This window comes from Pithys albifrons, chromosome 4 (assembly GCF_047495875.1).
Source record: "Pithys albifrons albifrons isolate INPA30051 chromosome 4, PitAlb_v1, whole genome shotgun sequence".
Taxonomy (NCBI): Eukaryota; Metazoa; Chordata; class Aves; order Passeriformes; family Thamnophilidae; genus Pithys; species Pithys albifrons.
The window spans coordinates 7238837-7383015 of record NC_092461.1 but is presented as its reverse complement, the minus strand read 5'-3'; the positions used below and the strand labels follow the sequence as shown (position 1 = coordinate 7383015).

At 41.1% G+C, this 144179-nt stretch overlaps 1 protein-coding gene across 1 annotated transcript; it reads left to right on the top strand.

Annotated features, from left to right (window-relative positions):
- The first annotated feature begins 25097 nt into the window (after positions 1–25097).
- CDYL (chromodomain Y like) lies at positions 25098–143448 on the top strand. The gene is made up of 7 exons (XM_071553319.1): positions 25098–25628; positions 80429–81095; positions 132375–132631; positions 133210–133382; positions 136387–136597; positions 140474–140617; positions 141604–143448. The coding sequence occupies exons 1-7, from the start codon at positions 25605–25607 to the stop codon at positions 141760–141762; spliced, it is 1635 nt and encodes a 544-aa protein (XP_071409420.1). The 5' UTR covers positions 25098–25604; the 3' UTR covers positions 141763–143448.
- The last annotated feature ends 731 nt before the right edge of the window (positions 143449–144179 follow it).

Sequence of the window (144179 nt, the reverse complement as noted above, 5' to 3'; positions counted from 1 at the left end):
TTTCATTTTTGTCCACTTCTTTACCTTCCCTTTCCATTTCTGATTTTTTTCAGAAGGGGAAGAAGGAGAAATACATTATTTTTTGCTCAGCTGAACCAGGTGCCAAAGGAGCTACATAATTGGGTCACTTACATCGGCAAGTCAGAGGAATTCTACTCCCATTTTAAATTTCATATGTAATTGTTACATGAAATCAGGAAATTGCTGTTGGAATCAAATGGTGGTTATTGCCAATTTCTCATTTACTTACAGAAAAAGTGGTTTTTTTACCAGAAACTCCACCAAAAGTAACTAAACTCCACTTTAAAGTGACTAAAAGGAAGGGACAAGCACATATATATATACAAATAAATCATTAGGGTAATTTGCCAGGGAAAAGTGTCTGTTACTCCCCCAAGACTAGAGTATTAGAAAAGTGTGGATAGCAAATAAGGGTGGCAGAGGATGTAGGATGTTAGGATAGGTTGGGGAGGAGCATATTTCCTTAGTAAAGGAAGTGGAGAGACTTTGAAGGAAGAAGACAGGCAAGATTCATTTCGTTATTCAAAAGGTGAGAAAGATGGAAGAGAATACAAAATAGGAGGAGCCAGGAAGAAAGGGTAGTCAGAAAATATAACCCAGAGGTTATACCTGTAGTTCTGTAGTAGATTTTTTAGTGTGTCAGAGGAAATTTGAACACATGGCTCAAGGATATCAGTCCTGACTTGACTTCAACTCTTTTTTTTTAATTGGCTTGATGACATCATGCCCATGATTTAAAGGATCTTTGCTTCCTCACTGCTTCTGGGGTTATGACTCCACTCAGAACACTCCAACTTGTTATCTGTTATTTATTTATTCCAATCGTAAATACTTCTAGCATAAGAATAAGGAAATTTCCCATTGAATGGCACACTACCCATAGCCCTGGAATCTGTGGATGACTTCCCAAGGAGATGCAGGACACATCAAAGGGTATAGGAGCTGACTCAGTGAATATGGAAACTACCTATGACACAAACCTGATTCTCATGAATATGTTGGAAACTATCCTGGGCTTGGGCCTTTAACTTCTGCTCTGTCCTCCCAGATGTGTCACCATTGTGAAATTTGCAGAGGTATGCTTACCAAAATGGATTATCCATTATTTCAAAATAATCCTGTTTTACTACAAACACAGATCATTCAGGTTTTTCTCAAGTACCTCTGACTTTTGTAAGAAGGAGACGTAGAATAAATATGGGTTAGAAGTTGTGGAACTGAAGAAATACCAAGAAAGGAACAAGACATGGTTCAGAAGCAAACAGAGAACTGCTTTGCCAAAACTCTGTGTGGGATAGAGAATGCAGCTATCTTTGTGCTTGGCTTTAGTCATGTATTATTCAGGAAATAAATCATGGGACTGATCTGAAGACTGCATGTGTTATGATGCTACTCTGGGAAATTGTTAGCCAAGGGCAAAAGGCTGATCATTAGCACCAGTGTTTGTGTTCATCTGATCAGAGACATGCACAGGAAAAACAGCCACTCAACCCACCCAGTCTGATAGAACTCACACTTGAAGAGTCATCTGCAGGGTCAAGCCAGTTTGTGCACTCTTAGGCACATTCCCTTTCCAGATGCACATTTCTTACTCTGCTGGGCAACTCAAGCCTCTAAAGTATTTGCTTCTCTCAGTGGCTCCTGATCCATATTATCCACAATTGTTCTGGATACAAAGGATGAAGACTTGCAGAGTCTCCTGCGTTTATATTTAGAAACAGAAGCATTACACCACTTCTGCAGAATCACAGAATCAGCTGAGTTGGAAGGGACCCAGAAGGATCACCAAGTCCAACCCTCAGCCCTGCACAGGACCAGCCCCAAGAGTCACACCATGTGCCTGAGAGTATTATCCAAATGCTTCTTGACTTCTGTCAGGCTTGGAGCTGGAACCTCTCTGGACTTCCAAGACTGCTCAAAAATCATTGAGAAAGCTTTTGTGATGACATCAGCCAGTGCTTGGAGCATTCTGGGATGAACCACATCAGGCCTCATAGGTTTGAGGGATCAGCTGGAATAGCAGATCCCACACAATTTCAGAGTTGACTGGGAGTTGATCATTCATATGGTCATGAATAGATGACCATATGAATCCAACTGGATGAGGTTTAACAAGGCCAAGTGCTGGCTCCTGCACTTTGGCCACAACAACCCCTGCAGCACTCCAGGCTGGGCACAGAGTGGCTGGAGAGCAGCCAGGCAGAAAGGGACCTGCGGGTTTGGACCGAATGGAGGCTAAACATGAGCCAGCAATGTGTCCAGGTGGCCAAGAAGGCCAATGGGATTCTGGCCTGTATCAGGAACAGTGTGGGCAGCAGGATCAGGGCAGTGATCCTTCCCTGTACTTGGCATTGGTGAGGCCACACCTTGAGTGTTGTGTTCAGTTCTGGGCCCCTTGATTTAGGAAGGGTATTGAGGTCCAGGGAAGGGCACTAAGGCTGGTGAAGGGACTGGAGCACAAGTCCTGTGGAGAGGCTGAGGGACCTGGGGTTGTTTAGCCTGGAGAAGAGGAGGCTCGGGGTGACCTCATCATGCTCTAGAACTCCCTGACAGGAGGGTGTAGCCAGGTGGGGTTTGGTCAGGATAAGAGGTAGGATAAGAGGGCACAGCCTTAAACTGTGCCAGGGGAAGTTTAGGTAGAACATTAGGAAGAAATTCTTTACAGAGGGAGGGATCAGACATTGTAATGGGCTGCCCAGGGAGGTGGTGGATTCACCATCCCTGGAGGTGTTTAAGAAGAGACTGGATGTGGCACTCAAGTGCCATGGTCTGGTAGGCCGGGTGGTATTGGGTCAAAGATGGGACTCAATGATCTCAAAGGTCTTTTCCAACGTAGTTGATTCTGATTCTCTGATCCTCTGATGTAACAAAGCTGATGTTGGTGACTGTATGTGCCTGTTGCACACTGTGTTGCAGTGCCACAGTTCTAACCTACTAAGGAATCCAGGCAAAGATCATGGTAAAAATCTCAGACCGAACAAGACTCTCTAAACACACAGTTTCTCTAAAAAACTCATTACATCAAACTCCATAGATACTTTAGTATTTTTGTAGATTCTGGCCCAAATTTAAAGGCACATCATTCTTAGAATAATGTTTCAAACCTTGCTAAATTCCCCAGGGAAAGCAGCATGTTAAAAGATCCTGAGAACAGGTAAGAGGGGAGTCAAGTCCAGGTAATGACCCAAATAAAATCATTTGTACAATGAGTAGGAGTCCACTTACCAGCCTGTTTGCAAGATAGGTTAGTACCAGAATAAAGAGGTGACATGCTGAAGTCATCAAACCCAAACAGCACTTGGATAGTGTGAATTCAAGTCTTGTCATTGTTAAGAATTTTTACATATATTGTTTGAATTCTGCAGGAGCTCTTTCAGGAGCATTTGTCCTGAATACAATGATTCAGGTTTAAGAGCCAATATTTCAAAATGCTTTCTAATCAATGTGCATACCTAGATTGTTCTGAGAATTTATGTGCCTGGGGAAGAATTAAAAGTGCAAGTTTAAGGTAATTTGCCTCAGTTGCCTTTCTCCTCAAAGGAACCAATTTTCATAATCAAGATACTTGATTTACATGCATAAGTGTATTGTCTTGAAAATTGCAATAGCAGTGGCTGAAGCAGAATTACTGGGAGAAATTTAAGATTATTAAACTAAGGCATTTCCAGTATGCAATGTCCACAGTACAACACCTTTTGACTGTAAATGTGTTCTGAAGTCTGTATGAATAACTCAATACTGTTGTGTCCAGAAAATTAATCATTTTCTTCTGCAGGACAATTTTGAGACCTTTAGTCCAGGCATCCCTCAGATGTAGCTCTTCTCAGGAAACAGCTGATTTTATTATTGAGAGTGCTTTAAATTCCATGTTGACAGTGCAGTTGTTTGGGAAACTGTCAGGCCTTGAATAAGGGTAGGTGAACACACATCAAAGTGGATGGGTTGTCTTAACCCCCAAGAACTGCTGTGAAAACCTCTGCTCATTTCTGTTGACTCCTCTAGTGCATCTCCTATCAGGATGTATGAGCTATTCCAAAGGGGATAAGGTCCTTTTCTTAAACATTATGGATTCAAAGTCAAGTAAAGGATCTAGGTCTCCCCCATACTGTTCTCTCACTGCAATGATCATGAGATTTTTGCCTCATGGCCTGTAAGTTACTATGTATAGTCTTTGTTGTAAACCCATTTTAGACTCTAATACTCAAACCTTTCTCATGGTGGCAAAACCAGCTTGAAGTGTTTTTATCCTCCCCTGCCCCAGGCTGTCCATTTCTGCATTTTTCATAGGAGTTCACTGTCCACTTCTGTTGTGCTAATGAGATTCTGTGAGGCCATGTCATAACCTGGACCAGCAACATAATCTGAGGTTAAAAATTAATGTGGTTTTTTTCCCTAATCCAAGTTTCTGGCAACAAGCAGAACAGAATTATGACTGGAGATCTGAGTAGCAAAACCTGAATTTATGTTCTGAAGTGATGCTGTGCTGGCACACACATCTTCTGAACCTTGAGAGTTGTCCATTTCAGCTTTGCTCCATCCCAGGGGGATCTGCACACTCCTTCACACCTGAGCTCCATAGTTACTGCAGTTTTGTTTTAAAATTGTGATGAAATATGTATATATTTTAAACTGCATGAAAGCTGACTGACATCATGCAAATAACAGCATAAATAACAGTATAAATAAAGCAGTTTTGACATCCAGTTTTCATCAGATCAACTGTCTTTTCATTGGGCCAATTTTCCAGGAATTGCCCAGATGGAAAAGTTATCACATAAAATGTTTACTCAGTCAGTTTACTCCACTCTCTGATTCAAATGCTGCTGTGCCAGGTGAGGCCATCAGTTACCAGCCCAAACCACCCACTGTCTGTCAGGAATCTTTCATGTGACATCCCACATGTGAGTTCCAGGTGTGCATCCTCATTCACAACACTTTAATGAAAAGAAGAAAAACTGATTGCCACAAATTCAGCCACTAAAGCTCAGCCTAAATGGTGGGTTTTTATATTATTCCTGAATGTGAGCTGTACTTATAGTTCAAATCCCTGCAAATCAATAATACTAATAAAACCCTTAAATTTGAAGGGACTGAAAAGTTGAAATTAATGCCAGGGAAACACTGACAGCAAAGGAATTATTGTTTTCCTGCTATTGTTATTTCTGTGTAGACATCTATAATTCATACCACAACAAGGAGCAGTAGCTTCATTTAGTATGTAGATTTTCCTAAAAGTTTGGGAAGGATTGTGCCAAGATGCTTTGGAGGGGAAGTCATACAAAACAGAAGTATGTGAAACAGAAGAGTGTTATCATATTTAGCCTGAAATTCTCTCTAGGATTTTCCAAAAAAATACCATTTGGCCTAATAATTACTGAGTGAATTTTTCAAGAAAGAGTCATAACCTCACCAAATTCAGTCCTTTGTCCAAAATTACTGGAATGTAGCAGATAGCTAATTAGTTTTATTCTAACACAGGGGAAGAAAAACCCACAAAGGCTCTATATTTTGCTTCAGAAGAAACTTCCTCAAGAAGCTCAAACTGACACAAACCTTCTGAAAAAGGGTAAGTCCAAACTTGAGCCCCAATGGCTTTTAAGTTTTTTGTTTGTTGTGGTTTTTTTTTAATAACAAGTAAAAATAAACTAATAATGTAACATGTCAAGAACTCTTTAGTTTGCATAGCTTGAGATGGGGGTTAAGCTGTGTAGAAATAGATCCTCTTGTGAGCAGAGGGAGCACTCAGGAAGCCTCTTTTTCTCTTGGTTTCAGTCCTTAATCCCTAAACATCCACACCACAGTGGCACATCTTTCCCTCAGCAGTAACATGATGGGATTAGCTACCTTGCTGCTGAGTTCAACTACATTTTAGGGAACTCTGAGATCTTTATCCTTCTGGTAATTTTGTTTGAAATTGTATCATAAATTTATAGGCCATTAGAGAGACTCTACTAAAATATATCATATAGGCTATAATTTATCAGGCTGCTAAATAAACTCTCTTTCATTTCCAAAATGAGCAATTTCCTTATAAGAGAGGGCCTTATGACATAGAGCAATGCAACTGATATAATTCATATAAAGGGCAATTTTCTTCCATATGGACAAACAATTAGGATTCGATCAGGTAATGAGCCTCCAGTGGACAAGACCTGGGCAAAGCCAGGATGCTTCCTAAGAAACAGCTCTCAGATAAAACACATTATCTGACAGTCTGTGTATCCTCAGCTGTGCAAATGTAAATAAAATAAGTTAGCCTGTAACTCTGTTAAAATAGAAATAAAACTGTTGTGACAAACAGTTATACAACACTTCTGATGTAAAATAACTATTCATTAGTGACTAATGGAATGCCTCCCTCTCACCATTATAGTGAAAAATGTTAGATGATTACAAGCAGCTCTTTTCTCAATCTCACTGGAAAATAATATATTATGTATTCTTTCCTTAACTTCCCTCTGAGGAATAAATAGATTACCAGTTAAGTGATGCCTTCTTTTCAATGCATTTATTTTAAATCACTGTGACCTGCTTAAAATACTAAAATTATTTATATGAGATGCTCATATGTAATTCTTATATGGGTGAGGGACTCAAAATTTGGCAGCAAAATAATTTTTGTGTCAGGGATGAGCCTTTTCTAATCTCCCTGATGAACTGCCACAATGATAAGCCTTTAATGAGAACCACTCTTTGCACAGGCCCAGCAATGACTTTCCACACTGAGTTACAGTCTCTTAAGAGTCTTCCTGCACTGAGATGCTGAGCTGGACAACCCCTGTCACTGTTGCTCCAGGTGGCTGTGGAGCAATGCAGGGACAGGCAAGAGAGCTGGAAATAGGAGGACTCTTCTCTGTGGTCTTGGTGTTCTTATATTGCCACGTCAGTACCAGAGAAGGGACCTGAATGAAATACAGAAAGAAAGAAATTTTTTAAAAAGGGGGGGAAATCAATCTGTCTGGAATGGCAAAATGTAGCAAAAGCTTGTACAGGGGGAGTTTGGAAGGACTTTGAGGGCAAGGCAACTGGTTATTGTTATTGACAAATTAAGGAAAGGGTATCTGCTTAAGGAAAGGGAGATTTGGAACTAAGATAGCTGGTGGATGAGAAGGCTGAAACAGAATAGGAAGTTAAAGAGAATCCTGAGATCATGAAGACACTGGAGCAAAAATTCTGAGTTGAAAGAATGAGAGTGAAATGGGAACTGGCAAGGGCAACAGTGAAATGGGTGAAAAGCTTGAGGTAACTGATAGCAGGACTGAGAGAAGAGACTGTGATTGTGTGTGTGTGTGTGTGTGTGTGTGTGTGTGTGTGTGTGTGTCCACGTGTTTTTGAAGGAAATTACACAGAATAGGGAGCAGGGGCATCCTGTGAATCACTAAGCACTCTGACCAGAGAAGGAAACCAGTGGGGAGCCACAGCCAAAAACATTACATGGGGAGTGCAGGGCCGGAGCTGCCAGAAGAATCCTGAGCTGAAGTCATGCTAGTTTGGTAGTAACTCAGTGACAGAGAGACTAAACTAAAATTTTTAAGGGAAAAAAAAAAAGAGGACTAGCAAGGCAGATTTGAGTGGACAGGGACAGGAAACACCTCCCTGTGGTGAAACAAAGTCCTCTGCCTCCAGGATCACACCCTGGCAGCACCTAGACTTGAAAGCAGGTTTCTCACTATTAACAATCTGCTGTCAGCAAACAGTTGTGAAAGTTCCTAAGGGCTTCACTGGACTCAAGATCCTGCCACAGAAAAGCATAACCTGCATTGGCTCCTGCCTCGGGCTGCCTCTTTCTTACTTGGGGGTTAAGACCCACAGGAAAAGCTGATATCAGCAACTCACAGGTCCCATCAGACACTGGATACTGTTTTTCAGAGAGACAGAGTTTAATAAGATCTGGAAGCTGAACTGATTCACTGTTGCCACTCAAGTACTCACATTGATAACAGTTAAAATGGTGGAAGCTGCAGCAGAGACAGATGGGAATGCAGGGGATATCTCCCCTCTCAATTTCTTTGGACAGTCTGGTCCTACATCCGCTTATACCAACCCTGAAATGACATCCTCTTTCCCTGCTATTGATGGACCATGTGGAGGTGGATAACACCAATATTACCTCTTACTGTAGGAACCTCCTTTCTCTAACTAAAAATTTTAACCCTACTAATGAACTGTAATACTGCAATCTCCATGGTGCCACACAAGGAGGTCTCGGAGTGTTGTTTGCTTCTTTAATTCTCTAGGAAAAAAAAATTAAAAAAATCTGTGCTAGCAGATTAGGAAACTTGTAAAAAAAGCATTCTGAGATAAGGGACCGAAGTTGCCTTCTGGGAAAACAAAATGGAATTGTGTAACTAAAGTCAGTATCATAACACTTATAAAATAGAGCTCCATTAAAGCAACTCCAGAGTTTTTGACTTTGCAACTTTTATAGTGGGCCTTCAATTTTTCCTGTGTTCATGCAGTAGTCACAAGCTGTTTTGAATCTCTGATTAAGTAGTTTAGAAACACTTACAAAAAAAGGAGAAAGAAGGATGTGTGGTTTATATGTATAAGCAAACAGCTAAAGGTGCCATAGCTGAAAGAGAGTGAAATGAAAGGCACTTACATAATGCAGTTTTCCTGCAATAAAACTCTAAGCACGCCAAGGATGCTTGAATATTCCCTTGAGGTTGCTTATTGGCACCTGCAAAGCAAAAAGAACTCTTTGTATTAATTCTAATGTCTCTGCACCAGTACAAGTCATGCAATAGTACTTTCTTTTTCACTCTGGGGGAGCAGGGGAATAGTCAGTACTAGTCAACTTGTTTAAATAACTATTATAGTAATTGCCTGAAATTCCATACACAGAATTCATATTGGTGCACTCAGAATTTGTTTGAATTGTACAAAATGTAATAAAATTTTAATAGTTGATAAGGAAAAATGTGTAAGCTTTGCAAAATATGACCTCCAAGTCACAGAATCACTCTGGCTTTACAGGAAGTGGACTTTGGTTTGGTAATTAAATTCAAAATCAGCAAACTCAGAGAGGCAACCTTTCCTTTGCAAGGGTGTATCCACTTGAGATTGTGTCCCTGCACAAAGGGAGTTGCACTGGGGCAGATTGGCAGCTGTGTTTGCAGAGGGGACCTCTGAGAATCACCAGACTTGTCACCAAGGGCACTGAGAGATGGTGGCCACACTGTCATGTAGGTCACAGCCTGGCTCAGAGCAGAGCACTTAACTGGCTGGTTGCACAAGTAGGGTGGTCTCTACAGAAGGGATTTGCTTTAGATTGGACCAGAAAACAAGAAGCTCTCCCTTGGTATCACCAAAGTCAAGAAGATTGATGAGTAGAATGATTTCTATTCACACTTGTGATGTTGATCATATGTCTGGTGGAATGGTTTTGTGATGTTTCTGTGATTTACTATTCCCATTTTTCTCCAAATAAAAGACAATTGTATTCATGCTCTCAAAGGGTATTGTAGGTGAAAACCCCCCTATTTTGTAGTGATAACTAACAAGGTTTAGTTTCAATCTTCAGAGCCAAAAATTAACTGTATGAACCAGAAGCTCTAGGTCTTAGTGGTATTTTGCTTTGAAGGCAGAGCAATGGGATTAATTCACTTCAGGCTCTGTTGTTGGTACCGGCATCCATCAGAAGAAACGCACCTCAGGACTCAGTCAAGACTGTGGGTTGGCAGCTCTTCCCCTCAGAGACTTGTGCCAGTGACTTAATTGTGAACACGCTCATTTTGTTGTGTTTTGAAACTGTTCTATGCAATGTATATGCTTTGTGTGATACATGATATGTTTGTCTTGCAGCATTGGAGGATCACTGCAACTGAATGTGTACTGATCAAAAGAACAGCCTCTAAATTATTATTGCAGAAACTTACAACAAAAACACAACCAAAATGATTCTGCAGATGCTGCAAAGGGGTTGAGCAAAAGTTAGAACTTACCTGTGGACAAGGAGAAAAATACTTGCACCAACTTTCATTGCTGAGGTCTCTCTGAAATGTCAGTGGAAATGCTTGAAATGTTGGCAAGTCTTGGAAAATGGTTCCACCACTAGAGTAGTTACTCCAAGTGAGTAAATGCCCACTTAATTAGCAGAAAAAACCTTGACACTGACACATTTGAGAGGCTTGTTGAGCTGTAACTCAAAAGCACATTCTGTGGGTAGTGCTGTATCACAGAGTGAGTTAGAAAAAGGCTTCAGGGAAAGTGTCAGAACAAACTGTACAGGCTTTTTTGCCAAGTGTCACTATTTTCTATGAATGCATTGCATTATCTCGTAAAATAGTTTGAATGTGTCACCAGGTGTGTCATGCCCACCTGCAGTTGGAGATCATGTCTGAAAAGATCAACAGAAAATCTCTAAAGAGCAAATTTCACATTATTCACACTTGGAAAACCACAAATGCCAAAGCTATTTGGCACAAGGGTATAGCAGCTATAGCAGCTTGGTAGTACAGACAGTGATGGGAATCTCTATTACATATTTCTCAATTCAGTCTATACATAGCACAAGAATAAGAAAGTGTGAACAGAGTCTCAGTAACAAATGATCTACATCAGACTGCATTTGAAAGGGATTTTTTTACAATTAATTCTTTCCTACATACTCTAACTCATGTGCATTTATAAATTAAACTAAATTAAAATATGCTTTCTGAGCAAAATATATGAAGCGGTGGCAGCGTGGACCACAGCATTGTTGGGGAATACTGATGTGTAACAGAATTGCTCTAGAACTTACTGCACTAAGTTCCTGAGTCCAGAAAAACTATCACCTACTGTTTAAGGTGTCACAGTCTAAACAGTATAGGAAGACAGTATATGGAACTTTTAGTCCTCAAATCACAGTTGGAAAAAAAATTAACTTTTTCCTGGGTATTATTATTGTTGTTGTTGTTTTGTTATTGTTATTATTGTTGTTGTTATTATTGTTGTTATTATCATTATTATTGTTGTTGTTATTATCATTATTATTGTTGTTGTTATTGTTGTTGTTGTTATTGTTGTTGTTGTTATTGTTGTTGTTGTTATTATTATTATTGGTGGTGGTGGTTGTTATTGTTATTATTATTATTAATAATAATAATAATAATGGTTTTTTATCTTCAGATTAAAAAGTTAAATTGACTTCCATGCAGTTCAAAGGAAAATTACAGCCTGTTGCAAAAGCCAGAAAGGAAAAAATGGAGTCTTAAGGAGTCAATGAGGTCCTCAAAACTTGGAAGTGCCTGAAAACTATTCACAGTGAAATCTGACTGATAATGTGCAGGGGTAAGGTCCTTGTGGGTCCCTTCTAACTTAGGCTATTCCATGATTTTATGATTCCATATCTCTAATTACTATCAATAATGGAAAATAGGGATCCACTCGCTTGGTCCTGTTGTATGCAGGAGAAAAATGAGCAGAACAAATTCAAGCAAGGCCAGTATGAGTCTCCACTACAGGATTTGTTTTAGAATTAGTAACAAGATGATTAAAAAAAAAAAAAAAAAAAGGAAACATCACAAGAAATTAAAATCTGATCTTTCAGAATTTGCATGTTAGTTGAATACTCAGAAATAAAAATATGTGGTCTCTTGATTACCATTTGACAATAATCCAAAAATTTTAATTTCTTACCAGTTTTTACCTCAGTGTACACTGAACAGCCAGAACTTGAAATTCCACAGGCATATGTTTGTTTTCTGAAGTAATATCCACGTGGGGACTTTTATTTTTGTCTTTACTTCCCCAAAAAGTATTTATAATTCCCTAACAAGATTTAAATAGCCATTGCATTTCTTCAGCAAGCCTGAATCAGCAGGACATTAGTTTACATGCTGAAGACTATTTATAGTGAAGGGGAAAATCTGTATATAGGTGTCTTGCTTCAAGGTTTATGTTCTGCTGAAAACAAACATTCTTTTCTTTATCTCCTAAGATGCAAAACAAATTTTTACCTTGAGCAGCTCTTCAAAACCCAAGGATTGTAACAACTATGCAAACCCTGTTTTATGTATTTTTCAATGTGTCAAGCACTGCATAGAGGATGGTAATTAAACTGCAGCTTCATAAATTCCCCCATCCCCTGAGATTCCAAATTAGCTGACAGGGTTGAAAATTCTCCTCAGCCAGCTGGACAGAAACTAAACCTACTTACCTTGTTCACTGCTACAGTTTCATCATCAGGACTGTAATTGTGTTTCATGTGACTGAGAAAATGCCCATTCTGAAAGCCAGCAAGGACTTCTGTGAAGCAGAATAAAGAAGAAGGTAAAGAGTGGACTTAGAATATATATATATATTTATCTTCTATAACTATTGCATTGTTTCATGTTGGTTGAGAACCTATCCTCAGCTGTTGCCCTCTTCAACTTTCTGTAAGAGAACTAGTATTATGTTTCCTTATTTGACATTTCCATAACACCAAACACATATTTTAACTGGCCCTAGACTATCAGATAAATGTGAAAGTACTGTAGTCAGTTCTCTTTCATTCATGTGTCTGTGTCTGCGTTTATTTTATTTTTGTCAGATACTGTTTTCTTCTTACACAATGTAAGAGGAATGTGACAGTGACAAATGCGGGTGTGTCTTTGAATAATTTTTCATGCTGCATTTGGATCTGCCCTTAATATGAAGTTTCTGCACCACACATAAGGCACTGGACATGTGACTTTCAGGTCTGGGTGTGAGTCTTCACTTCCAGCCAGGTGACAGACAAAGACACCTGAGCACCTGAGTTGGCCTTCTGTGGATGAGAGAATTCCCACAATGGAGCAGGGCTCTCATTAATATTCCTCTGGGTTTTTAAACCCCCTCCTATGAGTCAGGTTATCTGAGCTGAGATACCCCTCTAGAATTGATTGTCGCAGTTGTTACAGGTTGCCTGTCCTTGGGGTGGGGGAGGACTGTGAGAAGCCATTTGATGACTATAGAATCATAGAATCATAGAATCAATTAGGTTGGAAAAGACCTCCAAGATCATCGAGTCCAACCCTTGGTCCAACTGCAGTTCCTTTACCAGATCATGGCACTCAGCGCCACGTCCAAGCTCAGTTTAAAAATCTCCAGGGATGGTGAATCCACCCCCTCTCTGGGCAGCCCATTCTGATGCCTGATTACTCTCTCTGGAAAGAATATTTTTCTGATATCCAACTTAAATTTCCCATGGCAGAGCTTGAGCCCATGCCCCCTTGTCCTATTGCTGAGTGCCTGGGAGAAGAGACCAACCCCCACCTGGCTAGAACTTCCCTTCAGGTAGTTCTAGACAGTGCTGAGGTCACCTCTGAGCCTCCTCTTCTCCAGGCTAAACACCCCCAGCTCCCTCAGCCTCTCCCCACAGCACTTGTGCTCCAGTCCCTTCACCAGCCTTGTTGCTCTTCTCTGGACTCGCTCCAGCACCTCAATATCCTTTCTGAACTGAGGGGCTCAGAACTGAACACAACACTCAAAGTGTGGCCTCACCAACGCAGAGTACAGGGGAAGGGTCACTGCCCTGGTCCTGCTGGCCATGCTATTATCAGCATGACTATGTCATTTCTTCATATCCCTAAGAAGTGGATTGATTACAGCTGGATCTTAACCAAAACTGAACTAAATGTGTGCTTAGGCTCTTTGGTGTTTCTAAAATGCCCTTTTCTCTCAAGCTTTATTCCAACTGCTAAATAAAAATGCCTTCTTTCAAGGGGGATGTTTGTGAATATCAAAAGAGAAACAGGTGCCTGAGAGCAGTTAGATTGCAGGATTATAGACATTAGTATATACACAATAGTGCTTTCTCCTGACTGAAAATAAAAAGCAAGATTGCACACAAACAGAAACCCAGGATCAGACAAGTCACAGAGGAGCCAGAGGTGAAGTCACTCCTGCAACATTGGAAATTACGTGTTAGGATTCTGGGAAAAGTTGATACTGCTCTGCTGTCTGCTATTAAGTTACAACTCACTGCAAAAAACCCCACAACCCTTTTGAGTTTACTACCCCTCGAATACATATACATTCTCTGCCTAAGAATGAATACTACTCTTCAGCAAAATTACATGTGCTGACTCTAGAAGTTGCTTTATAAAACTTTGGCCCTTTGAAGTGGATGAGAGTGTTATCACCTGACTAACAGAGCATAAAGCACAACAATCTGTTTGGTCTTACTATACGCAACTGGCTCACGATTTTCTTTAGCGTGTTTCAAGCATACTCAAGATCAACTAACATAAAGAACTGGATCTGAAGTAGGCCCTGGGTCCTTGGCTTCTCCTTTTTCCTGCAGAAGTAGGAAAATTTCTTCTGTGATGCCGTCTCCAGTTTCGTTGACAGGCTCCACATGACAAAGTCTCTGAATAGAGCCAGCCAGATGAACAGTCTCCGTTCTCTGCTCTGGACTTAAATAGTTTAAATAGAACTATAACTGACTTGTGATACATTTTTGATGGTTGCCAGGTTTTTATTTTTTCTTGCCATTCTGCAGAGCTTTTAGTAAAAAAAGTCTATATTCCTTTGCAAATTCCAGTGCCCCAGCTTTTATAGGTGTAGAAAATCCTTTTTTGCACTTTAAAATCACTTCCATATATAGAAGCAATTTCAAGTAGTTCTGAGGTCTTTTGCAGATATTGCTTTTAAGCCTTCGTCTTGTCTGAAGATTGAGACGCTTCAGCGAAGTAAATCAGAGCAGCCTTTACAGGTTCAAAAGGTACAGGCAACAATTGCAAAGCTGTTTTGACAAATTTTCAAGTAGTTTTCAAATAGTATCTCTCTAGTATGTGTATCATATGGAAAAAATGTAACAATGTGATGTTATATAGAGAGATGCTATCTCTTCACTCATTTGGGCTGACCTGCACAACTAATTCATAACGTGGTATCAGTGAGTAATGGCACCATCTCATACTTACTTTCAAAAAACTTTATAGTATGTAGTGTTTATGCCTGTGATGATTTGGGGAGTGTTACACTGTTTTTATTACAGCCAATATATATAGTAATGACTATAGTTAGCATTGCTCAGTGCTTTCTAGTACAAGACATTTTTACATTGCTATCTTTGCAAAGTTTAAACCATTTGGATTACAACTTTTCGAAAGAATATTTCACCTGAAAAGACTTGGCTTGTGGTTGGATTTTGGGGTTTTTTTGGTTGTTTCTTTTTTTTCCCCCAGAAAAAATGTTGAAGAAAAATACACTGTTCTTTGAATAGCTTTGTAGTTTCTCATTACTGGGATATGCCAACAATGCAAGTTGACAGTTGCTTGGCTCCTTGAGGAAGTACTCATGGAGTGTCCTCATATCCCTTTTGCTCACCTTTTCCTCACTGCTGCCTGGTGATCTAAGGGTAAGATTGCAAAAGATGAAGGAAACTTTTAATCATAGGATTATAAAATGTGAAGGATTGGAAGGGACTAGAACATCTAGTCAAAAACACCCCCTGACATGGGCAGAGACACTTCCCACTGACCAGGTTGCTCAAGGCCTTATCCAACCTGGCCTTGAACACTGACAGGGTGGGGGCATCCACAACCTCCCTGGGCAACCTGTTCCAGTTTTTCCCCACCTGCACAGTAAAGAATTTCTTCCTAATATTTCATCTAAACCTACTCTCAGTTTGAAGCCATTACTCCTTGCCCTGTCACTACATGTTCTTGAAAAAAATCCCTCTCCTTTTTTTTCTTGCAGGCTCCCTTCAGGTACTGGAAGGTCACAATGAAGGCACCCTGAAAGTCTCTCTTCTCCAGGCTGAACAATCCCAGTTCTCTCAGCCTTTCCTCACTGGAGAGGTGCTCCAGGCCTCCAATCAACTTGATGGCCTTCCTCTGGACTCTCTCTACCAGATCCATGCCCTTCCTGTGCCAGGGACCCCAGAGCTGGGCACAGCACTCCAGGTGGGATCTCACCAGAGCAGAGTGGAGGGGGGGAATCACCTCCCCTGAGCTGCTGCTCACGCTGCTTTTGCTGCAGCCCAGGACATGGTTGGCTTTTTGGGCTGCAAGTGCACATTGCCCAGTATGTGCCAACAACACAACTTCAGAGCTACTCGACTCCTTGAGGAAACATTCACTGGAGTGTCCTCATATCTCCTCTGCTCACTCCTTTTCCTCACTGCTGCCTAGTGATTTAAGGGTAAAAAGGTAGATGTAGGGAATTCGAATGGCAACGATTCCTTACAAACTACAGCAGTGAAAATTTTTAGAATTTCAGTGATCCAAGCTGATATAAATACACCAACATGATTCGAATTTAGTCATTTTTTCTATTTGATTAGTAATGAACTTAGACCACTTTTTTATTAACTTTTTTGTTTTTAAGAATTATTTGGCAATACAAAGTTATCAATGCCAAAATAAAAGATAGCCACGGTGTCTTTGTAATGTTTGACCTTATAGACAAAAAGTCATTTCCCCATGGCACTGCTGTAGAATGATAGAAAACTATCCATGCTCTCCTAAAACACAATCTTCTTTGTGAGAACAATGAACACAGTCCAAGGTAACGTGGAGGCTTGATGGCAAAACCCAGCAAAGGGTTTACCAGTGAATTGCCCTTGTCTATTGATGGCAAAACCTGACTAATATACCAAATGATGGCCAGGGAACAGCTGCTAAAGTTTAACAGAACCAATTCAGGAGAATTCAGCCTATCCTAACACAGGGAAGCTTCTGGAACATGGCCTTTTGTTCCAGCACCACCAGTCAAAACAACAAGGCTATTGAGTGCATGTGGCAGCCTTTGTTAGTGGGGGCTACCTGAAAAGATGAAAATTGCACCAATCTGCAATTTCACATGCATCAATTCTCAGCTGCAAAACCTCCATCTGTAAACTGACCCAAGAGGAGTAGTCATGTTGACTTAAGCTTCTGTGTTAAAGGATCATAGTCATAGTGTATCCCTAGGAAAAAACTTTATTTCCAGTGCCAGTGCTGAATAAATCTCAAGAAGCTGTGGCACAGTTTTGATCTTTCATATTGCCACAATTATAGCAAAAGGTCATTAATTCATCTCTGGACCATCAGTCAAATTGGTAAGCCCTACAGACAACTTCACAGAAAGATAAGGAAACAAAATGAAAGGCATTCAGACCACTTCCTCTTCCACTTTGACACACTTTTATGAAGCTGTATACTGACAGGAACATGCTTCTCCTAAAAGGAACTGCTCATGAATCTCCAAGAAAAGACACTAAGGACTCCTTATCTTTTGCATCCCTTGCTTGACAGAAGACAACATTATTTTTGTTCAGGTTATAATGAATCCGCAGTCAAATTTTCACTCTAAAGATGAATCAAGCACACATTTTACTTTCCCTGCTCTCTGCTGAAAGGCAGCTTGCACAGTTTTGTGAAAAGTTTTTCAAGCACCAAGCCTGATGGATTGGCATAATAATCTTATCCACGAGTCAAGCTTCTGGTAAGAGGTACAGAAGAACTCATGGCTGTTTGTTTCCTCATAACCCTCTTCAGAAGATATGTTGCAGTTCTTATTAACTGGAGGAAAGAAGGGTTTGCAACCATGTTAAAGTAAAATTACTCTTCCAGTCACAGAAAAATACAGGGTTGAATCTTCAAACTGAAAAAAACCCCAACATTAATCTTTGACCCATTCAGGATCTGCAAAAAATTCAATGGTTAGATCAAAAAGTTCACATTCTTTATTTATAATAATGCATTTCTATTGCTTTAGAAGATAACTTTCCTCTGCATTGTTCAGTTTTCCCTTTTTCAGTTAAGAAGAAAAGATAGTTAAGCATCTTATTTTTCTCATCTGAATGAAAAAAGGATGGGGTTTAGTCTTTCCTCAGTCACCAAAAGGAATACACTATCCTTCCTCCATATTTACAAATGTCCTTATCAAGGGAAACAGCTAACAGTTTATCACCCAAAATATCATTCTCTTCACAGGAGAGCACTGGTTATAGGATTTGGAAATGGCTTAATATGTCATGTTAAGAAAAAAAAATGCTAGAGATTTTTAAACTCTTGAAAAGCCAACCTGTAAATACCATAATCATAACCAGAAAAAAACCCCTAAAGTTCTCTATGAATAAATGTCCTGCATGAGCTATATTGGATATGTACTTAATTAAAAACCTGTAGGGCTCTCTGTATTCTCTGCAAAAACACAGAATTTCAGATATCTCTATTCTCCACCTACTTACTCTCTCTAAAAGTATCATGAGAAGGTAAATTACAAATTCCAGAGAAAAGCAAAGAATGTCTGTCTTTCAGATGTGGTATCTACATTCACATCAGTCCTCAACTTACTCCTTCCTTAGCTTATGACACCTCCTTTCAAAAACCGAAGAGGACATTCCTTAATTTAATTTTCACTCTTCATAATGATCATTACATTGACTATAAGAATGAGCAAAGTGTTATGGCTGATCAGTAATTCAAAGTGTTCTGTAAGGATAAAATTATCCTTCTTCACTCCATGTTCCCATCCCAACCCAACTATTAAGTTAGGATTTTGTTTTCTTAATTGTTTTATAAACCTGCTCTTATCCTCACCAAGGCAAGGGAAGCTCCATTCCAGTGGTAAGACAGGGCCACTTTGAATAGAGCCAAGATGTCTAAGGAGGGAGCTAAAACTTTTTATCTCTGATGTGGATGTAAACATCTAAACTCTGCTGTGTCCAATGGCGTGAGCTGAAAGGGAGAGAAATGTAATTGCATAAGGTTATTTTTATTTTAGACTCCCAGTTTCCAGCTTTTAAACCCAAACTTATTTTAAGTTAGGTATTACCTGTACACCTCTTCACTGCCTGTGTTCTGCAATCAGCTATTTGCATGGCCTCTTCTATGGAGCTTTTGCCTCATTTAAGGCAGAGAAAGCCTTCTAGGAATAGATCAGGGATGTGTAGCACATGTGTAGACTTACCAGGGGTGGAAAGAAATATTAATCTCATTGGCCACAGCAACCCCCTGCAGCGCTCCAGGCTGGGCACAGAGTGGCTGGAGAGCAGCCAGGCAGAAAGGGACCTTGGAGTACTAATTGACAGGAAGCTCAACAGGAGCCAACAGTGTGCCCAGGTGGCCAAGAAGGCCAATGGGATCCTGGGCTGGATCAAAAATAGCATGGCCAGCAGGCCCAGGGAAGTGACCCTTCCCCTGTACTCTGTGTTGGTGAGGCCACACCTTGAGTGTTGTGTTCAGTTCTGGGCCCCTCAGTTCAGGAAAGAGAATGAGGGTCTGGAGCAGGTCCAGAGAAGAGCAACAAGGCTGGTGAAGGGACTGGAGCACAAGTCCCGTGGGGAGAGGTTGAGGGAGCTGGGGGTGTTTAGCCTGGAGAAGAGGAGGCTCAGAGGTGACCTCAGCACTGTCTAGAACTACCTGAAGGAAGTTCTGGCCAGGTGGGGGTTGGTCTCTTCTCCCAGGCACTCAGCAATAGGACAAGGGGACACGGGCTCAAGCTCTGCCATGGGAAATTGAAGTTGGAAATCAGAAAAAAATTCTTTGCAGAGAGAGTAATCAGGCATCAGAATGGCCTGCCCAGAGAGGGGGTGGATTCCCCATCCCTGGAGGTTTTAAAACTGAGAATGAAGGTGGGACTGAGTGCCATGATCTGATAAAGGGACTGGAGTTGATCCAAGGGTTGGACTTGATGATCTCGGAGGTCTTTTCCAAGCCAATCGATACTATGGTTCTATGATTCTATGATTCATCTCTGTTAGCACTGACTTCAGGGTGCTCACAGTCAGGGCTTCCTGTGCCCATTTCTGTGTACTGGTGGATCTTGCTCTACTTAAGATTCCAGTTTCAAGTGTTGCAAAACTAGAAAGGTGGGTGGTGAAAGAGGCAGGAGAAAACACCCAGAGAAAAGAAGGTCCTGTAGATTAAAACTTGCATTTTGTCTCATGAGATTATAATTTAGTCCTAATTCTATCATAAAGCTCTATTTGATACTGAGCAAGCCATTAAAACATAGTAGCCAGGGATGGCTTCTAAATACAACTTTGGAAACTCAATTGAAGATGTTGGGTACACAGCTGGAGGTATAAAAGCATCCAGTATTTACACCTGTAACAGATATCAATAAGAAACTACTTTAAAAATAAAAGGTACTAAATTCTCTTAGGTTCTTAAATGTAGGCCTCTTTAACTGAATGGCAGAAGTCAATGGATAACTCTGACAGTATTTACTGTAATTTTAGGTCTCAGTTCTACATGGCTAGAGGATGGATAACAAAAAATACTTATTTATTGGCATATTGTTAAGAAAACGTAATTCTTAAAACAATGACATTAAATCTATCATTGAAATCCACTAGGAAACAGTGGTGTATCTGAGTGAATTCTTTGAAAGCTTAGAAATAGATATGATTACATCAGTACAGAAAAATTATCAAGAATCTATTACTCCAAGTATAATTACTCTGAGCGTAATTACCATTTCTTTCTTCAGTTATTTAAACTTGATTGTGTTAGTGTCTTAATCTTATCTAGAAGTCAATGTCTTGCAGATCAATTAAGGTAAGCCTTTGTAGTTTAGAGAATTAGGGGGTCTTCTCTTCTAAACTTCCACATAAAGAATCTTGCTTAACAGCTGTTCCTTTGAGTGATCCCACTTTCCTCAATGTGTGTCCTGGTTCCTGCCAGGACAGGGTTCATTTTTTTCAGTAGCTGGGAGGAGACAGGAATAGGACCAGGAGGTTGGTTATTTTGTACCACTTCATGTCATTGCCTGGGGCAGGGGAAAAGGGGACTCTCCCAAGGAGAGAGGTTCTTTCCAGTCAAGAAAATGTAGGGAGAGAGCCAGCTGGTATTGTCTATTTTTTTTCTTTCTGTGTGAATAATTTCTTTTCTTTGACCCTCTTTCATTAGTACTGTTGCTGTTACTGTTCTCTTATCTCATGGCTGTTTCCAGTAAACTGTTCTTAACTCAACCTGTGATCTTTGCTTGTTGTGCCTCCAATTGTCCTCTCCATCCCAGCAAAGGAGGGACAGGGAAGGGAAAATGCAGGAGCACAGGAGCAAGAGAGAGTTGCGCATGGTTTGGAGAGTCTTGGGGAGGGTACTGAATTGGGGAGCACCATTCCTAAACCATGACATGTGACACAGATTTAACCCCTTTTTTCTGCCTGAAATGACCTCTCTTGAAACTGCATCCATTACGAAACAGGAAACATAATTCTCAGCTCTGTGTTGGAAGCACAGAATGCAAGAAATGCCTTTTTCAAGCATTTTTCTTTCTCCACTTAAACATCTCAGGCCACTTAGAAGATGACAAGACTGAGATGGAGATGGGGAAGAGGTGAGAAAACTAAAAGGGACAGAATTTACAGAGAATATCAGATTGCAAGGCCGAGCCACATCCTTGGAGTTAAGATGTGGGCAAATGAACCTAGGACCAAAACAGGAAAGAAAGAATATTAGACGTAAAGGGACATATCATATCTATATCTATATTTACATATCTGAGCTGTAAATGTAATTTGGCATTATAGAGTTTTAAATTGTCCAGCTGTCTTAGACTAAGAAAGCCTGGATTATAGAAACATGAGTAGGATCAACCTCACCTTTCTTTAGGCAGTTGGAGAATAGGTGACATACTTCTGATCAGTAAAAAAAAGTCAACAGTCAACAAAATAAATAAAATTTAGACTTTGACTCATCTGACCAGACAGAGGCATCTGCTTTAGGATGAAACCAAGCATGCTGTGAATTCCAGTGACTATGCTGACTGTCTTTCCATTGACTGGAAAAGTAGCACAGGATAATTTTATCAGTCCACCCCTTTGAGCTGTATCAATCCCACCTTTTGAAATTCTTTAGCTAATCACTGACAGTATCTCAATGACTAAATGCTCCATTTCCAAGCCCTTCTTCCAAATACTAAAAGGCAGATAATCACCTTAATATAACCAAACCTAAGTTACTGATAGTCACTTTATTATCAAGAGTAATGATTTTGTGGATAAATCTCTGCATATCAAATATGGCTGTGATGCCTCAGTTATCCTAGAGGTGTAGACCCATTCCCATCCAATACAGACCTCTAAACTTTCAGAGAGCCATGGGCTACCACCATAACTATTTCAAATTCAGCTACTCCACCATCTATGAAGATCTTCAGAGACACTACAGTCTGGCACACAGTGAGGTCAAAATGGAGTTGACCTTTCAAATGAACTCGATTCCATAACCTGCACTTTGCCCATAAATTAGAACATTCTTTATTCTGCTAAACAAAAGAATAAATGTCCTCCTGACTTTACCAGGAGTGCCACTAAGGTAGTTGCCCACTTCAGATTGGAAGGCATATGGTAAAACCTCCTGCCTGGCAGACAATGTCTGGTTCTTTCCAAAGCTGGATTAACCAAGGCTGTTCAACCACCTCTGAAAATATTTGTTACCACTGTCAGAACTCAAACTGGCCTGACTTTCCAGTCTTCCTAGACTGCTCCATTGCTTCATTCCATACAACTTCTCCACTGGAAACACTTACATGGAATGTTAGTAAAGTCATTGACGAAGCTGACAGTAAGGTTGGTTTCAATAAACAAAATATTGTTAGAAATTGACACATCCTGTCTCTATGAAACACCTCAAGAAATAAACAAATAGTGATTTAGGAAAATTCACCATGCGACCTTTGGACAAACTGATTTTCTTTCTAGAGAAAGCAAGATGAGAGCAAGCTAACCTGAAGCTTAGTGTATCAAAATCCAACTGCAAAATCTGGGCATTAGTGACAAAACCTGGTACTTCTCAGATGCTTGAACTACAACACTATCACGTGGTATTTTTGAATAGTATGGTTGATTCTTCTGAAAGGTCTTATAAAGCAACAAGGACAAAATGTTAGAATAGAAGGCAAAGAAGAATTAATGGCAACATAATTCAAGAAATTAATATGTGTAAAAAGGAACTCTTTTACTAAAGATGAATTGTGGTGTGATTGGAACATTAAAAACTAGTAATAATTTTGAGGTTTGGCTCTTTCCTTGAAATAATAAAACTGAAGCAATACTGATGAACTGTGTTTCTTTTTGGTCATCCAGAAAATCAAAACACCTAAGACCTAGTTTACTGCAATGGTGAGAACCTTACTACAGACTAAGATGTTCTAGTTTTGTGCCTTGCAAGCAAAGAAACATCTTCAGCAACTGCTGTTGCCATCTTTGCCAAAGCATGAGTAGTAATTACTTTCAAAGACTGTCCTTCAAAGGGTGGCTACAACAGTGATGTTATGCTACAAAAAGCTCAAAAAGGATTTAGCCCTCTTAGGAACTGTGATTAAATGTTCACCTCCAGAAGGCAGTCATAGAGTTATTAGATCTTTATTTCATAGATAGGCTCATCCTTCCGTCAACGATCCTGTTACTGTCACCAAACAACCCCCTTTTTCACCACTTAGATCAAGCCTAGCCCTTGAAGATCTCAAGAACTGGTTTAAATACCTTTTCATAGACTAGTGAGAAGATTAGAAAACTGTGAAAAGTATGAAAGTTCTTAGATGTTTTATCAGCACAAGTGATGTCCATCTGGAAGTGCAGCACCAGAATCTCAGTTACCCAGATGAAGGATGTTGACCTGGGAGACATCAACATATTTGTCATAAAGAACAGGCAGATTAACCAAATATGAGAAAAGAACCTCCAGATCTTCCTACATAAATCATCCAAAGCCCACAAACGTTTTCCGAATGGGTATCTGCTGGACAACTTGTCCATCGAAGTAGAACATTGAAGAAGTTCTTGGTTTTCCAGAAACGCCTTTGAAAGACCTTGATTAAAAAAAAAAAAAAGAAAAGGAAGAAAAAAAGTGACTTAATCAAAAATTGGTTGACCCAATGGATTGGTTGACTAAACAAATGTGATGAACTCTAACTGGAGCTGCTCTGTGGCAGAGTGTGGCTCCCTGGATACCCAAGTATGACGGAACACGTGGCATTCCTGTCCTGACACTCTTCAGCCTCTTTGAGACCAGAAAGTCTGTCTTGAAGAGTTTGCTCTTGAAGAAGTAACTCCTTACATGTATCTTTGCATAACAATGCCTCCAATTCACTGAGGTAATGGCTTGCACATATTCCTGTAAAGCACGCTCAGATGACAAGAATTCCTGTGCAGTGCTCCCAGAAGACAAGAATTCCTATGAAGTACCCCCAAACAACAAGAATTCCTTCGAAGCACCCCCAGATGACAAGATTTCCTGCAAAGTATTCCCAGATGACATTGGGAGGTGACAAGAACAAGTTGCGGGGTGTATCCAGCGCATAAGGAAGCCAACACCTCTTTGATTCCCTGTTGACCAACACCCCAGGGAGGCCTTCCCAGCTTGGCAAACACGGTCCGTCGGGAGGTGGAGGACACGTCCCCACCACCAAGGGCTGCCTGGGTTGTTCCATGGCCAAGGCATCCATCCATCCATCCATCCATCCATCCATCCATCCATCCATCCATCCATCCATCCACCCGTCCATCCGTCCATCCATCTGTCCATCCGTCCATCCATCTGTCCATCTGTCCATCCATCTGTCCATCCGTCCATCCATCCATCCATCCATCCATCCATCCATCCATCCATCCATCCATCCACCCATCCATCTATCCACGCATCCATCCATCCGTCCGTCCGTCCGTCCATCCATCCATCCATCCATCCATCCATCCATCCATCCATCCATCCATCCATCCGTCCATCCATGGAAGTTCGCACGGGCAGGAAGCTCTGCAGAGGAACTTTGGGCTGGGGGCCGGGCACACATCCGAGGGGTGGGTGCCACCTTTGCCTCATCCCCCTCCCTCCTTCTCCAAACTCCGCGCCCGTCCCGCGCTCAGCCCCCTCCACCCCAGCGACACCGCCGGGCGCGCCCCCGCGCGCAGCCGAGCAGACAATGGGAGATCAAAGCCGGCGGCGGGCGGAGGGGGGGGGGGGGAAGGACGGCGGGAGGAAGAGGAGGAGGAGGAGGAGGAGGATGGTGGTGGAGCCGGCGGGGCGGGGAGCGCTGGTTGCGTGTGGCGCTGCCCTCTCTCTCTGCGCTCGATTAGAGTTCCTGGGGAGGGCGCGGGAGCGAGCGCGGCCGGGGCTGGCCGGAGTGCGGGGGGGGGGGGGGGCGGGAGCGCGCGTGGTGGTGGTGGGAGGGCGCGGGGACGCGCGGGGACGTGTAGGGGGTGGCGCGGGGGCGCGCACTGTGTGTGTCCGTGTGCGCGTGTGCCCGCGGGGGCGCGCGTGGTGCGTGCGCGCCCCCGCGCCGTGTGCGCGAGGGCGAGCGGGGCAGAGCGGAGCGGGCGCGTTGCGCAGCTGCCGTGCGCGCTCCCGCGGCCCGCGCGCGCCCCCCGCTCCGCGCCGCCGGCAGAGCAGCAGGAGCGGCGGCGGCAGCAGCAGCAGCAGCAGCAGCAGCACCTCACTGGCATTTAACGAGCTGCTGGTTGCGCTGGAGAGAGACGCGCAGGGAGGAGGAGGAGGAGGAGGAGGAAGAAGAAGAAGAAGAAGAGGAGGAGGAGGAGGAGAAGGAGGAGGGGAAGAGGAGGAGGGAGAGGGAGGTGGAGGAGGACAAGAAGAAGAAGAAAAAGAAGAAGAAGAAGAAGACGAGGAGGCCAAAGGGACACCAACTGAAACAAAAGTATTTCCAAACCCGCACCCAACTCCACCTTGTGAGGCTCCCCCAGCATGGCTTCCGAGGAACTCTACGAGGTAAGAGCCCCCCGGGCCCTGCCCCTGGCCCCGGCACCGCACCCGGGAGCGCCGCGGGGCTTGTCACCCGCACTTGCCGCTGCCCCCTCCGCCCGGGCCCGGCGCCTGCGTGTGTGCCCGGCCGGGCCCCCCGCCCTGCCCTGCCCGCCCTGCCCGCCGCGGGGCTGCGGGAGGAGCGCGGAAATGTGGCTGCGAGCAGCAGACGGCAAAGTGTTCCCGTGGCCTGCGCTGCCCCCCCGCCCTCCCCTCCGCCTCTCCCCACGCTCGGACTCTCCGCTCCGGGGTGCGGGATGGGGCGAGCGGCGCTGACAGCGCCGAACACGCCGGAGCGCGGGGCGAAAATGCGGGCGGAGGAGCCGAGTTGCTGCCCCTGTCCCGGCCGCGGGGGTGAGCAGCGCTCGGGGGGTTTCCTCCCGGGTTTGTGTCGGTACCAAAGTCCTGTGCCACCATCATGTGCCGTGGCCGTGCGCGGAGAGCTCTGCGGAGATGCGAAATATTAAAATTTAAACTCTTCGTGCTCCATCGGTGCGGTTGAGGTTGCGAGGGAAGCCCCAAAAAGATTGAAAGTTCAGGCTCTGACGCTCCATCCTTCGCTCGTCGCTCGGGAGGTGGTCAAAGGGTGTGCTGATGGGAGAGGAAGGTTTTGGGGTGAAGAAAGGAGCGAGGTGACAGCCTAACTTTGAGTTTCCTGTCTTATGTGTGGCAATTTCACATCCTTGCCCTTAATTGAAAAGCATCATGGTTCTCTTGGATTGAACTTCCTTGTTTTTATTTTTACAAGAAGTCATCCCTGGAAGTGAAAAGCTGTCGTTGTTTTGGAGCCGTTCTTGCCTTTTGGGTAAAGAAGTGGCCATCCAAACCCAAAAATGCTCATATCTTGTAGTTAATACTCACCCAGATAGTGATCTATATAAAAAAAAGAATATTTATATCCAGAGGCTGGAGCTCTAAGGTCAAAGGGAGACAGACAGCCATCAGGACACTTGACAGAAGATGTCTTACTGTACTCTTGGTGCACATTTATCTCTCGTTGATGGAGTTACATCAGTGATGCTGTCAGTGAGCAGACCAGAAGCCAGTGAAAGGTGCCCCGGGTGGGCTTATATTCCAAGCAAGTTGACTGTCAAGCAGAGGTGCTGAACCGATAAACTAGAAAGAAGACTGAAGGCCTGTATTCCCAAGGCAGATAAATCACAGTTAATGGCTTTGGCAAGTTTCCCCATCCTCATAATGTGGCTTAAGCCAATCTTGAAGGGATCATCCCTGGAAGTAGGAGAGAAATTTAGACACCACTCTGCATCTGAAGGGATTGCCAAAAACTTGCTTTGACTTTGGAAAAAGTTTTGTTGGGTTGGTGGAGTTGGGCCCAAATGGACTCTGCTGTGACTCTTTGGTGCGTTGCTGTGTTTGGTCAAAGATGGACAATGGGATGTTGGTTTTGACAGGCATAAAGAAATGACCAGAAAAATTCTGTTTGCTGGGCACTGGACTGAGGTGAAGAATGACCATTGTGCATGACTCTTGTTGGTTGTCTTAAGCTGTGTTTAGGATGTTGACTTGCACGAAAGGCTCAGGAGTGTGTTGAGTGTGGTGGTCCTCACTGGGCAGGTGGTGTGTGATGGCCATCAGGCAAAACCCTCTTGCACAAACCACCTGAAGAGGCCAAGTACTTTAATGTTAAAAATCAGATGCGTTCTTTAGTTGTGCAAGTAAAAAGTTTGTTTGAGATGCCGGAATTGTTAATGCGTTTGGACTTGGATGTGTTCAAGTTGTCGCTCTTTTCTAAATTGTTGTTTATTTTTGATAAGTTTTGTCTTACAATGAATTTTCTAGCCATGTCTGAAAAGTCATAAAATAATACATGATTTAAATGAAGTGAGCACTGACTTGGGAAGGACACAGCTGCAAGTTGATGTGAAATGTTAAAGATTAAGTAATTTAAATTGTTCTGTCAACTGCCCATATTATTGACTGGGTCTTTACTTCTGTTTCATGGCTATTTTCTTTATAATTCATGCCATACAGTATTCTTTGAATCTGATGTTTGAAATCCAGTGCCATTTGTTATACCTCTGTTTTTCCTTCTGTGTCTTGATCTGGTGTTTTGATCAAAAAAAAGTGTATCATCTGCTTGAAATTGTTAGCCTAAGTATGAATGCCAGCTACTCCTACTGTTATGTGTTGTGGTTGTTCCAAAACACAAATGAAAATTCCTCTTATTAAAAATGAAGGTAAGTTCCTTTTTTTTCTTTTTTTTTTTTTTAAGGAAAAACCCCTCTTGATGGACTCGCTTGTTTGTGGGATTATTTGTACTCTGGTTAGCATCTCTGGAGAGAGGGAGCCGATCTCTTTGTAGACCAGTGATTTGGAATTCAAAGATCAAGATGTTGCTGGAAGGATGACTCTTGGTCTGGCTGTGTATCCTCTGTGTCCTTTGTTCCTGGGCTGTATGTCCTCCATGTCGTGTGTTCCCAAGCATTTCAGAGGTTGTGGTAATGACTGCGTGTTGTTGTTTTTGAGGGGGTAGAAGATCTGAAGAAAATGTGAGACTTTATTGAAAAACATTGAAGAGACTATTCTAGATGGGAAATGAAACAAACAAGAATGTTGACACCCTCTATGGATGAGGCAAATAACATCGTTTTCCTGTTTGTAAGTTTGATTCTTCAAGAGACAGTGTGTTTGTTGGTGAGGTGGACAGACATGGAGAAACTGATGGGCAAGACAGGTAAAGGAGAGCATTAAAAAAGTGCCATTGGGTTTGTACTTCCCCAAGTGTGTTTCATTAGGCATTGACATTTTATGGCATCTCTCTTTGTATGCTCCTGCTGCCATTTGCATTAGTGTGGTTTTTGGAAAGGCTTTGTACATCCCTTTAGGCAATAGTAGGGCTACTTTCTTTTTCACTATGACAACTTTCTTTTGGTTTACTGACTGTTTCCCACCAACTGAAACATTGCTTAGTGTCATTTTCTTCCCTGGAGTAATTAGACATAGGGTATCTACCTCTTTTAGAGGGTTCTTTTGGAAGCCAACTATGTTTGCTCTCACTGCAGTCAAGCCCCTTGACCTCCTCTGGCCAAAACTTGCAGTGTTGTCTGGAACTGAAGTAATTCTGAGTTGTGGTTGGCATGACAAGTTTGTCTGATGAAATGTGGAAATGATTCTATATAAGTACTCCCCACAACAGTGTGTTGGCCAGCAGGTCAGACATACCAAGTGGCAGCTGGGAGAAAACTTCTAGCACTGTACCGAGTTTGGGAGAGTCTTGTTCTCATAAAATGTAGTGGTTTTTTTGTTTGTTTGTTTGAAGTGTGGTGGAAAAGCATTGAAGTTCTCTTGTCTGTTGACATTGTATCTAGTCAAACTACTGAGTGTTTCTGACTTCTGAGGATTACTGATACAGCTGATGGTAAACATGGTCCACTGGATACCTCTGTGATGGTAAACATGGCCCTCTGGATCCATCTATGATGGTAAACATGGCCCACTGGATCCATCTGTGATGGTAAATATGGCCCACTGGATCAATGCATGATGGTAAACATGGCCCTCTGGATCCTTCAATGGTAAACATTGCCCACTGGATCCATCCGCGATGGCAAACATGGCCCACTGGATCCATCCATGATGGTAAACATGGCCCACTGGATCTATCTGTGAAGGTAAACATGGCCCACTGGACCCATCCGCAATGGTAAACATGACCCTCTGGATCCATTCATCATGGTAAACATGGCCCACTGGATCCATCCATGATGGCAAACATGACCCTCTGGATCCATTCATCATGGTAAACATGGCCCACTGGATCCATCCATAATGGCAAAACATGGCCCTCTGGATCCATTCATCATGGTAAACATGGCCCACTGGATCCATCCACGATGGCAAAACATGGCCCTCTGGATCCATTCATCATGGTAAACATGGCCCACTGGATCCATTCATGATGGCAAAACGTGGCCCTCTGGATCCATCTGTGTAACATACTTAGGCTTGGACCATGATTGCCAGTCATATCAAAAAAGATGAGAGGGAGAGGAAGTTAGGCACTCAGCAATAGGACAAGAGGACACAGGCTCAAGCTCTGCCAGGGGGAATTTAAGTTGGAGATCAGAAAGAAATTCTTTGCAGAGAGAGTGCTCAGGCATTGGAATGGGCTGCCCAGAGAGGGGGTGGATTCCCCATCCCTGGAGGTTTTTAAACTGAGATTGGTCGTGGCACTGAGTGCCATGATGTGGTAAAGGGACTGGAGTTGGACCAAGGGTTGGACTTGATGATCTCGGAGGTCTTTTCCAACCCAATCAATTCTATGATTCTATGATTCTAAAACATTTTCACTGGGTTTTACCAAGAAGTGAGCAAGGCATTTTGTGTGAACTTTGCAAGGACAGCTGTGCATCAGTGCTTTTCTTCACCCTGTGTTTCACCTTGACATTGCTCATAAATCTAATGTTTTAAGGTGACTTAATCCATTTCCATTCAAACATTACAGGTTAACACTCTTAAAGTCTTGTAGTTCAGAATTATACAATTTTTTTGTGTTTTATAGAATGGAAAATGTCCTTCTTTAATCCTTAAAGTGTCTTGCAAAACACACACACATTTTTTCATCATGGTGTCTGGTATTCTCAAGGTGATACTTCACTTCCAATGACGATTCAGTATTTTGGGGTTTATTTTTAGAACCCAGGGCTTTGACATTAAATTATACAGATACAGTAAAATTACAAACTGAAACGAATTTCAGGAGCAACTGGCTGAAGTTCTATGGCCTTGCATTAAGCTGTGTGTCAGGTTTAATCACCTAATAAGTAAGACCCAAAGACTTCCAAGAAAATTCAAACTTTGTGTATAAAGTAGCGGCCACAAGTTAGAAAAAGTGATGCTGTGGGCTGTTCTTCATCTACTGGGCTAGTTTTATAAATGATAGAGTACAGAAAATTGGAGAAGAAATGCTGTCATTTAGTTGAAAATTTGATACTGCATAGGAATTACCCACTTAAACCCAAAGTTTCTCTCACAGCCCTGGTAGCACAGCAGTGATCGAATCTTCATCATGTTTTGTGTGCATTTACTGGAAAGTTTAAACATTTGTTTTGCTTAAGTTAACTGAAAGGGTAAACCCATTACCTACAGTACACAGCTTGGAGTTTGTTGTAATTTCTTATAGGTATTTGATGAAAAATTGCTATTAACAACAAGATAGAATTGGCAGTTGGGGCAATAATCTTCCTCTTTGAAATGGGTGTTTTAATTCAACCTGTCTTGCAGGAAGTCCAAATTGTCTTGAGATCTGTTTTGTGTTGCTTGTTTCTGATGTGCTGATTCCCAAGGTCTTGGTTGATGATCTTGTTCATAAAGGAGGTCTTATTGAGGTCATTGAGATGTAATACTTGAGTTTTTACGATTTTATTTTGACAAGTGGTGCAAATGTTACTGTGTGTTTCAGGAGAGGTAAAAGACTAAGACTTGCTTGGCTGACCCTACCCAACTAAATAAGACAAGGAATTTACATTAGACCTGTTTGTATTGCTTTCACCCCTTAGGAACTACACATCTGACTTAAAATAGAGTTGAGGATTAGCAGTTCAACCCCCATTGGTGACTTTCACTTCTTTAAACCGGAGCGCAAATGCAAGAACAGTGCAGGAATGAAGCCATCACATTTAATGCAAGAAACTTGACTTTCCCATGTCCCTTGCCAGGCTGCTTTTCACCAGCTTGAGTTATCCCCAGAGCTCTGGACAAAACTCAGGAGATCTGGTGGCCCATCTCCTGCTGCTGGCACAGGGGAAGTGCCTGAGCTTCTCCTGGGGTTTGCTCCAGTGTCCCTGCCCTCTGTGGTACCCGTGGCCTGGCAAGGCTCTGGGCTGCTCCCAGGGCGAGCTGGAACACACACGTGCAAAGGAATGAACTGTGCCCTGTGTGGAACCGCACGTGGTTCACAGATAGAGATATTTTAGGAGTTTTTATGGATGCAACTCATTTGTACCTGCATATATAAAATAGGTGTATTAAGAAAGTTTGTGTTTGGGTTTTTTTTTCTGTTCATCTTACTTTGAATTGTCCATGTCCATCACAGAAAAAAAAATAGATGAGAGGGAGAGGAAGTTAGGCACTCAGCAATAGGACAAGGGGGCACGGGCTCAAGCTCTGCCAGGGGGAACTTAAGTTGGAGATCAGAAAAAAATTCTTTGCAGAGAGAGTAATCAGGCATTGGAATGGGCTGCCCAGAGAGGGGGTGGATTCCCCATCCCTGGAGGTTTTTACACTTAGATTGGCCGTGGCACTGAGTGCCATGATCTGGTAAAGGGACTGGAGCTGGACCAAGGGTTGGACTTGATGATCTTGGAGGTCTTTTCCAACCCAATCAATTCTATGATTCTATGAAGTGGGAAAGGAGGAGAGATGCCCCATCCATAAAGGATGTGAGGTTCTGACAATTCTTACCTTCACAGTTTCTGTCTTTTACTGCGATTTAATTTCTTGAGTTTTTTGGTCGATCAGAGATTTACTGCTGTGGTGCCAGTCATGTTTAGAGTTACAGAATAATTACTTCCAGCTTACAGGGCTGTACTATCACAGGAAGTTGTTTCCACCATGCTGGTGTTCAGTACCTCTTGAGTGGGGATGAATTATGGGACACAAAGGATTTAATGACACACTTAATGACACAGCCCTGTTCTCCTCGGGAAGGTTGTCAGAGCTGGAACAGCATCAGTGATGCTGTGTCCCTTTCAGACTTCTCAGTAGGTGCAGCTTCATTTCTTCCTGACTGCTCCAGCATTTCTGACCTGTGCCAAAGCAGTAGGACAAACAAGTCATTAACAGTTATGCTTTCATCTTGCTCCATCAGAATGACTTCTTAAATAAGTGATAACTGGATGTGCAGATCTGTGTGTAACAGACAGGCAGGCCTGTAATTCTCTTATTCTCTCTTATTCTGCTGCAATAAATTCCAAATTTGCTGTTACTGGGCAGTGCATTATTTTTGTGTGTCTGTTGGAAGTGTGAGCTTCAAAAAATGTGTTTCAAGGGTGAAAAGGAATGCAAAAGTCTCTCCCTGTTCACTTCTTCTATGCCTTTGAGATTTTGGATGTGTGGATGGCACGTGATGGGTCTATAAGTACAGGGTTGATTTTTTATTTTGATCTTATAGTAAGAAACATTTATAATTTACATATCACACATGCCATGTGCTTTCTCTGACAGTATATTGTTGGGTCAGAAAACACCTTAAAAGTTCTGTATTTTTCAGCATCAATTGTGCTTTTCAAAGCCATAGGATCTCTCTAAGAAGGGCTTTTATTTTTCTAACTTTTGATGGACTTTTAATGTTTAGACACAAGAATTTTGTGTTCTTTGAAATTATTTCTTTGAACTTCTCTCCATATTACTTAGAGAAAAAGAAAATTGACATGTTATTGGCTTAGTACACTGTAAAGGCAAGAATATTTACTGTTTTCATAAACATTCTCAGAAGATTCATGTTTGTCCCGTAATGGTGACCCATGGCAGATATTTTTCAAGACATCTATGAATATATATGAATACATAGAATGGGTATGGATTAAACCCCATTTTTTAATCATAGATTTGCATTTTTAAATGATTTTGAATCCACTTTGGTAGGATTAACTGCAAAATAAAGCAACTATTTACTAAGTAGCTTTTAATGGTATATTCGTTGTATAGAGTAATGAAACTACTGTAGCTTAGTTTTGTTGTGATTCTTTAGGCTTCACATTTTGTAATCACAGCACATAAAATAAATTAGTGGAGCTCTGATCAAATCTTCCTTCTTGGCCACGTTATGTCGGAGGGTTTGTTCAGTTCATTTCTTTTGTGGGGGAAGATAAGGTGTGTGTTTCAAGTGGCATAACCACATTTGTATTTGTGCCTCTCTAACTCTCCTGCCCCCAGAGTTTCGGAAGGTTTCATGCCTTTTAAGGCAAGTTAATGCTCAGGCTTTACTGACTGTCACAGCAGCATCTCCAAAATCAAAACCTCATTGTTTTTTATTATCTTGGATTGACAGGGAAGGAAGAAGATACGCATTTTTCTTTCTCTTTTTCTTTAAGTGACTGTGACTTTCGTTTTGCAGAGACATTTAAATGCTTCTCTGAGCACCTCCACTTTCTGTAAAATACTGGCTTATGGAAATTTTCTTGTTTAGGGAATTTGGCTTTAGTTTGAAGATGCCAGTTTAAAGCAAGTGTGTTGTGATGTATTTATCACAATAAAATGGTAGATGTACATTTTGTAAATGTGTTTATAGAGAAACTGGTGAGGTACAGTCTCCCTAAGAGTGTTGAAATGGATATACCTTCACTCCAAAATACTTTCTTGACTATGATGTGTTGAATGGAGATTCAGAAGTCTGTAGTTTCTGAAGTTCTTTCCATTAAATGCAGTTCTTCAATGAAGCACCATGAGGATACTGGTAACATTTTTGTTACCAGTAACTAGACATATGAAGGGTGCAAAGCAGTTCAAAGTAAATTTGTGGAAGTTACCTGGATTGTGGTTTGTCTAGTTGCTAAATCTCTCTCATTTGTAGTCATTTGATTTCAGCACCTGGTTCTGCCCAGTTCTATATATGTATAAAACATCCCTCCTGCCAGCACAGTGTGACTCTCCCACCTGACTTTGGTGCCTGGGTCACTCACAAGGGTAAAACTAACAGACCTGGGAGTGTCTCTAAGAAATAATGAGAATGTAAAACTATATATCCTGACACAAAACATCCATCTAATTCAGCATCCTGATTCCCCTCACGGGTCCATAAGTCTTTGTAGAGGGGAAAAAATGGGGAACATGGCACAGCAATAGTCACTGGGAGCTTTTGTGGCTGGTTTTGTTGGGGCAAGGCAGATGCCAGCTTGGTTCTAAATGCCAGCAGCATGACCTGGGCTGCCCAGATGTTCAGAGCCCACCTCTGTTCCCTGTGCACATCTGCCAGAGGGTTGTGTCTGCAGGCTTGGGCGAAGGTGGGGGCACATCTGGTGGGTAGAGCCGTGCTGTGCCCATTCCTGGTGGTCCTGGCAGGGCGTGGTGTGAGCAGGAGTTGTGTTAGTCCTTGGGCTGAGCTCTCATCCCTTCTCTTCAGACAGTGTTTGTAAACACAGGGGACTTGTTCAATTGCTGGAGTTTAGGGCATTTGTATGGGTGTTTTCTGAGTCATAACCCCTGAATACATTGGTGTTACTGAACTCTGTATTAGTCTGAACTTAAATTTTTCAAGAAGTTGTGAATGTGTGTGATCAAACAGAACAGAAACACTAACTCTGTGTGAAACTTGAAGCCATCACTGTGCTCTGGATACCTGCAGAGTCTTCAGTGGAGATTTAATGTGGATAAGGACTCTATCCCAAAATAAGGTGTAGCCAACAGCTTCCTGTGAGTAGACTCCTAGCCTAGAAAATACAGAGAGAGGAATATGCCCACAGAATAAAAGAAATTGTAATAGCACTTGCAATAATAACCATAGGAATTAATCTCATTATTTGAAATCAATACGGTTTTGTGAGCGTAAGTATAAACAGCAGTAGGTTGTACTGGAGTATTAGACATAAAATTAGGAAGATTGAGGGAAAACTTTTCTGAAAATAGAAAAAATAAGTGTTTTGTTTCTTCTCTGTAGGCATTTTGCCATATAGTCAACTCTATACCATAACTCTTTGGTGACTGTTCATGTTTTCAGGGCCGACACGTTTTTTCTCACTTGTTTGGGTCACAGATAAGGACCAAACTTGTTTTGAGATTAGCAGTGGTTTCTACGAACAAAGAAACAAAGTAAAAGCAATGATGTTTACATCAGTCTTAGAATCTTGAGCTTTTGTTCGGTATTTTTGTGTGGAATTAGATCATAAATAGAGTCGTTCTAGATAGATACACTCAAAGCAACTCAACAATTGAGTGAGCATTTCCAGCTAAAGAACTTCTAATGCTTCCTAATCTGATGCTGCAGATCTTCTTCCCCAGCTCACCACCCTTCTTTGCAGCTGAAGGACTGACCATGTCCAGGCATTCCCAAGGGCAGCAGAAGTTCTAAAGAAGTGCAGTCTTAGAGCAGTCACTCAATCTTCACTTACGATATAGCAAGGTCAGAAGTTTCAAAGACAAAATTTAAACTCTTGGTGCACATCAGGTTTTTTATAGTATGTTTGTGGGTAAAGAAGATTAAAGCCCAGCTTACAAGTTGTTTTCAAATTTGTTCTTTCCTTTGTCTGGTTCATACACAAAGTGTTACGTACTTTGTGTTTTGATGTGATTGTAAAAAAGGGAATGTGTTGAGTGGGAGAGTAAAGGACACTTGATCCATATTTGGTTTTAATTTGGAAAAAACTTCCATAAGACATTGTAGTATGGAAATCTTGGGCAAGTTTATTCTCATATGACTTTTGAGCCACTTTGGCTTCCAGAGAATTAACGTTGGAATAAGCTGTATTTTTACCCAGGTCATCAAGCAATGATGATCAATAACAACAACAAATTTTTTCCCAGATGCCAATGACAAATAAATGAGCTTCTTGTTTCAAAAATCCATCAGTGTTTCAGATTCTATTTCTCTCATGTTAGAGGCATCTCTCTTCCATCAGGGCATCTCCTTCATTGATTTGTTTCTCCGCTCTCCCACATTGCATTCCTCAGATCTCCTGAGATTTGTGCTTATTTATTTAAACCACCCAAGAATGAAGTGCCAAGTTCTGAGTGAGAAGATGGAAATCACTATCTAAGGATGCTTCTTTCTGAGATGTAACATTGTAGGATTGCTAAAACATAGAAGTTGGTGCATGAAGCAGTTGTTGATTTTGAGAGATTGTGTCCATGACCACAGAAACCCAATGGATATAAAGGATTACCACTCCACAAATCTTTAAAACCATACAAAGATGGAATCTTGCTCATTTTTTCATCAGCAGGATACTCATGGAGTTGTGTGCAAACTGTACCATGCTCCTCTACTTTCTTATCAGTAAAGATTCGATAACAGGTTTGGCTTTTATTGGATTGTATTGGTCTCTTCTCCCAGGCACTCAGCAATAGGACAAGGGGGCACGGGCTCAAGCTCTGCCAGGGGAAATTGAAGCTGGAGATCAGGAAAAAATTCTTTATAGAGAGTGCTCAGGCATTGGAATGGGCTGCCCAGAGAGGGGGTGGATTCCCCATCCCTGGAGGTTTTTAAAGTGAGATTGGCCATGGCACTGAGTGCCATGATCTGGTAAAGGGACTGGAGTTGGACCAAGGGTTGGATTGATGATCTCGGAGGTCTTTTCCAACCCAATCGATTCTATGATTCTGTGATTCTGTGAAATGCTTATTGAGATAAATCATTAAAACACCTTATGTTTAAAACCGATTCTTTGCAAGGATCAATTTCTATTTTAAGTTCAGTCCTGCCCTAAAACTGGTGCAATATAGAAGAAGCAGATTGGATAAAATGGTGTTTTGGAGGTTATCTCTGCATGTCACGAACCATGGATTTAGTGAGGATATGGAATGAGCACAGGATGTTTTCTGTCCCTGTGGACATTCAGGTTTGATCCACTCACAGTGACAGGTGAAGCTTTACTGCTATTCATTTATACCTATTCCCATGTTGTTTTCCTCCATTTATCCAGATAGAATCATTTGCTATGCTCTAGTTCATTGTAGCTTTGGATACTTAGGAAAAGGAAGGAATGATGAACAGCTCTCAGTTGTTACACTTGAATAGCATGAGATGTATTTTTTTCAGTACAAGTGAAGATTTTATTTAATAATAATACTGGTATTGGTCTGTAAAATGTGAAGCTGTTTATTACTGTGTGTTATTAGAATATATTCAGTATTAATTGAATTATTCAATGGTAAAGTCCTTACTTAAGTAATTACAACCTAGTTTATTCTGAAGAATTTTATTCTTCACACTTGGATATATATATATATATTTTCATTTAATCAAAGCTATGAAATGTAACAAAACTGATTCCCTGCATGCATACAAAATAATTTCTGTATTATGGCATTCTAATTGTTGGAGAAAAGTAATAACTTTTGGCTGTGGATATTTTCATAAATAATGGGAATTAATGAGAGTCATCATTCCAGGCTATATATCTGTATATATGGGCTTATTACTTCTATTAGTAAAATAATGCTTTATTTGGCTCTTTATTTTTCTTGTGTGCACTTGCTTATATTTATGAAGCTTGACCTAAGATGTGACTAAAAGTGATTAATTTAGGAAAAGGGGTTTTATATCTTCATATGCTAAATAAAGTCTCACAGAATAACGAGACATAGTAAATTATGAGAAGGGGAAGAAGAAAGTAGTGATTGACTGTGGAACCATGTGATAATTTTGTGTTCTGCTTTCCACTAAATGAATGCTCTCTTTCAATTCATTTGTCCCTTTTCTAAAATATTTGAGTTTTACCTTCCCAGTGTCTTTGCAATACCCATCTCTCTCATTTTCAGTCAAACCACCAGAAAAATCTATTTCCATCCAACTGTTGAGGAAAGGGCACTTTCAGTGTGGAATTAGTTGCCTATTGATTGTAAAGTAAAGTAAGGATGTTTTCTATTTTTCTGCAAGAATCTGGAAATTGGTTATGTGGTGAAAGAAAGGCATATCTGGTAAAACTGGTTTATCTTTTGTAGGAAGATGGGTAGACAGGGGTTGTTGAGGAAAAGTGGAGGCTCTGATCATTAGGACACCTGAATGCTGTCTCTAAAAATGTAATTCTCTCTTTTCTCTGTCACAGTCTGGCACTGAGCGTATCACTCAGACTGAGCATTTCAGAGATGATTGCCAATCATTTGATCATCTCCCCAACAAGGTCTGAATCCCTGAGCCAAAGCACAAGCAAAATGAAGCCTTTTTTCTTTTCTGTTTTTCTTTTTCCCCCCAAATAAATAGTGTCAGAACATCTTGGGATAAAGTGGAGCAGGCTAATTGGGTCTTACAGTGAGAAGCTGTGGTACAAGTACAAGCTGTAGGCGAACCTGTCTCCCTTTTAAGTTGGTTTTTGGTTTGGTTCTGCAGTTGGTGGAGCCAACTGCAGAGAGGTATTCAACTGGCATGCAGTGTTATCTTTGATGTCCTCTGCAGTCAGTGCTGAGAGTCATCCAAAACACCATTTAGACTGTTTAAGTGCAATTCTTCTAAAAGGTCATCAGACTTCATCCCCTTTCTCTAAAAAATGGTATCGAAGGGCTACTTGGGTTAATTTAGTTAGTTAAATATACTTAAATGTGGCCTCCTAAGACCTAAGGTTTTGTTTCCTTTTTCTACAGTCTTCTGATCCTGATGCTGGGTAATAACCCAGCTTTTCATTCATTACAGGTCTTCCCATGGGACTGTGAACTGTGTTAGTAGGTGAATGTTGTTAAGGGGTTGTGCTGTTGAAGTATGAAGAGTTCAAGCAGAGCGCGGGGCTGTTTATGTGGAGCCTCTGTGGTGTAAGTTAAAGTTTGTTATCTGAGTGACAGTGACTGATGAAGTTGTTTTTAAACAGTAATTGTTGCATTTTACTTCCTCTTGGAAGGTGTTGAAGTGGCAGTTCTTTATGACTGACTTGAGAAGGTCCGTCCTTGCGTCACTGAGCGGTTCCTTCTGCTGAGCCACAGCAGCAGCGTGGCCATGTGTTAAAGAGGATGGGAAAATCATGTGGCATAATTGGAAACAACCAAAAAACTTTGGCTCAAACCCATTGGTTTGGTTGAGGCAGTTCCTCAGTCTGGTTCTATGCATGTATTTGCCAGGATGACAGAGCAGGTGTGAGAGGTCATTGGCCTGTTGATCCTCTGAGTGATGGCCACAAAAGAACAGCCTCAGTGAGCCAGCCTTGAATCTGGGGGGTGGGGGAAATACGTGTCTCCTGACACTCTTTCTGTCATTTTTTCTCTTAATGTTTCTTTGAATGATGTGATACTGAGCATTTAGGTTTGAAATGTAATAAATATTAAGGAAAGAGACTATTCGTTGTCCACTTTCAACTCTGAGTACTGGGGCTCTCTTCACTACAGCTTAAACAAATTTAACTGCCACAGACCTTGATTGCCACCACCACCCTCTCCAGCAAACCACTCATTCTTCCTCCTTCCTTTGCACCAACACCAGTTTCTGGCACTGGGTCAGGTGAATGCTGATTGAGAAGCTTGCCTAGCTGGAGGTTGCCCACTGCTTTTGTAGAAATAGTTTTCTGGCAATTTATTGATTGGCCAAGGTTGAAATCCAAGAAGTGCCAGTGAAGAGAAGGAACAAGAATATATGACATATGGATTGACAGGAAGCTCAACAGGAGCCAACAGTGTGCCCAGGTGGCCAAGAAAGCCAGTGGGATCCTGGCCTGGATCAAAAATAGGGTGGCCAGCAGGCCCAGGGCAGTGACCCTTCCCCTGTACTCTGTGTTGGTGAGGCCACACCTTGAGTGTTGTGTTCAGTTCTGGGCCCCTCAGTTCAGGAAAGAGATTGAGGGGCTGGAGCGGGTCCAGAGAAGAGCACAAGGCTGGTGAAGGGCCTGGAGCACAAGTGCTGTGGGGAGAGGCTGAGGGAGCTGGGGGTGTTTAGCCTGGAGAAGAGGAGGCTCAGAGGTGACCTCAGCACTGTCTAGAACTACCTGAAGGGAAGTTCTAGCCAGGTGGGGGTTGGTCTCTTCTCCCAGGCACTCAGCAATAGGACAAGGGGGCACGATGGGCTCAAGCTCTGCCAGGGGAAATTGAAGTTGGAGATCAGAAAAGAATTCTTTGCAGAGAGAGTAATCAGGCATTGGAATGGGCTGCCCAGAGAGGGGATGGATTCTCCGAGCCTGGAGGTTTTTAAGGTGAGACTGGATGTGGCATTGAGTGCAATGATCTGGTAATCAAAGTGGTGTTGGATTAAGGGTTGGACTTGATGATCTCGGAGCTCTTTTCCAACCCAACTGATTCTGTGATTCTATGATTCAAAGGGAGGTGGGAGAAAATGGGTTAGATGTGGGAAGATGGTTGCAGCAATGACTTGCTTTGTTAAAAAAAAAACAAAAAACCAAAAAAACCCCAAAAAGCCAAAACCAGAGAATCTGTCCAATTGCATGCCTAATTTTCAGCTGGGTCACCTCTCTGGACAGACCTGCAGTGCAGCTGCACAGCTTCTTGCCCTTGGCTTGAGCTGCCTCAGAGCGTGTGTGCCCATATCCACCTCGAGGTCAGGCAGCACAGGCAGGATGGGGAGCAGCTCCCGAGTGCTGCCCTGGGTGACAGTGTGCTCATGGAGATGCTGTGCTGGATGTCTGGGGGTTTTTTATGCTTCCCCTACTTGTGAAAATGCAAGAGTGGTGCTTGCAACAAGTTGGGGTTCCAGTTACTTCTCAGTGCTGCCTGACTGCTGCAGTGCCCTGAATTTTGCCTTAGAACAGCAATTACAAAGTTTGCTGAAACTTTTTGTGAGCTTTAGTGTGCCTTGCAAGTAATGGAAATTCTGCAGTGGAGAAAGGTTGTATTTTCCTTGTCCACCTTGATTATATGGTAATATGCTCTGAGGTTGTGCAAAGCCAGTGTGAAGATGCAGGTGATACACAAGCATAGTTAAAAATATAAAGTATTTCCAAGGATTCTGGTTGTTCCCTGAGTGGGCAGTGGGCAGGGAGTGGGATGAGACAGGATGTCTCCTTGTAGTTGAGCTCGCTTTGAGCTGCATTTCATTTAAATTGCTGATATTCATAAAGATTATTTTTAGCCCCTCCAATGCAGTTAAAGTTCAGAGTGTAAGTGAAGTCAGTATCTTTGGGGTAGAAAAACTTACGCTTTAATTACTTTTGGTTTCAGTTTCACGAGCAGGAGCAAATTATTTTCGCTTAGAATGTGTTTATGTGAAGGTGGGCAAACTGATAAGGGAAGCAAACTGAGTTGCTCTCCAACTCCTTCCAATATATAAATAAAAACTGGTTAGGAAAGAAAAATATCTACTAATACTAAAGACTACCAGGCATATTCTGTGTTCTGGAAGAATTTGAGAACAGAGATAGTAACTGAGTGAGAATTTAGGAAGCAAATTGAGCACTTTAAGTGTCCCAAATCCAATATTCTCTGTTCTGTATGTGTGTGTAAGCCCTTATTTTTCTTATGTTAAGTAAAAATATCCTGTCAATTATTTAGGTGTAGATAAAACTGAAGTAAACATGTATTATTTCTAAATGTTAAATATTATTATAAAATACTAAATTATGTATTCAGCATTTTAAAGACACTTTTATTAAAAATATTTAATATACTTACTACAAGTTCTGCATTTGTATGCAGTTTGAAAATATAAAATAGCTTAAAATATTGCTAATTTCAGAGGTGTGGCACACAAAAATTAAAATTGCTTGAATGTACATTCAGATGACTCAGTGTTTTAACAGGTGCAGGTAGCAAGAAGTTTAAAAGCTGTACTTTGCTTCTCAACCAGTACAATTTAGTGGCATTGCCAGTCATTGACATTGATCTTTCACTTAATTTAAAAAAATCCAAACCCAACAAATTATTAAATAAATAATTGAAAAGTACAGAACAATATTACAGTTGGTTTAAAAAAATCTGTTCATCATTGTCTGTAAACAGTCCAATATATTCACATTTATTTACTTGCCAATGAAGTATTTAAAACAAACCCAAACAACGAACACTCTTGACCACTGATGTGAAAATTACTAAGTCAGATACACTGTGCCAATTTTTATTGAGTGCCACACTTTAGTTAAAGAGCAAAATCAAACTCTAAACCCAGGCCATTTTTCTTGCCCCTTCCACTTTTCTTCTGTGGTTCAATCCTGGTATTGTTCCAAGAGCCAGCCTGGCCTTGGCAGTGGGTTCTTTACATCCAAAAAAGCAAGGAATAAAATATTGCATTCTGGTTTTGATTTTTTTGCAAGATAAAAGCAACTAAATAAAATATACACTTAGAAAGTTGCCTCAGAAAGTTCTGTAAGGTCTAAATTTTCTCTTTTTAGAGGTAAAGGCACATTTTCCTGAGATTTACGTAACAGGGGAATCATTATTTAAATGCCCAGACGCAAAGAAACCTGCATTGTTGTTCCAGTGATTACATTACTAACATTTTCTCGGAATTACTGATATGTACAGGTCATGCATCACACTTCCCTAAGAATAAGAAATTCTGTTTTCTTCAGGTTTAATCTTCTGACAAAAATGAAATGAACTATAAGATCAGTTCCATGAAAACAATCAGCACTGATAGTTACCATTGCTTATTTCAGTGTTTTCTCCAGTACCAGCCTTGCCAGGAATACATAATCACTTCTGCTAAAGGAATGATTTCCTAGAAATACTATCCTACAGATTTGGCTGAAAATATAAAGAAAGCAGTTTTGTCTTAAAGTTATATTACTTAAAAAATAAAAGTTACTCAGAGGGTTTGTAATTCTTACAATGAAAAGTCAATAGGGATAGGTATGAAACTGTCACAGAGGCAGAGGTGAATATTCAAATGAATGAAGATTCAGAGAAAATGCCAATCCAGTCATGGCCATAAACTGTCCCAACAAAAAGCCCATTCGTAGTAGGTTATATAAACACTAATCATAAACTTTCCATCCATGGGTTAAGAACAATATGAAAATTCTCTTATCTATTGAGAGCCAAACAATGCCCAGTAAAGACGTGTCTACTTGATAGGGACATTAATTGTTGGGAAGAGACAGAAGTCCTGAAAAAAATATCCTATGATTCTGTAAAAGATATGCTGTGAGTCAGACTGCTCTTGTCCAGTGGCCAAAATCTGGATGCTCTGTTCACAATTTACCATGACTTACAAAAAATATTTCTTTATTCTGGTAGGAACAAACAAATTCAAGTTTTTCTTTAGTCTACGTGAGTCAGGATCTAAAACAAACAAAACAAACTCAACCAAGTGAAGATATCTAAGGTATTGGGGTTTGTATTTTGTGTTGTGTTAATTCTAATTGTTCAGAAGTGTAAATGAGATAGGATGGGCCATGATGTCCCATTAAATACTATATGGACAGGTTAATTAAAAAAAACAATTGGAAGGAGCTGTTGACTCCCTGGATGGAAGGCAGGGAGGCCCTGCAGAGAGATCTCAATAAATTAGAGGGCTGGGCAATCACCAACCATGTGAAGCTCAACAAGGGAAAGTGCCAAATTCTGCATCTGGGATGGGGCAGCCCTGGATGTTCTTATAGACTGGGGGATGAGAGGCTGGAGAGCAGCCCCATGGAAAGGGACCTGGGGATCCTGGTTGAAGACAAGTTGAATATGAGTCAGCAGTGCCCTGGCAGCCAGGAGGGACATCCCTGTCCTGGGGGGCATCAGGCACAGCATCGCCAGCAGGGCGAGGGAGGGGATTATCCCTGCTCTGCTCTGCACTGGGGCAGCCTCACCTGGAATAATGTGGGCAGTTTTGGCACTGCAATATAAGAAGGATATTAAGCCATTAGAGAGTGTCCAAAGGAGGGCACCAAAGATGGTGGAGGGGTGGAGGGGCAGTGTGTGAGGAGAGGCTGTGGGCACTTGGTGTGTTCAGCTGGAGAAGAGGAGACTGAGGGGAGTTGTACCCATTGCAGGTACAACTCCCTTGTGAGGGGCAGAGGAGGAGCAGGCACTGATCTCTGCTCTGTGGTGACAGTGACAGGACCCGAGGGAACGGCCTGAAGTGTCAGGGGAGGTTTAGGATGGATATTAGAAAAAGATTCTTCCCCCAGAGGGTGGTTGGGCACTGAACAGGCTCCCCAGAAAGGCACCAAGCCTGGCAGAGCTCAAGAAGCATCCGTGCATTGACCTCAGGTGCACGATGTGACTCTTGGGGCTGGTCCTGTGCAGGGCTAAGGGTTGGACTCGATGATCCTTGTAGGTCCCTTCCAACACACCATAATCTGTGCTTCTGTGATAACCATGGCAGAAAGAAATGTAATATGATGAAATGAGAATTGCTTAGCAGAAAATTAAAGAAAGCAGAGTCACTGCTTGCCCAGCTGTTCACGACAATTAGAACTGGCCTCTATTTATTTCTTTATTCTGAGGCTGAACGTTCTTCATTGACAAAGTTACTCATGTAGGCATAGTCAGCTTTTGTAAGGCACCTGCACTCCATGGTATCCTAATTCCTGAAATCCATCTCTTTGCTACATCAACATGGCCCATATCAAATACATTTCAAAGTGGTTGATTGAGGGATCATAAAGCAGGAATAGATTAAGGACATTCACGTGGGATTTTATAGAAGTTGTTCACAGCCCATTGCTTTGAGGATTTGGATAATGATGTGGAGGAAAATAGAATGTAATCTCTGGAAAAATGCCTATGTGCAAAAATAGATGGATTCCTAAGTGTGAGGGATGGTCTGTACTTAGTTAATGAGATAATTTCAATATATGTTAATGTAGCTAAAGATACCTGTCTAGACAGTGGGCTCATACATGTAGAATGGAGAGGAATAATTTGGTGATACAATAAGGCAGCTAAAATGCACATTGCAGTCCTTTGGCATGGATAGAGTGGATCTCAAGTGGAATTGGATGTGCTGTTATTTTGCTATATCCCTCTAATGAGATGTTCGAAAATGGCATCCTATTGAGTTCAAAGTGCAGAAAACCCCAAAGCCGAGATGAACTTGAAAATATTCAGGAAAACATGTCAAGGACAATTACAAACCTTAAAAACAAGTAAATCAAGAAACCCTGGTGTGCAGTAAGAGCCCAGAGAAGCTCAGTCTATGGGGGTTTTACAAAGGGAAGTTTGGGAAGTGACTGGTGGCCTTTAAGTACTTTACATGGGGCAAAGATTTCAGACAGAGTAGTCCTTTAGGTACAGTACACCTGAGATTAGCCCAGTTGGTTGAAACTTTGTTGTAATAATGCCAAGGTCATGGGTTCAATCCCCTGTATGGGCCATTGACTTAAGAGCTGGACTTCCATGATCCTTGTGGGTCTCTTCCAACTCAGAATAGTCTGTGATTGTATAAGGCAATGCTATGACAAAGTACTGGAGCTGAAAGCTGAATTCAGGTATATTTCTTCTAGAAATATAATACCTTTAAAACTAGAGGAAGTTATCTCTCAGAACAGCATATCTAAGGATGTTCTGGACATATCAGCAAAAAAAAAGCTGTGAATTTTTCCAAAAAGATGTTTTTAGTTGAAGCACAGTATGAGGATGCAATGCAAGAATTTTGGAGTGAAATTACCTGTTAAACAGGAAGGCAGAGGAAATGATCATGGCTTACACAGGTCATCTCCAAAATCTGATAACAGTGTTTTCAGCATCAGTGGCACCTTTTACTCAGTTGTAATCTGTATTTTTGATGGGAAGGCTGAAAAGAGAGGGGAGAAGGGAGGGCTGGGGATATAATGAGAAGATATAATAAAGATGAGTTTAAATTTTATTTTACACATACAGAGGAATTAGATATTAAGCATTAAATCAAAATATGTGAGCATCTGAGCAACACATACATCTTCCATATAGCATTTTGAAAGACTTTTCCATGCTAATTGTGTGGATTAGCACCCGGGCTGGGAACAATACCCTGCTATTTGTTAAAGGAGAGACAATAAAGTTCTTCTAGACAGGAAAGAATCTACATTGTTAACAGATGACCTGAAAGTTCAGCTCATTGAAAAGGCAAATATTTTGACCAGGAGAATAATTCTTCCTGTGGAGCAGTTATGAGTTGCTGTGCTTAAGCTGCACAGCTATTTTTAACTGTGTCACAGCTATTGAGCTTAGTCTTCAACTTACTTCATAAACAGTGTAAAAAAGACTAAGTAGGTCTTTCTCTTTGATGAATGTAAAGGTGAATATGTCAGAACCCCCTTTTGCTGCAGTTTTTGTTTATTTTCTGCTATTTCTACATTGGTTTTAGCAGTTCAGATGTAGGTTTTTGTCACTTGTCACTGTCTGCCACATGCAGTTTTGTAAAACTCCAGGAGCAGTAATGCACTGGAATAACTGGGCAAAAGCTGGAGTTGCATGTGAAATGAAGGTTGTTAGGATCAAGGGGAAAAAAAGAAGTTAAGGCTCTACATAAAATCCTCCTTTCTGCACATGACACAGATACAATTTTTCAAAAGTTTGTTCTTGAACACATCTGTGGTTTAAAACATTTTATTTCAGTTTCATTTCATGGCAGTCATGCAGTAATATTTGAGTCAATATGTAGCTTTTCAGCTTGTCTGAACTCTTTTGGATGTTTGACTTGAGAATCTAAAATCTTTATCAGAAAACATTTAATTTGATTTTCTGAGTTCCAAGTTTTTCTGGTTTAAATGCTGATTTTTTACTATGATAAAGGTCATTGAATTACTTCAGTACTTTCAAAGAGTTAAGTTGTTGCCTAAGGTAGGTCTTGCAAGTTAAGGTTCTTCAGTTCACAAGATATGTTTGTAATATAATTAATAACTTGCTGAAAAATATTAGAAGGAATTAAATCCTGTTTTCAAGACCTACACTTGGTGTAGATTTAAAATATCTCTTTTTTCAAAGAGTGTAGGCTGGGAAATGAGGTATCAAGGAAAATGTATTTTAACTTTAAAAATGGGTATCACTGACAGGCTTATGCATCTAAGTAGTTCTTTGTGGCAGTCTGTGAATGTTATTTTGTGATATGACTCTTCAGGGTGTGTGTTGTGTGTGTACATTCTATATGATTTCTTTGGGACATGCTATACAATTTATGCTTACTCTGTGTGTGGACATCAGCATGTACTGCATCCTTGGGAAGCAAACAAGCATCTTAATTAATCTGTAATTACCATTACATTTCTTGTAATGTGGAAAACATAAGAAAACCTGAGCCAAGTAAGAGAATCATAGAATCATAGAATCGATTGGGTTGGAAAAGACCTCTGAGATCATCAATCCAACCCTTGGTCCAACTCCAGTCCCTTTACCAGATCATGGCTCTCAGTGCCATGGCCAAGCTCAGTTTAAAAACCTCCAGGGATGGGGAATCCACCCCCTCTCTGGGCAGCCCATTCCAATGCCTGAGCACTCTCTATGGAAAGAATTTTTTTCTGATCTCCAACTTCAATTTCCCCTGGCAGAGCTTGAGCCCATCGTGCCCCCTTGTCCTATTGCTGAGTGCCTGGGAGAAGAGACCAACCCCCACCTGGCCAGAACTTCCCTTCAGGTAGTTCTAGACAGTGCTGAGATCACCTCTGAGCCTCCTCTTCTCCAGGCTAAACACCCTCAGCTCCCTCAGCCTCTCCCCACAGCACTTGTGCTCCAGTCCCTTCCCCAGTCTTGTTGCTCTTCTCTGGCCCCACTCCAGCCCCTCAATCTCTTTCCTGAACTGAAGGGCCCAGAACTGAACACAACACTCAAGGTGTGGCCTCACCAGTGCAGAGTCCAGGGGAAGGGTCACTGCCCTGGTCCTGCTGGCCACGGTATTTTTGATACAGGACAGGTCAGAGGAAACTATGAATTGCACAGTGTGCAAAGCCCTGTGAAGTTGGTTTCTTTTCGCTATTACAGTTGGTGAATTTAGTCATTCTGTCTAAACAGTAAAATTGGATCAGGCCTGATCTTTTCCTTCTTCTTTCCACCACTTCCCCACACCAGTGCTGATGTCTGTGGGACAGTGGAAGCGGGGACAATGATAACTTGCTTGTTGATTTGGTGGCAGGCGGAGGATAGCCCAGAGTACCCATGAGCATTATTTATGGAAATGAATTAGAAAGTGTAACCACACACACAAACAGAACCACAGAATCAATTAACTTGGAAAAGACCTCTTGAGATCATCCAGTCCAACCTATGACCCAACACCACCTTGTCAACCAGACCATGGAACTCAGTGCCACATCCAGTCTCTTCTTAAACACCTTAAATGTTCCTTATGTTAGGGCACATTTTGATAGTTCACCACAGCTTTCTAGATAACCAATTTTAAGCTTTTTAGAAAAAACATTTTACTGATGCATAAAACGTCAAACAAACTATAGGCTGTCCACTCTGTGATAGAGTTAACTGGCAATGCATAAGTATTGCTACAAAAAACCAAAACAAAACACACAAAAGATGTTTCAAATTCAGTTCCCACCAAATTATGTGGTGATTACTTTTGCTTGCCTGATAAAGGAGTGTTCATATAAACAAACCCCATTTAGGTTAGCCCCTTGCTCATATATACTTGATAAATCTGATAAAACTCTTGTATTCCTGCAAGGAGGATTGTAACCTCTCTTTTTGGCTTGTTTTTTGGTTTGGGTTTTTTTGTCAGTTTTTTTGTTTTGGGATTGGTTTTTTTTCTTTATAGATTTTATACCACACTGTCAAAATACTGTTATTTACTTCACAATTCAAACACTTGAGATTGAGGAAATGCCAGATTAATGGTTGCCTGTGAGTTCTTAATTCTCTTTCTTTGTACCTAATTTATGCACACACTGGCTCATGGGTCCTGTGGTCAGGGCAGGAAACCATCTGCAGTCGTAATTAAAGGAGAACTGGAAGGTGCACAGCTCATCTACCCTTTCAGATGAATTCAATGGGAAGGGGTCCTTCCCCTTTGGGGCTCCCAGGAGAGAAGTGTAAGCCATAAGCAAACACCTGACATGTTTAGGTTCTCCTGTTTGTCCTTGTTCTCAAGGACTAGAGATTCATTCCCACGTGTTTCCAAGGCAATGTGTGTTGATACGCTACCTGCTCCTGGTCTCCTCAGTTGAGTGTCCCCTCTACCAACACGGGCACTCAGGATTCCACACAGAGACAGTTTGGGGAGTTTATCCATCTGCAAAGTCTCCCTCATAAACCTGCCCTTTTTTTTGTCCTCCTGTTTTACTTAATAGAGTTAATTTGAGGCCAGTTTTTCTCCCAGAAGCAGGTTCAGTTTAAATTTTGGCAACTCTTGAGTATTGTTTTAAGCAACTGTGAAGAAGCAACATTGGACTGTTAATCTGCTGAGTTTCAGAAGCTTCTGGCAACTTTGGAGTTGGTATAACTTTGGAAGGAGACTGCCATTATAAGGAAACTTAAAATTTGGCATTATTTCACTACCAGCTCCCTTTTAATGACATATCTTTAAAGTAGCATGCAAAGTTGCATTAAAGGTGTACCAGCATTTTTGTATTAGTGGTTGGAAGCATCTAGAATTAATTTATTAATTAAAAACTAGAGTTGTGTCTGCTTAAAACAAAAATACAAAGCCTGAGTTCTCAATTTGGAAGGTCAAAAGCAAACTTTCTAAAAATTTATTGACTTAAGACTGCAATCACAAGAGAGCAGAGTCACAGTTGGGTGTTCTTATAGCTCTTTATTCTTTATTCAATAATTTTCTTACCTTGGAAGGCATATGAGGACCTGATGATTTTGTTGGGTTTTTTCCCATTGTATAATAAGAAAAATTATGGAGTAGAGGGAGTACTTCTAATGAGCATTGCTACACTCCTAACAATAAGTGTTGTGATTATCCTAAGTATAAGCTTGTATCCAGCTGTATTGGTAAGGAGTTGGTAGTTTTTCCCATCCTAACAGGATGATTTTATTTTTCTTTGTCTACATGGATTCCAGTTCGTGTGCTCAACTTCATGTGCACAGGATTAAGTTTCATAGAATCACAGAACCGATTGGGTTGGAAAAAACCTCCGAGATCATCAAGTCCAACCCTTGGTCCAACTCCAGTCCCTTTACCAGATCATGGCACTCAGTGCCATGGCCAATCTGTGTGAAAACCTCCAGGGATGGGGAATCCACCCCTTCTCTGGGCAGCCCATTCCAATGCCTGAGCACTCTCTCTGGAAAGAATTTTTTTCTGATCTCCAACTTAAATTTCCCCTGGCAGAGCTTGAGCCCGTGCCCCCCTTGTCCTATTGCTGAGTGCCTGGGAGAAGAGACCAACCCCCACCTGGCCAGAACTTCCCTTCAGGTAGTTCTAGACAGTGCTGAGGTCACCTCTGAGCCTCCTCTTCTCCAGGCTAAACAACCCCACCTCCCTCAGCCTCTCCCCACAGCACTTGTGCTCCAGTCCCTTCCCCAGCCTTGTTGCTCTTCTCTGGACCCACTCCAGCCCCTCAATCTCTTTCCTGAACTGAGGGGCCCAGAACTGAACACAACATTCAAGGTGTTGCCTCACCAATGCAGAGTACAGGGGAAGGGTCACTGCCCTGGGCCTGCTGGCCACGTTATTTTTGATCCAGACAAGGATCCCATTGGCCTTCTTGGCCACCTGGACACACTGTTGGCTCATGTTGAGCTTCCTGTCAATTAGTCCCCCCAGGTCCCTTTCTGCCTGGCTGCTCTCCAGCCACTCTGGCTGCAGGGGGTTGTTTGTGGGCTCTTACCTGCTTCCTACAAGCCATTGCCCTTTGCCTTTCCCCACTTGCACTTAGGAGTATGTGGTTTTAAGACAGTAATATATTTCATGTTCACATAGCTTCTCTAAATGTCTCTTATCAGGCTTGTAAAACAGTAGCAACCTGCCAACAATATATATATTTACATCCTCCTTCAGCAGCAGCTTTGTCAGTCAAAGAGCTGGTCCAGCCCAAGGCATCCATCCCTGCCCTGTGCCTGGGGTTCCTGCCCTCTCTGGGCTGCAGCTGAGCTGCTCCTGGGAGCTCTCCCTAATCCAATTCAGCCAAATTGAGCCATGGTAGGAAAGATTTGTTATTTAAATTACTTAAGCTGATCTAGCTTATTTTGACTGACATGTTTAGGGAGTTCTTATATATGCAGCTCAGCCAGAAGATCTGAGCAGTGGTGACCAGCAGCAGGATGTGATGGTGAGCTGGGGCATGGGTGGCAAAGAGCTGTGCCCAAACTGGTTCATGGATACTCTCACCTGCTGCCTGAAATTTGGGAACCTGCTTTTCTTCATGGAGCATTCTAAATTTTTTGGCCATTAAGAAATAGAAGTCTGCCAGCAGCAGTTCCTCTCTGAATGCTCCCATTAGCCACAGTTTCACCCAGAACCACCTGGGGTATGTTGGCCAAGAGGCTTTGATTGTCCACTTTTGAGTGACTCCTGCCAGCATTATTTCATTGTTGAACTAAAGTGCAGGTCTCCCTCTGGTGCTTACTCGGTAAAAGCACAAGATTTTATAATTGGGCTGAGCAGTTGAAAACCAACTGTATGAAAAGAGAAAGATCTCTTTGTTGTCCTGGTAATCACAGTTTTGAGAGTGGTGACAGTAACGTTAGACAGTACACTGCTTTTTTTCTTGTGGTGCATAGTGCTAATCTACACATAAATTCAGAACTTGCAGTCACTGCCAGCTGCAGCAGGGCTTGTTGTCTGCACCTTTTCTTACAGCAAAACCTTCTGTTTGGTAGCATGTGGATGTATGGACAATGGCTATCTGGATGTATATGGATGTATGGAGATAAAACCTTTTTCACTTTCTTACCAATTCCTTTAACTGTTCATTTCTGGAAATTAGTTGACCCCACAAACACTGATCTTTCTAATACAGTTTTCTGCTTTGATGGATTTTAATCCAATTTAAAGCCCTTACCCCACTGATGGAAAGGCCCTGTACTCTGTGTTGGTGAGGCCACACCTTGAGTGTTTTGTTCAGTTCTGGGCCCCTCAGTTCAGGAAAGATCTTGAGGGTCTGGAGCGGGTCCAGAGAAGAGCAACAAGGCTGGAGAAGGGACCGGAGCACGAGTCCTATGGGGAGAGGCTGAGGGAGGTGGGGGTGTTTAGCCTGGAGAAGAGGAGGCTCAGAGGTGACCTCAGCATTGTCTAGAACTTCCTTGTGGGGTGATGAGCTGATAAGGCCTGATGGGTTGAGGGAGGTGCCTCAGCCCCCCTGGAGAGGACAAAGCAGAGGACAAAGGGCTTTCAAATTGATAAGATTAACAAAAGATGGAGTGTTAAGACATAGCATGGCCTTCTCTTCAAGGGCCCACCTCACCTCAGTGCATCTGCATCAACCCCCCCAATAGATTGACTCTTGGTCACACAGACACCTAGAGAAGCAAAAAAGATATAAAAGAAGTGCAGTTTAACTGCAGCTTGGGGAGAAAAACTTTCCACCTCTGGGAGGGCAACCTGAGAGCTACCCTGTCTCCCCCATTCCATCAACATTGCAGGGGTAAGCCACAGAATTCTTACTTTACTTTTCTTATGCCTTATTAGTTGTAATTTGCTATAGCTCACTGGGTGTATGCGTGTTAATGGGAAGTGGCTCCTGTTGCTTTTCTTTGGCGTTATTGAGTGTGTTTACTGGTGGTGTTGAACTGTTGTGTTTGTGTTTAGTAATCTTCTGTTAGTTAAGTTTGCTATGGGAGTGATTTACTGCTGGGGTGGCCCTTGAAATGTGTGTTGTGCCGATGTCTTTGGGGGGGTATTTTGTACAATCCTGCAGCTAAATGTTATCACTGACTACGTAACCCATATTAGTTATTGTCACATATTTATATTAATAAATGTTATTTCGGGAGCTATTGTGGGAAAGGTTCTTTTCTCTTGTTGCTATTAAGTGTGGTCCTCACATCAGGGGTTAGAACACCTTCCAGCCTGTGTTCTGTCTGATTTGGCAGACAGTGCTGGACTCACAAGGCTCTAATTTTTCTGGAGGTGCTTATTGCTAATAATTTTCACCCCAGCTGCAGTGTGGCTTCACATCAGAGGTCAGAACCCCTTCCAACCTGTGTGCTGTCAGTTAAAAGACAGACAGTGTTGGGGTACATAAGGATCTGATTGTCTGGAAGTGCTTATAGCTAATAACTTTTAATTAATACAGTTAAGACTAGAAATCTCTGTATTTCTGTCTCCCTCCTCCCTTTCACATGACATACCTGAAGGGAAGTTCCGGCCAGGTGGGGGTTGGTCTCTTCTCCCAGGCACTCAGGAATAGAACAAGGGGGCACAGACTCAAGCTCTGCCAGGGGAAATTGAAGTTGGAGATCAGAAAAAACTTCTTTCCAGAGAGAGTAATCAGACAATGGAATGGGCTGCCCAGAGAGGGGGTGGATTCCCCATCCCTGGAGGTTTTTAAAGTGAGATTGGCCGTGGCACTGAGTGCCATGATCTGGTAAAGGGACTGGAGTTGGACCAAGGGTTGGACTTGATGATCTGGGAGGTCTTTTCCAACCCAATCCATTCTATGATTCTATAAGAACATTGAAAGGAGCACACCACCACACATCCCAACAAAATGCTAAAAACTGATGTCATCACTATGGGAGGAATTTTTCATTTACATCACCTTCCATCTTAGGCCCTCTACGCCCTTCAGAGAACCACATTTTGCATTATGACTCCTACCTCTCACAGCTATCTATGTGTAAATTTTTGCATTCATATTCCCAAGAACACACAGCAGAAATATTTCTCAGAAATATCCTGCTTATGCCATACATTAGAAGAACTCCACTCCTTTTGGACTTGGTACCTCTTGGTTGTGACTTGCTGACACTGAAAATACCTTGAAACGCCTGCAATCAGCAGTGGGGGTTTCCAACAAACCCAAGTGATGTGTATGACTCAGTCCAGCAAGTTGCTATTTCCTGAAATTAAATCTGCTTGAAAAATGCCCCAAACTGTTGACTTGCTTTGTGCTCTGCTGCTCTTTGGAAATCTGCAGAGGACGATGGTGAGAAGGTTCTTTTGGGGTTTATGTAGTGGTGGGGTGGTGTCAGCCTTTAATCTCCCTCTGTTTGTCCGTTCTCTTGATATAAAACTAGTGTTTCTTCTGACTGGTAGAACATAATTTTCATATGTATTAAGTCAGTACTGTGGCAGGAATGGGAGGAGGAGATAATATTTGTTTTAATTTATTTTTCTTTTTCCAGTGCACTCTCTTCCACTGTGCTGGCTAATCTGTTTTTATGGCTGAATGTGAATCAGGTCCAGAAATCCAGCACTGAGTGCCATGATCTGGTAAAGGGACTGGAGCTGGACCAAAGGTTGGACTTGATGATCTCAGAGGTCTTTTCCAACCTAATCAATTCTTTGGTTCTATTATTTAAATCTTCAATATTATCCTTCTCAGCAGAATTAGTTATCTGGCTGGGTATGATGAGCATCTGTGGACACAACTATGCCAGTGTCCTATATTTTTTTATTAAAAAAATAAAAATACTCTTAAGGAAGCAGGGATGAGCAGGTAGCAGGTAACCCACTGGAAACGCTTTCTGCAGGTTGCCATTAAAGGGTTTCTGGTCATTCCCAGTAGAATGAATTCTCAGCGTGGCTCTAACTGGTTTTTGTGTTGTCCTCTTCACATACTTGGTAAATTTTCTTGGTAGAAAACAAAACAGTGTCGAAGAAGCTCTTTCGCACTTATCCATTCTGCTTTCAAGAGGAATAAATTGGCCTCAAAGTGCTTTGTGATTGTGCTGCTCTCTGAGGTGGGTCAGTGACCGCTCTAAGAGGAATCAGAGTTCTCTTACTTCTTCACTGCACTTAGTACCTCCTTAAGTTCTGCCCTCGAGTTTAAACACCCTCTCAAAGGAAGCCAATCTGTGTCCCAGTGGTAGCAGATGTATGTGAAGAAGTGGCAAAAGATTGTTTGGAAGGTCTCATTTTTTCAGTGTTCTAAATAATAGTTTTGTTCTGGCAGCTTGGACACTTCATAAGGCTTCTGAACCTTCTCCTTCATTTCCTTCCAAGAAAACTTAATGTCTTCACGTAGTTGTTTTGTCTTTTAAGAATTTGTTTATGATCTTCCAAAGTGTCTTGGAGTCAGAGAAACCCTCTCTAGAATACTATGCTCTCAAAACACACTCAGTGCTGTGCAGTAATATTGCTCAAAAAAAGCTTCATAGTCTTCATAGTAAAATAAAGAAGGCACTGAAGGATGCTGGAAGGTACCCAGATCTCTGTCAGTGCCACACTGGGGGAAGGTTTGATGAAATATAGTTGTCCATCTTACCTGTCTACTCCTGTTTTAGATTCTTCAACTGGGAATCACAGTAAGGATTGTAGTGCAAGACTAATGGTGAAAAACATCCTTTTATGTTGAGAACTCAAATCCAGACCTTGAAATGGTTGCTGGGGGCAAGGAGGTGTTCAGAATATATTGCACAACTGTAAAGATGTTTCAAAATATTGAAAGCCTTTTCTCAAGAAAAACACCACCTTACTGGAAGGCAATACTTAAAGAAGATGATAATTTTAATGCAGTCCAGTTCCACTGTGTAGAAATAATTCTTGTTTAACCTGAGAAAAAAGGTATATGATGTAGTTCTGTTTCCCAAATTACCCTCTTCTTAATCTTTTTTTTTTTAACAATTGCTTTAATTATTTTTACACACGTCTTGAGCAGCTGAGTTTTGCATAGACTTCTGTGATATTTGAGTGTTACTTTTAAGCCTGTCTCCTAGACCACAGTATTCACTGGGGTTTAAGTACATATTTGATCCTTTGTGAGCACTGCATGAGTTTAGCCAGGAACTGCCATGCAGGTTCTCAAACCCCTGCACTGTTGAGCATCAGCCAGACACCTGCTGTGGGCACAGCCCTGGGGGCCACTTCTTCACCCACAGCGTTTTTCCTGCTTTTCCTTTGGGCCATTTTATTTCCACGTTCTGCTCCAAGTCACTTTCAAATCTGTTATTGCATGCAGTGCTAAAAAGCCTCCTGCTTGTCTCTCTGATGGCACTGCTGTTGTACAGCACTTTCTGCATGCAACCTTTGTAACCTTCGTTCTGTGCTAATCCTCACCTTCTTTTTACTTGGCTTCTTTCAGAGACACCGTTCCCTCTTCTCTTCTCCTTGAATCCTTATACTCAAACAATATTTCCTTAAGCCCTTACTAAAAAAATCATGCTATCTACTCTTCCACCTTGAGAACTGAACACAGCAAGGGATTTGGGGTTGTCTTTAAATAATGCTCTTTTTTGGAGTATGCTCTTTATTGTTCCTTTCTGTTGACCCTCTTGTCCTCTCAATCCTTTTCTTACTGTTTTTAAAATCTTTTTGGACCAACGATATAACTAAGTGCTTACCAGCAGGATTTCAAGTTGTTTGTCAGGTGCCAAGCTGAGTATTTTTTTAATTTCCTCTGGTGTCACAGTACAATCTGGTTCTGCTGATTTTGGGGCATTGTTATTGTTGGTAGTCAGCAAAATACCTTGCAAACTGTGTTGGTGTGATTGAACCACACCACTAAATGTAAAACTAGGTGTTTTAAATTGAAACAATTGAAAATAAAGTAAAGCTGGTGCCGTGCTAATTAGTAGGATATCCACTTCTGTTTTATAAAAGAACACAGAGCCAATCCTGCAACTTATATGGAAATACATACTCAGGCAAACCAATCATTGTTTAGACTGAATATTTATTTTTTCCCAAACACTTTTTAAGATATATTCAAAAATTGTTTGTTTTCTCATGTCTGAAACATGTATGTAATGTGTGTAGATTTTTAGGCCAGAAGAATTACAGAGATGAACATGTATTGGATACACTTCATAGTAATACATGAAAGAAGCACATGTTGATCCCCAGATCTGAAAATGTTACCTGTAGGAATCCTCATTGTCCCAGTTAAAGGGGCTGGGACCAGTTTACCACTAGGTGGGTGATGCCATGAGAGAACCCCCACAAAGCAGGACACTGAGCCACGTTATTATAGGATAAGATAAAAAGTAAAGGTCCTTTAATATCAGGCCTACAGCCCACAGGAATACATGACATGCACGTGCTCTCCAGTTTTAGTTTTCATGGCTTTTATAATATGATCCCTCCAATCATTACTTTACACATTTCTCAGTCCAGCCCCAGTCCCACCCCTGTTCCACTCCCCAGGATTTGGGGCTGGGGTCGTTGAGACCTTCTGTCTTCATCGGCTCCTCTTCCTTGGGCTCCTGGAGTTCTTCCATTTCTGACTTCTGGGACACTCTGACCTGTGTTTATGTTTTATTCTGTAGGCCTTCTGAGAGCATTCAGCTCTTTACCTTGAAGAGAGTCTAAACAACTAAGAGAAATTGAGCTCTCCATTCTGGGACAGGGGTAATAATATAAAGACATTAAACTTAAGCCAGAAATATTAACCCATTAAAAATCTACAGCTACTGTGTTCCTAAAATCTACAAAATGTGAAAACCAAAAACCCCTTTGGCATCGTGGGTATAACCAAAACCCTCTGTGTCATTTCTGATAGACTGTTAGTAATGGATGGTTTGCAGCAGCTGCCCAGGGCACACCTGACCCCTCAGGCCACAGGTGGGTGTTAAAGAACCCTGGGAGACAGGGGAGTGTCTCTGTCTTCACTCCAATGACTCAGCTGTGACAAGTCCCCTCTGGAGAGGCACTGGCACCTTCACACCCAGCCTGAGGGGCCATGTCTGCTCATGGGCCATTAAGGACTGGCAATTAATAGGCAGCTGCCATGACCAAGACAATGAAAGATTCCAAAAATAATCTCATGACTCGGTTAAATCACACACTGTGGAACTCCCTGCCCTGTGGGAGATACTGGGCATTCCCACCTGAACCTGAGCATATATAATCTTGTGGTTTGGGACTTCTGGTACTACTCATGGGATCCAGAGGAGGAGCAGAACCTCAACAGGACTGCACTGTCAGTCTAGACAGGACTGTGACCATCATCCTCACCAACAAGTTTCTTTTCCTCTTACTGTGCACTCACGGGGCTTTACACAGGAACTAACAAACACCATTCTGTTTGTGCCCCAAGGTGCTGGGTTATACATCTGGTTTTTGTGGGTTTAAACCAGTCTTTCTCTGTATCATTGCATTTATTGTAACCTTTTTAGTAAATTGTAACTCTGACCTGTAGTCTCTCTTGAGCTGGGTTAACTTCTTCCAGTTTACCTTTAAACCAGCACACCTCATATACTGTACTTGGGGCTCCTCATGTTGCTTAACATACTTCCCTTTTCATTTCCTAGGTTTAAATAGCTGTCCCCAGCTGTTGTGCCTTAGCAGATCCCCACTGCTGGTCTAAAAAATTGGCTGAATCTGTTCTTTAAATTTAGAATTTGGTCTGAGTTTCATTTAGCCAATATTTACTACTCTACCTTCTTCTCTTTCTCTATAAGAGAGAGGCTCAGGCAGTGAAGTAATAACATTAAACAGATATAGAAACTCTTGGGTAGCTCTAAGAAAACAATCCAAGAAATAAAAAAATATTCTTGACAGAACATGAAAATAGCAATAATATGTTAGATATTAATAGATGGAGATTCATATAAAATTCTGAATATGTGATGATATGACTACGTGTATCTTAAATAAGTATTTAACTTAGTTGAAAATCCTACTTAAAATATGATACATCCATTAAAGGATGAACCCTCTATATCTTATCAAGGTACAGGAAACTGCAGAAAAGCACAAAATACTGTGTGTGTTTCTGCCAGAGAACTACATCACTGAATCAGTCATGGCCAAGGAAACTTGAGTTTCAAGTACCTAATCCATTCTTAGCAGTTGTGGCAAACTTTTTGTAGATGCACAGAGATACCTTCTTCATTTCAGCTTATTCAACTGTCTTAATTAATAGAGCAATTTACTAAAAGCTAAGAAAATATTTTGCATTTCAGAAATCAATGGCTTATGTATTACTGTCTAAATAAAATGATAGGTATGAGTTAATCTATTTTACTTCCAAAATCTTGAAGTATAAACACAAATCCAAGTTTAACTCCCTGCTACTGATCATCTTCCCAACATGATTTAAAATAAAATTGTATTACCTTAAAAACCCCCCAAAACTAGAAGAACAAAAAATCAAGTGTTTAAGTACATAACCTATTTTTGGTTAAATAATACTAAACTAAACAATCAGAGAGGAAAGCTTCCTGCAGCATAGTTAAATTTTAGTTTACATGATAATAAAAATTCATGTAAGTTATAAATAAAATCTAGAGTTTCCTTAGAATTGTTTTAATATTAAAAATTAGGTATTTCTTGCCTGAATAAAAAAAGCAGCTAAATCTTTTCACACCTTTAACATCACATGAGTATCGTATTGTCCTGTTCAGAAAAACCTGCCAACTATGGTTAAAAGATGACATTTATCTTTATGACATACCAATACCAGCCAGTGAAAGTTAAGGGCCTTCCCTTAAAATGCAGCTGCTATTAAAAGGTAAGAGTCAAGCCAGCTGAAAACCTTGATTGAAACCAGGATTAAATCTGTGGTGAGCTGAGGTTTGTTGGTTTAGGGGTTTTTCTCCCTCCAGTAAATCCATTCTGCTGCTCCCATGGATGGCTCTGAGTTTGTTCATTTTGACTAAGGCACCTCTCTGGTGCAGCAGGGAAGGGTGTACCTGTATAGAAGAGCTGAACAATCTGAATCATAATGGATTTGTTCCCAAAATGTAATGAGAGATGGGCTGATTCCAATGGGATGAAGTTCAATAAGGCCAAGTGCCTGCAAAGGTCCTGCACTTTGGCCACAACAACCCCTGCAGTGCTCCAGGCTGGGCACAGAGTGGCTGGAGAGCAGCCAGGCAGAAAGGGACCTGGGGGGACTAATTGACAGGAAGCTCAACATGAGCCAACAGTGTGCCCAGGTGGCCAAGAAGGCCAATGGGATCCTGTCCTGTATCAAAAATAGCGTGGCCAGCAGGCCCAGGGCACTGACCCTTCCCCTGTACTCTGTGTTGGTGAGGCCACACCTTGAGTGTTGTGTTCAGTTCTGGGCCCCTCAGTTCAGGAAAGAGATTGAGGGTCTGGAGCGGGTCGAGAGAAGAGCAACAAGGCTGGTGAAGGGACTGGAGCACAAGTGCTGTGGGGAGAGGCTGAGGGAGCTGGGGGTGTTTAGCCTGGAGAAGAGGAGGCTCAGAGGTGACCTCAGCACTGTCTGGAACTGCCTGAAGGGAAGTTCTGGCCAGGTGGGGGTTGGTCTCTTCTCCCAGGCACTCAGCAATAGGACAAGGGGGCACAGGCTCAAGCTCTGCCAGGGGAAATTGAAGTTGGAGATCAGAAAGAAATTCTTTCCAGAGAGAGTAATCAGGCATTGGAATGGGCTGCCCAGAGAGGGGGTGGATTCCCCATGCCTGGAGGTTTTCACACTGAGATTGGCCGTGGCACTGAGTGCCATGATCTGGTAAAGGGACTGGAGCTGGACCAAGGGTTGGACTTGATGATCTCGGAGGTCTTTTCCAATCCAATTGATTCTATGATTTTATGCTGTTCCCATGGTTCTGAGTTTTTCATTCTGACTAAGGCACCTCTCTGGTGCAGCAGGGAAAGGTGTACCTGTATAGAAGAGCTGAACAACCTGAATCTTGACAGATTTGTTCCCAAACTGTAATGAAAGAGAGAAACAAAACTGGCCCCTGAATCTTTGGAGGCTGTAGGTACTGCTGAAGAGAAGTGAAAGGATTATTGAACTGAACTGGAGAAAGCTGCTCTCACCAAATGGATTTGATTCATTCCCATTGTGTGTGTGTGTCCTGGGGAGGTAAAAAAAGTAGGAAAGAAGATGGGAGCAAAATTGAGTTAAAGTAAATTTGATTAGTGGCTAGATGAAGAGAAGGATAGAGTAGGAAAAGTAAATTTAAAAAGCAGGTTGAGCAAGAGCTAGCTGAACTTTGTTCTAGCCATTTGCAGCACTTGAATCATTCTTTATTTTTTCCTTTAAATTTGACCTGCTGTTTGCTGTGGTTTGGTTTATTTCTTAGTCTCTGTTTGCCGTTGTTAGGTTTTGGGCTTTTTTTTTCTGATAACCAACAGGAAAAGACTCCCACCAGACTCAAGTCAGACTTAGCTGAGTGTGTAAATGTGGAGTTAACTGCTCACCCAAGGTAAGATGACTCATGAGCCGGGAGAAAATGGTTTGAAAGTGCCCTCAATTGCAGGGGCCGGACCGTCTGTCCAGACAATAGGAGATGGGGATGGGCAGCTTCCAGCTGCATTTCCAGTGCCGCTTGGAAGCTGAGCTGAGTGGGGACTCTCTCTCTGAGGTTTCCTTTTTGAGCCATCCTGAACTACAGTGTCCTGCTTTGTAGGAGTGCTGGTGATGAACCCGTGAGAGCTGGTGAGTTTTGTACCAGGCGAGGGTACAGTTCTGAGTCCTTTTCCTCTGAGCTCAGATGAACTCCAGTGCTGCTCCCAAGGGAAGGGTTAAGAACACCTTGCTGGGATGGGAACAGTGGGATGTGTCAGGAATGCTTCAGTGTTAATGAAACTTCCCTCATAGGAGAGCCAGAGAAATGACGATGTGATGAAATGACCTTTTTTAAAGGTTTGGCTTTATTTGCTGAATGGGCGGGACCATTGTGATACTTAATAATGTTTTTAATCCTCCGTGGGCTCAGTCATTGGGGGGCAGTTGATTGTGGGCAGGAAGAGAGGAAAAGAGAAGATAAAAACAGGCTGTAAGACATATATATTGTGACAGTGGGACAAAACATTCCAAAGACTGCAAGGAGTCTTTGGATATTTCGGTATCTGCACAGGAACAGTTGTGATTGATTGGAGTGGTGCAGTTTCTTTAGAGTCATAAGGATTGTCAAATGATACCAAGCAGAAGGGAGAAATTGCAATTCCTGGGAAGAGCTGTCCTCAAGGGGAACTATATCTGATGCCTGCAAAGGCCATCACACGGAACAAAGTCTCTGAGCTGGAGCCAGCTCTCCTTTTTGAAGATGTTTTTCTCTGCTTTGGTTTCATCATCTAGTTTACTGTTGAAGTTCTTGGTTTCACAGTAATTCAGAAAAAACTTTCTCATGCCTGTTACCCGACAGAAAACAAAAAATAATTAAAATAACTTATTTATTCCCTGGAATAACTACCTTTGCATTGATTAAAGTAATTAAAGTGATTCATTAGGAGCTGCAATATCCTTATAATTGATGTAAGGGGTGGGGAAGAGTAATAGTGAAATTAGGACTGTCTGGTTTAGTATTGCTACATAACAGCTTACCTGCACAGCCTCTTTCGACCTTCATTCTGTTCCATCAGACCTAAATGGAACAGCTAAAATTAATGTTTTGTTGGTCTAAGTTAGCACAAGTGTCTCAAAAAGCATCAAAGTTCTTTTCTTGTGCCTCACTGTTCCTTCCTGCCCCTCTACATGGCAGGGCTTTTCAGCCATAGTGGTGCAACATGATACTGGAAACCAAGTTAAGTTTAAAGTAATTTTTTTTTTGGTTTTTTGTGACATTTTAAAGCTGGTTCTGTTTCCCAGACTGGTTCCTTGTGTAGCTAAAAATCCACTGTGCTAATGTTGGGATGCGTGTTTACATTGGCACCAGTGCCCACCCCAAAAGAAAAGTATCTCCCGTAGTTGTGTCCGACACCATTGTCTCACTTGTGCTGGCATTTTTAACATATTCTTATGGAAATGTTGGGGGAGGAGGGCTCTGTGGGTTTGTTTTGATTTAAAGGCAAGGCTTTTGCATCCTCACTGGTATCCTGGGGATGTGATTGCCTGAGTGTCACCTTGCTGTGTGCTGTGAGTGAGTTCCAGGGAGGGTGTTAAATGCTGAGGCTGCGGGTAAGGACAGCTCATCTCTGTGTCTGGGGTCATCTGGATGTGGTGGTTTTCTGGTCCTTAAAAGTGTTACATGTTTGCGAGGTTCTCTGCTTTGCTTGTTTATCAGCTAATTAAACGTTCAATCGTGAGGGTCCTCCCTGAAAGCATTTCTGTGAAGGGGAGATTAAGTTTCAACAGAGGGAAATTCTGACAAACAGGATTTGTTTCAGTTTGGAGGATTTGGGAGGAACCATAGAGGTCACTGGGGCTTTTTTCTTGGTGGAAGTGAATCGAAATTAACTCATTAATAATTCTCGTCTTTTTTGAGAATGTTGAAGTTGAGCTGAATTTTGATCCATCAACCTGCACTTTGCCACTGTGCAATATCATCACCAGGGTGTTGTCATTTAGGAACCTCAGGATATTATTTACCCAAAGGAATTGAAATGTTTGGCTATGTTATTTCTCCCAGAATACACACTTTTGTCTCTCTTGTGCTTCCTGCACAGGCAGGTAGGAGACCTTCCTGCATATTGTGGGGAAATTCATCATTTTCTGACTCTCTGAAGAGTTTAGGAGCTCCAAGGAGAGGCCATCATGTCAATTTTTCTAGGAAAAGGAAGTTAAATTGTATTTAAATTACATTAAGGCAGAGTGCATTGAATTGCTTTAAAGATCATGTTAAGATGTTCCAAACTTGTATCAGACAAAGAGTGAAAGTGTGTTAGGATTTTATTGACTGTAGGAAACCAAACTTCCAGAAGAACTGAAATTCCCCATGAAAGCATTAATTTAATGAAAACAGCCTTACTGATAAGAACATATTTCATTAGAAAAGTTCCTGACAACAGTTAGATTTAATAAGTGGTCATGTTTGTTGCCTGCACTGTCCAATCTGCCCCAGTAACCCTGATCTAACCTGTCCCTGGTGTGAATGAGAGAACACAAGGGCTGCTGCTCCAGGTAAGCCCCTGGCTGATCTGCTGGTGGCCTTTGCTTTGGCACAATGCTTCTTCACCCTGCTGTCAATGACTGTTAGTCCTCATCTTTATACTTATTAAAAATACCTGGTAGCTTTGGAGATTAAAGATGCTCCACTGGACCAGCCCAAGGAGCCACCAAGGTAGGAGTGAACAGGTAGAGAATAACAAGATAGCACAGAGTGACTCTTTTCTTTGGCATACCTTTTTTATTACTGTAAAACAGTAATTTTAGAGCTTCCTGAGCTACAGTTTGCACTTATTATTTAGTAATCTATAATGGATCTACAGTTCCTAAATTTGTCTAGTCACAGGATCACAGACTGTTCTGAGTTGGAAGGGACCCACAAGGATCATCAAGTCCAACTCTTCAGTCATTGGCCCACACAGGGGATTGAACCCATGACCTTGGCATTATTACAACCAAGTTTTAATGAGGCAATATTACCTGCAACTTGTTTTTAATATTTTTTCCACTCTTTATCTTTTGCTTTCTGTTGCTATTATGGGAAATATAGGAAATATTTCCTTTTCTTTTCTTATCCATCATATCATATACCTTTTAACTGAGGTGTGTTTTGTTTTTCTCCTTTGAAAACTGATAGTTCTTACTATTTGGGATCATCTGATCTCAAAGAAAAGTTGGAAAGACAACTGCACATGTGATATGGATGTCATTTTAGAGTTTATACCATGCAGTACTTCAGAAAGTGAGACAAACTTCAAAAATTTCCTTAACTGTGTTTTGGGGTTTTCCAGGTGGGAAAAAGGTCTGATCCCTCGAGTTCAACATTTGTGAGGAGTTTTTTTTAAGCACAAACAACCTTGTAGCAGGAGGGAAGTATAAAAAAAAAGATGGTGCTTCAGATTTATTTGAGGGGAAAGTGGAGTGAACTAAATAGTTGGACAAAACATAAGAGATAAGGACATTTAGAAGGCCACTGTTCCTCATACAGACCTGTCCAGAGGCTTTGAGATCTAAAGCTTGTTTTGGCAGAGGATCCAGTTTTACACATTGGGCAGTGTACCTCATCTTACCAATCCTTGTAGATATCAGGAGTTTCAAAAAGAAGCCACATTGTAAAATTGTTTGTCTTGTCTGTCCAGTTCCACCTGTACAAAACATGGGCATTTCCATCCCATAGACACAGAAACTTTAAATCCAGTCAGCAGAACCTTAATTTCAGCTGTTGGCTTAGCAGAATCTTGAAAGTTTTCCCTTTAATTCTGGCTATTACCACTTTCATTCCTCAGAACTGGCTCCAAACTCTTTGGTAGGGAGAATCACAGCCCTTTAATTTGGAAAGCTGTGGAGGTGTCAGAGACAACCAGCAGGGCTTAGGCAGTGGTGGTTTGGAGTGTAGGGAGGCAGATTGGAACAGTTCCATTAAGGCTGATGGCAGAAGAAAGCTCTGACTGCTTCTAATACACACATTACACTCAGCAGAGGGGCTGTGGCTCTCCTGATGTTAAGCTAAAAAAATACAGAAAATAAATGTGTGCTTTAGCAATGGCTGGTCTGCAGCAGGGTGTCTTTATAGACTGCTAGGCAGGATAAAAAGCAGCCCATTGTCAGTTCAGTTGCTGGTAGAAGGGTCTCTAAGGGATGTGCACACCAGTGTGTACAGAATCCTTTAGAATAAATAAAACTGTTTTCCTCCAGAGTTCTTTTTCAAAATGATGCTTGGTGTTTGTGTGTAGTGGAAATGTAGTTTCACATTCACTTTATCCTTTAGGATTAAAGGGGAGTCTGTTTCACATCCCATTTTCCTCATTTCACTCATGGAACTTTCAAGAAGAAGAATTTAATTCAGAAATTGGCATCTAAATATCTGGTTAAAAAAACAAGCAACAAAAAAACACAACACAAATGCTTTTCTAGTTTGGTTTTTCTCTGTTGAACAGAGTTCTCTGAATGACGATTCCCATCTGGCCCTTGAATAAATATTCCTAAATGTGAGATGACAAGTTAAAATGACATCGTGTCTATAGACTGAAAAGAAAACCTTGTGCCTACCCTTTCTTGTGTTTATGGTGGGAACTAATACAGGCTCCTTGCAAATTTCTGTTTATTTGTTTTCTGGTTTGGGATGGCTCTGTTTTAGTTATTCTCTGTTTTAGTTGTTAGAAAGCCAGACCTCTTTAAACACAAGGTCAAGGCGAGGAATACACAGAGGAAGAGACAAAGCTCTGATCCTTTGTTTTGACACCACATTGTACTTGATTACTGTGAAGAGATTCATGTCATAAAACAAATGATTAAAGACTTGCGGTAGAGAAGCTTTTGAAGGTGATTGACTTTTCAAAACTGTGACATCCTCCTCATGTCATTGAAGACCTTTCAAAAGCAAGGAGTAAAAGACAAAGAAATGCAGGCAGGACATTGGAAGATTTTAATTGATACACTTTACAGTATTTTAGAAAATGTGATTAATTATTCTTTTTAAATTACTTATTATACATATAATTATATTTGATACTTATATTCTGTTTGTAATTATTTTCCTGCGCATAAACTCAGTATTCAGTCTTTAAAGCAATCTCCAAAAATAACACATTTCTTCAGGTAACTTCCTCACCTCTCATTTGTTTTTTATTCAGGTTGAGGCATTCAGGGTCAAATTTCCCTTGTGTTCCTGACAAACCCATACAAACCATTCTGATCCAGAACTGCAGCAATTTTCACCATCATTCCACAGTTTCATTATTCTGTTGTAGAAATTTACCACTGCTGCATCTCCACTTCCTTGTTTCTTTTCTCTGCTCTGTCCCACTTGCATCATGTCAGGCTGTGACTGCACCATAAACCAGCTGAAAGCCAAAACAATTTGGGTGTATGGAATTGAAGGCAGATTGATCACCAGTTTAATTCATAACTTTGCTACTTTTTGGAAAAGGAAGGAATCAGCTGTTTTGCTCACAGCAACCAGAGCCAAGTTCATCCAGGTTCAACGGAATATGAAACAAAGGTGTTTGTTGTCATGGAATATAATTATGGAAATTAGGAAGGTGGTTTTTTAAGACCTCATCTCTCGAAAGGAAAAACCCCTCAGTGTTACAATCCCACCAGAAATTATGTTCATACATTACCAATATGTCTTAAAAGAAAGAAAATTTAGGAGGAAAGCACTTTTAAAAGAAAAAAATAAGTTGAAAGAGTTAATAAAGGATTTTTAGCTCTACCTTTTGTATGCAAACATCTTTGAAAAATGTTTGCTTTAAAATATATCCAAGTTAATTATGAGCTATTTTGAATTTACAGGTAGTACTCGGCATTGCCAACAAATGGCTGGATTAATTAGCAGCACCTGAAAAAAGGGAAATTAGCTGGTTTTAATTAAGATTCCGAATTAAAATGTTTTTTGAAATGTGACTATTTCTATAAAGAGATGAATTCCTCACAAGGAATTCGCAGCAGGAATTCTTTGGAAGCAGTGTAGGTGTGCAGTAATAATGATAAGCATAAAGACAAATGGATAAGGAAAAAGGAACTCTCTCATCTGCCAAATTTGAAAGAAAACAAAACATACTTCTTTATTTCAGTGTTAATGTAACAGGGCTATGATAAAATCAGTATGATGCCATAAGAGCAACGAGGCTGGAGAAGGGACTGGAGCACAAGCCCTATGGGGAGAGGCTGAGGGAGTTGGGGGGTGTTTAGCCTGGAGAAGAGGAGGCTCAGAGGTGACCTCAGCACTGTCTAGAACTACCTGAAGGGAAGTTCTGGCCAGGTGGGGGTTGGTCTCTTCTCCCAGGCACTCAGCAATAGGACAAGGGGGCATGGGCTCAAGCTCTGCCAGGGGAAATTGAAGTTGGAGATCAGAAAGAAATTCTTTGCAGAGAGAGTAATCAGGCATTGGAATGGGCAGCCCAGAGAGGGGGTGGATTCCCCATCCCTGGAGGTTTTTAAACTGAGATTGGCCGTGGCACTGAGTGTCATGATCTGGTAAAGGGACTGGAGTTGGACCAAGGGTTGGACTTGATGATCTCGGAGGTCTTTTCCAACCCAACTGATTGTATGATTCATGGAATTTGGAATGTTGCTTCTGAAGAAATTATTTCTCTTTCATGGAGGCAGAGGTTACCAAGGACATCAGAAGTTTAGAAGACCAACATGCTGGACCTTGGCTGAGCATTCCCTGAATTTGAGGACTTCTTTGTGCAAAGAAGCTCATGGCATTCCTTCTGTAGGGAAGGTGTTTTGTGGGACAGTAGCTGGTTCTGGAGGGTAATTCCCCACTGTTGGCACTGGCCTGTGATGACCATTTCTCAGAGTGAGCAATCCATGAATAATGCTTATATTGCAATATGAAAATAATTTTATGTGAATTTTTATGTTCTTTTTGTGGTGTTACTTTGGATAACAGTTTGGGGTTTTTTCAAAGGAGAAAGGGCAGTAATGCTAAGGTGTTATACATGAAAAACAGTTCTTAAATAAAATAGTGTCCATGATTGCAGTGCATATTTAAACTGAGTGTAAATGTGGAGAGACAGAGTGAAGGGGAAACAGATGCTAAAGTCTTGATTCTCCATGGACACACATTAGTGAATTTGTTTGTTCCATAAACAAGGAGGTGAGACAGTCATTTATTCTCTACAGCCCACACAGTATAGAAATAATAATTTGAGATTTATCAGTGAAGTTGTACACATAACTAAGGCACACATAAAAAAGGATTCAGGCCTAACTTCAAATTCTACCATATAATAAAAACCCTCTCTTTGTGAACAGTTACTCTCCCACAAACAGCTGCATAGACTGAAGTGAACACAATGATTTTTAATTTTTTTTAAAAAATGAGAAGCATCATTTTGCAAACTGTTCTACAAATTACCTCAGTGTTGAAACTAGAGAAATGAGTAAGGTTTTAATATGCTCTTACAACATAAAATTTTGAGGAAAATAATCCTCAAGGCATTACATGGAGAGCAAACCACGATGTGGGATTAGGAAAAGCACTGCAAGTGCAGTATCAAATTCACAGAGGGATGGGGAAAAGGAACAAAAAGCAACTCAAAGTGGAGGAGATAACATGAGAGATGATTTTATTGTTTTCCCAAAAACAAATGAAGTGGGGCCAGCAGGTGGGTAAGAATGCACCAAAAGCTAATAAAGTATCCCTAGCTGGGGGAAAATACAGAAAAATATGGTCTTCCTTTGCAAAAAGCACGTGGTATTTCCTTACAGTATTTTTGTACTAATAATAAACATTGGCAGATTATTTCAAATGGCATCTGTGCAGAGGGAAGGATGGGAATGCAGATGGAGAGGGACATTTGTGCTTGTAGAAGGTAACTCTGGGTTCCTTTGTTCTTGAGGAGGGGCTGGAGCAAGTTGTGGTGCTGTTCCATTTCTGCCTAAATGGAGACTTCAGCTGGGGTTCTTTTTGAGGATGAAGCTGTGCCTTTTCACAGACTTTAAAGGGCAGTGGCAAAACCTGCAGTACAAATAGTTCTGGTTGCCTTAATATCTGTGTTGTAACCTCAAAGGGCAGATTTAAGTGTCTTACCAAGAGTGCAATGGCTGCTTCATGGTACAGCCAATGCTGAGGGGTTGCTTTCTGGGCAAAAATAATGTTCCAGAAGAAGTGGTTTGTGTAGCAAACAACTTTTTTTTTTAAATTTTATCACTCAATTCTGGCATGTGTGTGTATTTTTCATTATCCTACTTCATTCCAGAGAAACAGAAGATGGTTATGGAGAAGGTTTTTGTATCTCTGTTACTTCAGAAATTCATATTAACCGTGTAACAGAGAAGTTGCTGCCTATGCAGCTTTTTTAAAAAATCTGAATTATTGAAAAATGAGTTTAATTACCTCAACACAAGTTGCTGTTAATGAAGCTGCCACTTTCCAAGCCTAAAATGCTTTGCTTTTTATACTGTTTGTTGTGCTTGCCAAAACATGAGGGATTTTGAAATGGGACCACGTGTTTTATCAACCAACACCAGGGTAATCAGATTAATACCTATTTCCTGTTACTTTCAATATGCACATGTGTGTCATGGCTGAAGCATTAGATGCATTTCAGGAAAATTGGAAATTATTGGAAATACATCCTCATGGGAATTACAGGAGCAGGAGGTGTATGTGGTTTAAAACAGGTGATACAGTGCATGGTTGTTTTATTTCTTGTGGCATGTTTGCAGGATGAAGCTTAGGTAGAACCCCTTGAAGTTACAAATACTGGTGAAATAAAGTCATTTGAACTCATGCCTTATTGCAAAACTCATACAACCCATGAGCAATATTCAGGCCTAGTAAAAACTAATTACGTGCAATGTGCAGGCCTAGTAAAGAGCTAATTATGTGCAAAGACCATGAACTTATGTGTATGTACTCGGAGTCTTTATTTCGTTAGGGATGTGCACGCTGGGTGAACATTGTAGAATTTCCCTGGTTTTACAAATAAACTTTAAAACCTTGAAAATTGGAGGAATCTGACAAGCAGAGTAACCAGCAATTCCCACATCTTTATTTGTACCCCACAGCCTGGTTACAAAGGAAAATGGGAGAGTGGAGTCATGGAAGCTGCAGTGGTATTAAATAAGAAATGAGTTTAGTTTCAGACTAAAAGATGGAGAGATGGAGGGACTTGAGACCCCAAAGAGAGAAATGCTTTTTTTCCATCTGCTGCTAATAAATCCCATAAAGAAACAAAATATCAGAAGTTGAGGCAGCTGTGCAAGCATTGAGGTTGATTAATTAGGGGGAAATTCTGTATCACCAGCTATTCTAGATGGGAATAGGTGAAGCATTGAGAGCAGTCCTGGTGCAGGCAGAGCAGGGACCTGTACTCATATAGCACCTTCTGGGACATGCTGGCATTGAGGTAAGGAATACAGAGAGAGCCAGCAAGGTGTTCTTAAATGTGAGGTGGGATTGTGTAGTGTGGTTGTATTTCCAAACAAAAATGTGGCCATGGTCTTATCCAGAAGCTTCATTTCTTCCTGAAAGCAGCTTTTGGTGGGAGGGTGAGGAGCCAGGTGGGAGGCTGAGAATAATGCACATTGTGCCTTCCCAGATGCTGCAGTGATTCCAGAGGAAGCTGTTGCTGCTGTTTAGAACTAGAATGCCACGACCCCAGAGAGAAAAAGGAGGAAGAGACTGCTACTGAGAAAGCTTCTGAGAGCTGAGGTCTGTGTCCTTTCCTGCTGAGGTTTGGTCAGGTGGTCTCAGTAGCAGACTTGGCGCTGTTGCTCTGGAAGCAGCAGCTGCTGGAAAGCCTTGTTGGTGTTGAGAGATGAAAGTGTTATTGTAAAATTAAGTGAAATTGGATAAATTGATTTCAGCATACCAAATTCACTCTGCAACTCTCCCGTGATGTACTTATTTCTGCTCCTCTTTCTTCTTACAGCTCCTGTTCCTGAAGTTTGCTTAGCTGTGGCAAAGTGTTTTCTAAAGTTTGGAGTGCAGGTTTGCTGTGACCTGCTCTAAGACTTTCTTTTAGATAAAATATTTTAAATCTTCATCAGTCTTTGCACTTGAGCACTATTGAAGGTTCAGTTTCTCCTGCTTTGAAAGCAAACCTGTAGTCTTGGTGCTTAATATTGACAAATTCTTCATCTGCTACCCTGTATTTCTCTAGCTGAAGGATAAAGTGACCATGTTTCTGTTGGCCTTATCCGTTAAGTAAATAGTTGTCAAGCTGTTGAGGCTCTTACTGTGAGGTAGCTTTAGATTATTGCTGCACTTTCCCAAATTATCACCCCCAAAATATGGGCATCTTTTGATGAGAGTTTTTCCTTTCATGTTGCCAGAGTTGCCAATAATAAATACACATTTTAGTTTTCTATATTTTCTCTTTGGCAAAGTGTTGGTAGCACCAGGTTTGGGACTTTCACTTTTCATGTGTACAGTGGAGAGATCCAAGCAACAGAATTTGGCAAGTGCAGATGGAATTTTTACCTCTGGGAAAAAATATCCAGGATTTGCTTCCTGGAGATGCAGCTTCTACAAATGAATTGGTGATGGGAACAATTTCCTTTGGCATTCTGGATGTGGGTGATGTTGAGATCTTGTAATAAGTAGTAATGAGAAAATTTTTAAAAACTTAATAGCACAGTAATACTTATGTAATAGCTTTTACTGCCAAAAAGGCATATCTTAAATCTAATGCTAGTGGTTTTTAATAGTTTCTGCTGATTAGGGTCATTTCCATTTAAGATGATAAGCCTGTTTGATGGTTCTTATTTCAATAGGAGAAAAACAGTGCGTGTTTGGTAAGAACACATTGTTGCAGGTTTTGTTTATATTATATTTGCACAGATATTAACAGCTTTGCTTGTATTTTCCTTCTGCTTTTGTGCAAACCAGAAAATGCAGATGTTTGCCTTACCTTATTCTAAATAAAAGGATAAAACTGTTGTGAACAGTGAGTTGATGAGAGAAGATTTTCTAACCATTCTTGCAATAGTTGGATAACTATAATTAGGGTAAAGCAGTTGATAAATTCTGCAGTAGGTTGTAACTTGCATCACAACTGTTGTGATTATTTCGATGTAAATTGAATCTGGAAAGATTCGTGATGCTGACATTTTTAGCATCAATCAGCAGTGGTGACTTGTGTGAGGAGGTAAATCTCAGGCAAACTGTCCAGGGAGTTAATTCTCTAAAGCAAAGTGACTGTGTCACAGCTCCTCCCTCCACACCCATTTCCCTGGTGTCCTACAGAGCTTTCTGATCGTGATCTCTGCCTTTTAACAGATCATAAATGAGTTGCACATACAGTGATACTGTTTGTTTAGTGTAAGTAGGAGGTACAAACTTTGTGAAGTGCCTTTTCAGGAGCTGGCAGTGCAGCCAAGCATGGCACAAACCATGGCTGTGATTCCCTGGAATCGCTGGCGTTGATGAGAATGCAGCGATGGAATTATTTTGTCTATTGTCTTTGTTAAGAACAGGGAAGGATCTAAGCCTTAAAGTTGATGATAAATAATGAGCTTGACGGAGACATTTGTAATTTTATAGGCAACTTGATTAGAAATTTATGCAGTGGGTGAGTTAAAACATGAATTATGACCTGCAGGCCAGTATATTAATTGAATGTTGTGGATAGCAAAGTTAGCTCTTGCATGACTTGTGTCCAGGAATCCAAAAGAATTGATAGTCTTTGATTGAAACAGAGCTTGTAAAAAAGGCAAATCTTAATATTTGTTTTAGCATGACTGTTTAATTTTTGAAAGGAAGGTTGAGCTGTGGAGTTCTCTTTATTGCCCTGCCAATATGAAGGACCTCAGGAAGTGTGTTAGCCCTTTTATGGGACTCTTGCTCATAGACATGAGTGTGTTCCAACCTCACTGCACACTCTGCTTCCTCAGAAGGAGGTTGGGAGTGGCTGTGGGCTGTGCAGCATCATCCTGCATGAGCTCATCCTCTGGTCCCCATTGCCTGCAGACAGTGAGTGGGTGAGCTTTGTGTTGGCAGGACCTTGGGCCAGGTCAGGTGTCAGCCCTGGTCCCAGAGCTGCCACAAACTCACACCAAGCTCTGTCACCTGCTGTAGCCAACTTGACAGAAAGGCCATAACCTGCCCACATCTGATCCATATTTATTTTGTGCAGCTCTGGCTTCCAGAACAATGTACAGGCAGCAGAGCCAGAGTCCTGTGCTGTGCAGACTCTGCTCAGCCCTGCCAGGAGGATGCGGCAGCTCAGCTGACAGCAGCGCATCGACTGCTAATCCAATCAGTCTGTCCTGCTAATCAAATCAGTCAGTTCCAGGAGCATGTGGGGGCAGTGCTCACTCCTGGGCTGGTGGGAATGGAGCAATGTGGAGCTGCAGTGAAGATGAACTCTTGGATTTATATGATATCCTGGTGTAATCTTTCTAATGATGCTATTCGAACAGAAACCTAAATATTGTGGGTTTGATAATCGAAATATATGTGTTAAACTGTTTTTAAAAATTCCCTACTGGTGCTAACTGCAGTGAGAAATATGAGAAAAATTTCAATTTATTGAATTTTCCAATGAAGACAGAGTCTGTAAGAAAATTAACAATCAGAAAGGTTTACTTACAAACACGTGTTGTGGTGCCCTGGCTAATTCCAATCCTCCAAAAGCACACCCCAAAAATCAAATTTGCCTCCTTTAAAGGCTTTTAAATCCCGCCCCATCCAGAAAGGGTGTTCCCTCCCCTCTGATTGGATATGTTATGTTAAGAGGCAGGGTCTTGATTAAGATGGTGGTGGTGGTGGGGGGGGTATTTCATTTACATTTATTTTGCAATCCCTGATTCCTGACCGTACATTTCCACAATACACCTACAGTTTAGTAAAATAGAAAAACTCCTTTAAAATGCATGCATTTCCCCTTTTTGTTGTCAGCAACTTTTGGTTAATTCCTTTGCTTGAAATAAACATTTATTTATTTCTCATAAGGAATACTCTGACATGGCCTTAAGTCATACTATTGGAAATTATGTATTTTTCTAGTAAAATGTGTGCATTGAAGATTTTAGTGCACATTTTATAGACCTTGAAGTGTATCTTGATATCCTCATCAAACGTCTTTTTAATAACTGTCTTCCCAAAAACTACTTTTTCCTTTTACTGAGATAAAAACTTAGCAGTTTTGTGTTGTATGCTGCTTTTTTAATGTAGAATGCATTTATTTCTTAGAATACTGTTTATCACTGACTTCTGCAGGATTTTAATAAATAGAATATATAATCACTCATAAACATTGCTGATTGATTATGGAGGATCAATTAGGTCTCATTTGTATGTGGAACAGTTTCCAATTCAAGGCAGGGTGACTTCACTTGTGGAACACACACATGTGCACAGCAGTAATTTGGCTCAAGGGAGGAAATCAGGAGAGTGAAGCAGTTGGTGCTGTGACTCTCACCTCTGCATATTCTGCTGTGCAGCACTTTTATTTTGGACCAGATTTAGTAGAGGCTCTCAGGATCAGATATCCATGGCACTGTGTGTGTTTAAACTGTTCAGAGCTGTTATTTGCTTGGGTCTCTGTGTCCCCTTCGGGGTTGCAGCATGACAGGCAACACCGTTGCAGTGGTGCCTTTCCACTTGAAGTTTATATTTCTCCATAAAGAATCCACATCATGTGTACCAGAACTGAATGAAACCATTGCACAGTAAGTGGGAATAGTGCAGAAAAGGAAAGGATTTGCTTCTAAATTACACTATTGCTCTGAACCCAAACAGCAGTGCAAGCACAGCCTTCAGCTGACAGCACAAGGCCTTCTGTATTTTACACACAACAGATAAAGTCAAATAGATTCTATTCTGTCAACTTTAAATTAATTTAGCCTGACATGAATGTGAGGACAGAAGGGAACATGATGGGAATGCACAATGGATTTATTATAAACAAGGCAATGCTCATTGAATATTTACATGCCCACATATTTTTATTTTGCTCATTCTGGTTTTTGTTGCCTCCCCACACAAACATGTACCTTTAGTTTAATCTTTTCCAATGTTTTGTTAAACTGAAGTGTGATCTTTTTATATAGATCACATACATCTGTGTATATATACACATACAAACACAGTGTGCCTTATATAGACTTTACAAGTGTGCCCAAATTATAATCCTTTAAATGGAGAATACTCTTTTGAGTTTCGTGCTTACTTTTATTGACCTAAACGAAAGATCTTTCATCAGGAATTAAGGATGTGTGTCCCTCTCCTGGCAAAGAGGTTACTGGACCTGTCCAGCCTATGGAGGAACTTGTTGTCCTCTGCTGAAAGTTGCAGTCCTCTTAGATGTGTCAGAACATACCAGGTGTGCAGCTGCTCCCCAGACCAGTTATTTCAGGATGCCTGCATTAGCTCAGGTATTCTTAATATCTAAACCAGGTCACTTTGACAGAACTCCCATTAGGGAATAATTACAGGAGAAGTTGTGCTGACAGATGGGGAGGAGCTGCTGTCTCTGAGCAGAGCACAGAGAGGAGGAGTTGCAGTCTTGCCATTTTCACCTGGTGCAGCTGTAGCCACACACTTCATTCCACAACTTTATCTTGTTCTCGTCTGTTTGTTTTGGTTTGGGTTTAAGTGTAAATGCAGTTTATTTTGCTAATAAAAGCGATTAAAATCCTCAGGGAGAGAAAGCAAGCATGAAATAATCTCACCACAGTCATAGAAGAAGGGAAATTCACCATCTCAGCTATGGTTGTGGTGTGTGGAATTATAATTTGTGCATTTCACTGTTGGATTGATTATACGTCTGACCAGCTCATTATTTTTCTGTTAGTTTTTGTGTTTTCTGAGGTTTTGGGTGTCATTGATCAGTACCCCCCAGATGGGGAAAGTGGTAACTCAGCCTGCTAAAATAAACTGGGAAATGTAACTTTTTTGCCACCCAGATAGTTTGTCTGATAACTTTCCCTCAGACCTGTTTTATATTTTCTTTTTTTATATAATGTTCCATTTTGTTTTGATTCTTCTACAACCCTTGAAAACTAACAATTAATGGCCAATCCTGCAGCACAGAACCTCAGAGTTACTAAAAATAAATCCTGCCCCATGGCAGAAGGCAGGGGGGGCACTGTAGAAATGGTAGTTGTCACAAACTGGTTGTTGCGAGCATTGCTGGTGTGATTATGGCAAAGGATGTGGTCCTGCTCTTCCCCCACTGGTTGGGAACACCCTGCCAGGTTCTGGCTCTCTGAACTAACTTGGCCTGAGATGAGCTCAGCTCCAGGGCAGCAATAGCAGGGGGAACAATGCTGCCTGTGTGGATGTTGCCTGCCTGTTCCAACAGGGTGGCTGCATCATCAAACCACACCATGGCTGATGTGGCAGGAAGCAGGAATGCAAGTGTTTTACCCACCCACTTACAATCTCTTTTTTCATTTTAGTTTCTGTACTGTAAGTCATCAGTATCTTCTAATGGAAGACTTTGAGGTGTCTCATGTTCTATTTCATGTCACATCACTGCTGTATGCCAAAGTAGAAATGGGTGTCCTGGACAAGCTTTCTTTTCAGTAGGAGAAAAGAGAAGTCTTTGTTTTTACCTTGAAACAGTTTAAATAAGCCACTATTTCAGGATGGATATTCCTATTACCATTCTATGTGCTGGAGCAGGTCCAGAGAAGAGCAACGAGGCTGATGAAGGGACTGGAGCACAAGCCCTATGGGGAGAGGCTGAGGGAGCTGGGCGTGTTTAGCCTGGAGAAGAGGAGGCTCAGAGGTGACCTCAGCACTGTCTAGAACTACCTGAAGGGAAGTTCTGGCCAGGTGGGGCTTGGTCTCTTCTCCCAGGCACTCAGCAATAGGATGAGGGGGCACGGGCTCAAGCTCTGCCAGGGGAAATTGAAGTTGGAGATCAGAAAAAAATTCTTTCCAGACAGAGTAATCAGGCATTGGAATGGGCTGCCCAGAGAGGGGTTGGATTCCCCATGCCTGGAGGTTTTTAAACTGAGATTGGCCGTGGCACTGAGTGCCATGATCTGGTAAAGGGACTGGAGTTGGACCAAGGGTTGGACTTGATGATCTCGGAAGTCTTTTCCAACCCAATTGATTCTGTGATTCTGTACTCAAGCCCTTTGTGCATTGTGTAAACACTCCAGTTTCCTGTTCCCAGGTCTGGATAAGAAACACTTTGTACTGTTGCCATCAGCAAAAGTATTGGAGCAGAATATTCCTCAGCAGTTTTTCAAGTGCTTCTTGGAGAGTGAGATTAATCAAATTGAAACAATGCATAGAGTCCCTCACTAAAGCTCTGAAGCTGCATGATGAGTTGTATATCAGGTTAATCGCTATAATTTTTGTGTTGTAAATAAAATAAAAAATATTCAAGAAGAAACAAAGAGTTAGGGGGTAAAATCTCCTTTTAATCAAAAAGAACAGTGACAAAGTAGGTTTTGTGGCAGGCTTGGACAATACAGCTAAATATAAGGGTTTTCTTTATGCATTTCTGTTTGCTCCATAAATCATTGTGTTAAGAATGGAGTTTTGCATCTCCTGTTCTAGAGTTCATCCATTATCTCAACAAGGTGCTGCTGTTTTGGATGAGAGGGGTGACTTCCTGCTTGAAAAGGGCATGCCCTTAATGGGTGGCCTTTCACTATTGAAAGAGAGGAGTAGAACTTTGTGCCCAGTAATTGATGCTGTTTGTTACAAATATTTCCTGCTAGAAAATAAAATTACCTTGCTAGTAGTAGAGATCTTTCTCTGAGAAGTGTGTGTTTTGAAATCTATTTTAGAAGGTCGAGAGAGGCAGAGAGGATAAGCAAGACTGTAGCAGTAACTGCTTTTCTGACAAGATAGGAAGTTTGATTCATGAGTTTGGTTTTAGTTTTTAATTTAACATTTCTGGCTTGGTACTTGAAAGTCTTTTTACTCAGTCTCTACTAAAAAAAAAATGGAGTTGTATTTCTCTACAGTGACTTTCTTATTTGAAGTTGCATTTTCTTCTAAGGTGTTCTTAAGTCGTTTCATGGAAAAACAAGTTTCATTTTTCTAGATGGATTTTTTAAGCGCTCTAACTTGACAAAATGTTAACCAGAATAAAAATAATTTTAATGTTTTCTGAGATTTGAAATAAAAGTTGGACAATTTATATCGCATTTCTCTGTATAAAATATATTGAATTGTGCAACTCATTAACAAGGCAAAGGTGGAGCTGGTTTGTGTTTGATTTTTATTTGTGTGGTGTTGCTTTGGTTGAGGTTTTTTAAGACCTGTGCAGACAGAGCTGTGCAACATCCTAATGGCAGGACAGCACAGTGAACACCTGCAGGGTATCCCCTGCAGCTGGAGGGTATGGCCCTGTATTGCTACTGAAATGATAATAATAGCAGTCATTTAACCTCAGGAGCACGTTATGACAGTGCCACATGTGAGATTGAGGTGACTGCTAAGAGAGTCTGTTGTCAGCAGTCCTGTGATTTGGTGATGAATTATATACCATCCATGTATTGGATGTATTGGATGTATTGGATGGCCAGACTTCACAAATGAAGGTTTGGGAAGGGCTCTCCCCACGTGCCCTTCCAGCCTGCGCAGTGGATTTTTTAGGTGAGGCACAGCGTGTGCAGAACTGACCCCACCGTATAAGTCCCAAGGTCCATCTGCCACGGCTGAGCGAGCTTGGACAGTGACAGTGAAGTCCTCGGGACTGTCACAGCACCCGGTACTAACCGGGGCTGACCCTGCTGAGCATCCCACATCTGACGGGATGGGATGGCAGGGAGGCATGAGCTGCCAGGGGATGGTCCCCACTGAGACTCCAACTCAGGTCCTTGGGATTCAGAGTCCAGAGTGCTCTCCTTTATACCACGGGACTGCCCACACTATCCATGGATACCATTTGTATGTGCACAGTCCATGCCTGTATTTTCCTTCCATCCCACCAAACTGGTGTGGACATTCCATTGGGTTAATGCCACTCCAGTAACTGTTTCTTCAGAGGCTCTTCTGGGTGTGTGTGATCTTGGCTTCTGTGCATGGTCTTTGTTCATGAGGGGCTGGGAATTAAATTAATAAGTCATAGTCCAAAACACCCCCCACCCCCTACTTTTTTTCCTTCCATTTTTAGTAGCAGAAAGAAGTGTAAGAAAGCTGTCCTGTAACTGAAATGAAATGAGATGGAGGATTTACCAGAAGAATCAGCCTGGGTAGAAAAAATGAAATAAAAAGGGGAAATCCTACTGACTAGCCTTGCATTTATATCTCTCTTCCAGTAAAAGAATTTCCTTTCTGGAGGATTAGCATGACTGGAGTGAGTTTTAGTCCAAGGCATGAGCCTCTGTCCCTGCAGCTGCTGCTGCCTGCCCTGTCAGCTTCCCCCAGTGCCTGAATTCCTCCAGCCTGGGGGTCCCACATGCAGTTGTAGCAATGCATGCCTGATATACTCATGACATAAATATCACCTCTATTTGCAGATAAGGGAGGCATGGTAATTTGTTCAAGTATGTGTACCAAAAACTCTGGCCAAAACAAATTCTCTGTTTTCACAAGAAGCCTCTAAAAAAACCCAACCTTCTGTATTTGCCCCAGTTCCTGAGCTGTTCCATATTGTCTCTGGTAGCTAAAGGATGGCTCACTGTAAATAAAAGATTCTCACATATGCCTTATGCTAAACAAGCAGATTATTCATACAATATCAGATTGGTAAGTTTTACAACACTGTATTTATACAGAATATTTAAACATGACCACCTTTATATTCAGAGAGGGGAATCTTTTCCACACTGAAGTTGGTGCAAGAGCTTCACTGGGGCCAGTGCTGATGTTGTTTTAGTGTGTCATATTCAGATCCTTCAGCATGCAAAAAGCTTAGGGAAGGACTATTTTGGTGTTCTACAACATATTCTTGAGATGAAAGTAACAATCTGGAGTTTAAAGAGGGGAATTTCCAGTCAGCAGAGAAAGACTGAGCGGTAGAGCTACAGTAGAGAATTACAGAACCACAAGAATACTGTAAAATCTGTCTGCACTTAAATAGTTTGCATGCAAGTTACTCCCCTGCCTTGTGTGTCTGCCCATATCTAATCTTTAATTTTCCTTTTTAACAGGTAGAGAGAATCGTTGACAAGAGGAAAAACAAGAAGGGAAAAACAGAGTATTTGGTGCGATGGAAAGGATACGACAGTGAAGATGATACTTGGGAGCCAGAGCAGCACCTTGTTAATTGTGAGGAATATATACATGAATTTAACAGACGCCACAACGAAAAGCAGAAAGAAAGCACATTAACCAGGACAAACAGGACCTCTCCAAATAATGCCAGAAAACAAATTTCTAGATCTACCAATAGTTCTTTTGCAAAGACATCTTCTAAATCTTTAGTTATGAGTAAAGAACACGAGTCAAAAAATAATCAACTTTTTTCAGCCACGCAAAAGTTCCGGAAAAACAATTCACCATCTCTTTCTGGACGGAAAAATATGGACCTTGCAAAGTCAGGGATTAAAATCCTCGTGCCCAAAAGCCCAATTAAGAGTCGGACAGCAGTCGATGGGTTCCAGAACGAAAGCCCCGATAAAATGGACCATATAGAGCAGGATCAAGACGACTCTGTAGCACCAGAAGTAGCAGCAGAAAAACCAGTGGGAGCTTTATTAGGACCTGGTGCAGAGCGTGCCAGGATGGGGAGCAGACCAAGGATACATCCCTTAGTGCCACAATTGCCAGTGCCAGTAACAGCCACAATTGCATCAGCATTAACAATAAATGGAAAAGGTAGGTGTTGGAGTCGGTCATTTTTGTGTTGATTTTTTATTTGACTCAGGGTTTTTTTTTGCTGTTGAGATGCAAACAAATTACCCAACTCTGTTTCAGCCGTGTTAAATCAAGTCTGGAGAACTTCACAACTTTATTTTACATAACTATGTGACTACAAAGCCATTTTGAGTTCCCTTGCAGAGATTCATTGGTATTTGTGTTTTCAGAATCAGCTTAAGATGCATCTGTGTTTGCCTTGATGTTGTATGATACACATATTTAGTGTGCCATTTCCAGAGGTTGCATCATTGGTTTAAGTTTATTTAAGCAGGTCAAATTTGGTATGAATAGTGGAAACATTAATTATGAGAACAGATGAATGGTGTGAGCTGGGATTCTGTGTAACAGTTTACATATTTATTTTGCTATAAATATTGCCTGGGAAGAAAAACCTGTGAGAATGATGTTGCTTAAACAACAAAGTTGTTAAGCTTTGTTTCAGTGAAAATTTGATCCAGTTGTGGAGACACCTATGCCTTCTGCCTCGATTGAAATCTGTCTTCATTATATTTTATTAATATTTTGTTGTATACAACTGAGATTAGCACAGTTGGTTAAAACTTGGTTGTAATAATGCCAAGGTCATGGGTTCAATCCCTTGTGTGGGCCACTGACTTAAGAGTTGGACTCGATGATCCTTGTGGGTCCCTTCCAACTCAGAACAGTCTGGGATTCTGTCTGTGATTCTGTGATTTGATATTGAGCTCTTATTTAGGAGTGATGTCTGGCTTGCTGATATCTCAGCAGATGACAGTTAATTAATTCTATTTGTACTGTAAAATTTGTGATACCAAAGAAACCCAAACTGCCTTTCTGGGAGGAAGCTGTTTGTTACCCCGTCCCTTGTTTAGGACTTCATGGTCCTCATTCTAATGCTCCAAACCTTTGTTCTTCCTCAGCAGACCAGGCAGTTGTGTGTTACAAGTTCTTCTAAGCATGTTTTGAGGCTAAATTTTCAAGTTTATATTTTCAAGTCAATATTGCATTCTCTAATAAAATGCTGTGGGTAAAATCTGCAGGTATGCTATTGATGGCAGCTTGCTTGGAAAACTGTTTGAAATTTATAGAGGGCTGTACCTACCAAAAACACACTTAGAGAGACTGTATAAGGGAAAAAACATGCTGAAGACTTTGGGAGAGTTTTTGTTGGGTACCCCACTGTTGTTTGCATTGAGATTTCCTGAAAAAGCAGCTGCAGTGGGAGAGGCTGGGAAGCAGTGGACAAGGGAGGAGTGTGCTCCTGGAGCAGTGGGGTGAGGTCATGGACCAGCCCATTTTGCTGCAGATGAACCAGGTAACCATGGCAATGCACACACAGATGCCAGGAATATCTCTGGCTTTGCATGGGCTAAAGAAGGAATGTAAATCTCAGAGGGTGTAAACAGAGCTGGAGGGGAAGATGCAAGAGATGCCAGGATGTGAGTTCTCTGTGTGGGTGAGGTAGAGGAGTGTGTTTTCACTTGTGATGGCTTTCTGACAATTAATGTGCATTTTGCAGTATGGTGGCACTCCTAATGAAGTGGGTTTGGTGTCCTGGGTTTTTTGCCTCATAGTATCCAGAAAAAAAAAACCCTGGGACATGAAGGACCTTCTTAGGTAAATGAGATGAAATCATTCCCACCAACCCTTCACTCTGGTAATTGTGGTATGGCAAGGGCCCAGGTACGAGGCATCAAGTGGAAGTAGAAAGACCTGCACAGGAATGGTGGTGGCACAGAGGAATTAGCTGAGGTGCATTTATCTGTTTCACTGAGGTGTTACATTCCTCAGCTGCCACCACCTCCCTTCTCTGCTTAGGCTTTTTCCTGGACACCCAACAATGAGAGCTTGTAGGGATTGGTTTACAATATTTCAAATGGAGAAAATCCTGCCAGAAATGGATTTGTGAAGAAGATCAACAAGCCATAGATAATGCTTTAACAACTGTTGTTTTTAGTGTTGTTTGAATGTACACAATGTCTGTTAAAATGTCTTTTTACAAAGTCACTGCTTCTCCTTCCCAGAATACCCTGTTACCTCAGGGCTCTGGAGGAAGGTTGCGACATGCCTGCTACCTGAACCCCTCTCCTATTGAATGTAAATCCCCTTACTCCCATTGGCCCAGAGCCAAACACCCTCTTGTTTTCTGTTGGTGGGTTTTGAATCCCTCCAAAGTCCATATAAACCCCTGAGCAGCAGCAATAAACTCTTTTTCTTCTCCCTTCCCGGTGGTCTCTGTGTGTCCCTCTCAGGGGCTCTCAGGAACCATGTGGTCAGGGAAAGAGGGGAGCACATTTTCTCCCAGGTAATGGAATAACCTCCAGGACCAGGAGAATCACCATACCGTTGCAGATTGCATCTCTACAACAGACAGCACCATCGAGGCAGAAGGAACCCCCAAAGGGACATGAGCTGGCTCTAGGGATGATGGGAATATGAGGTTTTTCTCACACTTTTGTGTTCATGAGATCTTAAGGTGTAGATCAAAAAAAGAGAGCCAAGGAGTAGTCACAATACATGGTAAATGAAACGTGTTCCACCTTCTGTCTGCTGCTGGAGGCATAGCAGTACATCAACCAAGGCTTTTCCTCTCTGTCCTGATATCCCACTGCCAATTCCCAAATCCTCTGGGAGATGGATGCTAAATATCCAAATTTATTAGGGCTCTGTTGTGCTCCCCTGCAACACTTTGGGCTTGTCATTCTAATCATGCATTATAAAACTTGGCAACAAAGTGGCAAAAGAGGAATAATTTGCATTCATATCTGACAACTCTCTTCCCAGCTTTTCAGGATTTCTTTGACAGATCTCCTCCTCACAGAAGCCCAGGCTTCAGCTCAGGCATTATGCATGGCCTGAGAGGACCTTGATTTAGGGAGAAGCCAGGAGATACAGCCCTGTCTCCCAGAGCTTGCCTGGCCTGGGAGCTTCCTGAGCTGACACATTCTCTGTCCCTTCATTAAAGATGCACCATTCCCCTTGCTGTTTTTATTTTTGACTTCACTCTGCTCTTCATTAAAAATGTAGTCAATAGCTGCTTCCCTCCCTGAACTGTTGCAGTTCAGGAGCCTGTTTTGCTCCTTGCTCAGGACATTCCTCTCTTAAATGGACACCTCATCTCATTTTCAGCACCACCCCAGGATTCACACATCATGAGGTACTCATGGCACAGAAATGCATCTTCATATGCAGCAGATCTGACATATTAATAATACAGATGATAGATCTGGCATTTGGAGCACTCTTTCTAAACTTCCCACCTCCTCCACATACACCTTCTGATAATCTTAAGAGATCCTACTACCTCTTGGAGGATGCTGTCAGGAAGACAAAAGCATGTTTTGAAAAATAACTTTTTACTTGAGCTGATTTAGGATTTTTTTTTTATCTAGACATTTTTGTTGGTAAACCAAGTTCATCAGAACAGTATTCACTAATTGTAAACCGTAATTTTGAAAAATTTTATAAAAATACATAATACACTTCAAAAAATTTTAGACAACTTTTGAAATTGAAATTGATTTATGTTTTTTTGAAGTAATATTGGAAAAATAATTTAAAATTTTAATATGAAAGCAGTGTTCCTAATTGTGAGGTTATTGCAATGTCTGCTTTTGAATTGTGTGACTTGTGTTGATTTTTCAGTCCTAGCTCAGGATGGTGAAACTCTTCATTGTTTAGTCTGTTCTTTTGTTTGTTTTCCCCAGCCTTGTTTTTTTGTTTGTTTGTTTAAATGGTAATAAATGTGGTGATCATCAGCTGCTACTAAAAGCTGGTGCAACCAATCCTAAATTAGATGAATGAAATAGCAAAACACTACCAAAGAATGGAAGTGCTGTGGGGAAAGTTATTAATGGTACTAAAATCAATGAATATTCCTCAAAACTAGGCAAGAGAAAAAGTGGTCTCACACCTACCAACAAGTTCTGATACCTTTAAGGGTTTTGAAACCTTCCTTCATCAAAATAGCATTAAAAAGTAGCTTTGAAGTCTTAATGCAAATGTTTTAGGCACAATACACTCATAATAACCAGGGAAGTTCTATTTAATAGGTCACACAGGAAGGGAAACTGCAAGTGGAATCTGATCTGTCAGTCACACAGAGCTAGAGAAATGTCTTGCAATTTCAGAACAGACCGTGAGCCAGGTAGATACCATTGCTTGGCAAATTCTAGGATTTTTTTATGGTCAGCACTGTAGTTGCTGCAGTGTTTATTCAGCTACCAGTGTCCAACATGTGGATCATCACTGTCTATAACTACCTGAAGGGAAGTTCTGGCCAGGTGGGGGTTGGTCTCTTCTCCCAGGCACTCAGCAATAGGACAAGGGGGCACGGGCTCAAGCTCTGCCAGGGGAAATTGAAATTGGAGATCAGAAAAAATTGTTTCCAGAGAGAGTAATCAGGCATTGGAATGGGCTGCCCAGAGAGGAGGCGGATTCCCCATCCCTGGAGGTTTTTAAGCGCAGATTGGCCGTGGCACTGAGTGCCATGATCTGGTAAATGGACTGGAGATGGACCAAGGGTTGGACTCGATGATCTCGAAGGTCTTTTCCAACCCAATCGATTCTATGATGCAATTGAGAATAAATGCCACAAGAAAGGGAGATTTTGGGCAGAAAGGCATGCAAAGCTCCAAGTATTGAACAAGAAAAGCACACGTAGCTGGATGTGTTATTATTAGAACAAGGCAGGCTGGTGCTGGAAGAGAAGAAATACAAGAAATGCAGTGGATTACATCACTAGTTAGATAGACAAGCACCAGCAGTGTGCAGGTGGCATTGGCATCTCCCTCCCTGCAATGTTAGTTCAGGTGAATAACTCGCAGGCTCAGCAGGCTGACAGCACAGAGATGTTGCAGTGGGTCACCCTGCAAGGAACAAGGGTGGCTGCTGAGTTTTCAGTTGGATAACAGTGCTGGTTTTATCTCAAAACAGTGGGGTTTGTCACCAAAAGAAAACCTAGGCAACAAAAAAACCCCCAAACAAACCAAAAAACAAAAACCAAACCTGAATTTAAGTTCTGTTTGTTACCTCTTCTCTCCTTTCTCAAAAATGGCTTGTGGGATTAAACAATACAGAGTTGGAAAACCAAAAATCCACTCGAACACCAAAGGAAAATACTGTCTGTTTGGTTAAGTGTCTGATAGCTTTAGTCTCAGCAGGCGTCAGGCAAGCGTAGGAGGGATTATGGAGGTACCTGGAACTGGGGGTTAAAACTTGGTTGTAATAATGCCAAGGTCATGGGTTCAATCCCCTGTGTGGGCCATTGACTTAAGGGTTGGACTTGATGATCCTTGTGGGTCTCTTCCAGCTCAGAACAGTCTGGGACTGTCTGTGATTCTGTGTTCTCAATGCAATATCCAGCTGAGCTGAAAGGAGTTCAGTCCCTCCCTGTTCAGTGGGGTGAGAGGAGCTCACACAGTTCCCTCTCAAATTCTCCCATTACTTTCTTCCCTCTCCTGGGGTGTGCCTGGATGTGGGATGTGACATGAGGAACAGTCCCCTGGCCCCAGCATTCCTGGCCACCGTGAGTCCCATGGGAAGAGCTGGCACAGGTGTGTTGGGAGTCAACCACACAGTTGTGCAGGTGGATCACAAGCCAAGCAGAATTCAGAAGAGAGTTACAGTTCATTGCTGTTTGAATTAGAGTGGGCAGTACAATTAAAGGAAAGTTGGGATGATGTGTTACGTGTTTTTGGATTTCTTTTTAGCATCCTGGAAGGACGGAAGAAGCTTTGTCTGTTTGTTGGTGTTTGGGTTTTTTTGTTAAGCAGTAAATGTGATTCCCAAAAAAAAGCCCTAAGAGAGGAAGTTCCTTTTTCAGTGTGTTTGTGTGTTGCACTTGGATGTGACTTGTTCTCTACTGAGTGATCTGGAAAGCAACCAAGTATTTTATTACAGCAAACAAACGCCTCTGAAATGGGTTAAAGTCCTTTGCAAAGCCCTCGTAACTTCTGAAACTGCTGGTTAAACCTCTCTGGCAAATGCAGCAGTGTGAAATTTTGTATCTTTGGTTGCTTATGCATTTAGCAAATCACTGACAGTAAAGAGTAAAGCAGTTTTCATTTAATCAACCTTAAATATACCTTTGGCTTGTTGTTTTCACCAGGAGTTGAATTTCATTTTGGTCTTATTTCTTAATTCACATTATTATGTCCCTTATGTGCTGTATTGCAACAGTTAAATCTTCCTTCTGTGTTACAAAGTCATTTTCAAGTTCTTCAGTTTTTTAAAACTAAAATAATATTCTGAATTGTTGTGAATTTCGTGTTTTCTATATTTTCTGGTTTCGTATAAATGCAAATATGATTAACTGGATGGTCTGTGTTTTGTGGAAAACTGTTCTATTTTTTGTCTCCCCTCTGCCCTGTTGCTGGTGCAGTTTATAGTACAGAGTATTGCTACTTTGCATGGAGCTTCAGGATTGACAAGTTACTGGGAAAATCTCTCATTGTTAGGACCATATTGGTTTATGCCAACAGATGATGATGATGATGATAACAATAATAATAATACTCTAAGTACAAGGATTGCTTTAATTTTAAGGCTGTTTTCTGAGAACATAAGGCATAACTGACTGTTTTCTTTCCTCTTCTGCCATCCTCTGCTACCCAGACCTGACATGCTTCAGTTGGACGTTATATCAGTGTAGACTTTTGACACATCTGAGCTGGTGTAAAATATGATTACTTTGAAAAGAGTGAATCATAGAATCGTAGAATCGATTGGGTTGGAAAAGACCTCCAAGATCATCAAGTCCAACCCTTGGTCCAACTCCAGTCCCTTTACCAGATCATGGCACTCAGTGCCACGGCCAAGCTCAGTTTAAAAATCTCCAGGGGTGGGGAATCCACCCCCTCTCTGGGCAGCCCATTCCAATGCCTGAGCACTCTCTCTGGAAAGAATTTTTTCTGATCTCCAACTTCAATTTCCCCTGACAGAGCTTGAGCCCGTGCCCCCTTGACCTATTGCTGAGTGCCTGGGAGAAGAGACCAATCCCCACCTGGCCAGAACTTCCCTTCAGGTAGTTCTAGACAGTGCTGAGGTCACCTCTGAGCCTCCTCTTCTCCAGGCTAAACAACCCCAGCTCCCTCAGCCTCTCCCCACAGCACTTGTGCTCCAGTCCCTTCACCAGCCTTGTTGCTCTTCTCTGGACCCGCTCCAGCCCCTCAATCTCTTTCCTCAACTGAGGGGCCCAGAACTGAACACAACACTCAAGGTGTGTCCTCACCAACACAGAGTACAGGGGAAGGGTCACTGCCCTGGTCCTGCTGGCCACGCTATTTTTGATCCAGGCCAGGATCCCATTGGCCTTCTTGGCCACCTGGGCACACTGTTGGCTCATGTTGAGCCTCCTGTCAATCCAAATCCCATTACTTTTCCTTGCTTCCCAATCCCAGGTATAGGATATATATATCTACACTATGGCCTAATCAACTGCTCCTTTAAGAGCAGGCTTATTTTTATCAGCCTTCTGGAAGTGACAGTGAGGGAGAGGATGTGTCCCTGGGGAGGGAGGCAGACTTGTACTTTTTCCTTCTTTTAACTCTGACCCTGAAAAACTTTTACAGGAAACTCTGGATTAAACATGTTTGGTTTTTTTTTAAAGGGTAAGAGATTTCTCAGTAAATTCTGAGTTTGGACATAAAAACCTCAGCCTAAGTTGATAGAAAAACTTTTCTGTTATTTTCTCTGGAATTTGTGTTGCACCTGCAGTCCTACTGGTAAAAGTAAAGCTCGTGGCTGTTCAGTCCTTCTGACATTACATCAGTTTACACAAACTTGAGGGTCTGGGGTCTAAATCTCCTTGGCTGACCGCTCAGGTGGGGTCAATAATGACCAGCCATCACATTCTCCCACACCACATATGCCAGTAAAGTAAATCCTGGGGACAGTTTGTCACGTTTGCTGTGTCAAAACTTGGGAAAGATGAAGCTCAGTGAAGCAAAAGCTCCGTTTACAAGGCTCACTTTCAACCTGCTTTGCATATGTCTACACAGAGAAAACGTGCTGAAGATCAGACTGAATGATAGAACAAAAATGTCGAGGAAGAGGGTTCTTTTTTTTCATCCAACATTGTCAGAATTGTAGAACTTCAGAGCAGCTTTTGATAATAGAGCAAAAATGTGAAGCACAATCAGAGATATTCAGGCGCTGGCAGAGGAACCAGCAGCAACTTTTTTGTGTCTTGCTCTTTCAGTTTTGGAAAAAGTTTGATCTCCCATCTCTGTTAAGGCTGTGAAGTGGATGGAATGTATGTTTGCTAAGGCAGCTGTCATTGTGAATCTGTGTTCTGTTGAAAAGAAGATTAATCTTAGTAGTTCGATGCCAAAATCCATTTAAAAATGGACTAAAACAACTGTAATGGGGTTTGGGGAAGATTTGCTCAGGTCACATTGTCTACTAAACCAAAATCAACAAAACATCCTCATATGGAGATTCTTACAAGTGAGTTAAAATATCAGACAATTAAGAAAAAACCCCCTGGAGTAGTTTGTTGACATCAATGCTTATAAAAGAGAAACTTCCTAGACTTGAGGAGATGCAAAACTAAGATTAAAAAATAAAATTTTTAAGGCTAATTGCTGGGATAACAGCTGGATACAGCTTTGCATGTTACAGGTGTTTGCAAAAATATATATATTTTTTTCATAATGAGGACTAATAAAATAGCCAGATCCTATATTGCCCTGGGATAATTCTACTTCCTACTGAGCCAGATGAATTTCAGTGCTCAAACTGACATAATCATGATCCAAAGCTGCTGCTGTTATTGATAATAATGCTTCAAAGTATTGTTATTTAAAAGAAAATAAATACAGAAGCCATACATTTGTAATACATTATGTATTTTTTTCAAATCAGTATCTAAATTGTCTGCTGTACATGCATTTATATTGCAGAATTCCTTAAGAACACACACTAAAATGCATGAGGGCACAACTTATCAAACAGTTAATTCTGTTCTGGTATCTCTTTTCTTAATTTTGCAGTCTTAGAATGCATAAAAAAAGCTTTTGGGTTTTAGTAAGTATTTGTAATTTAAAATTAATTAAGGTTTATTATGTTTTGGATCCCTTTAGGAAACAAAGGCAAATCATAAACATTGGTGCTTTGAACTATAATATTCTATATTTGAACACATCTGAAAACTGGGAGGTTCTAAAATTTAATGTGGAAGAAAGGGAAGAAAGAAAGTATCTTATTATTGTATTGAGGCTTCTTTGAACATCTCAGTGAAGCATGGATAAAGAAATACATACTGTCATCTGTTTTCTTTGAAAATATTCCTTGAAAGAGGCAACTAAAGAAAGTAAATAGTTTTCCTTCAAAAGACAGGTAGAAAACTGACTGGAAAGAGAAAACAGAGTAGGCTTAGTGGTTTCATTGCAGTTGTGTGGGAAGGTTAACAGTGGGATATGAAATAATTTGTTAAAAAGGCATATATCTGTAGGGGATACAGAAAATGTTTTGGAGAAGAAACAAATTATATGATGAAATGATGACCAAGGAAGTTGGAAATTCCTGTTTTGGAGTTGAATGAACAAGACAAGTGTGCATGTAAAGAAACCAAAAGGTGTTAAATTCAAAAGGGAAAGATAATTGCTTTTGTTACAGCTTCCATTTAGTCCTGAGAACTGTTTGCTAAAAATATTTGAGACCAAGAGATAAAGAGGTAATGGCCATTTAAAAAAAATGGGTATTTATAAGGATAATGGGAATAAACAGTATTTATAGGAGTGCTGTAGTTTTACAAAGAATGTAGGTTCTTTTTCTTCAGAATTAGGGAAATGTTTTGTGACATAACTGAAAATTGTAATTCTGTGATTTTTCTTCCTTAGTCACATTTATGGAATAATTCACTGAGCTATTATTTATAGAATTACTTTTACACTGTGCAGATGTTCAAAGGTTCTGATCATTGCTTTGTTAGGACATCAGGATGAGTGTCTGAAAAGCAGTGAGGAGGTGGAGCTTTGCTCAGGTTCCTGCTGAGGTCTTTCCTTTACAAGAAATTCCTTAGAGATTTATATAAAACAATTTTTTTAGACAAAAAGTACTACAAAGTTGAGATGGTTTAAGTAAAGAATACTGGTTGTCATTCATCATCTTGGTTTGGTATAAGCAGGTCAGAACCCCCTCCAGTGTAAAACAGATTTGTTGCCTTTTCTTCTCATCCATTGGTTTTCTGGACACATTTCAAATTCAGTGGACACTCTTGACAAACGCAGGAATGAGTTGAAACCAACAATAAATGCAAAGCTAATACTCATTTTATTGGGCATAACATTTTATTGACAGCTAATTTAAAACCAATTTTCAGCAAATGGAAAGAATGGCCTGCCAGGGCTTCTCCTGAAGTTGGTGATTGTGTGAAGATGGATTTATGGCAGTTTAGGGCAATGTCCTTTCAGCAAGGAATTCAAAGATAGTGGGTTTTTTTCTTACATTAGCACAAGCAGGCAAGATGGTAATAATGGGTATTTCAAACAATTTACTGTGTGATTTTCTGTCTCAGTTTCTGAATACAAAGGATGGCAGATTATTCTGAGTCCTTTAGAGAATCATTTATTTTTAACTTCTGTGTGTGTGTGTAGGCAATTAGCTTGAAAACCTGCTTTAAATATTTAGAAGTTTGTACTAAACACAATTTACATCTTTGAGTGGGACATTTTATTTTCTTGTTTCTTTGCTTTGCACATTGACAATCCTTTTTGTTCCATTATCTTTGTTGGGTCCTGTGTAGTCACTCAGGCTGGGGAGGGGTTTTAGAAATGACCCTTCTGAGCACAAGCAGTGGAGTGGCAAAAAAAACCCTCTTCAAATAAGTGAGAGGGCGAAAAAAAGAAATTTAGGTGTTTCTTATGCCATGTCCTTGTGGGAAGTGGAAGGTTTTTCATTTAGAAATGGTAAAAGGTCAACAAATTAGGAATCTTACTATAAATAACAGGTATGTGTTGTGTAATCACTGTATGGTAAGAGGATGGATTTTCTCCAAGGATCAGGTAGTACAACACAGAAATTATGGTAAGGAAAGTGCTTTACCAAACTGTGGCCCAGGAGCCAGGGCCTATTTGGGAAGCAATACCCTGAAATGAGGGGTTTCTGAACTTGGTTTAGTTTTTGTTCTTAAGAATCAGAGGTAGTGTTTATTTCGAAGGTTTTCTTTCTCTTTCTGGAGATTCAACAGCCCTTTAGATGGTGTAAATAAAATTTAAAAATTGACAACCATATTATGTTTAATTGGCACTGAAAACAATGGGTAAAATTATTCAAGTATGAGTGGCTTTAAGACACATGGTAAATCAACACTATGGTTTTTTTTCCTTCCAGTGGGTGGTTGAGATGCTTCTTGTCTATTGACCTCATGAGGAAGTGCTGATGCTTTGCATTTTTTGAAATCAGATTTCTTTTTACATTTCCAAATACAGATCTAACCAGATAACATTAAAGATTGAGCACTAAGTCTTCTGATAAAGTAATAGAAGCCAAAACCAATCAGCATCCCTCACTGATCCTTAGTTTTCAGCTTGCTGTGAAACTTTGAGGAAGAAAATGGACTTGTTACAATGATATGTTATTTTGTTCTTAAGTTCTTTCTGTTCTAGTATTAAATTTTGCTCTGGCTCAATGGTCATCTCCAAGAAATAGTTGTTCCTTTTGTGTATCTTGTCCTAGTTAAAGGTTCCCTGTTGCTGTTTTGTTGGCATAGTCCAGTTTGAAGTGTCATCATTTAATAAGGTGTGTTAGTGGGTTAGTGATTGATGCACGACCTGTTAAGGGGCACTCCATTCTCTATTAGGTATTTTAAGCTTATCAGTAATACACAATTTTAAAAACAAAAAGTCTTTTCAGTTAAAGTGTAATATGAGGAAATTATTACCACACTATTGTGAATTATAAATTACAAACCTAGTAGGATAATGTAGTACAAATAGGGCAAATACATATATTCAGGTTAAAAAAAGCAGGAGTAATACTAAATAAAAATTATTTCAGGATAAAGCTGTATAAAAGTTAATCAGTGGGTCTGTAGTTGACCTGACATTAGTATCTCTACTTTTCCTTTTGTAACTTTGGCCAATATTTTAGTACTTAGCAACTGTCAGCACTGGCTAATCTATGATATTCTAACAACTTAGTCAAACTCAATGATCACATTTTTAAATGTTTCAGTTTTTCATGTGTTGGTTTCTTTTAATATACTTAAATATTATCCTGTCTTTCTCCTACAAGTACTTCATACACTCTTTTGATAGGCCTTACACTCTTTGAAGACTCTAAAAAGCAAAATTCATTCTGATGAGGCAATTTTAGATTCTCCCTCTGCACAGGAGGGAGTTTGGCTGTGTCAGGGGATGGGGAAGGCCCTTGGGGAGGCTGTTGGAGCCTTTGGATGAAAACTGAGCTGCTCTGGCATCCCTGGCAATCCTCAGCAGTTCAAGAGGGTTTCTGTGGGTTGCAGGGTGATATGAACTGTTACATGATCATTGTGTGCTTTTACAGACCTTGTTTATAGGTCAGTAAGTTCCTTGGTGTCTGTCCAGTTTTCACAGATACTCCTCTAATTCTGCTCTAATTGTACAGTGGCTTCATTGAGGAGTAAAATGTTGTTGTAGGGGGTGAGGTTGGGTAGGAAAATTAGTGTGGTGTAATTCATTTTTTTTCAATTTAGATTTTGCAGAAATTGCTGTGAAATCCCAGAACTGCCATGCCCAGTGTTTGTTGTAGCTCAGATCAGTCTCATTTACTTTTGTTGGATCCTCTGAAATGACTGTTCTGAACAAACCAGCAAATTAAATACAGTACTGCTTTGTAATATCTCTGCTAGTGACAGCCTTGGCTTCACTGATCACAGTATTGTGGAGTCTGGGATCCTGCTGAACACACTGAAGGTTTAGTACTAAGACAAAGGTTTTAAATTATAGAAGAGAAAACTTCAGCTCACTCAGAGCCCAGTTGGGAGGGATTCTGTAGGAGAATTCCATGGAGAACAAAAGAGCCAGCAAGTGCTGGGAGGTTTTCAAGAACACTCTCTAGAAGCATAAAAATCATTCATGCCCTTTAAAGGTGAGGGAAGGAGGGAGGGACCCCCCTTAGTTTAACTGAGTCTGCTCAAAGGCAGAGGAGAAGGCACCATAGGTGGCAAAGCACACAAACACCCAGGGAGAACTGCAAGGGCATGGACAGGGCATGTGGAGATGCAGTTTGACAAGAAAAGCTTAGGGCAAACTGAAAGTGGCCAGAGATGTCAAAAACTACAAGAAAGGGTTCTTCAGGTGTAGAAACAACCAGCAGAAACAGGAGGAAAATACTGGGCTGCTGCTAAACAGAAGTGAATGGCCATCAGCAGTGCTGGACAGGCAGAGAGGTTCTCAACACTTTCTTCACCTCTGTCTTCACCAGCACTGCTGTGCCCTGACCCTGGGAACAGAAATCCATGTGGATACAAACAGAAACCCTCTGTCAGTGAAGGAGGAGCTGGTGTGTGACCTGTCCCAGGAGCTTGACCCACACACACACCATGAGCCCCGTCACTGCCCACCCGAGGTGTTGGGAGAGCTGCTGATGTTGCTGCCAGCCCACTCTCCATAGTCTGAGAGAAGTTGTGGATATCAGGGATGTCCCAGGAATCTGGAAGAACGCTGATGGCACCCCCATCCAAGAAGGGCTTAGAGGAGGATCCAGGAAGTTACAGCCCTATCGGCCTCCAGTCCCTGGGGAAGTGGATGAATGGAATGAATGGTGGCTGCTGGGAGCCACCACAGGTCAGATGAAGGGTGTCATTTGACAGAGCCAACACAGATTCTCCAAGGGCAAACTGTGCTTGGCAAACCTGGCTGCCCTCTGTGACAACATAACCTGCTCAGTGGATGTGGGGGGTGAGCAGTGGGCATTGTGTGCCTGAATTTCTCTGGGGCTTCCAATAAGGTTTCCCACAGCCTTCTCCTGAAGAAACTAATGTCTGATGCTCAAGCCTGGTGTCCTATGCGGGGGGGGGGAACTGGCTGATGGGACGCACCCTGAGGGTGGTGGCAAATGAGTCCTCTTCAAACGGGCAGCCCTGACACAAGTGGGGACATCCAGGGGTTGATACTGGGCCCAACACTTTATTATCCTCATAAGTGATCTTGATGATGGGGTGAAATGTCCCTTGATGGTGTTTGCCAGTGATACCAAACTGAGTGGGAAGTGACACTTTGGAAAGGAGAGCACCTTGCAGGAAGACCGGGATGGCTGGAATAGCAGGCAAACAAGAGCCTTTGGAATTTAACAAGGACAAGTGTAAGGAAAACATAATCCAGAAGTGCAGCACAGACTGAGATCTACCTGACTGGGGAGCAACTCTGTGGACAAGGACCCGGGGGTCCTGGAGGACAATGTGAGTGAGCAGTGTGCTGCTGTGGCAAGGAAAGCCACTGGGATGTTGGGCTGCATCAACAAGGGCATCACCAGCAGAGGTAGAGAATCATTATTCCACTCTGTTCAGTGCTCATCAGGCTGCACCTGGAATGCTGTGTCAGTTTTGGTCCCCACTATGCAAAAGAGATGTGGACAACTTGGAGAGAGTCCAGACAAGGGCCACAAAGATGACCTGACATGTCAGGAAAGGCTGAGAGAACTGGGTTTGCTCAACCTTGAGAAAAGAGGCTTAGGGAGAGCTCATCACCATGTTCTATCTACTGTTTACAGTGTGGCTACAAAAAAGATGGATACTCCCATTTATGAGGAGTTTATGGGAAAGACAAGGGCTAATGGGTACAAGTTGCTCCTGTGGAGGTTGCACACAAGAGCAAAATTTTTCACAATGTGAACAATCAGCCACTGGAACAGTCTCCCCAAGGAATTGATGGATTCCTTAACACTGGACACTTTACAGATTCAGCTGGACAGGGCCCTGGGCCATGTTGTCTAGGATGGTTTTGCAAGACTGGTTGCACCAAACAAGACTTGAGGTCCCTTCCCACCTGGTCTTCTATGATTCTGTGATACTGTTCCAGTGATGAAATTTTTAATACTTAAAATATTTAGTTGATTTGTTTAATTTGTATATTTAAAAATGTAGTGTAGCAAGCTCAAGATTTATGAAGGAAAAGACACACTTGAAATTTTGTTGCCACAATATCTAATTCATGGAAAAAGTTCTAGAGTTATGGTAAATCCCATTAGAGGAAGGGAGTATACTCACAATCACAGTAAATTGTAAGATCCTTAGTTTGCACAGGTGTCCCAATTAGCTTTTATTCTCACCAGTGATCACATAAACCACTAAAGCCACAAACTTTGATTCTAGTTGATTCAGTAGATGAGGGGGGAAATGCCTTTTGTTGGTAGTGGTTTTGTCTTTTTCAATTAAGTACTGGAAAGGACAACAGCATCATTGTATTTCCCTGAAGGAATTGTTTTCTCATTTATTACAGTTTTATATGTGCCCTAAATCCCATATATTTTTTCACCCTCACACAGTAACAGGTTAATTTCAGAAAACATAGGAAATCTCTGGCCCAGCAGGTTAGTTTTACTACAAACTTCAAGGCAGGAGGCCTAGACCCCAAAACCTTTTTTTTTTTTTTTTTCCTAATCTTAGTATTTTGTGAGATGCACATTCAGACTTTGGGGTGGGGGTGAAACTGGAGAGGAAGGGGAAGCAGGAAAAAGATAAGAAGTGCAGTCAGGTCTGAATAGGTCTTCCTAGCTAGTTTGCTAGTGGTGAACAGCTAGTTGGCTGGATTTCCAGAGGGTTGTGGGAGAGCCACACTATGGAAGGATATTGAAGTTTGGCAGCTGCTACATTTGGAGCTGTTAGAGCTTAGGGTTCTTGGTCATCATCTCAGCTATTGTCTCTTTCCCAAAAGGAGTGTCCTAGTTCAGGAAGCCAGGACCAGTTTGTCACTGTGTGGGTGTGACCAAAGCTGTGTATTCCACACCCTGTATTCAGTTCCCATGAACTGTTAACAATGGACCATTTGCAGCAGCTGCTCAGGGCACACCCGACCCCTCAGGCTGTGAGCTGGGTGTGAAAGACACCTGTGAGATAAGAGCTGTGATGACTCCCATCTAGGAAGCCGTTGGCACCTCCACACCCAGCCTGAGGGGGCGTGTCTGCTCATGGGCCATCAATGATCCCAAAATACCCCCTGACTCACAGAGTGAGATCACTCATTGTGTAACTCCCCACCCTGGGGGAGGCACTGGGTGCTCCCACCTGAACCTGAGGGTATGTAATCTTGGGGCTTGGGACCTCTGGGACCACTTGTTGGATTCAGAGGAGGAGCAGAACCTCAGCAGGAGGCAACCAACCACTCTCGACCAGACTGTGACATCATCTGTACCAACAGGTTTTTCTCTCCCTTTTATTTTGGACTGAGGGGAACCACGTGGGGCTCAGCACAGGGGCCAACAAACCCCATTCTGTTTGTGCCCCAGGTTGCTGGGTTATACTTCTGGATTTTGTGGAGCCAAACTAATTTCTCTTTGTATCATTGCATTCATTGTAATACTTTTATTAAATTGTAACTCTGACTTATAACGCTTTTGTGTTGGGTTCACTTCTCCTCCTGGTTTACCTTTAAACCAGCACAAGGAGAAAGAGAACACAAAATCAGACTGGCTGGCAGTGCTTGGAAATCATCTGGTAATCCACTGTAATATGAAAAACTAAAGAAGAAAAAGTATAGAAATATGAAAAATTGAAGTTTGTGTTCCTTGGTAACCTCCAAGGATATTTAGGTACCTGCCAAGTCTCTTCAGCAGTCTGGATGTAGCAGAGAGGGGAAAACTAGTGATGAAGGCTCATCTTCCAAATCAACCAAATAATAATGGGCTAAACTCTTCTACAGAAAAGAACTACACACATTTAAACAAAACTTTAATTTTATTCTTTTACCCGTGTTCAGGCACAGCAAAGTAAAGTGAGAGTAAATAATTGGTAAGGAGTGTTCACACTACAACTGGGTTACATTTACCTATTCAATTTACCTTTATAAATATAAGAAGGGGAAGACAGTGTCAAAATTTCGTATAGCTATGATTTTGTAAATGTTATCATTCTTGATAATGAGAACTTTGAGAACAAGTTACTTTGTAGAGTTTGGGAAAAGATAAAATTTCTTTTTTTTTTAACTGATTGAGTGCATAACACACAAATTCCTTGAGCTGGTATTAGTATTCTTTCAGTGTCCTCTTATTTAAAAATAAACCCAGTAAATTGTTAAATTATTGGAAAATATTAGGACCATACATGTTCTTCATGCAGAAAATTCTAAAATTGCTTTAGTTTGTGGGAGTCTCTTACATCTTAATTACGTGTTGTATGAGGCTGTAATAAGAGGGTGACTCACTTTTGTGTTCTGCACTGTACTATTGTGTGGTAAATGAACCTCAGTACATCAATACACTTGGATACATCTGACTTCCCTACTAAAAGGAAAACCTGGGAGGTGGCACAGTAGCTCAGAGTTGAGCTGTGGAGTAGGAAGGGTAAGAGAGAGGGGAGTATTTGATAGTACTTGACTTCCTTCTAAATGATGTTTTGTCTGTATGTAGTGATAACACTTTTTTTAATGTGATATCCTTCTACAAGTCTTTGCAATGGTGGCTTAGGCTTTGCAATGAATGGAGACTTCTTGCCTTTTGTTCTCTTTGTATAAATACAAAAAACTGTGTTAGGCACTTCTGAGTAACTGCAGATCATGAGGCTTGTCTGTCAAATGTGCTCATCAGCACAGAGGCTACAATTTGTAGTATTTTTCCCCCTGCAGTTGGAATGCTTGTTTTTTGTACAGCATTTAAGTCAAAAGACACTGAGGTCATCCAGTCTGCGCTCCAGTGTATTACAAGTCATTACATTTCATCACTTACTGCTACATCCTGAGTTAGCTTCAGTTAGCCTCGAGTATTACCAGACTCTGGAGACTAAATTTTTGTTTGTCATTTAATGATAAATAGCAGGGAGTTGATTAGAAAAAATATGCTCGGATGAAAATCCTTGTTTTGTGTGTCATGTTCTGCATAACATCTTGAGAGGATGCCATCTGTTTCTGAATAAATAAATAAACTGGATTCCTATTAAAAGAGCTTGCTTGCAGAAAAGCAGCTTATGTTTCAGTCATGTACACATAGCCCAGCTCTGGTACTGTGCCCTCCAAACACTTCCTTCTGGCAACCTCTGCTCTTCCCACCACGATCCGTGCAGATTGTTGCGCCTCCCCGAATGCCTGAGTGTGCTGACAATGAGAAACTGTGTAGGCTGGTTATTAAACTTCAGCTGAGGTCAGCCTGTTAAAGGGTTTGCTTTCACCATGTGCAGTCTCTTCCTTTAGTCTCTCTCAGCCAAGGAAGAGGATAGAGTTGGGCTCACACCACTCCTGGACAGACCTTTGCAGCATAAACTCCCTTGCATGTGAAAGCTGAGTTGGCATAAGGGACTTTATAAATACAAGAGAAGTATGAGGGGACTTTTTTGTTGTTGTTTCCCCCTTTAACAAAAAAGGATTGAGGTTGTTTTATTTTGTTGTGGCCTTTTTGTGGGTTTTTTGTTTGTTTATTTTTGTTGCAGTTGTCTGTAGGGTAGTGTATCATCAGAAGGTCCAAGCCAGGGAGATTCAGTGTAAATAGATGCTAAGACAGAAGGTCTCAGAAACCCACTGCATTTTTTTTGTTACATTATCTAGGCTATGAAGTTCTGCAAAAGTAAGGAAAATATTTAAAACTTAGGAATATCCTCATGTTGCCTGTACTGAAACCTCTCAAACATTGAAAAAGTTCTAGCAAAAAAAAAAAATTGAGTTCTTCTCTCTAAAGATGTTTTGGTTGTTTTTGCTGTGTCTTGCTTAAATGTTTTCTCCAGTTTCATTTTGACTGTTGTATGCAGCTTTTTCAAAATCTTCAGTCTATACTCCTTTCTTGAAGGGAAGGAGAAATAAATCTACAGATTTCTACTAGACAGCCTAGCCCAAGCCAGCTCTGCTTTTCCTCTATTAAGTATTGTGGTTAAACATCAGGTAGAAGTGCTTCCTTCACCTGCTTGCACAGTGTCTTCTTGCCTTCTCTCTGCCCAGCTTGCCACTCCATGTTTTGGCTGCTTGTTCCTGTGCCAGGCACTCAGCAATAGGACAAGGGGGCACGGGCTCAAGCTCTGCCAGGGGAAATTTAACTTGGAGATCAGAAAAGAATTCTTTCCAGAGAGAGTAATCAGGCATTGGAATGGCCTGCCCAGAGAGGGGGTGGATTCCCCATCCCTGGAGGTTTTTAAACTGAGCTTGGCCGTGTCACTGAGTGCCATGATCTGGTAAAGGGACTGGAGTTGGACCAAGGGTTGGACTTGATGATCTTGGAGGTCTTTTCCAACCCAATCCATTCTATGATTCTATGATATCCTTTAGTTTATGACAGCCTCCTTAAAGGGCCTGAAACCAGCAGGCACTGGACAGAGGAGGATCTGAAGCTGGCACTGCTGTTTGCTGAATCTTGCCCTAGATGTATTTTGAAAAAGTTTCATTTTTCTCCTGGTGAAAACATCTGGTAAAGTTGTGGGGAGAGTTAGCAAGAGCTGGTTTCTTCACTGAGAGTCCTTTTAGAATGAGCAGAGATAACTCTGAGGTCCCCTAATTAACAGTCTTTGAGATGCTTTTAACCCTGATGATGCTAATCTGCTGCCCCCTCATAGATGCCATCAGTGCCACTAAGCAGCTTCTTCAAATGCAGGCAATATGTAATATATGAACATGGAAACCTCTTAACTTTCACAGCAGTGAAAGGATTGCTTTATATCTCAAATAAGCTAATAGAGAGCCTTTTTTATGATGATTTCCCATAGTCATTCCCATTCCTTGCCTTGCCAGCTGTCTCCCTGTGGATGATAAGATTGGAGGTTGGTGACTCAAAACTTTGCTTCAGATGAGAAGTTTATAGGTCAGACCAAGCAAAATGTGGCCTGGGCCATTAGTCAGTATGACTTTGGAACTGCCTGATAGAGGGAGTTGCCTTTTGACTTCATTTAGAATAATGTGATAGAAGGTCACAGGGAGATAGGGGCTAAACAAATTCTAAAAGGCAGTTATTTAACAGGTAAATATGTCCCTGTTCTTTACTCAGCTCTATAATAAGAGTAATTACCGAGATCAGTTAGTCCAATAAACAGGATAAACTTGGCTGTATTTGGTTGTTGAAAAAACTTACATGATTCAATCTTGTTAAAGTTTTATTTTTGTTTGTTTGTTTGTTTTGCTTCTTATCAGACATTTTGATATCCTGTGAACATTGCTCAGGGCTTGTTTAAAATATAAGTCTGGAGATTTCACACCATTTGGGAACAATTGTTCTAGTGCTTGACTTACCTCTTTGTGAACTCTTTTTTTAAACCTAATACCAGAATTTCACTGGTTACAGCTTTCCATTGCCCCACATCCCTTAAAGTGCACCTGCAAGAATAACCTGGTTATGCTTCTGCAGTGCCACACATGAGGTTGTTAAATACAACATGAGTAATATCATCAGCTCTCCCTAAGTGATTTTTTCCTAATGTGTCGTGCCATCCTACATAAACAGCAGGAACCAAAATCAGAATAGTTTTAACTTGTTAACTTCAGCATTGGAAGTCTGATTTTGGAGGGAAAAGAGGGACTCGGTGCTGAGACTCTCCCATCTACCTCATCAAATAGTCAACTTAAGCTTGTAAACTGTATTCAAACCTTGTAAATGTGAAGTGTTAGTCATATTTGAATCATTTGATTATTTGAACATGTAGCCTCACAGTCTTTGTTACAAATTTGGACAATGTGAGAGATCTATTAGGGCTCCTTTGAGGGGATGTTGTTACCAGATGGTGTGTGTGTGTTCTGGAGCAGTTTAAATCTCTTGAAGAGTTAATGCCCACATTGGCTCTGCCTTTAGTGGGACTAATTTCTACCAACAGCTCCAAACTAGCAAGATGGTGTCTGTTTATAGTAAGCCTGTTGCTCCAACACTTTTTCTCCATTTAGAAATACCAAACATCTTAAGTTTAAGAGCCGTGTAGAACAACATGTCACTGAAGCAATAAATATTGGCCTTCATTCAAGATGTGATAGCACTGAAACTGGGACTGTGCATGTGGAAAGCAGATTTATTTTTTTTAAAACCTAAGGGATGCTGTTAGGGCTGCAGCTTGGACGGAAGGAGATGTTGATCAGCTTAGTCCATCCTTGTACTGAGGCAAAATTGAGCAAGTGTTTGTTTTCCCAGACAGGGGTTGTATAACCTGTTCTTAAAATACATCCATAATGGGAATTAAACCATCTCTAACTCCATCTCCATGCTGCTTTGTATAGGAAAGTCCACTTCTTTTATTTCCCCACTATATTCTAATAAATACAGGTCTAGCCAATCACCTCCAATTCACTGGTGATTTTTTCCAAGGAATAATTAATATCTGATTTGCACATGTTGTAGTACAGCTTCCAGATCTCCATACTTACTTCTTACAGACTAAAGTGACCCGATTCTATTAATCTTTTCTATTATGTATTGCTTTTAAATCTCTCACTGTTGTTGGTCAACCATTGAACAGTCCAATCTCTTTTTAGGTACAGTTCTCAAAACTGGGTTGTTTCAGCAAATACTTGGTAGAAGGGATCATCATCTTGCTTATGTAAAGTTTCCTTACCAATATCCCTCAGAACTGGATGTTGCCTTTTTTATTATGTCACATTGTTAATGGGTGTTCACTTCAGCATTGATTATAACCCAGTAAATTTTCCTGTGTTCTGATCCATAGCCTGTTATTCCATGTTTTTAATACATGGTTTACCTTTCTTCCATATGAGTAAAAATTTACTTTTCAAGCTGTCTTCCAAATTCAGCAATATCATTTAGAAATGTGATACTCCACTTCTAAAAGTTTTAGTTCTTTCAGTTTGATGTAACCTGTTTATTTCATGAGTACAGTTTCTCTTCCATTTTCCAAGTTTTTATTAAAAAGTACTGACTAGAAATGGGACCAAGGCAGACCTTTGCCTTGAAAAATATTTGTTGTTGGTAATAATATTTCTTCATGTATGTTTCAATTATTTACATACCATACTTCTCTCATTATCCAGAGGTTGTTACCCTGAGGGAATAATTCCTAGTTTTCCCACCACTGTCAAAAACATTTATTTTGTATTCTTCTTTCCCCTTTCCACCTTACCATTAAGTGGTTTACTTGATTTCCAGCAGTGTGTACAGGTTGGTTGCAGGTTTATGGAGTGGCTGTGCTGGGGGTTGGTTTGTGTTGTGGTTTTTTGGCCAAGTGGAGATTGTGTCTGTTCCAAATTGGGTGGCCAAGAGTAGGAGACAATATTTTATTGAAAAAATAACAGCAGTGGTTGGTCCCAGTATGTTTGTAGGTGGCAATGCAACACTTCAGTTGGGTTTGCCTCAGTGCTGTCCCCTTCTCTACCTATAACCAGTGCCCCAATAGCCCTCCTGACCTGTCACAGCATTGTCTTGTTCATGGGGCTTGTCTGATCCAGCAGCTGAGATTTCCTAACCTTGTTTTGCTGTTTCTCAAACTTAGGGGTGAGATTGGCACCTCTGAGACTTTCAAGATTCTGAAGACTTCCTAATTTTATCTTTGTAAAGCTAGAAAGGTGCTAAAGAGAAGTCGCAGGGTTTGCGGCACAGCTTAACACCTTATTTGCATCAACTTCATATATTCCTCTCCCTGACATCCGATCCCGTCAGATCTCGGAAGCTCAGCAGGGTCAGCCCCGGATTAGTACTTGGATGGGAGACCTCCTAGGAAATGCCGGGTGCTGTAGGTTCTAGTCCTGAGGACTTCACTGGCACTGTCCAAGCTCGCTCGGCCGTGGCAGATGAACCTCAGGACTGAAACGGTGGGGCCAGTTCTGTGCACGCTGAGCCTCACCTAAAATCCACTGCGCAGGCTGGAAGGGCACACCCATGTGGGGACAGCCCTTCCCAAATCTTCGTTCGCGAAGCCGAGCCACACACACACATATATTCCTCTATGGGAGGAAAATGTCTTTCTTTTTTCTTTTTTCCCTTTTAGTGAGTTTCCAGGTTGTGGTTTTTGGATGGTACCAGAAAGGCCCAGCGTTTTGCTGTCTCCGTGCAGGACTGGGCTGCACTCACTGTCCTGCCTTCCTCATCTGCAGAAAGGAGTAGCCTTGTGTGTGCTGTAAAGTTGTGTCCCCCTCTCCCCTCTGGGTGGGTTGTGTGTGATTGCAGTCCCTGAACTGCCCCAAGAGAGGTTTGCCCATCCTGTTATCCAGGGGAACTGTAATTTACGAGTGTCTCCAATTTCCAGGTTTTGTAAATCAAAATGTGAGCTGTTCCTGAGTCAGTCAAAACTTCTAAATGTTTTGCCTATCAGATTTTAAGGATCACTCCCGAGATCAGCAGCCTATGGGTGTTGTCTTTGCTGTGCTCTGCTTGCCCAGTCTGGGCAGGTGATGTTTGCATGTCATTGCAACACGCAGCAAATTCACTTCTTTCTTACTTTTAATTTTTTTTCCTCCACACATACATTTATTTTTACCTTTTTGTTTTAAATATTGTACTTTATTGGTCTCATGTCCATTTGGTAACATTAACTACATGTTTTGACCAAGGAACTCAGTGATAGGTACTTTAAATACTGATTTGCTGTGCATCTCCTTTTCCATGGGATTCCTTCCCGACTCTTTCACTGCACAGTGACTTGTAGTTTCAGTAGCTGACACTGCTGAATCACTTGCACTTTCTGTTTCATTTTTATCTCCAGACTTTCCAAAAAGTTGTGCACTACATGTTAGAATAATCTGAGTTTTGTTCCTCCTCATACCACTGTCACAGTCCTTTATTTTCCCACTGATTTCCCACTCTTTGGGCTGGGACTTGATAGGTAAAACCAGGCTGTGATCTTCATCCTTTCTTTTAAAATGGTTCCATCGTTATTTTAATCTCTTTTTCTCTGTGAAGGTAAATGATGTGTGGATTCCTTGGACTCTGAGGATGTGAATTAGTAGCCTTGTTACTGGGCTTCAGCTGATTTAAATCAAGGCTGTGATTCAGAGGTTAGGGGGAAATACACATTCTCAGAATATCTCAGGTATTTATATGATACTGGAACATGTACTGAAATAATGACTTTCCACATTGATTTTATCACTCCTAGTTTGACATGATAGAAGAAAGTCAGCTCCTAGTTTTTGTTTGCTAACTGTACAGAATTATGGAAATTTTTTTTCTCAAATACCTGGTTATGATTATAAAAAAAAGGCATAATGAGTACAGTCACTAATTATAAGCTGGCAGATCCTCAGTTAAGTGAATTCTCCCAAGAACTTTTCCTGTCTGGGCTCTGTCTTCCTGTCTCGGGCTTAAAGAAACCACACGTGTGTTCTAAACCCCCACTTGTCCTTGTGTCCTACATGCTTTTCACTTTAAGACTGTTAAAATTATTTTTGTAGACCTATTTAATGTCATAAGTAATGAAGAATTACCTTGAAAACCTTTTACTGGTTTTAAACCTGTGCTAGAAAGTTGACACATGTAGCCCATGTTGGGTTTTTCTTGTTTGCAAGATAAATCAGCTGAGGCTTTTCAAGAACCAACTTCACAGGGTCACCACTGAGAAGCATTGGAATACTTTATGGTTAAATTTAAAGACAAGTTCTCTGTGTTTAAGAAAAACAATGGTGGGTTTTATCCTTTATGTTTTCATGGGTTATCACAGCATGTTTACAGGGATCTTTATAATTGTGTAAGAGGTAAGATTTTGCTAGAAGAAAGAGGCAAAATACCTCCAAGAGCAATAGACTTTCTAAGAGATAGTAGTCCAGAAAGTTTGGAGTGTAGAGGGATGCTTCTGGCACTGGACAGTGACAGAAAAGGTGTCCTGGTTCACTGTGCAGGTGAGAACCTTGTCTTTGTTCACAGGCTGACCAGAAATGCTTCATTTAGGGCCTTTGGTGGTTGCATGTAATTGCAGCTTTGTTCTTGCTTTTGTCAGTGGCAAATAATTAGCTACTGCTACATGAAGGCCGTAGTGGGATAGCTTCCTTCTAGTGCACCTGTGAGGAAAGTGGCATAATAGAATTCTTAAATGTGGATTTTTCTGTGTATTTATTTGATAGTGCAGTTTGCAGTGGTGCATACACAAAGCACTGGAAAGGTATTTGAAATGAGGTGGAGAATGAACTTAATTGTGTATAACATTCCGTGTGTCTAATATTACCTGCTCCATAAAGTTCTGAACACTGATGCCCAATTCTGGAATCACTGCTGCAGAAACTCAGAGCAGGATTGCTCTTGATGTAATACATATCCAAACCGACTGGGTGCTTTTGTGGTCGATAGGTAACAATATAAGTAGATCCAGCTGTAGACCTGTAGTCAGTGGCATTCCCCAGGGATCAGTACTGGATCCAGGCTTATTCCACTTGTTTGTGAACAACCTGGATGAACAGATAGAATGTTCCCTCAGCAAGTTTGGTGATGATACAGAATGTGGGTGAGTGGCTGATACACCCAAAGGCTGTGCTGCCATTCAACAGGACCTTGGTAGGCTGGCGAGCTGGGCAGAGAGAAACCTAAAGAGGTTCATCAAGGGCAGGTGTGGGGTCCTGCACCTGGGGAGGAATAACCCCAAGTACCAGTACAGGTTGGGGGCTGACCTACTGGAGTGCAGCTCTGCTGAGAAGAACCTGGGAGTGTTGGTGGATGACAAGTGGACTGTGAGAAGGACGTGGGAGTGTTGGTGGATGACAAGTGGACTGTGAGCCAGCAGTGTGCCCTTGTGGCCAGGCTGACCAGGGGTATCCTGGAATGCATCAGGAAGGTGATGCTGCCCCTCTCTTGGCCTCACTGAGGCCACATCTGGGGTGCTGTGTCCAGGTCTGGGCTCCTCAGTACAAGAACAATAAGAAACTACCAGAGAGGGTCCAGCAAAGGGCCACAAAGATGATGAGGGGTCTGGAGCATCTCTCTGGGGAGGAGAGACTGTGGGACCTGGGCCTGTCTATTCTAGAGAAGAGAAGACTGAGAGGGGATCTCATCAGTACATATAAATACCTCAAAGGCAGGTGCCAGGAGGATGTTGTCAGACACCTTTCAGTGGTGCCCAGGGACAGGACAAGGAATAATGACCATAAACTAAAACACAAGAAGTTCCACCAGAGCATGAGGAAGAACTGCTTTACATTGAGAGTGGCAGAGCACTGGAACAGCCCAGGGAGGTTGTAGAGTCTCTTTCTCTGGAACATTCCAAACCCACCTGGGTGCAGTCCTGTGTCTTCTGCTCTAGGTGACCCTGTGTTGGCAGGGGGGTTGGACTAGGTCATCTCCAGAGGTGTCCTGGTTCAGCAACTGGGATCACTGTGTGGGTGTGACCAAAGCTGTGTATTCTACATCCTTTGGGTAATGGACCATTTGCAGCAGCTGCCCAGGGCACACTTGACCCTGCAGGATGTGAGCTTGGGTGTTAAAGAAGCCTCTGAGATAAGAGCTGTGATAACTCCCCTCCAGAAAGTCATTAGCACCTTCATACCCAGCCTGAGGGGGTGTGTCTGCTTATGGGCCATCAGTGATTCCAAACACTCCCTGACTCACAGAGTGAGATCACCCATTGTGGAACTCCCCACTCTGGGGGAGGTACTGGGCATTCCCACTTGGACCTGAGGGCGTATAATCTTGGGGTTTGGGGTCTTCTGGGACCACTCATTGGATCCAGAGGAGGAGCAGAACCTCGACAGGAGGAGACCACCGCTCTCAACCAAACTGTGGCATCATCTGCACCAACAGGTTTTTTAATTCCTTTTACTTTGGACTCGTGGGAACCACGTGGGGCTCAGCACAGGGACCACCAAACCCCATTCTGTTTGTGCCCCAGGTTGCTGGGTTACACTACTGGGTTTAGTGGGTAAAAACCAATTTCTCTTTGTGCCATTGCATTTATTGTAATATTTTTATTACGTTCTAACTCTGACTTACAATCTCTTTTGTGTTGGGTTTGTTTCTCCTGCCTGTTTACCTTTAAACCATCACAAGAGGTCCCTTCCAACCTTAAAAATTCTGTGATTCTGTGAATAAATAAGAAGGGGAGGGGTGGTGTTGTTATTATATCTCAGTTAAATGAAATATACTTTAATCCATATTACTTGTTTTTTATTGGCAATAAATAGGCTTTTGCCCACAGAACGTACTTGTCAGACTGTAGAATCAAGTGGTTTGGGTTTTTTTTGCCTAAGTTAGAGTGAATTCAAATTTCATTGCCTGAGTGTGCTCCTCTGAATGAATAACATGATTAAATTTAAGATGTAAGAATCTCTGCTATACATTTAGACTCCACATACTTTGATAAATTTGAGGGTATTTTATTTTATCATTTGGTTGGGGTTTTTTATTTGTTTATTTTTTGACATGTTATTAAAGCTTGGGATAATAAGATCTCCTGAGACTGTACCTCAAAGTACATAGAAAATCTCTGCCTCTTGACTCTTCCACTGTCTGGCCATGGCAGGGAGCTGAGCTCAGCGTGAAGTCATTAAGGCAGCTCTTTAGGGTGGTTGTAAATGCTGCAAAAGTATCAGGCTGGTCCAAATCCCCAAGTTTTATGAAGGCAGTTGTTCACAGTGAAGAATAATTTCATTCATGAGCATTAAGGGCGTTTGCTTCCTCTTCTGCTTCTTTTAATCTTCTCATGATTTTCTCATGTGATTCTTGCAAAGTTCAGTCTGGTGGGAGAAAGGCTTGATATTGAATGTTTTGTGGCCTCCAAAACAGAGTGCTTCAAAAAAGAAAAAAAAAAAAAGAGGTTCTGTCCACTGTCTTTTCAAAGCATCTCATCAGTGCTTTCCCATTACACTTCTGAATTACTTTTCTGGACCTTGTTTCAGTGCATAATAAAAATAAAATAGATGGTTCCAGTTGGCAGGTAGAGCCATCTTGATACCTTCCAAAATATAAAGCTAAAATTTTTATAAATGTCTTCCAGTAACCTGCAGTAATGGGTAATTAATTGTAGCATTCCTGAGATTTCAATCTTTATAAAATAAGCAAATGCCAAGGACATGGTGCTCTTTCAGTATCCCACACCTCGTCAGCTCACTTGATGCTATGAAGCAGATGGATATCTTCTTTCTTACAGAGATTTTTTGCTCATTTCCAGCATGAACATTCATTAAGGTCACTATCATGTGTTTGATTTTCTCATCATTACACTTACATACTTCTGATAGTTAATTGCTTTATAGTAGTTCAGATAGTTTGCCATGCTCTGATCTTTCCATAAAAGTGCTATTACATCTTCAAAGCTCTATTTTGTGTTTTTAATATAAAGTTGCATTTCCCTTGTGAAGACCTGTGGATGTGTTTTGGAACACCTTTATCTCTTTTTTCTTCTTTAAAGTGAGTTAATTCTTTTACAGTAGAGGCAAATACTATGATAGTGTCCCATGCTTGTTGGTACTTAGACACAAAAAATTGCTATGTGATGCCTCATAGCTAAGTTCAGATTTATACTTTCTATGTCTGTAATCTGCACTTTTTCTGCCCTCCTGTGTTAACTTTTCAATACAATCCCCATGGCAAGGGTTTAGGGTTTGATACTAACAGGTTTCTCAGGATTTTTTGGTTGATCCTGTGTTTGGCCCTCACTGTGTAACACAGTTATTCCATTGCTGGGAGGTGAAAAGTCATAGGGAACAGTAGTGGGACAGAAATGAAACGTTCAGAGATGTTGCTCGTTGATTTCTGGCTCACTTGAAAGGATTTAGGCAGTGAAAGTCTGTGAGACAACAAGGAACATTAAATGAGCGCCACAGGCTTCGCTGACTGCAAATTTCAGTGAACATTTCCTTCTTTGAATGCTTATTCCCCCAAACCTATTGAATTTCCTGAGCAGAATGTACATGAGCTTCATCTGATGATTGCTGTCCCACAGCCCCCTTTTTGTGTCATCAGTTATGTCCTGAAGGCCCACAGAAGGATGTTCTTTGTTTTGTCTTGATTCCACCTTTAAGATATTTAGATTTCTGTAGGACATGAGTATTTGTGGCTGGTTTAGGAGCTCTATTTGTTTTTTTCCTCCTACAACTTTTGTTAGACATTTGAAACTGTGAAACAGATGAACAGCTAAAAGACAAATATTATAAAGTTTAGAGGGTATTTATTTTCTTTGTGTATCTTTCTCTCAAAACTTTGTACGTTGTTATAAATCAATGGAATTGCATGGACAAACACTCTGCTTTACCACATATGTTTGCCTGAAATACCCAGGATTCTGTTGAGTTAATTTTAATGCAGTTGATGCCAGCACAACAGAAGTAATATTCTATTTATTCTCCACTTGTAATGGTCAGGATTGTCACAACCTTGATGCTGCTATAATGTTGTCATTCTTACCCTCTCATGAGATTATGGTCTGGCAAGTGTGTTCCAAGTTGCACTGGCCTTTTTTGCTCTAAATCTCTTGTATGTGTTCATGGATTACTCTTAATTTTTTTTTTAATTAGTATTTATTTCTGAAACTTCAGCACTGGGAGCTTTCAATATGGACGTGAATACTTGATTTGAATGTTAGATTTTCAAAATAAGTTAAGTTTGGTGTAAAGGTATATGTGCAGAAAAATGTCTGTGTGCTTCTGATTGTAAATATCTGATTATATATAACTTTTGGGATTTTATCATAAAACTTAAGAATACACACTTTGTCATATTTTGTGAAAGAAAATACATCTTGATGTGGTCACATGGTTAAATTAACCCAGAAACTTATCTTTGCTAAGAGATAGCAAAACCTGGTTTTGAAGCAAAAGTTAGAGATGTAAATTAAATAAGACAATGTTCAATTACTTAATGAAGTTTTAATACTAAAATCCATGTAGTAAAAGAATCAATTACACTGGCAAAAAAAAATTACAGAAACTGAATTTAACAATATTTGATTCTCCTGAATCACAAATGCAGCTTTGCTAAACAGATGAGAAGGAACATTTTTCAATGCAAATCTGCACTTCTTACTATGATAGATAAAGGACCATCCTTTCCATGAAGAAATTTTTAAAATAAAAGGATTACAAAGAACTCTACTGTATGTATGTTCACACAGGCTCACTTTGAATGTCTAATGGTTAGTTTTTCATTGAAAATGTAACAGGGAGTCACATGTGTTGGGGCAGGATTTGTTTTTAGCCACCTTGTCTGCAGTACTTAAACTTCGGGAGAGTGATGGGACTTGACATTTTAGCCTTTTGGGAAGAAGATGCAGAAACCTCAGGTTTGTTACCTATCATCCAAACTTAAAGGAATTACCAGGGAATAAAGAAAAGGGAGAGTGTCAGTAGCAGAAAGTTCTGCAGTGAAAGTACTGGGAATGATACTGCAGAAATGTCTGGGATGTCCGGAATTCCCATATCCTGAGAATGTCATACGTTTCCCTGCAGTTTGCCTTCTGAATGTCTCAACTGTCAAAGGCGGTGGAGTCGATGATCTGCTCCTCACAGAAGCCTTTGTGCAACGATTTGGAGTTTAACAGAGCTTTGGCCTGTGTGTCAGAGATGTGCTTTTGCTATCATGTTATAATCCGGTCAGACTTGGCCACCTTCTCGGCCTTTCTAAAAACGTTTGGCTGTGTGCACACTCAGCAAACCCTGCTTGTTTTTTATCCATTACATTCCCTGAAGGTGCCCACACTGAGCACAGTGTGGCTTGGAAATGGGTGTAATGATGCCTGCAGATGTTTCCTACTGACACGATGCAAAGAGCAGAGGAAGGCAGTCTTCCTTTCCAGTGAATGGATCTCCTCTGCTTAGAAAGAGCAGAAATAGGCTTCCTTAAAAAGATGATTAATTTTTTTCTTTTTGAGTTTTGTAAGTGGCTCCTTTTGCTCCGGGGGGACTGTGATGGCCGGACCTGGGCCAGCTGAGGAAGGTTGGGTGGGGAAGGGGCTGCTCACCAAACTGCAGCCACTGGGGCTGCCTCTGCTGGCCGGCAGCTCAGGGCTCTTTCTGCTTCAACTCCTTTCCCCGTCTCCTTCCTTCTTGATGAATTTCATCAGCCTTTTCTGTCTTTCTGCAGTGTAACCCCGTGCTTGGCTGTACCACAGTGGCTCCGTGCCCTTCCTGCATCCTTTCTGTGCCTCGCCACCTCCTGCTGCCAGCCTGGGGCTGCAGCTGCAAACTGGCATTAGCCCAAGAGCCCTGCCGGGCTGCAAGACCCTCCTACAACTCCTGTTCAGCTACTGAACACTCTTGTGGTTAATGCTGATGTTTCCTGACAAAGTATTCCTTGATTTAAGGGGGGGGGGGGGGGGGGGGGGGGGGCGGGGGAAGGAGAAACTTGAAGGCTCTCAAGGGGGAACTGGCTCTGCTTTGGCTGATGCTCATGGAAAAAAACCAATTTCACTCCTCCCCCCTCCCAGAAGCTTTATATGATCAGGTAACTTTCAGCATTCAGGAGTAACCAGTAACAGTGGGAGTTGCAAAACTACTCTAAGGCAAAAATAAGGAAAAAAATACCCTCAAAAAGTAACTGTTGTCATCCCACCTCAATAAATGCAGTAAGTCAGGGCAGGATGGTACTCTTGAACTCTTTATGTCCACTCTTGCTATTGTTTTATCAGATAGACCAGACTCCCACACATCATGGGAAAAGTGGTTTTATTATGGTCCACACTAGAAATACCAATATATTAGAAGAGTCAAACTGGCTTTACTTCTCTAGCTGTAACCCTGCCAAATTCTGGCTTAACACCAAGCATTGCAGAAGGTGATCTCAGAGAATGATTCCTAGTTAGCCCTAAACTCCCTTGAGCAGTCCAGAAGGTATTTCACAAAGTTTAACCAATAACAGCACCTATATTTAATTTAAATAGTATTTGGTCGTGCTGATACCAAGGAGGTCAGAAGTTTCTCCTGATAACTGACTGACTGTTCACGTTCCTTACCCTTGAAGACAAATGAAATTGTCATTTTTAATCAGATCATCCAGAAGTTCCTCCTTGCCACAGGTTATTTTTCCCATCATTATTTTGAAACTGTTAGAAGGCTATCATTTCTTGTACCCACTCAGAGAGTCCAGTCTCCTGATTTGGAAGTCTTTTACAAATAATGTATGAAACAGGAGTAATTTTAACATCACTGAAATAATTGCAGAAATGGTCAGTCCAGAGTGGAGACTGCAATCCCTGGGAACATTCTTACAAAGACCTTCCATAGCATGAGACCCTAAGATTTACTTCAGAGGTACAGATACAGGCATTGAAGCTGTGGTTGTGGTTTCCCAGGCAAATATTCAGACAGCTCCACAGAAAGAGGATTCTTTCCCACCAGGGTTGATTCAAGGACAGAGTGCTCCCCATCAGACATGAAAGCAGCACTTAGCTAAGAATCCCATTGTCACTGTCCACAGTTGCTGATCTGCCTCTGATACCGCGGGCCCAGGTACCTTGTCTTTGTGTTCCAGCTTGTTGAAAAGCAGCTGCCTTTAGGTCAGGGGAAAAAAAGGCAAAAGTGCTGCATAGTGTGGTCACATACACATCACAGGATACTAGGAAATAGGGCTGGAAAAGACCTTTGTCATCTAATCTATGCTCCTCCCCCTCTCCGAGACTGCTCTACAGATGCTGTTGTTGATTCAATCAAACTGTTTTTACATGCAGAGGAATCCATGTGAATTAGTGGGAAACTCCTGTAGCTCTGGGGTGAAAGAATGTGCCAGCCAGGAACTGTTGTGTCACTGTGCAGGAATAGAATCATAGAATGGATTGGGTTGGAAAAGACCTCTGAGATCATCAAGTCCAACCCTTGGTCCAACTCCAGTCCCTTTACCAGATCATGGCACTCAGTGCCACATCCAATCTCAGTTTAAAAACCTCCAGGGATGGGGAATCCACCCCCTCTCTGGGCAGGTCATTCCAATGCCTGATTACTCTCTCTGCAAAGAATTTTTTCTGATATCCAGTGTAAATCTCCCCTGGCAGAGCTTGAGGCCGTGCCCCCTTGTCCTATTGCTGAGTGCCTGGGAGAAGAGACCAACCCCCACCTAGCCAGAACTTCCCTTCAGGTAGTTCTAGACAGTGATGAGGTCACCTCTGAGCCTCCTCTTCTCCAGGCTAAACACCCCCAGCTCCCTCAGCCTCTCCCCATAGGGCTTGTGCTCCAGTCCCTTCCCCAGCCTCGTTGCTCTTCTCTGTACCCGCTCCAGCCCCTCAATATCTTTCCTGAACTGAGGGAAATACAAGCGAAACTGAGGGGGGTTCTCTCTGAGGGTCATCTGGTGGAACAGAAGGTGTTTAGGCAGCATGATAGAATCAGAATGCCATCTGTTTTTGTACATGCCCTTGGGACATTGCAAGTATTGATAACTCTGACTGGTCAAGGGTGCAGTGGAAAAGAGTTTTAATGAGGAAATTTTTTATTGAAAACAATTTGCATGTCTCTGAAGATGCTTGTCTGCTGTTGAACCTTTTTTTGTCTGTGAAGACTACACAGTGAGGAAAATCTCATCTTACTTTCAGAGTCGTGTAGAATTTACTCGTTGAAGTGCTTGGTTGTATCAGAACATTAAAAGGTATTTCTTGGGTGTTGTGGTGGGTTGACCCTGGATGGATGTCAGGTATCCTCTAAAGTTGCTTTTTCACTTCCATCTGCAGCTGGACAGAGGAGAGAAAATACAATGAAGGATTCATGAGTTGAGATAAGAAGATAAGAGCTGGGGAGAGGTGGGATGGGTGAGTCACTTACTGATCACCATCATGGGCACAACAGACTCAAAGTAGGGATATTAATTAAATTTGTTACTGGCAGAATCAGAGTAAAAGAGTAAGAAGCAAAATAATCTTAAAAGCATCTTCCCCCCACCCTTTCTTCCTTCCAAGTTCTACATCCTCCCTGCCAGTGGTGCACGAAGACAGGAATGGGGGTTATGATCAGGTGCTGTTTCTGCTGCTGTCAGGGAGAGGAGTTGGAGTCCTTGCCCTGCTCCCTGGGGGTTCCCAGGGGAACCTCAGCCTCAGTGCCTGGAGCATCTCCTGCCACTTGTTCTGCACTGACCTTGGTGCTTGCAGAGTTGTTCACTTGTTCTCACTCTGATCTTTCATTACTGCAGTTTTCATCTGTGCAATAACTTTCTTTCCCTTCTTAAATGTTGTCACAGAAGCATCTCTGTCATTCCTAATTGGCTCCACCAGACACAGAGGAAGCTTCTGGCAGCTTCTAACAGAAGCCACCCCTGTAGCCCCCCTGCTACCAAAACCTGGCCCCAGAAACCCAATGCAGGTGTATAAACTGTGGGCTTTGAACCCATGACAGTGGATATATGTAATTTTACATGGACCACACTTCACATTTTTTGCTTATGAGTTCTGGTTATTTGCCCTGTTGTGTATTTATGACTGTATGGGGCCATCACTGGTGAGCCTGTGTGGGAACAAGGCTTTGGGTTTGGTTGTGGAATCCTGACTGGGAGAGGAGGTGCTTTTGGAAGGAAAGTAATTGTGAGAAGTTGTTGTTTCCAATTGCTTTGTGACCACTGATGTGTAAGTTTTTTAAGTTACCAAAGCAGAATGAAGTCACTGACAGACCTTGTCAAAGAGTGATCTTTTAACAACACAGTCCTGAATTCAAGCCACTGGTTTCTCTTTATCACATAAAGGAAAAATCTTTTCAATTAAATAATTTCTGACTTCTGGCAAAACACATGTGACTAAAGTTATGACCTATTTTAAATCCACCTGTAGGATACAGTGCTGTCCTGCTTCAATTTTAACCTTCCTCAAGGAGAATCTACTGAGTTAACTGTTCTATTCGTGTTTGCAAATGTTATTATGTTTCTTATTTATCTCTGCTACAAGTAACATGAAGAATACATGTTCATACAGAAAAAAAGAATTAAAACTATTGCATTAACTCTAGTAATAAGTGCTATAATTGTGTTATTCCTGAATTGATACAGGCAATGTTCTTTTTAACAATAGAAATTGTACAAAAGTAAAGCTTAGACCAGGCAAAAGTAGAATCCTATTTAAAAATTAATACAATTTATTAAATACACATCTGAATTTGTTTTGAAGCAGCATTTTTAGTTCAGAACAGTTTGGAAGATGTTACACAGGACTAAATCTCAAAACAAAAGAACTACCCACCCTTTTAGGTTTGTTGTTGAGTCTCCACTTTACCCTCTGAGCCAAAATCCATTATTTGCCACTTCTGCTTTTGATTGAGTCCTACTTCGTGGGCATCATATTCAGTTTTCATATGTTACAGGGAACATTTATAGGCTTAGAATTTTGAACTTTAACTGTCCTAAAAGGAAGGAAGGGCTTTGCCTCCTGGCTGGAATTCACAGAGTGGGGCACAGTGAAAGACTTGTCTTGGGGACAAGCACTTATGAGACAGTGACCCAGAGCAGCACAGCGTGAGTCCCTCTCTGAAAACAAAGCTGTGTTCTGGACTGCTAATCTTAGAATCATTTAGGTTGGAAAGGGACTTTAAGACCATGTCAACCCAGCTCTGCCATGTCCCCAGGTCCCACATCCATGTGGGCAACCTGTCATGGCATGTGGAAGGAACGTGTTTTGCAATGAGGTCTGCTATTTACCACAGCCATTACTTCAGGGAAAACAACTTTCCCAACAGCTTTAGAGACTGTACCCATTTCAGTGTTTTCTGTGTCCTTCAGGAGACTGACAAAGTTGGCAACAAACTAATCCCAAATCGGCTTTTTGAGTACATATGGCGCTAATATAATTCTCAGAGATGTCAGGGCACTCTCTAACAGCATTTTCCAGGGGCTTACTGGAGCATTTGTTAGACTGATTTGTGAAGCCTCAGCTTGAACTTTAGTTTCTTTTCTTATCCCCTGCAGTCTACTCTAGAATTTATTACAGTCCAAACTGATGCTGTCTGGCCCTGGCAGGCAGGGAAGTCCCTGCTTGTGAGGAGGAGGTGATGAACAATCCCACTGCTCTGCCTGTCCCTGGTCGTGCCTCAGCCTTTCCCTCCCACCTCAGCTCCTGGCTCAGCAGGACATCCTGTTCACTATCCAGTCCTTTCTCTTTCTGTGACAACTCCTCTCATTCCTTTGTAAGCATCGATTAAACTACATTTGATGGCAGCAATGAAATGCACTGGTCTTGGAGATACTGCAAGAGTTTTTCTCGTGTTTTTTCTGTGTGGGAAAGTTTAAGGAGTTTACATGACAGGCTGTTTTCCACAGGTGTGTTCTAAATGACAACCACCTTAAGTTTGCAAAAGTAGTTCTCAATCTCAGTGGTCTTTGTAGCCATGCAATTGAAATATTAGCAGATAGATTCACATCAAGTGGGGGGCTTAAAAATGCTAATTGTGTTACCTGCTAGTCAGTATATAATTTAAACTGAAGAAAAATGTGTTGCTGTTCTCATTAGACGTGGTGTTTTTCACATTACTCTGTTATCCTGTCCTCTTTTCCCCCACCTCCTCCACACATTTCTGGTCAGCAGCAGCATGTGGGAAATGATCAATCTGAAAGTTAACCCAGTGCACCCCACAGAAATGTTTGGCTTTTTCCTGCTGTTAAATTAGCTTTGTCAGTTTTTGTGGGATTTTTGGCATGTCTTCATTTGTTGATGTCAGTTTATTACTCATTTCTTGCTGCTTAGTCCTAAGTTGATATTTCTGTCCAAATATTGAGCCCAGAGTAGGAAAACATTAATATTTTAGCCCAGATATTCTGCTGCAGTTGGACTGTGTTTAATGTTTTTCATAGATGTGGTTTAGAATTCCAGTTGTCTTACTTGAGATGGGGGAAGTCAAATGGGACAAAACCAGAGGTGATAGTTTTAAACAGAATTTGGTTTAACTCTGGAAGGTCTCATGGACTGATTCAGCAGGTGGAACAATGGATAGAGGGAAGGTATTAAGGAACCCAACTGCCTTGGGTTTGGTTTAGGCAGAAATACCTGCAGTGAATGACTTGATCTGGCAGACTATACAGGGAAAAACAGGGCAGCAAAGGGAAACAAATCTTAATTTTCATATGAGATAGACTAGATCAGTACTTAAGCACCACTACGTAATTCAGCACGTGCTGCTGGCCCAGGTCACAGGGGTGCAGTGAGGCTCATTGGATAGTCCTGATTTTCCTGAATTTTCCAGCTAAATGGAATGCCAGCTGCTGGCAGGAGCAGTCAAGCCCAAGGACAGACATGCAGCAGATTTCTCCCTCCTTGGAGCAGGGGTGAACTTGGTCACTGTATTTGCAGGTGTCGGTCTGACTGAGCCAGCACAGGATGAGCTGCTTCTTGCTCATTCGTGGTCTCTTGCCTGGGTTTGGGGGGTAAAGGGTAGGGAGTAATCCCTCTTTGGAAAACAAAACCCACATGATTCTTCTAGAAATTGCAATGAGCATATAATTTTGTTTCAGATTCATGAGACCCTGAGATGATTGCACTGCAGTGTTTTCCTTTATTATGGTTATTCAAAAGATCATCTTGAAAGTGCACTGAGAAATTGATGGTATTTTAACTGAGCAACAGGGGAAAATACCTGGTGGTGTGGTGACTTTTGGGATATAGCTGGAGGGGCAAAGTCATCTACTGTAGTAATTAAAAAAGGACAAGGTGTTTAGAGTTGCAAAACACCAATATTTTGATATATAGGTAAGAGCAGAATAGAAAACTGTAAGCTATGACTTTGTTTCAGTTAACTGCTGATCTTACAGCAACTTACTGGTAATATGGTAACATGTATCAAAAATAGCGTGGCCAGCAGGCCCAGGGCAGTGACCCTTCCCCTGTACTCTGCGTTGGTGAGGCCACACCTTGAGTACTGTGTTCAGTTCTGGGCCCCTCAGTTCAGGAAAGAGATTGAAGGGCTGGAGCAGGGCCAGAGAAGAGCAACGAGGCTGGAGAATGGACTGGAGCACAAGTGCTGTGGGGAGAGGCTGAGGGAGCTGGGGATGTTTAGCCTGGAGAAGAGGAGGCTCAGAGGTGACCTCAGCACTGTCTAGAACTACCTGAAGGGAAGTTCTGGCCAGGTGGGGGTTGGTCTCTTCTCCCAGGCACTCAGCAATAGGACAAGGGGGCACGGGCTCAAGCTCTGCCAGGGGAAATTGAAGTTGGAGATCAGAAAGAAATTCTTTGTAGAGAGAGTAATCAGGCATTGGAATGGGCTGCCCAGAGAGGGGGTGGATTCCCCATCCCTGGAGATTTTTAAAGTGAGATTGGCCGTGGCACTGAGTGCCATGATCTGGTAAAGGGACTGGAGTTGGACCAAGGGTTGGACTTGATGATCTTGGAGGTCTTTTCCAACCCAATCGATTCTATGATTCTATATTCTGAGATCAAATGGAGATGCAGAGTTTCTTATAAGTCTATATTTCAAGCTCCTAATAACACAGAATATTAGCTGTGTTATTGTACAATAACCCTGAAATCTTTGTTGCTACAAATTGCCACTTTTGAGCATCAATAGAAGCTTAAGTGTGTTAGAATTTTTAGGAAGCAAAATTAATTTTAGATAGAAAATTTTTACTTTTCAATGTATTTCCAACTTTATAGTGCTAAGAATAATTCTGTGTATAAGGTTTTGATGCTGAGTAAAATGGGGTTGCTCCTGTGAGGAGATCATTATTTTAAAATATTGAAATTTACATTACACATAAATATATAAGCATTTTTGTAACAGTATGAAACTGAAAAATATTGGTAAAATACATTGCAGGTAATGAGTGGACTCTTGGAAAAAGATTAATTTTCTCTGTGGTACCCAGTATGGCTCTACTGAATATTGCTCTGGATTCTTTGAGAGGTTTTATTGGAAGGAGGACACTTTTGAAACCTGACTTTGAGAGCAGTCTTGTTTTAAACAGAAATAAACTGCAGAAGTTTGGGGCTGCCTTTTTCTGAAAAAAAATTTTTATATACCTGTATGTGAAACTACCTCAATACAAATTTTGTTACTCAGTGTACCTTCTGAATTTGCTGGTCTTTAAGCAAGGAAGTCTCGGAGGTGTTTCACTCACTGTGATACATTTCCCACACAGACTGTCACATTTGTCTATTTTTTTTTTACTGTCAGTCAGCAGTCTGTTATTATGTCATTTGTTATGTGTGCAACATATTCATACCCACTATAAATATTTTTCTGCTTTCCTATGCCATGTTGGTTTCTCCACTAACATTTGAATTGACTTTGTAGCTTACACTACATTTCACTTTTTGTTTTGGTCCAATTCTCCTCTCTCTTTTAGTCTTTATCACTGGAAAAATGATTTGTGTTTAGCATCTGTAACTATGAGAACTTTAGAGTTTTACTTTGCATTTCTAATACCCGTTCTTTATCTGTTTTAGCATCTCCCTGTATTCTTCCCAGTGTTCTTTACTTCCTATTTTCTTGTAAGTACAGCATATTCTTTTTCCCCTCAGTTTCTATTGGCCTGTTTAACCATGTGGAGTTAATTGAAGCTACATCTCAGTCCTGAAGAAAATAATTCAATTACTCTCCTTATGACTGGGATATCTTGCCATTTGCCTAAAAAGTATTTAATGCAATATCTTTTTACATAACACACCTACCTAAGATTGCACAGCGTTCATCTTGGTAGAAATTAAATTTCCATTCCATTTGCTGACACTGCCCTGTTTCTATTTTCTTCATTCTGTTTGTGTAGTGGTTGGAATCTGACATGAACAGGTGGGTCCCTGGCAGGTTTTAGGAAACAATCATGTAATTCATCAATCATTTTGTCTCATCTATGACATGTTTTAAATGGTTTCCAAGTTAAAATTGAGCTCATGGTTGTGGCTGGTGATGTACCAGTCCCATTATTTTTGTGTACATGAGCTTTCCTGTGCTCTGTAGTCATTCTTCTGTCTTTTGTGTAGTGACTTCCCTTGATATTTTTAGTTTCCTTTTGTGTTCTTAATGGATTGATTCCTAAGGCAGGATTCAGCATTTTAGGCATTTACTGTATCTAAAAATGTTCAGAGCCTGTCACCCATGAACGTCCTCTCAGTGAACAGAATTCCAAGCACAGCTTTAGGAATGTCCTGCTGAACATGTGCAGCTTCAGCGCTGGACTTGGGAATTGCAGCAGTGGAAGCTGTAACAGTTTACAAGCCCAAAATTCAAATGGAGACGTTTGGTCTTTCTTTTCCCCTTCGTTTTCAAATTACTACTTCCATGAACACATTGGCATGACTCCTGGGAAGAGCAGTGCTCCTGCTTCCATCTCCAGGTAGTCAGATTGCTTTCCTGTTGCCAGCTACACAAACCAGATCATTCTCTCTGAGGCCACTGCACGTTTGATTTACAGTATCAGACAGGAGATACACTTTGTTCTTGGTTTTTGTGTAGCAACAGGCGTTATGGTGCCTAAATAAACCTCCCTTGGTTTTGGTGTGGGTGGTGGTAGTTGCCAAGTCCTACTCTCTGAGATAAACTTAACTGGTTTGTCTTTTTTCAAACTTCTTTGAAAGTTTGCCTTAAACCACATTGGCTTTTCTGTTGGTGGTTGGGTTTCTTTTCTCTGCCACATCTGGAACTTTGTAATTTCTGGATATTTCTCCCACCCCCTCTTCAAAATTTCAGCCTCCTAGTATTAGTATTCATTATGATTTATAGTCTGTGGTTTCTTAATAATATATTGGTGCTGCTGAAACATGATGTGCTACTTAAATACCACAGTGCTTATTCTGTCGCTTCATTAGCTGTCTCTGTCTAGCAATAGTACTATTGGTGTTTTCATCTAGATACATATAATTTCTCTAAAGAAAAAAAATCCAGTGGTTCATAAAAGCAGATTTTTACAGGAGAAAATATCTTTTGGGGATTGGGACCACCTGTGACTAATAATCCTTGCTTCTAGTGACTTGCTTTGTAGCTTGAGGGAAGCCACTTTGGCAGCTTTGCACAGGTTTTTGTGTATGGCAGTATATGTTAACAACTTAATTAGTGGTTTATGGACTTAGCAGTTCAGATTTTTGTCTGTGAGATTTTTTTCTTTGATAGTTTGTTCATGACAGCAGTCAATGAAAGCTTGAGGTCTTTAGTAAAAGTTTACTGCTTTCCTCAGCAATGTGGAGGGCACACATTTACCCTGGGCATATTTGGTTTGATTTATTTGCTTGTTTATCACTACATTCTTTATTTCAAAATTTGATGGAAGCATGTTCTTGTGATGGGCATTTTCCCACAACTCAAGGCCATGGTTGTAGAATGGTTTGAGTTGGAAGGGATTTTAAAGCTCATCTTGTTCCAACTCCCCTACCATGGGCAGCGACATCTTCCACCAGCCCAAGGTGCTCAAAGCCCTGTCCAACCTGGCCTGGAACGCTTCCAGGGATGGAGCATCCACAGCTCCTCTGGGCAACCTGTTCTGGTGCTTCCCTACCCTCACAGTAAAGAATTCCATCCTAATATCCCATCTCGGCCTCTCCTCTGTGAGTTTGAAGCCATTTCCCCTTGTCCTATTACCACATGAGCTTCTCAAAAGTCCCTCTCTGACTGTTTTGTAAGACCCCTTCAGGTACTGGAGGGCTGCTCTGAAGGTGTCCCTGGACTCTACTCTTTTCCAGGCTGAACAGCCCCAGGTATCTCAGCCCAACTCTTCCTTCATAGGAAAGGTTCCCCAGATCATCTGTGTGGGCTCCAGCAGACCTGTGTTCCTGTCCTGCTGGGGCCGAGTTCAGGGTGTTTGCTGTCTCTGCAGGTCCCACACGTGGAGAACTGCACCATTGGTCCTGGGATCCGGCTGCAGGGAAAGATGATGTGGTAACAAACACCTCCTGTGATTTCTGGTAGTTGCCTGCAGTGATGCAGTACAAAGCCTCATTGGGAGAGGATATCCTAGATTTTTTCCTCATGCAAGGCATTTGATTCAAGTCTTTTGGTAGTTGACTTTAGGGTTTTCTCTGAGGTTTTTTTTTTTGTTTTGTTCCTCTAGCGTGGGATTTGGTTTTTTGTTTTGGTTTGGTTTTTTTTTTAATTATTGTTTAATACAGGAAGAATAAAAAATTCTGGATATGCTCTATGAGTTCTCCAATTGAGGCAAGTCCTCACAATATGTGCTGATCCTAACTAGTATTGCCAAAAACCAAACAGGAGAGATCAGATTCATCTTGGAAGCACAGGTTGTATTTACTTACTCCTTTCCATCATGTCTCCTTTCAGCTGTTGCCAGTAGATCATATTTGAATTTATTCCTCTCCAACAGTATAAAAGGGCAAATTTAGCAAGGTGATATACTGTTCTGAGGTACTTTTTCAGGACATCTACCCATCACCTATTGCATGGGATACCCAAAGATACCTTTCTTCTTCCTGCTTTTAATGTGGGCTTATTTTGCCAGAAAATCTAGAAAACTGTTGGAGAGATCACCTCTGCAAAAATTTGTAAATGCCTCTTTGGATGTGCTGTAAATATCAGTTGTGTGTTTTGCCTTAAAGCAAGATCTTTTAGAAATCTTTTTGGCTCAAATCCTTCAGTGGACTCTACTTTCCATTGATTACATCTGAATCAAAAGTGAGAACCTACTTGACACATGCATTTCTTAATCTGCCGTTCATCAGAGGATCCTAAAGCTGCGTTTAAACTTTCCCAAGACTTTTAATCTTCTTTTCACCCTCTTTTCTTCCTCTGGTGTCAATGTCCAGCTTGTGCTTTTTGCTCTACAACCCTTCAGGCAGCAGAAGTGTGAGAGGAGCTGGCAGCCCTCTCACTTAAGAATCACAGAATCGACTGGGTTGGAAAAGACCTCCGAGATCATCAAGTCCAACCCTTGGTCCAACTCCAGCCCCTTTACCAGATCATGGCACTCAGTGCCACGGCCCATCTCACTTTAAAAACCTCCAGGGATGGGGAATCCACCCCCTCTCTGGGCAGCCCATTCCAATCCCTGATTACTCTCTCTGGAAACAATTTTTTTCTAAGATCCAAGTTCAATTTCCCCTGGCAGAGCTTGAGCCTGTGCCCCCTTGTCCTATTGCTGAGTGCCTGGGAGAAGAGACCAACCCCCACCTGGCTGGAACTTCTCTTCAGGTACTTCTAGACAGTGCTGAGGTCACCTCTGAGCCTCCTCTTCTCCAGGCTAAACACCCCCAGCTCCCTCAGCCTCTCCCCACAGCACTTGTGCTCCAGTCCCTTCTCCAGCCTCGTTGCTCTTCTCTGGACCCGCTCCAGCCCCTCAATCTCTTTCCTGAACTGAGGGGCCCAGAACTGAATACAACACTTAAGTGCAAAGCTCAGGACCAAACAACCAGTTTAGTTTTTCACTTGAGGTTTTTGGGAACCTCTTAGAAAAGTCAGAAACTCCTGCTTTGTTCTTCCCCTGCCCACCCCAGCCAGTATTATCTGCCAGGGCCAGTAATTTGTCGTAAGAAGATGCTGCTGCAGACCAGTGTCCTCTGTTAGTAGCAGCCAGCAAAACGATGTGTTCCATTTGCTCAAGGGTGGAGGATAACTGGTCATCTTAAGGCACACAGCTCTGCACCCTTGTGTGCTGGAACGTGGCCTCAGGTTCATTTGCCACCTCTTAGTGAACCTCTTGGTGAATATCCCACAGGAGGCTGAGCCATCTGTGAATAGCAGTGGCTGGAAAAACACGTGTACCTTCTTGAGGCAGATACATAAAACCAGAGGTGCTTCTTCCCAGCAGGGATGGTCCCTCCAGACACTGGAATACTCTGATCCTGGGGATCCCTGGAAACCTTGGCACATGAACATCAGTGTCCTGAACCTCTGAAAAGTCCAGAGCTTTCTTTGTCTGGTGCTTCCCTGCATTGAGATGCCAAACATTTTGGGGAGCAGTTGTGAATGGAACTTTTGCAAACTGTGGTATTGAAAACCTCATTCTGTGTGATGAGAATGAACCTGCCAATAAGTACTCACATGAGTTTTCAAACTGAAGGTAAATGAAAGTGTTCTGCCAATATAATGCTATACCTATCTATACAAGTCTCATTCATAATTTATCTAAGATATTCTGCAGTGTTTTGATGTCCTTACAAGTTTTGTATCATGTGTGCCATGGTATGTGTGTCCTCATGTCTATAGAGGAAACTACCTGTGATGTCTTTTGGCAGTGTCTGTTCTAGACCAGCCCTGCATTAGGGCACTGATACTCCACAGAAAGAGCCATTTTCCCATCACCCTGGGGACTGGATTAAATTGCAGTGAAGTGCCTTTAATATAGAATGTGTTCACCTCAGGAGCTGGTGTGAAATAGCTGGGTTTAAACCGTAGCCTATTTTGCAATAGCTTTGCTCTTAGATGAGCCCCGAGAGATGTCCTTGCTTAACTCTCAAATTGGAGAGCAATTCAAGTGAGTGCTGTGGTATCATAACCTGCAGCTCCAAAAGTACCAAGATAGAAGAGTTTTCCCTTATGAAATGTTCCCGGTATTAAAAGGCCTCAAAAAGGAGTCTGTAACCTTGGAATGGTTTTACTTATTTGTCCTTATGTGTGAGAAAAAGAGATACAACCAACTCTTTGCTTCCACATTGAGTAGTTTGGCTCATGCTGCTGTGAAATATAGCTGGAATTTCTTGACAGGAGTAATACTGGAGGCACTGAGGAATTTTTATATAGTTTTTTTTCCTTACAGCCATCGAAAATGGTGAGAATAATCATGTGCACTGTTTGTCATTAGTGTTCTGACTACATGGATTCAATGGAAGAAAAATCACTTCAAAACGAGTCTAAAACTGCAGTGGAAAAGGAAAGGAGAGCAGTTCTAATTTATTTTAATGGCATGATAAAGGAGAAAAACAATCTGCTTACCTGAGCAGTATTTGTTTATCTATTTTTCTTGGTATAATAAGAATGGAGATGTATTTGTGCAACCTTTTGCCTTTGTTGGGAGAGGGACATTATTTTTCCACTGTGAGACTGTGGAAAGTTTACTTGATACCTTATGCATAGAAGTGCACAGTTCTTTTTCAAAGACAGTAAAACTTAATCAGACTCCTCAAAAGATACATTGCCAGGTTATGTATTATTAATATTATCCTCGTTTTTATGGGCATGGTCTTAAAAACAGTAGATCTGGTGTTTTGTTATTCCCATATTCTCAAATATGTAAACTTTATTTCCAGTTATGATATCAAATAGTCAGACTAAGGTAAAACTATTGAACTCAAGGGTGGAGAAATGCTGTTTTCTCTTGTATTGGTTGCTCACTTTGAGTGATAGAACTTTATGTTCTGTTTAGTTCCATTTTTGGTTGGCATTACGAGTTTTATCTTCTCATGGATGTTTGTGCTCTGAGAAGGAAAGACATTCAAAAGCAAAAATAATTAAATAGCCTCTAACCTACCGAGGTCCAATACAACCAGTAGTGCTGCCCTTTTCCTAACAACATCAAAATAACATATAAATGTATTTGATGTTCCAAATAATCAAAGAAACAGAGAAACCCATCTACAAAAGGGGAAGAAAGGCTGCATTTAACTGAAGTGTATCTTTCTTTCCTAAATGACCTATGCTTTCTGAATGCTCTTTCGGAAACATAGAGGAAATCAGCATTTTAGGTGAAATGTACAATAAATTAAGACCTTTTTTCTCACAAATGTTCATAGTGATGTTTCAAGGGAAGGTGGAACTTGGGTTTGATTCCAAATAGAAGTGCTATTAATTTGTATATTCAGACAAAAGTGGGTGCATACATAGGAGGTTTAGAAGCCTCATTTTTAGGTTCTATAATCTGTGCCAGTGCACTACAATTTTAAGATGTTTTCTGTGTAATTGCTGAAGCAGAGGTGGAAAAATTCCTGGAAAGTGTTATATATTTCGTTTGCATTTGCATTTTCCCATCACTGTCTGGGATCTGCGGCTCATGTGAAATAGTTGATGTAGTCCAGAGTTAAGACTGGAAAAGCTTAGCAGTGTTTACAGATAGAGCTTGCTGGTGCATGTGAACATGTAGCAAAACACCCCTGTTTGTAGGCAAAAAATGAAATGTGAAGCAGGACAACTGATGTGAAGTCTTGTGCATTATATATGCAGAGGACAGTAAAGCAGTGAAAGTATTGAAAGGACTTAGGCAAAATTGCAACTTGCTCCCAGCACTGGGGTTTATTTTATTTTTTTTAATTTGTTTTTTTTTTCCCCAATCAGTGTTCCAGATCATATTGTTCCCTGTGTGGTGCTTGAGTTGTAATCAGTTACAATTGCAGTGTTATGGTTGCAGTTAACACTTTAAGACATTGCTGCTGTTTGTTCATTTGCTTATTCGAGTGAGGTGCTCCTTGTTAACCCCTTCATGACTTAGTGTAGGAAAGGACGTGGTATAGGAAAGGCATGAGAGTCCTTGAAGCTCCTTGGAAACGCTGCAGGCTCCTCTGAAGGTACTGAGGGATTTTGTGGTTTGAGATGAGGCGTGACCTTCAGTGCAGATGAACACCAGGCAGCGAGGAGAGGACAAAACTGTGCCCGTAGCAAAGCATAAACCAGTGCCTGGTTCCTGACTACTCAGGAAGAGGGCTGTGGGTACTTTTCTGCAGACATATGTTCAATGCTAGTTTTAAAAAAAAATCCCCATATTGAGTATTTTGTGCCATTTTAGACCGTGTTCCAAGATTTAGTAGAGGCATGGAGAGGAATGATGGTCTTGGGCTGGCTTCTGGAAGAAGAAAGGGAAAATAAGATTGGAGCTAATCAATCTGGAGAAGGGCTGTGATGGTGAAAAGGATGAAGAAAGTCAAGATGTAAGGCTGTAGAACTTGCTGCCAAAATGGAAAACAAACCCATCGTGGTTTCAAAATAAATTGGACAATCCCATGGGGAAGAGGAGTTCAGTTACCTGGTGCAGCCTGTGATTCTCAGCATGCAAATTTTAGTAATTGCTGGAGTTAAAGAGAATACTTGGGCAGTATCCTTCATACCTCCCATGTTCTTGTTTGTTCCTTGGGCATCTGTGCCTTGCAGAAATGGCAGCTCTGTCAGCCAAGCCTTTGAATAAAGAGTGCCAGTGTACCCAAAAAGGAGTGAGCAGAAACTTGGCTGGTTTTGGAGCATCCCTTTGGATGTGTCCCCTGTGTTGTTGCAGAGAGGGGAGTGTTTGTGTTCAAGGTTTGCTGTGTGAGCTAAACTGAACTTCTCAAGAATTTAGGAGACAGTAACAGTGAGGCACAAATATCTTAGAGGTATGTGGGGTTATAACTTTGGATTGCTGTGAAGTTGTGTGGTCCTTGTTTTTAACTCCAGTGTCTGCCATCGTGCATTTTAAGTGTTGTCCTGCTCACAATTTGGAGAGGTGTTTTTTCTGGTGTCTGCCAGTGGAATGTGGTGGTGTTTGTTCTGCCCCTTTTCCAACATTGGTATTTTGTGCCTGTCTTCCATTGGACAAGACCAGTTCCATTCCTGTCTCTTACTCACAGCTTTTTATTTTTACCCTCCAATAGCAGCTGTGTGGAACTGGGGACTGTTACCAGGTTTTGATCAGCAGCTGTGAAACAGAATAATCCTCTTAATTTCCTTTTGCATCTGTATGGGAAGCTTTGGCTTTGTGCAGTAGTACCAAGTCTGTCTTCACCTCTGAGATGATGTTATCTCAGCAGTTTGCAGGTGAAACAGTTTTTTATAACTATAAATTGTTTGATTACCTCTTAAACCAACATGGTGCTGCATTAGTTGACAATGTCCAGAGTGAACTGTCTTTTTTTCCAAGCCCTTATTTATTTTCGGATTCTCAGTTTCAAAGAAGAGGGCTGTATTTTTTGTTTGTCTTTGATATGTTATCTCCATTAATGTATTAAAATACAGAACTACTTTTGGTTTGTTATGAAATCCTATTTTAAAATACTAAAATATAGTTGTAATTAACCTGAAGGTAAGTAACCTCAATCCAAAGTTTTCATGTGGTGAAATATAGTTTGATTTTCAATGGCACTTCTTAATTTTGTCCTCATTTGCTGCCACATGTGTCCAAGACAGTGCAGCAAAACAACCTTTGCCTGGGTATATAAAGCATGAAGTGCTGCTTTGTGTCTGTGCATTGTCTTTTCACTTCCAAGAGATGGGCTGATTCCAGTGGGATGAAGTTCAACAAGGCCAAGTGCCTGCAAAGGTCCTGCCCTTTGGCCCCAACAACCCCCTGCAGTGCTCCAGGCTGGGCACAGAGTGGCTGGAGAGCAGCCAGGCAGAAAGGGACCTGGGGGGAATAATAGACCGGAAGCTCAACAGGAGCCAACAGTGTGCCCAGGTGGCCAAGAAGGCCAATGGGATCCTGGCCTGGATCAAAAATAGAGTGGCCAGCAGGCCCAGGGCAGTGAACCTTCCCCTGTACTCTGTGTTGGTGAGGCCACACCTTGAGTACTGTGTTCAGTTCTGGGCCCCTCAGTTCAGGAAAGAGATTGAGGGGCTGGAGCAGGTCCAGAGAAGAGCAACAAGGCTGGTGAAGGGACTGGAGCACAAGTGCTGTGGGGAGAGGCTGAGGGAGCTGGGGGTGTTTAGCCTGGAGAAGGGGAGGCTCAGAGGTGACCTCAGCACTGTCTAGAACTCCCTGAAGGGAAGTTCTGGCCAGGTGGGGGTTGGTCTCTTCTCCCAGGCACTCAGCAATAGGACAAGGGGGCACGGGCTCAAGCTCTGCCAGGGGAAATTTAACTTGGAGATCAGAAAAAAGTTCTTTGCAGAGAGAGTAGTCAGGCATTGGAATGGGCTGCCCAGAGAGGTGGTGGATTCCCCATCCCTGGAGGTTTTTAAAGTGAGACTGGCCGTGGCACTGAGTGCCATGATCTGGTAAAGGGACTGGAGTTGGACCAAGGGTTGGACTTGATGATCTCGGAGGTCTTTTCCAACCCAATCCATTCTATGATTCTATAAGAACATTGAAAGGAGCACACCACCACACATCCCAACAAAATGCTAAAAACTGATGTCATCACTATGGGAGGAATTTTTCATTTACATCACCTTCCATCTCAGGCCCTCTACGCCCTTCAGAGAACCAGTCTAAGAATGCTAAAAGTGTGTTTGTGAGATTGTGTACAGGAGTCTTGTTCCACTGAGCTGCAGCTGTCCCTTGTGGGTTGAAACTGCACCTACTGACAAGTGTAGACAGCATTTATATAAAACTCAGGAGGTCTCCTGCCAGTTTAATAAGCATGAAAAGTGGCCTGTGGTGTTTACATCTTGGTCTTCTTGACAGAAGTTTTTCTCTCCAAGTATATAATCGTTGCTTCCTACATCTCAAAAGTAATTTTCTGGTATTTGAGTATGTCTTTGGAACTGTGAGTCGTGGGGAAATGCAGGTTCAGAGCTCCTGCACGAGTTCACTGACTCTGTCTTGGCTTGGTCTGGTCTGTTGTGCTCTCCCAATCTCCACGTTTTTCACTGTGGCTGGACAGAAGACCTAAAAGACTTTCTTCAGGGTTTAAAAATCAGAGGTGATTTCAGTTGCTTTAATTTAAATTTCCTATGGAAAAACAAGCCCTTGCAGCCAGTGGTGCCATTTCATCTTGTGTTCCTAATGAAATACGGAGCAACACTGGTGTTCCTGTGAATTCCCTTTCATGGGAATTCTTTTAAAGGGATATAATTGCCACAGTATGGCTTACAAGGGGAAAAGTATTGAAATGACTCGTCATCAACCTCATATTTGGTATGCATTTTATTTATTCTGCTGAAATGAAAGAAGGAATCTCATAAAGAATGAAAAATTTGAGAATAAATGTGAAACTTTTGGGATGGTATAAAACATTCATTTTCCATTTAATTTTGTTCATTTCTGTCTCTGAAACTGATCACAAACTGAATCCAGTTTCTTATTTTACACCTTAAACAACTGAAAAGTCCTGAGTTGTCTTTAACTTCTTCACAAAAAGTGATATGGTAAGAGGATCAAAGCACTATTACAATGAGCAAGACCTTATGAAGTAAAATAAAACCGTATTATTGTGGAGCTCTTTTAAGAGGCAACTTGCCTAATTAATCGTAACAGATTTATAATAAAATATTTATTTTAAAAATTTGATGTAGAAACTTAATTTTTATCTGAAGACAGTTTCTGAAATACAAATAGGAAAATGTATAATGTTCTAGATTTTTATTGTGTTAGTCTCTTTCCTTATTGTGTCTCTTATACTTTATCTGGGTCAAAATAAGCATCATTTGAATACAGAGAAAATACCAAGGTACAGCATATTCCATTCACTTAGGTGAGCCTGTTTGATGTCTTCATTGGACCCACAAGTGTTTGAAATATGCTATAATTAAAACAAAAAATGAAAATCATAGTATTGCCTATTATTGGAACTCTAAAAATATAATTTCTTCACACAGATAATGACGAATTAAGCAAGATCCATCAATGACATTTAATTAACAACTTACTTATAGTGGTTTAACTCTGCCTTTTAAGACATCATATTCATGATGATCTGAGGTGCCTGTTAGTAGGATAAGAGCTGTGGGTTTGCAGTATATTTTAGTCTCAGCCATCAGCTTTCAGGAAAAGTCTTTGAAAACTTTAGTATGACAAATTTTACAGAGACACAAACATACAGATGAATTGCAGATCCAATATGTTCTCTTATTTTCTCTTATGAACGGTAATTATTTGGTATTATGTTTGTAATGAAGAGTACAGAAAAACCTGTCCCTTCTGTGACATGAGATGTTTACTTGCAAGCCTTCAAATTCTGTCTGTAAGTGACTGGGGACAAGACCAGAAAGAGTAAATGCTCTATTTGCCAATTCTAATAAGAAAAATGGTTTAACATGAGAAAGTTCTCATTGTCTTTGAATCCATGAAAATATCCATCACTGCATGGCTCTTGCTTCCCTCTCAAAAAAGTATGGTCTGTATTTCTTTGTTTCCATTTGTCTTTCAACACTATTATGCTTTATATTATCTTGCAATAAAGTTCTCTATTTGATTTATTTTAAGTATATTTTTCTCCTCTGTATTAACTTCTGACATTTGAAACAAAAGGCTTCTGCTTTCTCTGCACAATGTTGATGCTCTTAAATGACTTTAAAATGGAAGAAAGGGAAAAAGCAGATTGTTAACCCACTGAAGAGTATTGGTGTTAGAAATACACCTTTAATTAGTTAAATACACCTTTCCTAAAAATAAGTATGTGAGGATTAATCTGTTTGGCTTGTTTTAAATGTATTTTCTCAAAACTGTCAAATTATTTTCTTGAATCCTTTTGTCACTTCAGTTTTGGTCTGTGCTCAGTGTTTTATTTCAGTAACTCCCAGGGGACTGAGTTTTATATTTTCTGTGTGTTCTTAATATGACAGGTGTGGTTTTATGCTAATGGAGATATTTATGTTAATAAAATGTAATTCTTCTTGTTTTAACTATCTCCAGGTACATCCACCTTCATGGAAGCATTAGCAGCCAATGGTACAACCAACATCCAGACATCTGTGACAGGAGTGGCCACCACCAAGCGAAGGTTTATTGATGACAGGAGGGACCAACCCTTCGACAAACGGCTCCGATTCAGCGTGAGGCAAACGGAGAGTGCCTACCGGTACAGGGACATCGTGGTCAGGAAACAGGATGGATTCACACACATTCTGCTGTCAACAAAGTCATCTGAAAATAACTCATTAAATCCAGAGGTCAGGACAATTCTCGTGTGGGGAGGGTGATGGGGGATTGGAAGTCCTTGCCTCGTTTATGCCTGTTGCTCAGGCACAAACGTACACAGAACAAGAAACAGGTTCTTGCCAGGTGTTACAAGACTTTATGCATATTTCAGTTGGGTTTAAAAACTGTTCTCTGACCCTGTGGATGTACCAAATTTTGTAAGAGTGTAGTGGTTTATGAAGTGCAACTTGTAAAAAGCTTTAGCCTCAGTTAAAGTTTTCTTTTCTGTACTGGTTGCATGTGCCATCTGCTGTCCAAATTACAGAAATGCTGAACGAGGCTTTAGTTACAGATAACATCTAATAGATCTTTCCTTAATGATTTAATTATCTTAGTCTAATTACATTTTTAAAACGCAAAGCTTCTAATACTTTAACTTTCTGGATTTTTGTATAATGAAGAAAGTTAACTTTTCTAATATGATAGTTGAGTGCACCATAAGGACAAATTAAGGTTATTGAAGATCTTGTGGTGGGAGGAAGGGAAGAGAACAACACACTACTTTTTAATGATGGATTAAAGTGATTCTTGTGCAATTTTTATTTTTCAGGTAATGAAGGAAGTCCAAAGTGCACTGAACACAGCAGCTGCAGATGACAGTAAACTGGTGCTGTTCAGTGCAGTTGGTAGCATTTTCTGCTGTGGTCTTGATTTTATTTATTTTATACGACGTTTAACAGATGACAGAAAAAAGGAAAGCACTAAGATGGCAGAAGCTATTAGGTATGTAAGATTATCTTCAGTCATCTGATGGGTCTTCTTCATCATGTGACCTGGCTGGTTTTATCTTTTTCATTTCAAAAGCCTCTAATTCAAAAAGATCTCAGACATTCACCTGTTATGTGATATACTGTGCAGCACTTCTTTATACTCTGTCCCTTTCTTTTTGGGTTATCATTTCATGCATCACTATTTTTACTTCTAAAATTTATCTATGAGAACTGGCAATACTCTTCCAGTTAAAAATAGTGTAAAAGCACTTAAATAGGCATAGGGTTTCAGGAAAAGGAATTTAATACACAAAAATATGTGATGTGCATTGAATGAGTAACTTGATATGGTACATTCAGAGCAGTGGAATGTTGGATGTTTTAGAGGAGTAGATTAATACTGGTGAACATCATCCCAACTCTAATATTTAAACAAAATGAGCTGAACTACTGCTAAGTAGAAAAAAAGTATATGGAAAAAAATATAGATCTTGGAGATATGTTTTAACAGAACAAACAAATAGCTAAGCATTTGAACACTGTTTTTTTTGATCCTGGTGTTTTTTATGCTTTCAGAGTATCCATATTCTACCTGTTTGCTGTTGTTGTTATCGATATTCATGTTTCCAAAAAAAGGCCATGTGACATGGAAAGCCTGTTTCATTGGAGGCACAGTTGCTTCATAAAGATGATTATGGGAGTTTTTTTATATCAAAGGAAATTTTTCAGTATTTCCATGTAAAAGTTGCTCATGCAGCGACCTCAGATGTGGCCAGAGGCTCTTAACACTGAGTTTCTCTCACTTAGTTTAATTTTGGCCTTCCAGAGCCTGATTTTTCACCTCTTCTTTATTAATAAAATGGGCAAAGGTAACTTAAAAGATCCACAAACACACAGATCCCTTCAAATATAATAGTGGTATTTTTCATGTATATGCTAGAGAAGGTCCTCTCTGGAACATTCAGCCATGACTAAAATTATCTGAAGTCTCTGGATGGGATGTTTGTATGATGACTTGTGTAAGATAATTCCAGAAGTGGTCTTTGCTTTTAGCTATTTCAGTTCACTAGAACAAGTTAAGCAGCAACACGAGGACCTTTAGTGATGGATGCAATTGAGTAAAATTGTCCTGTTTCACAGAAATACAAATCTGTGTGATGCAGATAAAGAGCAAACCTTAACATTGCCTGTATATGGATATGTACACACACTTTTTTCTGAGAAGCTCTTGAAGGGTTTGCTGTTTGAGAACAGAGAAGCCTCCACACTTTTGGGAACTGGAATGAATTGACATTTTTTCGTTGACAATAAGGATGAGAATATGCATTTGTAGCTTAATAACTTAATACCCAGAGCACAATGACCAACCAAGAGAAGGGAGATGAGGAGGGGAAGTTTGCAGGTGTGTGATGTGTGGTAATAGACCTCTACTGTTCATGGCTTGTTCATAATTTTAAAAGGCAGATTTATTTATTTATTTGGAAAAGCTGTCTCCCAGCAGTCCAGAAATGCTCCTTAACAAAAATCATTAATGCTTTGCCCATCTTCATTTATGCCTTGTTGCCTTCACTTAAAATATGTGTAGATACCTTATGCCAGTGCCATACATAGAGTGAAAACCAAGCAGAGCTGTGGGCACAGTTTGGCCCCCAGAGGTGAGGTGTGGCTGCAGCCTTGTCTGAGAGAGCTGGGAGGGGTGTGAATACACCACAAGCTCCAGGTCAGCTGATGCTTCTGGGAGGGGTGTTAAACCTGCCCTTGCCCAGTTACTGTGCTTTGTTGGGCTGGGATAATGCTGGGCTTTTACAGAACCAGGAGATGGGTGAGGTTGGAAGGGATAGTGCTGGTCATCTTGTTCAACCTGCCCCGGCTCAAGGTCACCTAAAGCAGATTGCCTGGGACCATGTCTAGGCTGGATTTTTTTAATATATCCACAAAGATGGAGAGTCCATGACCTTGTTGGCTGCCTGTTCTGTCACCCTTACAGTAAAAAAGTGTTTCCTACTATTCAGGGGGAACCTCATGTTTCAGTTTGTGCTCACTGGGCACCACTGAAAAGAGCCTGGGTTTGTCCTGTTTGCATCACCCTTGAGGTATTTATACACACTGGTGGTATCCCCCCGAGCCTTCTCTTCTCCAGGCTGAACAGTCAGGGCTTTCTCAGTCCCTGGGTCATCTTGGTGGCCCTTTACTGGACCATCCTGAGTCTCTCTTTCACTGGGGAACCCAAAACTTGACCCCAGGGCTGAGCAGAGGGGCAGGATCACCTCCCTCAACCTCCTGACCACATTTCTCCTGAAGCAGTGCAGGGATACCATGGGCCTTCCTTCCACAAAGACACACTGCTGGCTCAGGTTCAGCTTGGTGTCCACCAGGAGCCCAAGCTCATTTTCTGCCAACCTGCTTTCCAACTGTTTGACCTCCAGCATATATTGGTGTCTGGGGTTGTTCCTCTTTAGGCACAGACTTTGCACTTCCCTTTGTTGAACTTCCTGAAGTTCTCCAGCCTGTGGACGTCCCTCTGGATGGCAGCACAACCCTCTAGTGTATCAGTCCAGTTTTATATCATGAGCAAACTTGCTGAGGGTCTGCTCTGCCCCATCACACAGATCCTGAATGAAGCTGTTGCACAGTGCTGGAGCCACCACTGACCCCTGGGGGTGTGTCACTAATTACTGGCCTCCAACTGGGCTTTGTGCCACTAGTCACCACCCTCTGGGCCAGCCATTCAGGCATTTTTCAGTCCACCTCACTGTCTGCTCATCCAGCTCATACATCAACAGCTTGACTATGAAACTCTTAGGAGAGACAGTGCTGGAAGCCTCACTGATGTCTGTGTGGGCAATATCCACTGCTCTCCCCTCATCCACCAAATAACCACCTCATTGTGGAAGGTTTTCAGGTTGGTTTTTGAACGTGGTATTCCTATGGAGATGAATTGTTGTGGAGTTTTCAAGGGCTGGTATATTTTGCTCTCTCGGTACATGTAGTGAGTGCATGTTTCTGTTTCTCTTCAGGAATTTTGTGAATACTTTTATTCAGTTTAAGAAGCCTATCATTGTAGCAGTAAATGGCCCAGCCATTGGACTTGGAGCATCCATATTGCCTCTGTGTGACGTGGTTTGGGCTAACGAGAAGGCCTGGTTTCAGACACCATACACTACTTTTGGACAAAGTCCAGATGGATGTTCATCCCTTACATTCCCTCGGATAATGGGCCTGGCTTCTGTAAGTAGCTTGCAGGGTAGGGGCCAACAGTTCACAAGTCAGTGTGATAATTTATCTAGCATGATTTCAAGACTTTTTTGCCTTTGCTGTGTTGTCTTTTTCTTAATTTTTTTTCTTTCTCTCGTGGAAACCTTTCATGAGAAACAACTCCCTGTAGCTTCTCTGCTCCATGCTCTTACAAGCTGGACCTCCCCTGTGTGCAGGCATGGGACTTAATCCCACCTCAGGGGCACCTTTAAGCCTGGTGGTGTTGGAAGGGTCACGTCCTGTCTACCAAGACACACTTTCCCTGCTGGTGCCCCTGAGGACCTGCCAGCAGTGCCTTGTGTTGAGCACAGCACCAGAGTGTGGCAGAGAAGGGGCTGCCCTGCACTCGGTGTCACCACCCAGCAGCATCTTATGCTTGCAGGCAAAATAACTATTTCAGCTTTCATGCACTCGTAACAAAAAGCTGTTTTAAACCCCCTTGCCTACATTATTTTCATGTTGCTTAGTTTTTTTCCTGCTGTGTTCTTTGAAAACTTAGACCCAAGTCCTGTTCCAGTTTGGCCACTGTGGAACAAGTGCTTGTAGCTATACCTGTTTTTCCAAAATTGCTGTTTATTAAAAAAGCCAGGGTTTTTCCATGTAGGTATTTATTGATTTAAAAATATAGATTTCAATATATTAAACCACCAGTTTGAACAATCTAATGACTAATTGTATGATGTCTGGATTTAGTTGTTAGAAGAGAACAGAAAAGGTAACTGAAATAGATTAAGAGTTATAAGAGTATCTTTAATATTTTAGCATGTTTCAAACTACTGATTGTTCCTTTCCCTTTTTATTTGGCCATCCATCCATTCATCCATCCATTCCATCCATCCTCGTCCTTTAGAGACTTGTGGTTGTTACTTTTAATTTCTTTAGAATTTGTACCAAAAACACAAGAGGCTCTTCCCTAGTGTACTCCTTCATGTGTGTTTGTGAATGCTCTCATTTTTAAATATAAAGATTTAAATTGAAAGCTTCCAGTGCTAACAATTCCACAATGTTCAGTGCAAAAGGGGAGAAAAAAATCCACACTTTTCATACTACCCTTGCCCCTCTGCAGAGTAGCAGTGTCAGTGCTGATGGGACAGAGTTGAACTTCACTCAGCAGATTTCATTAAATACCTTCAGAATCCAAACTGAAGGCTTTGATAAAGCAGAATGCTTTTTATCTGTAAAAGGGAGAGAGAAGTCAGCAGAAAGATGCTATGAGTGAGATGCAAAACATTCAGTGGAAAAAAATTAATACATCATACAAAAGAAAGAATTAAGCCCTCTCTGTGCATCATAAAATTTTCTACAAATGTATTAATTCAGCAGTATTAGTCCCCCCCTTAGGTCTTGTTAGGTCTAGTGAAATGTTGTTAGCAGCAGCAGCAGATGTATAGAAATCTTCAAGTGTAAGATTGCTGGGATTATTTTCCCTGTGGGGTCAGTCCTGGCTGCAGAGCAGGTCTGTCAGGGATGGGTTTGTCACAGAACACATTCAATAGCAGTCTTATTACAGGAAATCTGAAAGCCCAAAACTAATGCAGTGTATTTGGGAATACCAAGAATTTTAGAAGTGTTCTTAAACTTAGCTTTTGAGGTTTGAAAATAATCTAGAGATCAAGGTGACATGTGTAGGAAGATATATTGTTGTGTATTTGCTGTGGAGCTCTTGCTCTGGTTGTCTGGTCCTGGATGTAGAGGATGGAGCAGTACAGCAGATTTCCCTGTCAGTCCCCTGGATGCTTGGCAGTATTTCTTGTGCTTTCCTGTCAGTCATGAGGGGTACACATCTCCACAGTGCCTGTAGCCCCCATCACAGCCAGGAGACACCAGAAGCCTCCTGAGATCCCCCTGTGGCTCACACAGGAAGTCCTTGCTGAGCCTCAAAGCCCTCACTGGAAAGAGAGACCAGAAGAGTTCCCAGTGAAGTTCCTCTGTGGAAGGACAAAAACACACTTGAGTAGAAAATGAAGGTTTCTAATGAGAATCTTACATCCCCCAAATATTTTTATCATCCTTGTTTCTATTGCTGTATTATATTTCTTGGCAAGTAACCACCAAGTGTGTTAATTTTACAGCCTGATTATAAGGTTAAGGCTTGTTTAGCAGTGAGTCCTCAGCACACGTTGGGTGCAGATCACAAGTGAAGGTGCCAGAGCAGGACTTTCCCCTTCAAAACCCATCAAGAGAGAATGGGAATGCTCATTTTGTGCTAATATTGTGTTACAGCTGGCAGAAATAAGATAACTGCACTTATGCTCTTTCATGTTCAGGAGAATTTAGCAGTTGCCACTAAAGTTTTAGGGGAAAAAAATTATCAAGGTTTTTCTAGCATAAATTTTTATCCCTTCTACCAAAGATTCATTTGAAGAATATGTAGATCTGACCAGCTGATTTAAATTTTTACCTTTCTTAACCACCAGTTAGATTTAGTCTTTGATATAAACATAAAGAATTTTTTAAAATTACTTTGAAAGAATATTTCTTCCCCATCTTCTTAGGAAAAATTATTCCCTTTTTTAGGTAAGCTTGTGTCCATCACTGATTTTTAGCTAGTGTTTCAGGTTATTATTCAGGTATATTCTGGAAAATTAGAAGGAGTGGTTAATGAATACTTGATTTTGCATTCACAGAAAGTAAAATTATCGGGATATAGAATTGGGTCACAGTGCAAGAGATTTGGTTCTTTTTAAACTAATATATGTGAATCACAGCTTTCCATAATAGCTATGAGAGATGTGCTGATGATAAATTTTATGTAAAAGATGATGGGGAACGCCTCTCTTTTTTTCCCCCACATTTCTAATGGACTGGGAGTCAGGAAACAATCTGCCATTAGGACCTGGATTTAATATTTCATTACAAAGGGACAATTAATAGACTGCAGAGTTCTCAAATTGCTTCATGTGTAACATGTTGATGCTCAGAGCACAGTACCCACAGTAAATAGATAGTTTGAGGTCCTTAATTGAATGTTGCTGAAGTAATTACCAGAATTTTCAGTATTAGAGAACATTAAAAAACTCAGAAGTGCTACATCTGTCAGGTTTGGATGTTTTAGAACAGCCTTATTCCTTATACTTCAGGAGTCCAGTAATGGGTTTGTCATATTTTTCAATGAAATTAAGTCACTAAGAAACAGTAAAACTGATATTTTTTTTTTGAGGGTGTCTATTACTGTGACATTTTAGTTTCCACTGGCTATTTCCATGCAAACGTCACTGCAAACAAAGTTTGACTTATGTAAGAATATAAGAAGTGCATGACAATTACAGATCAAAAAGTACAGAACTGGAGATCACCTTCTTGCACAGTATTTAGTGCTCTATTCTGTACCTTTAAACTATGTGCAAGACCTCCTAAATACTGCTGGGTTTAGTAAGACTGCTATGCCAGATTTTGAAAGGATTTATCAGTTCAGTGCAGAACTCCTGAAGAAAATGTGAATGTTTATTTTCTGCGAGTTTGTTCAGGAAGATGAATACATTATTATTACACACTGATGTATTCATTGTTGTTTTACAGATTTGCCAGCCCTTATAACCTTTTATACGGACACAGACAACCCAGAAAGGCAGATCTAGGGAACATTCCCAGCCAGGAAAGGACAGAAGATGCTTTCCCATTTAACCCCTAATCACAGACCTGCACATTTTAATAACTACTGACACAGTCCTAGTCAACAACACACACTAATTATCTGCAAGCCAATCTTTTTTAATTAAATCTCGGAAGAGCTATAACGAAACTATTTCCAATAGTGCAGGCATTTTTCTTGTTTGTTTGGAACATTTTTCCTTTAGTGAGTTTTGTCTCATTACATTTCATACCAGAAGTAACTTTTTATCCCTTCAGGCCAATGAAATGTTGTTCAGTGGGAGGAAGTTGACGGCGCAGGAAGCTTGTGCCAAAGGACTCGTCTCTCAAGTGTTTTGGCCTGGAACATTCACACAAGAAGTGATGGTTCGAATTAAAGAACTTGTCACATGTCATTCAGTTGTAAGTTTCCTTTGTTTTCTTAATTTTTATTCATCTAAGCATAAAAATATATCTTAAGTATTATTAGACCGCATCGTTTTGTCCTCCAAAACAAACAAACAAAAAAAAAAGAGACTATTTTCATGAAACAAGGACTGCATTGTAGTACAGCAATGGTTTTTGAGACTTTTTGATGTATTTTTGTGTTTCTGTGGTTTGGGGGATTTTTTTAAGTTTATATTGGACTCTTGTCATATATTGTGTCGTGAAATTAAGAACACAAACCAGCATTGGATTTTATTATAATAACTTTGGCTTTAACATAGTTGCTTAAGTCCAGCTTCCTGTAATCAAGAGTGTAAACAGTTCCCCTGCCTTCTGCACAGAAACCTTGAGTTGTGCTGAGATGCAATTTAAAATTACCAAGGAAATAAATACAGTCTTGGACATTATGTTGACCTTGGTTTTATGAGTAACACCAAGTGCAGGTACACACTGATAGCACAAGATAACTAAAACTACCACTGCTTGATGCTTTCTTGCAAGAAAAGGTGCAGGACAAAATAACTGTTCTGTGCAGTAGAAATTTTAGATTTTAAAGCAAGCTAATAGTTTTTTAAATGGAAAAGCAGATGAGATTTCTTCAGTGTATCTTAAATGCTCCAGATATTCAGCGTCTGCCTGGTTATTAAAGCCCTTCTGAATAAGAGTGTTATGATCAGCTTGACCATAATGGACTTGGAACTTTCCCTGGTTATAAAGCCACATTGTTATTTTATGGTTTTCATTATTTCCACATTTTTGTGCACTTTCAAATCATGCTGGTGTCGGGTTAAAAGTTTTGTGTGATGCTGCATGAAAGACTGTGAGAAACGTTTCTTGCAGTCATAGTTAGGCTTAAATTCATAATCAGCTTGAGGATCTGTCCATATAAACCTGTCAGTGCACGTGTTGCTCAGTTCTCAGGCAGTGCTAACCCAGCTCCCCTTTTGCATTTCTGGCCTCAGGTACTTGAAGAATCCAAAGCTTTAGTACGGAACATCATGAAGGTGGACTTGGAAGTAGCAAATGAGAAGGAGTGTGAAGTTCTGAAGAAAATCTGGGGCTCAGCACAAGGGATGGACTCAATGCTAAAATACCTGCAGAACAGAATTGACGAGTTCTGAGGAGATGCCCATTGACACTGGAATTGTATTTTTTGGACATCAGGGCAAACAAAATATGCCCATTTAAAAAAAAAACCTATATAAACTAACCCCTTGTTGAACTTGGGAACAGGAGTGGACACACTCCCCCTTCCCCTTTTATTGTCAAGGGGTTTAAAAGTACTGTATCACTTAAATTTGAACAAAACTCCTTTTTCCCTATTGTTACATATAAATATATATACACTCACACAAGTGTATGTGTGTGCATATATATATATATGTCTTTTATATATATATAAATGTAATATGTGTGTGAGAGTGTGTACATAGACACACACACACAAGCTAAAATAGAGTGCACTACCAAACATCTCTTTCAAAGCTCTAGTTTTTGTTATCTTTGGCTAGTACTGTATCAAATAGAGACTTAACTAAAAAGTGAATGGTGTTGCATTATTTTCTGTGTGGCAGGGAAGTCTGGAATAATGCTTTTCTTTTTCATGAGAATACAGAATTGAAACGGGTATTAGCCAGCCCTTACTCTCCCTGCCCAAGGAGTCAGCAAAGATACAAGGCATTGTCTCAGAAGAAGGTTCAAATACCTCAGTAATGGAACATTCTAAAATTTGGGGATTTCATTAAACCCTTAGCAAGGTTAAATCCCACATATCCCCAAAAAGAGAGTGTGCTCAGGATGACTGCTAAGAAAACACTCTGTCCTTCCTGGGGGGAGGTACAGAGGGTGGGAGGAAGGGGCAGGAACAGGTTTGATTCTTACCCAGACAGCATGAAGAAACCACTGTCTCTTAGGGAAGGGGAATGAGGGAAATGGAAGGGAGCAGGAAAAAAAAAACAACACAAAAAAGCTTGTTTTGCAGTATTAGTGAATCACTGAATATCTTATGTATGGATATCCTAAGTTATAAGTTAGTTTTAGTGGGTTTTTTTAAAGCCTCTCTGGGTTTGGGGTTTTTTTCCTCTGTTTTTTTTTTTTTTTTTAAATAACTACATAAATGCTTCTGTTGCTGGGTGAGAATACTACTTTATATACATTTGGGTTTTGGTTTTGGTTCTTTTTTTTTTCCTATTTGCTGGTTTAATTGATGTATTACACCAAAAAAATGCATTTTATGTTCATAAATTTTAGGTTCACTTAGAATATATTATTTAATAAGTTAAAATTCTTTTGGCACACTATTAAGAAAAAACAAAAAAACCTTTTAAAAAAAACAACTACCTTATATTAGATGTTTAATGTTCTTTGTCTATGCTTTTTTATTATTTGAAATATACACTATATGCAGTATGGTGTAAAAGAGTGCCCTGTGTAAATAGACCTATTTTGCATTCCTTTCAGGAGTGGTTATTGATTCCTGACTGCAGATATCTAATTATTACTTGGGTATCTGTGCTTGCAATCTTATTGAATGTATTATGAAGAATGAAAAAGAAATCAAACCTTATTTTTGTACAGTTTTGAAGTTTTTACTTGGAACTGACCCACCTCCCCTTCCCAGTGGAGAGCTGTACAGTGTGTAAATCTGCCTTTACCTTGGATTGGTACAGTATTTTTGCATCTGTGGGACCTACTTCTTTGTTCTAGTAGTTTGAACTATATATAAACTGTACAATCTGTAAAGTTTTTATAGAATAAATATTCAGCTGTGAAAACTGGTTAAATAAAAACTAATATTTCTTAACACATTTTAAATGTGGTGCTCTCACAGAGTTGTCTTTTTTCAAAGACATTTTCATTCTGAGTTTAAACGTTTTAAAGGTTACTGAAACCCCTATTTTGTAAATTAGAGGCTTCAATATTTATGTGTTATTTTGTTTAAAATGCTCTTAATTTCCTTAAAATGAAAATATGAATATTAATTTATTGTTTCAAATTACATAGACATTTTCTCTTACAGGAGGTAGGTAGGGGAAGACCACATAGAAGGTCATTCAAATTTTAATTATTTTATGACAGTTCCAAAAGAAATGCAAATTTTTCTTTGCAATCTCTTAAAAATTGGTCATTTTCCCTGCAATGCTGGGTTTAGGTTAGGATTCCATAGTCAGATGGATTTTATTGAAGAGCAGAAGGAAAGATACCTTTGCTTACAGTTCTGTGATATTAAACCTTTTGGAGTTTGACTCCAATTTATATAAAGATCCTTTTTCTGGCACCTGGAGGGGCACAGACTCCACCTGTGTCAGCTGGGGAATTGTTTAGGCTTTCCTTAAACATGAAACAACCTCAGGTCCACCCTTCTGTTACATCACATTGAATATACTTAGAATGAAATCAGTTGAAGGTGGAGGCAGTTCACCTGAAAAAATAATTCTACTTCTGAATTATAAATGTCTACCTTTTGCCTGTGTGCTGGACTGCAGGGGAACTGTTTCTTCAGGAAAACACTGTCCAGTACTGTCCAGTTCTTTCCAGT

What these genes read in the sequence shown, in the direction of transcription:
- CDYL (XM_071553319.1), top strand. Translation starts at nt 25,605, where the DNA reads ATGGCTTCCGAGGAACTCTACGAG. An exon ending in CTTCCGAGGAACTCTACGAG is followed by an intron (nt 25,629 to 80,428) that starts GTAAGAGCCCCC and finishes CCTTTTTAACAG; the next exon opens with GTAGAGAGAATCGTTGACAA. An exon ending in ATAACTCATTAAATCCAGAG is followed by an intron (nt 132,632 to 133,209) that starts GTCAGGACAATT and finishes TTTATTTTTCAG; the next exon opens with GTAATGAAGGAAGTCCAAAG.